General features: G+C 45.0%; 3 protein-coding genes across 4 annotated transcripts in view; all 3 read left to right on the top strand.

Moving 5' to 3' along the window:
- Nucleotides 1-31062: 31062 nt before the first annotated feature.
- Nucleotides 31063-98753, top strand: ZNF592 (zinc finger protein 592). 2 transcript variants are annotated; one of them, XM_067556041.1, is made up of 9 exons: nucleotides 31063-31130; nucleotides 35830-38174; nucleotides 67209-67387; nucleotides 71870-72046; nucleotides 72888-73047; nucleotides 84112-84387; nucleotides 86388-86500; nucleotides 90768-90903; nucleotides 96208-98753. In XM_067556041.1, exons 2-9 carry the CDS (start codon nucleotides 35838-35840, stop codon nucleotides 96691-96693), a joined length of 3864 nt encoding a protein of 1287 aa, XP_067412142.1. In that variant the 5' UTR covers nucleotides 31063-31130; nucleotides 35830-35837; the 3' UTR covers nucleotides 96694-98753. The 2 variants fall into 2 exon arrangements, with proteins under 2 accessions (XP_067412142.1, XP_067412141.1); XM_067556040.1 differs by lacking the exon at nucleotides 31063-31130 and adding an exon at nucleotides 31287-31314.
- Nucleotides 98754-109282: 10529 nt separating this feature from the next.
- Nucleotides 109283-122652, top strand: SEC11A (SEC11 homolog A, signal peptidase complex subunit). The gene is made up of 6 exons (XM_067556039.1): nucleotides 109283-109455; nucleotides 110058-110167; nucleotides 117175-117324; nucleotides 120383-120502; nucleotides 122142-122199; nucleotides 122385-122652. Exons 1-6 carry the CDS (start codon nucleotides 109405-109407, stop codon nucleotides 122433-122435), a joined length of 540 nt encoding a protein of 179 aa, XP_067412140.1. The 5' UTR covers nucleotides 109283-109404; the 3' UTR covers nucleotides 122436-122652.
- Nucleotides 122653-141610: 18958 nt separating this feature from the next.
- Nucleotides 141611-143530, top strand: part of NMB (neuromedin B) — a 9988-nt gene continuing 8068 nt past the window's right edge. Inside the window, exon 1 of the mRNA XM_067556037.1 lies at nucleotides 141611-141879. Within this exon, the coding sequence (XP_067412138.1) occupies nucleotides 141729-141879 (151 nt within the window). The 5' untranslated portion in view covers nucleotides 141611-141728. The remainder of the gene's footprint in view (nucleotides 141880-143530) is intronic.

Raw genomic sequence — 143530 nt, 5'->3', positions numbered from 1 at the left:
TGTGCATTTTCTTTCTAGTGCTTAGATAATGTGACTGCAGCTTGAACTGTAAATTACCAGTTTTCCTGGTATGGGAATTGCCTGGGGTTTTTTGGGTTTTTTTTTTTTAAAGAAATGAAGGAGCCCTGCCAGTGTCGATTGCGCTGCGGTATGAAACAATTCACCTAACGGGAAGCTGTCCTGTGTGATGGCTGTCACAGACTGAAGACACCTGTTAAATTTCATTTAAGTCCTATTTTGAGGGCTGAAGTGATCCATAGGCCGTGTGCTGCCTCTCTGGAGAAGAACGAGGGGTGGATCTTCAGCTGCTCTATAGTTCCACTGAAGTCTGTGTGCTGAGAAGAGAGACAGAAACCCACCTTTGTGCACCAAGCTGTGGAAGTGAGGGGGAGGAGGGGGCTCTGCTGGAGCGCACCCTCAGAGCAGCGTGCACAATGCCTGTCACCATGCACAGATGTGTTCTACCTGGGTGGTGACAGTCACCAAGCACCCCCCCCCCCCGGGTCTGAATGTGGGGCTTCCAAGGAGCTGCTTCCTGCAGCACGTGCCAGTGACCTTGCATAGTATGGATGGCATTCTGGAAAGCAGCATAGCACATCGCAATGCTGTCGGGTGTCCAGGCCTGTCTGTCTGTCTGGTGTAGTTCCTGGGGATGTAAAGGTTGGGCCACAGCAAGCACTATGCAGCATCTGCAGCTGCTTACGTCTCGGAGCAAGAAAGGCCTGAGGAATTATTGGGTGGGTTGAGTGGGGGTGCAGGATGTTGTAAGTCACGTGACATTAATGGTAATTGAGGCTTCGAGATCTTTTGCCAGTGACTCGGTCTTGCTTGTCAGATACCAAACTAACAGTAACTTTAAAACTTCCATTAAACCCCCCTCATGAAAATCAACAGAACCTGGCCCTATGACTCTGTGCTGAAGGTGCAGTATTTCCTGAGGTTGAGAGAGTCTGAATTTATTGCATTACACTTGGGGACAGCACCTTCAGTACCTGCACAAACAGAGATAAGTCATTTACAAGAGACAGAGAGTCCCATAGAGTCCAGCCCTGAGGGCTGTCCAAGGTCATCTTCTACTGTGTGTTATAGGTGGAATTTCTGCTGCTGCTGCCGCTTCCTAAAGTTAAGGTTGCCTGACACATCCCATTACAAGATCCTGTTTTCATTTGCTTATAACTTTGCCAAACTTTAACCATCTGAACTGAAATTTTCTATGCCGCGTTTCTGCATCGAGCTGATTTTTTAAAAATTTTTTAATTGCTCATGATCTTCATGGACAGGATATCAAGGCACAGCCGAGTTGGGGAGTGTATCCAGAATGGGGACTGCTGTTTGCAGATGATATTGTCCTTCTTGCTTCTTCAGACTGTGATCTCTGACACGCACTCAAATGCTTCGCTACTGAGTGTGAAGCAGATGGGATGAGAATCAGCACCTCCAAATCGGAAGTCATGGTGCTTTCCCGGAAGAAAGTGGGGTGTTCTCTCCAGGCGGAAGTGGGAACAGCTGCCCTTAGTGGAAGAGTTTAAGTTTCTAGGGGTCTTGTTCACAAGTGATGGTAACTGGGATCATGAGATTGACGGGTGGATCGGTGCGGCAGCTGCAGTGATGCAGGCACTATACCAATCTGTGATGGTGAAACAGGAGTTGAGTTTTCAGACGAAGTTCTCGGTTTACAGGTCAATCTAGGTCCTCCTCCTCACCTTTGGACATGACCTCTGGGTAATGACTGGAAGGACAAGATCGCAGGTACAAGTGGCAGAAATGAGGGTGGCTGGGCTGACTCTCCGAGATAGGGTGAGGGGCTCGGCTATTTTGGAGACCCTCGGAGTAGAGACGCTGCTCCTTCAGATCAAGAGGAGTCAGCTGAGGTGATTTAGGCACCTGATAAGGATGCCCCCTGGTTGGCTTCCTTTGGAACTATACCGGGCATGTCCCACTGGGAAGAGACCCAGGACACACTGGAGGGATTATATCTCCTGGCTAGCCAGGAGTACCTGGGAATCTCCCAGGAGGAGCTGGAACCTGTTGCAGAAGAAAGGGAGGTCTGGTCCTCCCTACTCTCCATGCTGCCCTGTGACCCGCACCAGGAAAAGTGGCACAAAGGAAAAGAAGAAAAATGTATTTATTAATTTTAAGCTAAACAAGTGCAGCCATTTCCAAGAAAGAAACTGGGAGAAAACACGTTGTTTTGTCTGTTAAAACAAAATAATTCTTACAACTGTTTCATTGAGAAGCACTACTGCACCTGTCTCTAGTAGCAGAGATTAGAAATTTGGTAGGAGAGTCACCCCTGTGCCAGGGATATGCCTTTTGCCATTCCTGTAAAAATCCACCCACATCTGGCCAGTTAACCTCTGAAAATCTGTTTGCGCATGCTCAGCAGAGACTTTTTAGCAATTGCTAGCTAACGTCTTTGAAGATTCCATCTGCACTGAGCAAACTTCATCCGGTCACAGCTTCTACATGTGACCAAACTGCATGTGCATGATCACCACAGAGTGACTGGGACCAAGACCAGATTGAGCATGCTCCATCTCACGGCCGCAGGGACTCAGGAGAACTTGTAATTGCTCTTCCCATCTGCTGGCGTCTGCTGTGGTGCTGGGCACCAGAAAGGAAAGCAGGAGGACTGTTTCCTGTGCCCTCAGTGCCTCCCTTCTCCCCCCCATGGTGCCCAATCAGTGTAGAGAAGAAGGATCAAGCCACCTGGCAGGAATGCAGAGAGGTGGGGAAGGTGGAGGAACAGGGGGAGAATAGGAGCCAGAGTAGGGATGGCAGAACTAGGGGGGCAGTGGGCTACTGCCCCCACAAGACTGATTGCTGATTCTGGCCCTGCAAAATTTCCTCTGTACTTGGGAAGGGTGCCATATGAGGCAACCCAGTACCTGCTTCTCTTCTGGCCCAGCTCCTGGTGTACAACCCTTAGCCCAAACCTCAGAATCCCTTCCGCTGCTTCTGAGCCAAAGGGTGAGGGGGATAGGAACCAATGCAGGAAGGCAGGACCCAAGCACTTAGGAAGGGATTGGATAGCAGCGGACAGGCAAGAGTCAAGCTGTGGAGGTAGGGGGTGCATAGGAGTGGAGGGAGAGTGGGCCAGGAGCCAAGGGAACATGCACAGACTGACGGTACATGGACAAAAGGATCGATCCTACTACAGCACTTTGCCCTCCAAGAACTGGTACTGAACCCAGGATTCCTGAGTCTCACCTTTTCTCTGCTGTCAGCAAATACCTTTGAAACCCATTAACAAAGTGAGTGGCTCATAATCTTAATAGCTAGTCCACATCGAGGATAACAACCCACCACTGCTGCCAATTACTCTGTTAGCCCAACTGGCAGTGGTCAGTGCTGTAGACCTGCTGCTGCTGACCCAATCCTGGGGTCAATAGGGTTGCATATGATAAACTTTCTGGGTTTTCAGTGTTTTTTTAACCTAGGAAGTTACATCCCAAACAAACAAACAAAACCACCCTGCAATACAAGCACACAAAAGTTGCAAACTCAGGCTTCAAAAATTAAGAAATGCCAGGATTAACTAGGCCCATGCAGTCTCAGGTCAGCCCCCTTGTGAGTATGCACTGTAGGAACAGTTTATAATGACATGATCACAGACTACTTTTTCCACGGGACCCTGCATAGGATGGATGGCTCTCTGAAGGTGAAACAGGGATGTACAATGAAGAAGGCTGTTGTCTGTGGATCCTTGCATCAGTTGGAAGGTGTGTAGTGAATGAGGCAGGGAATTGCAGAAATAGTAAGGATGTCTTGTGGACAAGGCAGTTGAATGCCACCTTGGAAAACTGGATTCAATGCCTAGCTTAGAATTCTTATGTGAGGCTGAATGAGAAGGAAAAACAAATATTAAATAATTGCTTATTCACTGAATGAAGCAGGGTCTGGTTAAAAAAAATAGCATGTGAGTATGTCACAAAAACCTGTACCATAATTAAAGCTGGTCAGGAATATTTTGATGAAATAGTTTTTATCAAAAAATGCTGATTCATTGAAATCAGAATTGTTTGCAGGAATGTCCTGGGTTTGACGAAACTTTTGCTGAGAAAGGTTTCTCAGTTCCAGTGAGAATTTGATGATCAAAACCCAGAATAACTGATAGCCTGGTGGTCAGGGCACTTATTTTGGATATGAGATGTTGGAAACAATTTTTCTAAGGTTTCTCACAACTTAGTTTCCACACTAGCATTCTTTTATTAGTCCAAAGGCCAGTTGATGTTAGTTACATCCCAAATAAAAATACAAGCATATATGCACTTATACACCATGTCCTAGCAATAATACAGTTATATGTGTTGGCCAAGGTGTGTACAGCAGGATCAAGCCCAGGTGAATCTTCCCATCATGGCGTGACTCCAGAGTGGTAAGGAAAAGCTCTGACAAAGAGACCCCTAAAAACCTTGTCTTTATATACATTGTAATAAACAAGTGATTTCATCACTGGTTACTGGAGCTTAGCTAAAGCCAGATGAAGCAGTTTAGGGCTGAACACTGGTATCTTCAAGGTTTTCTTATCTCGCTTTGCTACAGTTCTTCCTAACTATCATGACTCTGCAGGTCTTGAACGTGGGTGCACGGGACTTCCTATCACCTGGGGCCACCCTGCTCCCACCCAGCAGCTTGCAGTGAACTAAGGGCTTGTCTTCACTATGCCACCAGATCGATATAAGGTACGCAAGTTACATTACATAAATAACGTAACTGAAGTTGACGTACCTTACATTGCCTTGCACCGGTGTCTTCACTACACTATGTCGACGGGAGACCGTCTCCTGTCAACATAGCTTACGCTTCTCGATTTAGTGGAGTATTGGAGTCGATGGGAGAATGCTCTCCCATCAACTGAGCGTGTCTTCACCAGACCTGCTCAATTGATATTGCTACATAGATGGCTGTGGCGTCCATTTAGCTCTGTAGTGAAGACAAGCCCTAACTGAGCAGGAGAAACCATGAAACCTGAAGTTACATCAGGGAAGGTTTCCTGGGTCTGATTGGAGGAACACCATGAACTCTGATTGGTTAAGGCTTCGTATTTAAACCCAAAGAGAGGCACAGGCAGTTGTCCACAAAATTGGGCTTACCGTGGCTGCTACTTTAGACCCTGCTTTCTGGCCTGACTTCTGAACCTTGCTTCTATGCCTTATTCCTGGTTCCTGCTTTTTATCTGTTCCTGGTTCCTGCCTTGTTCCTGATCCTTGTCCCGGTCTACAAATCCAGCTCTCACCCTTGGCTTGATTCCCAACTCCAACTATTGATCCAACCACTAAACCGAGCTGCCTACATCTCAGCCCTGACAGTTTATGTGGACCACTATCCCAGGAGGTGGGCCCAGGAAAGGAATGAGGATGGAGCTATTCAGTCAACCTCAGTTCCAAGACGATCTGGGCTCACCTGAATGGTCTGCCTACCTCCAGGGAGACAACCAAGCACTTCAGGCTCAAATTGTGCAGTTGACCACTGAGAACCAACTGTTGCAGGACCACATTAGTAAACTATGCCCTGAAAATACAATTCTATGGGCACAATTCACAATGTCTGTCTCAGAGCAGGGTCCCTTGATAATCCTGTCAAAATGGTTTGATGGTAATCATCAGCAGTTCTGGAGCTTTATAAATCAGTGCCGCCTCCAGTTCTTACTCCATCACCAGGCCTACGCTTCTGACCATGCCTGGTAATTAGTCTACTCTCTAGGGAAGTTTGGACTGGGCTTCTCCTTTGCTATAAGGCAGTAGCCCAGTATTGTCAAACTGGGACACTTTTCTTCAATGGATGTAATCAATTTATGATGATCCTCATCATGCCCACTCAGCAGAAGTTGCTTTAAGGAAACTTTGGCAGGGACAGGTCACCGTCGCCTCTTACACAGCACACTTCCACTGGTTTACAGCAGACACTGAATGGAATGAAGTAGTACAACAATACCAATTCTGATGGGACCTGCAGGAAGAAATTAAGGATGAATTGGCCTGGGTAGAGAATCTTGCAGGCCTGGATACCTGCTATCCGAATTGATGACTGATTGCAAGAACAGAGAGAGGAAAAGAAATAGAGAGGACCCATGTAGGTTCATCAGTGCATGTCCACCTACCTAACCAATGCAGATAGACCTAGCTGCAGGCAGCTTGTCCCCAAAGAGAAGGAATGGCACCAGAAATACCACCTATGTTTTCATTGTAGCAAATCTGGTCATTCTATATCCTCTTTCCTGTACAAGCCCCAAATAACTTGGGAAATGAACTGACCCAGATGCGGTGAAGGAGACCAGCCTTGGCGTCAAATCAAAAGAAGCTCTGAGCTTCGAATCTTGACTGGCATGCATACTCAACTTCCTAGGAAAACCTTCCACCTGCAAGTATTGATTCAGCTGTGTAACCCTGGAGAAGCCTGATGTATCCCAGTACAGCAAACCCTGGTTGATTCAGTGCCAGCCAACAGCTTTATATACATTGTGATAGCCCCTGCCCTGCAAATCTACTTACACTCTAAGGCCACACCTGATCTGATCAAAACTATTGATGGCTCCCCCCTATCCTTAGGACCCATAGCTCAGGAGGCAGTCCCTGTGGAAGGCTTTGTCCAGGAGCACAGGGAAATATTGCAGTTCGGGTCAATACACTCTCTGCACTTCCTGCTGATCCAGGAGCTCTCCTGTCTGGCCCTCCATGATCTCCTCATCCAGTGGTGAAGAGAGGAGGTCACCTTCCTTTTGGAATTTGACCAGTGACACTTCTAGGGACAAGCAGACGTTGATTCAGCCTCCCACCCAAGAAAATCTCAGTTAAGAATGTCTGCCCAGATGGTTACATTCTCAGACCCCACAGCAGAACTCCCCTGTTAATACTAAGAGTTAGCTGATGTGTTTGAAAAGAAAAACACAGATATTTTGCCCCCCACACCAAGCCTATGATTACTCAATAGATTTGCACCAATCATGCATATTCCATTTGGGTGAATCTGTGTTATATCAGAGCTCAAATTGGCAGCATTATGAGATTGCTTCCAAGAAAATCTAGACAAAGGGTTCATTCATAAAACAACATCATCACCAGATAAAGAATCAGTCCTCTTCATTAAGAAGAAAGATGGCAGCCTTTGATTCTGTGTAGATTACCGAGCCTTAAATCAAATCACAATCAGGAATCGACATCCTCTGTCCCTAACTCCTGAGATGTTGTATCATGTAGGCATTGTCCGAATATTTACAAAGTTAGACCTTCAGGGTGTCTACAATCTTATGCTTATTAGAGCAGGTGACAAATGGAAAACAGCGTTCAAGACCCGTTACGGCCAATTAGATATTTAGTAATGCCATTAGGCCTAACAAACGCCCTAACCACTTTCCATCATTTCCTCAATGATATGCTACAGAATATATTAGACCAATATGTTGTCTATCTTGATATCCTCTTTTTTTCCAACAGTCCAGAGCAGCACAGTTTCTATGCCAAGATAGTCCTAGTGAGACTACAGCAACATGGCCTTTATGCTAAATCAGAAAAATATGCCTTTTATTAAACTACCATGGAGTTCCTCACTCCTGAAGGCATTAAGATAGATCCATGCAAGTCCAGACTGTTTGCTATTGTGCTGCAACCCAAAATGTCCATGACCTACAACATTTTCTAGGTTTTTCCAACTTTTACTGTCAGTTCACCCTGAATTTCTCAAACCAAATCACATCTCTCACATCTTGACTCCACAAGAATCTTCAGTTCCATTGACCCTCTGAGGCCCAAACTACTTTCAAACAATTAAAGCTGGCCCTTGCCATGGCTTCTATACTGACTCACCTGGATGTCATACAGGCTTTTGTTGTAGAAGCAGACACCTCTGATATGGCAATTGGACAGCATTCTCACAAAGACATGGGGCTGAGCATTACATCCCTGTGTCTATTTCTCCTGGAAACTCACCCCCACACAGCAGAACTATGAAATCCTGGACAAGAATTTCTCGGTGCCAAAACAGCCTTCAAGGAGGATTGGCATCATCGCTTCAAGGATTTCCAGCATCCGGTCCAGGTTTTTATCAACCATAAACATTTAGAGAATCTATGCAAGGCTAGAGTACTGAATCAGCGACAACTTCAGTGGGCCTTGTTCTTTTCATGGTTCAACTTCGTTATTTCGTACCATCCCACAATTAGAAATGGCAAAGTCGATGCCTTATCCTGAAAGGGAGAATATTACATCAATCAAAAGGGTCTAAGGGACCATCTGTATACTGAAACCCCATAATTCCCTAATTCACTTCCATGAGTCAGAGTCCTGTCTTTGTAAACTACAGGTTCCTCCCAGAGTTATCTGCATCCTCCTCCAACCCAGAGGCATTAGTCTGGGTTCAACACATCCATCAGACCCAGCTCAGACTGAGGGACCATCTTGAAAAGGCAAAACTGGATTATAAGAGGCATGCAGACCAATATCATCAAACAGGTCCCCCTTATTCAGTGGGCAATAAGATGTGGCTTTTAGCGAACATTTTTGTATGGATAGACTTTCCTGCAAACTGGATCACCAGTTCTTGGGTCCCTATCAAATCAGAAAAAAGATCAGCCCAGTCACCTTCAAGATTCACCTACTTTGATCCCTCAGGATCCATCCAGTTTTCATATTTCATTGCTAAAAGCATACACAGAAAACCCCTTCCCTTATCAGGATCAACGACCTCCTCCACTGGTACATGTGCAAGGTCATGAAGAGTACATTATGAGATCCTAGATTCCAAGATTAAGTGGGGGCAAACTCTGGTACCTAACTGACTAGGAAGGGTGCGGCCCAGAGGAGTGTACTTGGGAACTGACAGAAAACCACCCTGAGGGCTTCTGTAGGAGAAGGGATACTGTCGTGACCCCACAAGCCATGAACCAGGGTCCACAGACAATTGGTGCCTCCTTGCTCCCACCCAGTGGCTCACTATTAGCTATCTCTAGCAGGAGAAACCATAAAACCTGAAGTTACATCAGGGAGGGTTTCCCTGAGCCTGACTGCAGGAACACCATGTACTCTGCTTGGTCAGAGCTTCCTATTTAAACCCAAAGAGCGGCACAGGCAGTTGTCCATGCAACTGGGCTCTCCGTGGCTGTTACTTTGGACTGTGCCTTCTGACCTCACTTCTGAACCCTACTTCCCTGCCTTGCTCCTGGTTCCTGCTTTCCTGAACTGTTCCTGATCCTTGCCCCTGGTCTCTGAATCTGGCTCTGATCCTTGTCTCGACCATCTGACTCTTATTCCAGCTCTGACTTTTGGCTTGACTCCCAACTCTGACTCCTGCTCCAGCTACTAGACCTTGTTTTCTTTATTTCTATTACCACAGCCCAAACCTTAAATAAGGTAACACTGGTATCTCAAATGGCACCAGGAGTTTAGCATAAACAACTCTACTTTCTCATGTTCTCATTGGTTTAGATCACATGCATTGGCCTTATCACTCATGCTAATATCCAAACTTAATTGAAAACCATATTTTACCCAAATCCAATAGGGGCCTGTATTCCCACATAGGATAGTGTGTCACTTTTGATGGAATAAATGGACCCAGAAACTCAGATGTGATTCTGTGACTTTGCAATACTAAACAGTTGAAGTTCATAGTTTGAGAATACAAAGACCTCAATCTGCTTAGTCCCATGGCAAACACATAATTAAAAATCTTCTTAACCTTGCATTAAAAATACAGAAGAAGATATCAAACAAGTTAAAGCATTTGAAATGTGAAGTAGTAAGACTTTCATTTTAACAATATCCTTTTATTCCCTTGCCTTTAGCCAGAGAACCACTGTCTGACCATCTTTTAGATGTTATTAAAGATTATAATAACTGTCCTTTTGGGGGAAAAAAGAAAAATTTAATTGAGATTATTCATAGATTAATAGATTCTAAGGCTAGAAAGGACTATTATGCTTATCTAGTCTGTCCTCTTGTATAACACAGGAGCTGGAGGTGTTACAGTTGTTAAATTCCATGCAATTTCCTAGAAGATCAAACAAGATGAACATACAAAAAGGGAAGAGAAAACAGCAAAGAGAGAAAATGCAGCTTCTGTCTCTGGGTTGACTCTCACTTGTTACCTCATTGCTGGAGGAACTCGAGCACAGAACGTGGTCTGATTTGCCACTCCAAGACCTAGCAAACTTGTACCTTCTGGCTGTTTAGGACATTGCTTTTAGCTGCCTTTCTGGCGACAGGCTCATGGCAGTGTTGCAAAATATGCAGCATTGGCCAGTTAATCCAGACTCTCATTAAGGAGAAGGCAAAAGGAGAGGGATAGGAAAAAGAAATAAAGTGTGGAAGGACACGTATGGCAATGGGGGAGAGGTGGGTGATGATCACATGAATCAAAGTCTCACATCTCAGGTGGTGCTTAGGAGCTGGTGGAGGTGGCGATGTCATCTGGTTCCCTCTCTCTGGCCTGAGCTGGTCAGAACATCTCTCAGGGTACGGACAATGAAGGCCCAATGATGTAATGGTGTAATGATGTAATGGTGGATCCTGGGGTCCCAGAAGATTGGGGGTGGGGAGGCAGCCATGAAGGTGAAGTTCACTCCTTCCTGTCCACTGATCTCCTAGCCAGCAGCTAGCTTGAGTCTCCCCAAAAATCAGGGTGAAATAGCCCATCCCCTCATCGTTTTGCTCACCAATTAGGCCTACTTTCTAACACACCACTTTTAGCCCATTGATTTCCAGTCCCACTCCTCTTGCTTATCAGACATGCTTTTAACACAGCCCTTGAGTTATATTACAAAGTCTTTCTGTTTGGATTAATTCAGTCTTTCTGTCTCCCTTTTTTACTTTCCCATTAACATTCATTGTTACAGATGGTGACATCTTATGAACCGTTACCTACTTTTCAACAATTGCACTCACAATTGGGGAAGACCTGCTAGACCCCGATTACTATAACAGGGATACCTGGGCTCAAGTTCTGCTCTGCCTAAGTTAAACAGAGACTTAACAGCTGTTTTCCACATCCCAGGTGAATGTCCTAACCACCAGGCTAATGGGTATTCTAGGGTGTGAGCTTTCTCTCTTGTGTTTCTCATCCTAGAGTGACACGGTGGCCAAAAGAGCTAATGCAATCCTTGGATGTATAAACAGAGGAATCTAGAGTGAGGTAGTGAGATTATATTACCTCTGTGTTTGGAGTGACTGCTACTGGAGCACTGTATTCAGTTTTGGTGCCCACATTTCAAGAAAGTTGTTGATAAATTAGAGAGGGTTCAGAGAAGAGCCACAAGAATGATTAAAGGATAAGAAAACCTGCCCTATAGTGATAGACTCAAGACCTACCAGCCAAGCACCCAAGAAAGAAAATTTTCAGAATCACCTCTGAGCACCAGCCCATCTCGTCCAGTGTCCCAGCTCCAACAGCAGCCATCTCTGATGCTTCAGAAGAAGGAGACAAAAAAAACCCAGAATACATCAAAGGGAAAAATTCCCTTCATGACCCCTACAGGTGACCAGTTGAGGCCCTGATATAGCCTTTTAAAAGTAATTTCTTACATATACCAATCATGTAAAAATGATTTAGGAGGCTTATGATTGAAGGCACAAGCCAACCACTAATTTGTAGGGTTGGGAGAAACTTTCTATGAGCAGGTTATAAAATTACTCAGGGTTCTTATGCCTTCTCAGAGACAAGGTACTGGACAAGATGGACCATTCGGCTGATCTGACATAGCAGTTCCCAATATTTTTCTTGACACTTGAGGAATGATCTTTAACATATTGAAATACCAGGTAATCATAAATTATTCCCTATGGACACATAGGGCCAAAGGTCCATAAGGTGTGGAACCATAAAATGTGTAGCTTCATCCATCACATTTGCACATGAAGGCCCAGCAATAGGACATGTTCATGCATTCTTGCCTAGTTTGCTAGTGTATGTACACACAAGTGTGTGCACATTCTGTGTAGCCCTAGCACTGCAAGGAGCTTTGGAATAGCCAAATATTCCTGTTCTCATCACAAAATGAAAACAGCTAAACAGATGTTTTTGAAGTTATACTAAACTAAAACTGATGGTGGATTTAGCAAATGGGGACAAGTTCATGAAAGTCAGCATGGTTAGAAATGTGAGGGACCTGAAATGTAATCCTCCAGCAAGCAGTTCCTACAATGTTGAGGGTCATATGCCAATCTAAATACACAAAGACAGAAGCAGTGTTTGTGCCATGTTGAATCATGTAATTTGTGTTTTATTAATGAACAAAAATTAAATTATTGATAATGCTGTCTCTTAATATGGTTCCAGGATTCTTAACTTCTTTCAACAGTTATTTCACATCCTGTTCTCCCGTTGTTATTAATCACTTAAAATTACAACAGTGATGTCATGTTTCAGAAGAGAAAAGTATTTCATAAAAAGATGAGACGTCACGAAACACTTGAGTTTTTCTCTCATCTTTTGAGATTTAGACAATTTTATTCCTTCTCAATGACAATTTCAAATATAATGGTCATCTTCCATCTTGACAAAGGATGAAGAAACCCTTTGAAGCTATCGACCGGACTTCACACACACAAAAAACAGTGGCATGACATCGCGCACAAATGATTAAGAGCTGAAATCTCTTTGATAATTCTGCCTTTGCTGAGTTTGAGTTTCTTGCCACAGTGCCAAGTTGATGAAACAGCTATGTTATTAAACCTTACAGATAAACAATGATTGAAGAGGCAAGGTAGAGATTTTGGCTATGACTTTCCAGAACCTTGAATCAAAGAACAGACTGATAAATTACATTTCTGCAGCCCAACGTCTCCCACAATTCTTGACACTTGGGCTGCTCTCCTCTCTCTACAGCTTATGGAGGCAGATCAGAGTTTTGGAGCCACCTGATCTGGTCACACACCTTCAGCTCCTGCTTCCAGTTTCTCTGCCTCTATGGCAGTGTGCAGAGGGGGTTTTTACAGCTCCCTGCTTTCATACCTGCCTGAGATGGTTTTTTGAGCTGGTGTTTTAGCCCAGTGTTGGAACCCCCAGCTGTAGTGCCTCCTTGCTGGCTCTTCTGCACATTCCAGGCATGGCCGAGCAACCTAAAAAGCACTGAATGAAATCCAAATGTTGCTCCATCTGTGAGACTGCCCTCCTAGGCTCAACAGGCAGTGACCAGCTTGCACCCAGCCTTCCATCCCTAACTCTGTTAGGTTCCAGGGCTATGAGTTAGACAGATATGTGGGATCCCCTACCCAGCAGAGCAGCTGTGACTCCAATGTGGGAAAAAGGAACCAGGAGTTACTGGGCAGAGTAGGGAGAGGCTCCAAGGACAAGGAGCACCCCAGTCAGCTGACTCGGGAGTAAGTCCCAAGAAGACCCTGGAGAACAGAGAGGGCAGAAAGAGATCCCATAAGAGGACTTCAGGCCCTCAGCAAGGCTAGCTGCAAAAGGCCTCATCAGAGCCATGACAGAGCTTGTACACTTCCTAAGTGAGCAAACCCCCCCTAAAAATCATCAAAGAAAGCAAAAAAGGGGCAGATTTGCCTATGGTTGGGAATATTATCAATATCGGATGCTCCCATTCAGCTTGTCTTCGACCCCCTGGGCCTTTGCAGAGATGGTGGTGGTAATCTCAGGCAAACTCAGGTCACAGGAGATTCACCTGTTCCAGTGCAGGTGATCAACTATTTAAAATAGTGGTCAGCCCAGGGCAGTGTCCACAAAGGAATGCCCATAGGCCTTCCAGATTCCATGATCTTCACAACCACAGCCAGCCTAGAGGGCTGGGGAGCACACTGGGTCCCAAATATCTCGAGGCATCTGAAGCCTGGAAGAAAGGACTCTCCTAGAACTAAGAGTGGTCAAGCTGGCACTACAAATGTTCCAGTCCAGCCTAGAGCTGAACCACATCATGCTTCAGTCACACAACATGACCGTCGTCGCATACATGAACAATCCAGGGGAAACAAGAAGTGTAGGGCTTCAGGCCGAAGCAATGGATATCATGGAGTGGGCGGAGCATTTGCTCCTCTTCTGCAGGTCAGTTCACAGGAAGGGAGACCTGAACCAGAAGGTAGACTAGCTCAGCAGGCTTATGGTGAACAACTCCAAGTTGTGCCTCAATCAGGACATCTTTGAATTAATTGTCTGATCATTTGACCTGCCGTTAACTGACCTATTCACAAACCTCATAAAGGCGAAAAGACCAAAGTCCTTCACCAGGGAAGCGGATCCCAGATCCATGGGGACAGATGCCCTATCACACAGATGATCATTGAGCCTCCCATCTGCATTCCCACCCTTCCCATTATTAGGAAAGGTGTCCAGAAAATAAAACGAGAACACTGACAGTCATATTAGTAACCTCACACTGGCCAAGGAGACCCTGGTTTTCAGACCTGATAGAGCTGAAATTGTCACTACGGCTCCAAAAGTCATAGGACATCTTCTCACAAGATGATCTGCTTCATCAGGACCCGAACCAGCTGCGTCTAACAATCTGGCTATTGAAAGCATCTGTCCTCCAAAGTCACTAGAACACTTCTTTCTTCTAGAAGAGTATCAACCTTGAAAGCATACTCCTCTGTCTGGATCAAGTTTTGCAGTGGGTCCCAGGAAAGGAAATCTGGGAATTCTGGCTATGTTGGATTTTTTTCCAAGAAAGCTTCAACAAAAGTCTCCAATCCAGCACCATTGCGAGTCAGGTGTCCTGCCCTTAATAGCATGACATTCATGGGATCTGTGGGTTCTCTGCCAGATCAGGTAGCCGGATTCCCTAGGTCAGTCTGGTTAGCCAAGCCGGCAATTAAATCTTTTTCTCAAGTGGGACATGATTTGCCACTTGTACTGAGGGCCCTGACAAACCATTCCTTGGTTTCACTCGAACCATGGACGTCAGTGTCAGCATTTTATTTGTCCACCAGAACTTGCTTTCTGGCAGCTCTCATGTCTACCAGGTGAGTCCCAGTATTGGCAGTGCTCTCTATGCAGGAACTTTACTGCATGTTTCATGGGAACAAGGTGGTGCTGAGAACTACAGCATTGTTTATCCTGTAGGTGAACTCTTCTTTCCATGGTTCCCAAGAGGTGCTTCTACCTTCATTCTGTCCAAGCCCACAGTATCCCACCCAGGAGAGGTGTCATACCTTAGGTGTTAGAAGGGCTCTGAAAATTTACCTCCAACATACAGAGTCCATGAGGAGATCAGGGCCCTGTTTGTAGCCTTCCATCTGTAATGCCAAAGACTCAGCACTTCCAAGTCCTCTATTGCTAGATGGATTAGAATATGCGTTGTGGAAGCATATAAGGGCATTGAAGATTCCGGTTCCCAAAGGGGTGAGGGCACACTTCATGTGATCCCTGGTGACCTTGTGGGCAGAAAGAGTTAATAAATCCACAGCAGAAATGTGTAAAGTGGCCACCTGGTCAAATGCTACCACCTTTATCATTTGTCCTCTGCAGTGGCTTCCATGGGTGGCCCAGAAGTGGTTTTGTCCTTTGAGCAAATTGTATAGATGGGGCAGGATACAGCTTTTCCTGATTCTGACCTTTTCTCTAATCCTCCCTACATCTGTTCGCTGTTCGTTACATCATGAACTGTGGAAGATGATGGGCTGCAGAACAGGAAATTATTGATAAGAAATTTCCTTTCTGCCAGAAGCACCTCCAACAATTCCATCCACCCTGGATGGCTTCTGATCCATGGGTCAGATATTCAGTGGAATTGTTACCATATGACTGCCTGTAGTTGACCAGGCTATGGATGGTCAGGCCTGGTAGTGGAAGCAAGAGTTCAGCCTACCGGTTAGAACTAGGTTCAGGATGGGCAGAGTCCAAGAATGAGCCAAGAGTCAGTACCAGAGGGCCAGAAACTGAATGCCAGAGCCAGTGGGTAAATCCGAGTTGTAGGTCAGAGGCAGAGCTATGGAATCGCAGCCAGAAGTCAGAGGGAAACAGGGGCTGGAGCAGAGCAGGAGCAGAAGTTGGGACTGGAGCAAGGGTAAGCGCAGCCGCAGGTGAGAGATGTGGTACACGTTGAGCAGCCACCGATCTGCTATGGGGGTTAGCATTGGTTGCCTAGTAATGTAGTTAGACAGGGAGCTGGCCAGCAGCTGTCCTACCTGCTCTGGTCCCTGATAGCAGTCCCCTCCTTTCTGGGTCACCTCCCAGGAGTCCTTGGGCTGGGTTTCTCGGGATAGGCCTGCTGGAAGGCGCGCAGGAGCTCCAGGGTGTGGGTGTGTTCCATGGGTTCCCATGTCCACTCATCTGGGACATAGCCCTCCCATTCAATCAGATATTGGAGTCTTCCCCAGACTCAGCAGGAATCTAGAATCTGCTGAATCACGTACTCCTCTTGGCCCTGTACTGTTATCAGAGGAGAGAGAAGCGTCACATAGTGTGATGTGGGAAGGGATTCTCAACAAAAGTTTCAGGAGGGAGACCTGGAATTTGGGTGGAAATGCCTGACCGTTGGATGTATGGAGGTAAGTGGTTGAGGTACAATGCTTAGGAGGTGCAGAAATTCCCTGTAAAAGTGGGAAACAAACTGGGACCTCTGGTTGGATACTAAGCTTGTGGGCAACCCATGAAAATGAAAGACATTGTCTTTGAACAGGAAACAGGCTATTTTCCAAGCAGTGGGGAGGCAGAAACACAGTATAAGATGTGCCATTGTTATCAGGAGATCAACTACCACTAGTATCACGGTGTACCCTTGAAAGGTGGTAGCTCCATGTGAAGTCCATCGGTACAGTAGCCCAAGGCTGAGGTGGAGTGGGCAAGAGCTAATGGAGGCCCAGCAGTTTCACAAGGAGGGTTTTGGTCCAGGCACAGAGATCATAGGACCGGATGCAAGTTGCAACCAAAGCCTGGAGAGCCAGCCACCAGAAATTCCTCAACACCAGGGCCTGGGTCTTGACTCGACCAAAGTGACCAGCCAGAGGATCATCATGGAAGTAAGAAGCAGCTGTGCGGGGCAAGACCAGATTATGAGGCTGCAAAACTCTGATCCGCCTCCTTGAGCTGCAGAGAGAGGAGAGCAGCCCAGAGGTCAAGAACTGTGGGAGAAACATAGACTGTAAATGACAGCTTGGGCTCTGGAGCACAGTTCTGCAGCAAGGGATGGATTCCACCACAACTTCTACAGCTGTACATGGTAGGCTGGCAATAAGCACTCTCACTATTGTTATTTCTGGGTCTGCATCACTGATATTGGGTGAGAGGATGGACAATTTCACACACTCTTTAAATCAAAAGAATTCTGTGCATTCACACACACACGCCTGCAGACACACACAAATGGCCACACACACCTAGGTACTGCCACCCCAAGTGGACACAGACACACACTACATGCACAGACACCTGCATAGATATATAGATTGTCTGTACAATCACATTCCTACATTTATACATGGATGGGCATACAGTGCACATATAGGGACGCACACAAACACTCACATACGCACTAAATCCTCCCTGTGTCCCTGGAGCTAATCTCTCTGACTCCCCAGTGTTCAACCTTTGAATGTGAAGGTGAGGGTGCTTCCCTCTTTTTCTGAAGGAAAGGACCCCAGTCTCTTGGACTCTTCTTGTGCTAGGCAAACTGAACTGATAAAATACAAAAAGCAACACTTTAGAGAGAAGAATCTTTCCAACTCATAAAGAAGCTGCCAGCTGCTTCCAGACACTCATTAACATCTATTATAGCCTCGCCAAAGGCTACTTGATAAAACTGAATGAGAAGCCTGAAGTGAGAGGCTTTGAAGATGCAAAGACGCAGAGTCTGTAAGTGAGGCTTCAGATTCCCAGAGATAAAAGCAGTCATTTAAAAGGCATAAACAAAGGGCATCACAACTGTGCCACTATGTCTTCAGACTCAGGAGAAGGATGAAATAACCTTTTACATAATCCAATTAGCATTTCCAGTGAAAACAACAGCATTTGAGGAGGTAGAAAATATGTATTTTCTTATCATCCTGAAAGGCCAAAGGTATTTATCTGATTTAATATTTTATAATTGATATTAAGCAACACAGAAGAACAGGCAGCAAGTCGGAAATTGGCTATAACCTCGGAGTCACGTAGGAATGTATTCTATAGGCCACCCCTAACATACAGTATGAGGGTCTCACCAATAACATAGGTCTATATGTCACAGCCCTCCTCAAGGCCATGAAGTAACAGTGGCCATCCTATCAGCTGCTCCAGGATTTGCAGACAGGCACATTCATGCTCATTAACTTACCCCACAATAACTACTCCCCAATTAAATATCTGCTGTCCGTGAGGCCTGTAACAGACACGCTATGCTCAGAAGGCCTTACAAATGAAAGAGAACACTCACTCCTCAAGGGTCTGTCCCAAAGGCTCTTGTCACCAAAAAAAATCTTCCATTGCTTTCAGCTGGCTGTGAATCAGGCCTGCAATGATCCCTGTGTTTTGTAAACTCATATCCTAGATTTATAGGGCTGGTCTCTGGTAAGCCACCCCCAGAGTCAGATACTCCCTCTGCTTTTGCAGACTTTTTGCCCGATGCACTTATTAGTCTTACCACACCTATCCTAATAATGTTGGAGTGGAACAGCAGCTGATGCTCGACACCATGCCATTGTCTCTTTGGCTGGTGAGTCAAATCTCAGCGCTGCCAGGGGATGAGGGACACGCGTCCTTCTTTACCTTCAGAAAAAAGCAGTGGCCAAATACAGAATATTTTATCCCAGAAATGGAGAGAAGGGCCCCTCACTACAACTATGTTGATCAGCTGAGGCCTCTATAGCACCGAGTGGAGTGGGACAATTCCCTTCTATGTCTTACATACAACACTACAGTTAATACACCCCAGAATGATGATAGTCTTTTTCACAACTGCATCTCATTGCTGACTCATATTCAGTTTGTGATCCACTATGACCACCAGGGCCTTTTCAGCAGTACTACTGCCTATCCAGTTATTCCCCATTTTGCATGTGTGCATTTGATTTTTCCTTCCTAAGTGAAGTCTTTTGGACTTGTTTTTATTGAATTTCATCTTGTTGATTTCAGACCAATTCTCCAATTTGTCGAGGTTGTTTTGAATTCTGATCCTGTTTTCTAAAATGCGTGCAATCCCTCCCAGGTTAGTATCATCTGCAATTTTTATAAGCATACTTTCCATTTCATTATCAAAGTCATTAATGAAAATATTGACTAGTACCCATCCCAGGACTGACCCCTGTGGGACCACATGAGACCACTCCCAGCTGAACAACAAACAATTGATAACTACTCTGAGCACAGTTTTTCAAACAGTTGTGTACCCACCTTATAGTAACTTCATCTAGACCACATTTCCCTAGTTTGCTTATGAGAATGTCATGTGGGACTATGTCAAAAGCCTTACTAAAATCAAGATATATCACATCTACTGCTTCCCCCCATCCACTATGCCAGTAACTCTCTCAAAGAAGGAAATTAGGTTGATTTGACATGATTTGTTCTTGACAAGTCCATGGTGGCTATTCTTTATAATCTTATTATCCTCCAGGTGCTTACAAACTGATTGTTTAATACTGTGTTCCAGTATCTTTCCAGGTATTGAAGTTAGGCTGACTGGGCTATAATTCCCTGGGTCCTCTCTGTTTGGGGTGTCCACCCCATGCAAGGCCTGAACAGGTAAATTAGACCAAATAACCCATAGACTGGACCTTTAGGAAAGCCAGGGAATACTAAGGCCTAATTGCTGATGAAGTCCAGCTGAGGGAGGAGCCGGGCCATGTTTATAAAGATGGGATGCTGGCAATAGAAAGAGTCTGCAGGGAAGTAGTCTGCAGTCCTTCTCTGAGAGTATGACAGCTACAGAATTTAGTGGTCTGCAGTTACTCCTTGGGAGGAGGGAGTTTGAATGGGTACGTGGGGGGCAGGCAGACCAGAAGCTGCAGGAAGGAGTCCAGAGAAAGAGCAATAGGGTCTGAGGGAAAGTGGCCCACGGTTGCCAGGTAAAGGGTCCCTGGATTGGAACCTGGAGTAGTGGGCAGGCCTGGGTTCCCATACCAGCCACTGGGGAAGTGGTACCATTAGGGCAGTGCATGCAGAGACTATCTGAGACCAATGGTATGGAAATCCTTGGATGCCCTGGAAGGGGAAACCACATAGTGATTTGGCTGGAGGGCCGAGTCATGAAAAGGAAGCTGCAGCTCCTGCAGAGGGCTGCAGAGTGAAAGAGAGACCGAGTGATGGTATACAACTGCTGGAAAGGGGTGTTGGCTAGGCAGAGCTAATCCCCAAAAGTGCCAGGAGACTGGGCCAGACAGTGGTGAGTGCCCTGTCACCCCCTTTTTACAGATAGGTACTATATTTCCCCTTCTCCAGTCTTTTGGGATCTCACTGGTCCTCCAGGAGTTCTCAAAGATATCTGATAATGGTTTTGAGATTGCTTCAGCTAGGTCCTTAAGTATCCTAGAATGGATTTCATCAGGCCCTGACAACTTGAATACATCTAACTTATCTAAATATTTTTTAACCTGTTCTTTCTCTCGTTTGGCTTGCATTCCTTCCCCCATGTTAATTTTAGTTGTGCTGAGTATCTGGTCACCATTAACCTTTTTAGTGAAGACTGAAGCAAACTAGGCATTAAACGCCTTAGCCTTCCTGACATCATTAGTTATTAGCTCTTCTTCCCCACTAAGTAGAGGACCTACACTTTCCTTTGTCTTTCTCTTGGTCCTAATGCATTTCAAAGAACTCCTTCTTATGTTCCTTGTTAGGTGTAACATTTTGTTTAACCTTTCTGATTTTTGTCCCTACATTCTTATGCCATACTTTTGTACTCCTCCTTGACAATTTGTCCCTGTTTCCACCTTTTTTTGTATTATTCCTTTTTTATTTTCAGGTCATTAAAAAGCTTCTGATTGAGCTCTATTGGCTGTTCATTGTTAATCTATCTGATAAGACTAAGAGGATCCAATGGCTGAAAGCTGAGGTTGATAAAGTTCCAACTGGAAATAAGGTGCAAATTTTTAAGATTGAAGCTAATTAGCCATCAGAACAGATTACTAAGGGGCAATGTAAATTCTCCATCATTAGTATTCTTTAAATCTTGATTGGATGTCTGTCTAAAAGATCTACTCTAGCTCTATCACAAGTCATTGGGCTGGATACAGATAGGGTAACCAGATGTTCTGATTTTATATGGACAGTCCTGATATTCAGGGCTTCATCTCATATAGATGCCTATTACCCCACTCCCTGTCCCGATTTTTCACATTTGCTATCTGGTCACCCTAGATACAAGACTTACTGGATGAGATTCACTGGACTTTGTTATGCAGAAGGTCAGACTAGATGAGCATAATTATCCCTTCTGGCCTTAACATTTATGACTCTATTAACCATTTGTCATTTGCAGTCATCTAATTTCCAATCTCTTTATTTCTGTGTCCTCACTGGTATTCCCAACTCCTCACAATTTAATGCTGTGGAATTTTTAATGTACTGTTTTCTCCCTCTTCCAGATCATTCCTAAAAAGGTTTGATACCCAAACAGCCCTGGATGCAAAATGTCCTTTGCCACCTACTACTGGACAGGCAACTGCAACCCTTGCAGTCAGATTCAGACTTAGCCAGACTGATCCATGCATTTGGGATTTGTGCTCTGCTCTCCATTGAGTATCTGATCAAATGGAAAGGCTTGATCCTTGTCTTTAAAGTCTTCGGTTCCCAAGTTCCGCAAAGGATATCTCCATGCATGACTGTGACCGTTCACAGCAGCTACATTCCATGGGAAGAACGGAAATGTCACCCTCCGGACTGAGACTTGGGCGTGCAGGAGACCAGTCTTGGCACTCGGCCTGGGAATCTAGAGCTCAGTCCTGAAGGAGACTAGGATGACCATGAACCTTAGCATTTTCAGAACAAATTGCAAAAGCCACTTCCTCAATCAGCCTTCGAACATAACAAAAACCCACTCTGCAGCAGCAACAAACCCTGACTACAGAGTGGGGAAAAGAGAGGGAGAGGAACACAGGGAACTTTTTTCAACTGAATTTGTGAGGAGTCTATCACCCAACACAATCTAATCTAGATACCCATCACTGTCACTTTGACCAATCCAGTCTCATTGTTTCCTTGTACTCCCTCATCTGTTGTCTCTCGTTTTATAAGTTGATTGTAATCTCTGTGGGGCAGGGACTGTCTTCCTGTTTTGTATCTGCCCAACACCTGGGGTCCTAGTCCATGACTCAAGGACTTAAATGTGGAGGAAGCTTCTAATTTCTTCAACTATACAAAAACTATCTGAAACTTGCAACCTAAGAAGGGAAAAAACTTATAGGGAAAGGCTCCAGACCCAGCTGAATGACTAGTCACCAAGTTTATTAGGAGCAGGCAGAGAGCCTCTAGTGAATGGAAAAATGGGTTGAACAAAAAGAAAGCAACATCATAGAGGTTAGAAAATGTAGGAATAAAGTGAGAATTGCTAAAAGTTAAGCTGAATTAGCTCTTAGCCAAGGAAATAAGAGTCTTTTCAGTTTTATAAATAAAGAGAATAAGGAAGGATGAGGTCGAGCTGCTGTGTGGAGGGGCAGGAGATTAAAACTAATTTAGGCATGGCCCAAAAACTAAATGACTATTTTGCCTGAGTTTTCAGCAGTAGTGATCATATGAAACATATCCATGAAGGCAGAGAAATGAGTGTCTAGAAATAGAAATTCCACATCGGAGATGGAAGAAAAGCTTAATGTGCTCAAATCAGGGGGATCAGATCAATTTCCATCCCAGGCTACTGAAAGAATTGGCACGTGAGATTGCTAGTCCAGTGTCATGGGGTTCACTCACTCACTGCTGTGGCACCTCTTTGTGGCCCATCTGGGCCTAGCTCACTATCAGTGAGACACCCCCACCCTTCAGTTTATTGCCCCAGGGTCGGTCTCTGGAGTCCGATTACTCCCTGTTCATCACTCAGGGTGCTCCCTCTTCATGGCTTGGCCCTCCAGCCAGGTTACGATAATCCTTCCCTTCCAGGCTAGTTTCAAAGTCCTACTGCACAAACTGCCTGAGGAGGTCTTCTGCTCTACTGCCCCATCTGTGCTACGTTCCCCATGGCTGGCAGGGGAACCCAATCCCACCCACTACTCCAGGTTCCAACCCAGGGACCCTGTATCCAGCAGTCAAGGTCTGCACTGTCCCAAACCCTGCTGCTGTTTCCCTGGGCTCCTTCTCCAACCACCTCTGGGTATGCCTTTCCATCAGGGCTTCTATTCTCCCCCAGCTTCTTCCTTTCCCTCTCTAAGCCTGGGAGTGATTCTAGGCCTTCTGTTCTGCAGCTCCCGTCTTAGCCTTTACTTCCTGGTTTTATAGCATCTTAGCCAGCTGGGCTTCATCATTAAATAAAAGCATATCAGCCCTGAGTGTCCTATAGGTGCAGCCTGTCACAGAGTTAACTGCTCTCTTCTCTCTACTCAGGTCTTGTGTGGGATAGGCACCCCAACACATCCAATAATGATTTTTAATAAATCTATCTATTCAGGAGTAATACCATAAAACTGGAGAATAGCTAATGTTGCACCTATATTTGAGTGAAAAAAGTGCTCTGGGCAATTACAGATCTGGTAGACTGCCCTCAGTAGTGTGCAAGGTTTTAGAGCAAATTGTGAAGGAACGAATAATTAAATGCATAGAGATAAATGGTAAAGGGAGTGTAATGCAACATGCGTTTACCAAATGTAGATCATGCCAGACTAACCTGATTTTCTTACTTGAGAAAATAACTTTTTTTAAAAAAAAGATAAGTGCAGTAGATCTAACATATGTGGACTTCAATCAAACATTGACATGGTTCCACGTGGGAAATTTTAGTTAAATTAGAGAAGATGAGGATCAGTACAACATTGTAAGGTGAATAAGGAACTGGCTAAAGGGGAGAAGGCAACAGTTTATGCTGAAAGGTGCACTATCACACTGCAGGGAGGTTATAAGCAGAGTTCCTCAAGGATCTGTTTTGAAACCAGTCTTAGTCAATATTTTTATTAATGACCTTGGCAAAAAAGTAGGAGTGTACTAATGAAACTTCCTGATGATACAAAGTTGGGAGGAATCATCAATACAGAGGAAGACTAGAATATTATACAGGAAGATCTGGATGGCGTAGAAGATTGGATTGACAGAAATGGGATGAAATTCAATAGTACAAAGTGCAGGGTCATGCATTTAAGGTCTAAAAAATAAGAATTAAGATGGGGGGCTCATCAGTTAGAAGTGACAGAGGGAGAGAGAGACCTGCGTATGTTGGTTGCTTACAAGATGACTATGATCCACCAATTAGATGTGCCTGTGAAAAGGTGAATGCGATTCAAGATATATTAGGTGAGGCATCTCACTTGAAATACTCTGCAACTCTAGTCACCCATATTTAAGAAAGGTGAATTTAAATTGGAACAAGTGCAGAGAAGAAGTACTAAGATGATCTGGGGAATGGTGGGTCTATTTTATAAGGGACTGGAAGAGGTTGGTTTGTGTGGTCTCTCAAAAGAAGGTTGAGAGGGGATAGGATTGTTTTCTGTAAATATATTCGGGGTAAATAGCAAAGAGGGTGAAAAGCTATTTAAGCTAAAAGAAAATGTTGGTACAAGAACAAATGGCTATAAATTGGCCATGAACAAGTTCAGGGAGGAAATTAGAAGAAGGTATCTAATCATCAGAAGGGTGAGGTTCTGGAACAGCCTCCCAATAGTTGTGGGGGCAAATAACTTAATTAGTTTTAAGAAAGAGCTAGACAAATTTATGAGTGCAATTGTATGACAGGTTTGCTTGTGATAGTTGGGGGCAGGTTAAAAAACTTTGGGGCTCACTCTGGTTTGTCCATGTTCCTAAAGCTCATGCTTAAGGATTTCAGCTGGCCACTGATGTCCTTCCTCTGAAGCATTGGGGTGGCTATGCCTGGTGATGGGACACTAAGCAGGGTAGGCCAGGTCTCAGAGGTGACATCGAGCATTCTTTCTCAGGTACTTGCCTGGCTGGTTCTTGTTCACATGCTCGAGAGCTGACTGATGGCCATATGTGGGGTTTGGAAGGATTTTCCCCCAGGCCAGTTTGGCAGTGACCTGGGGGGGGAGCACCTTTTTTTGCAGCATGTGGGTGCTGTCACTTGCCAGGATTATCTGGGTATATCTCATGTAATCATTTGTCTGTTATTAGAGAGGCCTTGAGGACTGGTGTGCCTCAGTTCCTCTTATTCCCTGCCTGTAGCTCATCTGGTCTCCTGTGTGTCCCTTTCACTCTGGTCTCATTTTGGTTGGTGCATTTAGTGTGCAGGTGGTGGATGGTGTTGGTGGCTTGAGATACAGGTCAGACAAGGTGATTTAGTGATCTCTTCTGGCCTTAAACTCTGACTTGGGTTCCTACGGGCCACAATGATGATTGATGCTTTGTGAGGAACATTTAATAAGGCACTGCATAGAATGTTGTGGTAAATTACCCACTGACAAGACACCATATGATGCTTTAGCTTCACCTACTGTTCTTCAATTTGTGATGAACCAGAACTTGAATCAGGTAGCTTGTTCTGATACTGATATTTTATTCACAGCCTTCTCCTTAGAGAAACCCCTCAAGAGAGGAAGTGCTTAGACACCAAGAGCAGCATGGAATCTGAGTGAAGCAGGCTTGGTGTGACGTTTTTATAAGCAGGCGTGCAGTATCTGGGACAGCAGAGAAACTCAAGGTTTGGAGCCCTATGCTGACTACGCTGCAGCTATAGTCCCCATACCATTGCCAGAAGGTGCCTCTGAATTCCCACTGTTTTGTTACATTACAGTGGCCACTCTGTGGAAAATATCTTAACTACTTTAAGCTTTCTACGCAAGTTAATACAGGTGGAAAAGCCCTGGAGATGGCCAGAGAGTGTAATACCCATTTGAAGAAATGGGAACAACTGTGTTAGAGGCTGACAAATCATTGCTTTGACACTTACAACCCACTCTGTCTAGCCTGTGCGGCATCACCATCAGAAGAGGGGATACAAGAACATAGAAAATGTAATAGAGGATAAAATCAGAGGGCCATTTAGCCCAGTATCCTGCCTTTGACAGTGACTAGTACCAGAAACTTCAGAAAAAGGTGCAAGAAACCCATAATGGACAGTTATAGAAAAACCTTCCCATAGGGAAAATTTAGAGTCTGGCTCATATGCTGAAGCAGAAAGCTTGTAATTATTTTATCCTATCTAATGTAACTGTGGATATTATTAGATACAAATATCTAGTCCTTTTTGGAATCTACCTATACTAAGCTTTTGGCCTCAATAATATGGTAATCAGCCTTTCTGTTTGTTGTCGCTAGCACTTTTCATATGGATGTTTCTCACCTAACAGAGAAATGAGAGCGGCAATTTCCAGCAGTTCTCCTTTCTCTTTGTCAATATGACTTGGCTCTTCAACAGCTGCACCGTTCCAAAAATAAGTGACATACTTATGTTGTAAGACACAGCTTAAAAAGCCCAGGTTTTTGCAAGCAGTCTGGTTGAGGGAAACAGATTTTGGCACATCTGGCAAGCCACTGGTTAAAATATTATGCATATATAATGTGTCTGCATGAGTAAGGAAGCATGTAGCCTTTTAAAATATGGTATCTGTTTGTCCTATAGTTTAATATTTTATGTTGGCACTTCAGAACAACTACAGCACAACACAATAGTGCTATAAATTGTAGGACAGCATAACTGATGGCACAGTGAGTGTCTAGCAGTATAAAAAGGGGAGGAAAACACTCACATCCACAGTTAGTGGTGACAAATGGGTACACTGTGGAATACTATCTTTTTAAAATGCTTTTGATTCCACTTGTACAACCCTTGCCTGCTCTCATCTTCACATCTCCCCCAGCATTTTCACTGGGAAAAAGATTTCTTCATAAGTCCTTTATTTTGTTTTATCGGAAACACCTTTTTTCCACAGCCCTTGTAACTTCTTCCTTTTTCCTTTTACCCTGGAATTTGGTATGAAAAAAAGGAATGTCTTCTCTCTCAGCTCCTTTTACTGAGATTGTGTGCCTTGATTCTCTATTCCACTTTCACTGCCCTCTCAACACCAGCCACTTGAGTAGGCTAGAATTCTGACATATTCTGCCATAAAAGAGAAAGAAATGTATTTTGAAACCAAGATATTCACCTGTTTTGCCAGGAAGTAAATGCAAGTTTTGTCCAGCTCAGGGGGATATAGGGCTGAAAAAGTTCTGATCAACAGCTCCATCTCAAATTCACAAGACTCGAAGAGAGTCTGAAATCATACAAAATGTGTTTGGCCACTTGGAAACTTAAAACCATTTGAAAATATTTTCTCATATAGATGCCTAAAGGTAGATGCTGAACACCAGAGTTAGGCTTTTAAATAAAAGCTTTTGTTTAAGTACTGACCATGGATTGGGTATCTAGCATTAGTTCCTTGACAGAGGGAATGTGGGGGAAGACTGTCATCAACGGAGGGATGGGATACAATAGGATGTCCAGGCATCCTACCCTGGAGTAAGAGTTAGAGGGCATGGCAGCATTTTATTTTCCATTTGAAGCCCTGATTTATGTAGGATAGGACCCAAGGACAGAAGGGGAAGAGAGGGAGACTATAAACTTTCAGGGTCCTCTCTGGATGGCAGGAGAAGATGTAAGAGAAAGTCATTGTTAAAACAGAAAACAGCTTTTGGAGTCACAATATGCTGAGTCTGTGGGCCAGTAATGTGTTTCTTCCTAGGAGCTAGAGGAATCACAGGTGCAACTGAAAGTTATTACCTCTTCAGGGAAGTAATGAATGTTGTTTAATACCGGCTTTCTCCTGACAGCATGCACCAACTGTGAATTGTTGTGGAGTTGATCTGCTCCCATGATGGGATGCTGAGGGTCTATGATAAAGCTGTTCTCCCAATATGTAGTATGTCTGTCTGATCAGAATGACATGGCTGTGTGGAAACAAAAGCTCGTTGGCTTGGCAGCAGGAGGGACCAGAGGTTCCTGTGATGTGGTGATAGGCCTGGAGGCTGCAATAGCTTGTCTAAGCAGAAGCATCAATCATACAGCAGAAAGTCATTTGCTGAATTGAGAAAGGCATAATGCTGGAAGAAATGTGAAAGCAAACATGGGGAGTTATTCATTTTCAGATGAAGTCATGGGAGACAGGAACAGAAGATCAAGGGAATTCCCTCTACTCATTGTTCGTTGAAGCAACAGTAGACAAAACGTTTTCATTTTCTTCTGAATTGGTGTCATCTTTCCGTAGGACAAGGCCCTTGTAAAACTTGTCCTTGGATACCATGGTGATGGACACAACACAGGGGCATAAATAAGGGGCTGAAAATAATCATTAGTGTGACACCGACACTTTTTTTTCCTCAATACCCCTGCCTCAAGATGGATAGTGCTCAGGGAATGAGTTCTGTTCTTTACTGCCTATCAGACACATAGATGAATACGATTTGTTGCAGAAGAGTTAACATGGATTTTGTAAATGGTGAGGCATTATTTCCCATCTACCAGAATTGTTTGAGAGGGTAACAAGCATGTTGGCAAGGGTGAGCCAGTGGATATAGTGTACTTAGATTTTCAGAAAGCCTTTGGACAAGATCCCTCACCACAGGCTCTTAAGCAAAGTAAGTGATAAGGGGATAAGAGGAAAGGTCCTCTTCTGGATCAGTAACAGGTTAAAAAATATGAAAGGATAGCAATAAATGGTCAGTTTTCAGAATGGAGAGAGGTAAATAGTGGTGTTTCCCGGTGTCTGTATTAGAACCAGTACAGTTCAACATAATTCTAAATGATCTGGAGAAAGGGGATAAACAGTGGGGTGGCAAAATTTGCAGATGATACAAAACCATTTAAGGTAGTTAAATCCAAAGCAGACTGCAAAGAGTTACAAAGGGATCTCACAAAACTAGGTGAGTAGGCAACAAAAGGGCAGATGAAATTCAATGTTGATAAATGCAAAGTAATGCATGTTGGAAAACACAATCCCAACTATACATATAAAATGATAGGGTCTAAATTAGCTGTTACCGCTCTAGAAAGAGATCTTGGAGTCATTGTAGATAGTTCTTTGAAAACATCCACTCAATATGCAGCAGCAGTCTAAAAAGCTAACAATGTTAGATATCATTAGGAAAGGGATAGATATGAAGACAGAAAATATCATATTGCCCCTTTTTAAATCCATGGTATGCCCACATCTTGAATACAGTGTGCAGATCTGGTCACCCCATCTCAAAAAAGATATAGTGGAATTGGAAAATATACAGAAAAGGACAACACAAATTATTAGGGGTATGGAAAAGCGTCCATAGGAAGAGAGATTAATAAAACTGGAGTTTTTCAGCCTGGGAAAGGGGGGGATAAGATAGAGGTCTATAAAATCACAACTGGTGTGGAGAAATTAAATAAGGAAGTGTTATTTATTCCTCCTAATGGAAGAACTAGGGGTCAAGAAATGAAATTAATAGGCAGCAGATTTAAAACAATCAAAAGGAAGTATTTCTTCACACAATACACAGTCAGCCTGTGGAACTCTTTTCTAGACGATGTTGTGAAGGCCAAGATTATAACGGAATTCAAAAAAGAACTAGCTAAATTCATGGAGGATAGGCCCATCAATGGCAATTAGCCAGATGGGCAGGGATTGCTGTTTACCAGAAGCTGGGAATGGGCGATGAGATGGATCACTTAATGATTACCTGTTCTGTTCATTCACTCTGAAGCACCTGGCATTGGCCACTGTCAGATGACAGGATACTGGGCTAGGTGGACCATTGGCCTGACCCAGTGTGGCCATTCTTGTTTTTAACCAACTACTTCTAATTTTGAAGCTATGTTGACTCCTGGAAATTTGAATTAATTGTCTGAGGTTTACCATATACATGAACACAACAGATTGTATGCGACCGGATTCACATATTGACTGTCTTAGCCTTGACGACTAGACTAGATCAACTTTTTTCCTCCTCCAGACTCCAGCTCACTCACTACAAAACCCACCTTGTTCACTCTGCACTCTATACAGGGGTCCCCTGGAAAATAGTAGTTTCAATATGTAAAACGGGGTGAGCCATGCAACTATAGCCTGCAGGTTGGGCTGATGGTCATAGTGGTTGGTCCCTTCTGGCCTTGGAATCTACGGGACATGCTTGTGCCCCGGCCCAAAAAGTGTGAGAGGGCACAAAACTCACCTAGCGGGAGCTCGGGTCTGTGATGTTACCATTTCACAGACGTGAGCTGAGCTGCTGAGGACAAAGGGCGGCTCGGAAAGGGCACAGAGAAATGACAGACAGAGGATGGCCGTGTGGATGCTTTCTACCAGGTCTTAAACACCTACCTGCCACTAACCCGCCAGGGCAGCTAGATTCACAAGTGTGGGTCACCTTTAAAGCACCTCAGACAAAGGAGGGACCCGACGAGCATAATGGGAAGCGCTGCACCCTCTGAGGCGACAGCTGACGGTGCCATCACAGGGCCTGCCAGCCAGCGGGAGGGACAAAGCGCCCCCCATTGCCCGCGCTGCCGGCTCAGGGCCCGGGGCATCGCTTCTCCAGCCCGCACAGGGCGCTGGGCCGCCAGCCGGGCCCGGGCAGCAGCGCGTGCCCCGGAGAGCCCAGGCTCGCTCCCAGCGGCGTACTGCGCCTGGCCTGAGAGGCCGGAGCCCCGTCGCCCCAGCTCCGCGGCGAGCAGCGCGCCCGAGGCAGGGTCTGTGCCTTGGGGCTGGTCCCCAAGCCCGGCTCCCCGGGCGCTGCTGGGCAGCCCCTGTCGCCGGGACCGCCCCGACTGACGCGTGAATCGGCGCGCGCGCGCGCGGGCCTCTCACGGCCCCTCTAACGGCCCGGAGCGGCTAGAGAGAGACCGAGCGGCAGCGCGGGTAGCGGCCCGGCCCGGCCCGCGCGCTGTGGGCAGGTATCGGAGGGCGGCGCCTGTAGAGACGGAGGGGAGCGCGAGCGGCCCTGAGGGAGAGTGAGCGGCGCGCCGCTCGTGCGCAGGGCGGGGCCAGGAGGGCGGGGCGATCGCCGGGGCGCGGCAGGGGAGCGGGGCTGGGGCGGGGCCAAGGGGGCGGAGCCGCGCCTGGGGGCGGGCCGCTCAACCCAGGCCCGGCCCCGGCTCCGCCCGCCGCCGCCATGTTGCGGCCGTTGCTGCCCGGCCCTGGGTGAGGCCTGTGCGGGCCCCGGAGGAGCTGCCTGCGCTGGTAAGTACGGCTCGGGCGGGCCGGGCTCTGTCCCCCGCGGGCAGACCGAGCCCCGCTCAGAGAGACAGCTCCCTGCCCGGGACGGACGGACGGACCCAACAGCCCCTCCGCGGGGCGGGCTGTTGCCCGTTCCCCTCCCCCAGTCCGCGGGACAGGCGAACAAACCCCCCTGCCGACCCCATGGGTGAGCAGACAGACAGACTGACTGACTGGCTGCCCTCCTCTCCCCCGCCAGCCCCACGGGACCGCGCACCTATGTGCAGGCAGGCAGGCAGGCTCCCGCCCGCCCCGCGGCACAGACAGACAAAACACTTCCAGCCCCGTGGACAGGGAGACAGACAGACAGACTAACCTGCCCCGCCCACGCCATGGGGCGGGCCGACAGATAGACTGACTGCACATCCCGTCCCAGGGGGTGGCTGGGACTGCCTCCCTGGCCCCACAAAGACCTTCCCTGGCCCCTGGGACTGGTCCTGCTCCCAGCTGAGGGCAGAAGACTTCTTCCCTCTCCCTCACCCACCCCCGGGAGGAAGGGCAGCGAGCAGCCTATCTGGTTCACCCCTGGGGTTGTCTTTGGCCTAACAATAATGCTTGGGGGTTAGGCTCTTCATTTGGTCTTGAAGCCCTTGATGAAGGTGGGTAAGTGGGAGGTTCCTGCTTCACAATGGGGAAACAGAGGCACAGAGCAGATTAGTGACTTGCCCAAAGGCACCCAGTAAGTCACTGGTAGAGTAAGGGATGGAGCCTGGAAGTTGCCACTTCCAGACCACAGTTCAGTTGCCTAGAGCAGAGATTCTCAAACTTTTTTTTTGTTTAGTTGATGGGCCCCTTTTCAAATGCAATGTTAATCATGGGCCCCCAACTGAGAAACTGATTGACAAAGGTACATGTGTACTTCATATTAACAGGTATTGTCAGTAATGCATTAAGAAAAAGAGTATAAGAGTAACAGATATCAGTGAGATGGGCATATCTGCTTCTTACTGCAGAGTCTCTGTCCTTGGTGTGATGGTTGACATTTTGCAGACTCACTGGGGTCCCTGGGGCCCAGTTTGAGAACCACTGACCTAGAGCACAACTGTCTACCCAGCCTGTCCTGTTTTGTATGATGAATCACCAGGCCACATTCACATCCAAGCTATGTACATTAAGTTGTCCAAGGAGTTTGTCCTGGGACCTGCCTGCTCTGTTCTACTTTGTGTTTCTTGTATTTTAATGTGTGTTGAAACTTTGAAGCCTGAATCTGACCTTAGAGGCTGTGGGAACCTCCAATTTGACCCTGTCCCAGCTGGCTAAGTTTTCTACCCCTTTAACATCTTCAATCCCACTTCCTCCTGACACTCCTTGGACAAATGTCTTCTTCGACAAATTCAGCTTCATTTTTTGCTGCTAGTTGTAGTACAATCTCTGTGTTTCCTAAATCCATAATCCTGATCTCCAAGTTTTCTGAAAGTACTTTGCTGGCAAAGAGACTTCGCTTTCCCCCAATGCCCTGTCCATAAAAGCCTGGTTTTTGGGTTGAGAACTCCTGTATAGAGCTGCCATTGGTTGGTATTTTTCTATTGTCCTTAATTTGTATACTTTTAAAAATCTGGCCCTTGTTCCTTTCCCTCATTGAAAATAAGTCTGTAATCTTTTCATTGCTTATTAGTGAGCCTAGTCTGTGTGATGCTTCTGAGGTACTTGGAGGCAAATACAGTGGTCTGAAGCATTCCAGGTCTCAATACAAATGGTGGACCGCAATCTGCAGCTAACTCTGGGAAAATCAGATGTAGCAGGCAAGGACGTTGGACTGTTTACCATGCTGTCCATGAAATCTTTTGTTTAAAGTATTCTGTACATATGTCTTGGTGCACTGAAATCTTTTAATCATAGAAAGTGTTATGTGCCAAAAATGATGTGGTGAATTATTTTCTGTGCATAAAGACATGGGTATTACGTTGTATGGAAGGAACTGTCTTAATTGTATAATTACTTCTATGCCAGGAACTGAATAATGCCTAGTCTTCTCTTCCAGCTGGCACAGGCTTTCTCCTCCAAAAGTAAGGGAAAGGCCCTAGGTCCACGTTTCTTGCCAGCAGCTGTAGTCCTCATGGTGCATGACCACTTGCCATGGACTGGCACTGTTCTTAAGCACCATATAGATCCTCATCTGAACTTCCAAGAGCTTGTCTAAATACAGAGTTGCACTGGTTTAACTAAAGGTATGGTCTTAAACTGGTACAAACCCCTGTATAGACTGTCTCATTTTGGTTTAGCTTAGGTCAATTAGAATAGGTTTAATATGAACCAAAGTAACCCACTCTTAAACCAAAATAAGTATCCATAAAGCCTTTTTTTCTACTGGTTTAACTAATTTTTTAAACTTTTTATTCAACTAGTGCTCTTTGATTGTAGACAAGCCCTAAATTCTCTAACTGTGCTTGAGGCTCAACCAGTTAAGTAGTATGGACTGAGGACTGTAGACAAAAAATCCTGACACTAAAATGACATTTGCCATTATCACATGGTTCACTCTGCTTCTCTGTGATATCCCTTCTCCACCCCCACCTCTGCTCACTCTGTGTCTGTCTTATCTATTTAGTTTGTAAGCTCTTTGGGGCAGGGACTGTCTGCTCCTCAGTGTTTGTACAGTGTCTAGCACAATGAGTACCAATTCTGGGTTGCTTCTGAGGTGCTACAATAACTAACATGATTAGTGATTAACTTCATTTTGTCTTAAGACTGAAATGGTCGAGTGGGGTGAAGGCAGACCAAAAACCATTCAGTACGTTCCATTGTTTTATGACAAAGTGCAAGGTTTAGTTGTCAGTTCACATAGAAGTTGTTCCTTGTGCCAGCATTCTGGAAAGGAACATATTTTAAATATGAGTTTCAACTATTAAAATATTAAGTGGCGGCTTCTAATGAGAGGGTGCTAGGCAGTAGTAGTAAAAAATGGAAATAACCTCTTTGTTTAATTTAACCCTCCAACCCTGGGGCAAAAGAACCGTCTGCACAAGTGTTGTTGTGCATACATTATGTACCAATTCTGGATTCATAAACTTGCCATTTTTAAATTAGATGGGGTTGAAAAAGCATGTTGTCTTAAAATTTCACAAAGGTCTCACTTTAAGTTGTAATAACTTAAATATTTCATGAATGTATGTACAACTAAGGGGGTGGGAGAGAAATTTAGTCTTTCCCAACTATAATCACAAATGCTGCAGTCTTTTTTTTCTCTTGTTTGTTAGAGAAGGTGTATAATGAAAACTCAGTTATAACCTTAATTGTGAAGCTGCAGTCAATGCCTGTGTAATGTTTACCTCCCTTTTGTAGACTGTTATAACCAAAGGAATGGTTAGAAACTTTTGGTTTGGTTTATGACTTTAGGCATTATCCTTCACTCTGTACTCAGACAAAGCTCCTCGATGATATCATTAGCTAATTAAGGACTGCAGGATGGGCCCTCTCTTTAAAGTAATCCCCACCTGAGTGCTCAAGGTGCAGTACAACACACTAAAATATTTAGTACAGACTTTTATTATTTAGGTTGTTCTGGCAGAAGCTAGGGCTCTCGTTTTTCAGTGCTGTTCCTCTTGGGCTGGCCAACTGCTTCTGGCTTTTCTCCAGATGATTGGCAGAACTAAATACCTCAGGTCTGGCTACACTGTAACCTTTTTAGAAAGGAACCGCTTGTGTCATTTGCAGATCATACTAAGTTTCTCCTGAGTTTCTCCAGTGGTATCCATTCTGTGATCCATGAGGCTTAATGTTGTGGCCCTTGAGGGTGACTCTATTTGACCAATTGAAGACATGCTTCCTGAGCCATGCCCTGTGATTTTTATTTGTTATACTGAAGTGTTTGGATCAGCCCTATATCTATGGAAGGAGGAGGTAGGGGGCATTGCCTCCCCCAGCTTGCCTTGCAGCCCCAGGAGCAGCTCTGAGCAGCTGATGCTGCAACTACCCCACTGACCCCCTGTTGCATTGCAGGGGAGAGAGGAGAATTCAACTGCTTCATTACCCACTTCCCTCTTAGGCTATGGGAGCCCTAGGGAGAGCAGGGTTAGAGTTTGACTGACTGTCTGTCTGAATGTAGAGGGCACCTCAGAAAGGATGCATCCCCTCTCCTGCATAGCCATCCAGGGCAATGAAGGAGTGGGGGGAGAAAAGAAGTTAAGAACAAATACCCAGTTACAGCTCCCTGATTCTCTGCCCCAGCCCATGTTAAGGTAGACTCCCAGTTGTTCTAACCTGCACCAGCTGCCAATAGTCCCAAGGAACCAAGCGCCAAGTGGGGTAGTCAGCGCACAGCACATTGCAGCTGTTCACTTCCCTGCCTGGCACACCTGTACTAGGGGAGTGTAGGAGACAACTGAATGCTCTGAGCAGTCTGTAGGTACCAAAACAGTAGAGGATCTGTCCCAGAGCCTTGATTGTGGGCCCATGACCTTTTAAAGTAACACATTAGGCCCTGGGGCTGGAAAGGCTGAATGCCACTGAGTTAATCCATCTACAAATGAACAATAAAATTCCACAATGTTTAAACTGGAAGTTTAAGTGATAGCATGTTGAAAGTTCCCATTCTAGCTTTCCCATAGTGGCTAGAGTCCTAATTTCTCCCCCCTCATTAATGACAGAGAAAATCAAAGTAAAAGTTTAGTAGACCTTTTTCCAGAGACAAACTTTGATAGTGTGTGTTTGCTTTTAATTCTAGCTTTCATCATGGGGGACATGAAAACCCCGGACTTCGATGACCTTTTGGCTGCTTTTGACATCCCAGACCCAACTAGCCTTGATGCCAAGGAGGCCATACAGTCAACTGGTGAGGAGAATGAAAATCACTTAAAGCCATCAGGAATTTGTATAGATGAAAACGTGTCCTTGTCCCACTCCGTGCCGGCTCCTGATGCCCCTGTTGTGAGTGTTATTGTGAAGAACACAAGTCGTCAGGAGTCCTTTGAAGCGGAAAAGGAGGGGAATCCCCTTGGAACTGGTCTGTTACACAATGGATTCCGTGGGTCTGATCTGCCCTCAGACGCTCACAGCTTAGTGCACAGTTATGGGAAATTTGATTCTGCTTTTATTAATGGTGATAGTTCAAAAACCTATCCTGAAAAACTGGACCAATTGAAGTCAGAACCTTTACCCACATTCAGTCAGTTCAGCCCTATCTCCAGCCCTGAACCAGAGGATGCTTTCAAAGAGAACAGTATTAGTGATAAACCAAAACACGCTCAAACTCCATATTTCCCACCAACTCCAATGTATATTCCAACGGCGGCTTCAGTTCTAGATTCACTTAGGAAGTTACCAGAGCCAGAATTGAGCATGTTTGATCAATATTGTAAAAAAGAACAAAAGATGGAGATTCATAACCAGCAAGAAAGTAGGCTGGAAATGAGCAGAAGGGAGCAAGACAGAGTAGCAGAGAAGCTTGTAGAATCCAGCAAAGATCTAGTGGATACCAGCAGCTTCCTTGGCGAAGGTTTGGCATTCGGAAGCTTCCACAACAATAACTTGAGGGAAAGCAGAGGGGCTGTGCCTGAGGTGAACTTTTCTTCATCAGTCCCACCTCGCCAGCGTCTAAAGCCAGCTCACTCAAAATTGTCATCTTGTGTTGCTGCATTAGTAGCTCTTCAGGCCAAAAAAGTTGCATGCATTCCAAAAGATGATCAAACAAGTCTTACAAAAGAACCTTCCGGTCATTTTAAAGATGGCATGAAAGGCAGCCCCAAAATGCCTAAGTCACCAAAGAGCCCACGAAGCCCCCTAGAAGTGGTAAAAAAGGCCAACAAGCAGCCTGAGAGTCCTCGGAGTGTGTGCAGCGATAGTAGTGGAAAAGGCTCTCCCTCCATGGCAGCTGGCTCTCCGCCAGCTATTCCCAAAGTCAGAATAAAAACTATTAAGATGTCTTCTGGTGAAATTAAAAGAACTGTCACTAGAATCTTGCCGGAAGCTGAAGAGTTGGGCAAATCCCCAGAGGAGTCGCCTGCAGAAAGTTCAGCCACGGAAGAGTTTAGTAAGTCCTTCCCTTCTCCTGATACTAGTGCAGTCACGGAAAATGAGGCAAGCAAGGGTTCCACCAAAAATGCATTGGCCACAGCTATTCAAGTGTCAAACGTAGTGAGCCCCGGTATAGATGATATGAAAACAGACAGTACTGAAAACAGCACACTCAGTGTGTCTTCATCTCCACTGCCAAACTGCGGCAGTGATGCCATCAAAATAGGTAATGTGGGTCAGCAGCCCAACAAGAAGCAACCACCGGGTACTGCGATGCAGCCGTGTAACCCTACAACTTCCAGCCTCCTTCCCAAGGCCGTACATCTAGCAAATCTCAATTTAGTTCCACACAGCGTTGCTGCTTCTGTCACAGCAAAATCCTCTGTGCAAAGACGAAGTCAGCCTCAGCTAACTCAGATGTCAGTGCCACTGGTGCATCAAGTAAAGAAGGCTGCTCCTGTAATTGTGGAGGCATTTCATAAAGTTCTACACAGTGCCAATCCTGTGCCAGTATATTCTCCAAACCTCAGCCCACCACCTGACAGCAGTATTCATTTACCTGCATCTGGGTATTGTTGCCTGGAATGTGGAGATTCGTTTGCCTTAGAAAAAAGCTTAACTCAGCACTATAGTAGGCGAAGTGTCCACATTGAAGTCATGTGTACTCAGTGTTCGGCAGTGCTGCTGTTCTTTAACAAATGCAGTTTGTTTAAACATGCAAGAGATCACAAGAGCAAAGGATTGATTATGCAATGTTCTCAGCTGTTAATGAAACCGATTTCCTTAGATGAAATGTTTTCACCTTCTCCTACAAGCTCTTCAGTATCTTTGGCCCCTCAGACTTTGTATTTTCCATCTCCTTCACATAAACCCAGTGCTACATTAGGAAGTGGGACAGGAACCTCTACCAACACTCATCCAGCTATGCCTCTGTATGCGGACCCATTGAGACTAATCCGTCACGGACTAAAGTGTCTTGAATGTAACAAGCAGGCGCAGGACTATATTGCTTTAGCAGCACACTTCCAGAGAACCTCAGAAGATAATGAGGGACTGGTAAGTAATTCTTTAAAATCTTAACTCCTTTAAACCCAATAAAATGTAACTACTATTTGAAAAAGGAAGAATAGACATCATAGTTGAAAGTGAATTATTTAAACTTGTAATTCTGTATTGGGGTCTATATGTTAATGTATCTTGTCATAGATTTAATATGATGATGGAAAGTAAACTAGAAAGCAGCTGCCAGTGAAGTTTTGAGCTGTTTGTGCAATGGCACTGCGTCATATACTGTGGAGGCGGTGATCTTGCTGTGACTCTGGGGAGATGGCACATAGATTTTTGTCTTCAGTTCTGAGCACATAAATACCGGACGTATTGACTAGTTATTCACTGTCTATGCTTTGTAGGATGAGAGCTTGAACTATAGAATGATTATACAGATGAATTAGAATAGAAATGTAGGGCTGGAAGGGACCTCAGGAGGTCATCTAGTCCAGTCCCCTCACCATGGCAGGACCAAGTAAACTTAGATGATCCCTTACCAGTGTTTGTCCAACCTGTTTATAAAAACCTGCAATGAATGACCAGGATTCCACAACCTCCCTTGATAACCTGTTCCAGTGCTTAACTATCCTAAGAGTTAGAAAATTTTCCCTAACATCTAAACTAAAATCTCCGTTTCTGCAAATTAAGCCATTACTTCTTCCCTACCTTCTGTGGACATGGAGAACAATTGATCACCTTCCTCTTTAGAACAGCCCTTAACATATTTGAAGACTGTTGTCAGGTCCCTGCTCAGTCTTCTGTTCTCCAGACGAAACATGCCCAATTTTTTTAGCCTTTCTTCATAGGTCATGTTTTTAAACCTTTTATCTTTTTTTGCTCTCCTCTGAACTCTCCAATTTATCCACCTCTTCCTTCAAGTGTGGCACCCAGAACTGGACACTGTATTCCAGCTGAGGCCTCACCAGTGCTGAGTAGAGTGGAACAATTATCTTCTGTGTCTGAAATATAACAACCCTGTTATTACACCCCAGAATAATATTAGCCTTTTTCTCAACTGGATCACATTGTTGACTCATTCAATTTGTGATCTACTGTAGCCTCCCAGTGCCTTTTCAGCAGTACTATCACATAGGCAGTTATTCCCTGTTTTGTAGCTGCACATTTGATTTGTCCTTCCTAAATGTAGTACTTTGCACTTGTCTTTATGGAATTTCATTTTCTTCATTTCGGACCTATTCTCCAATTTGTCAAGATCATTTTGAATTCAAATAGGGTTTTAAGTTCAGAGCCAGGGTGGAGAGTCATGTGAGCTTATTTAATTTCTGGTTTTTGTAAGGTTTTCAGCTGGGTTTTGTTTGTGCAGAACTTTGAATTCTGGGACCCTGATAATATACTCAGCCCAGGAAAGCATAAGTAGAAAAGTTGAGACTGTGAGGCTAGTCCACACTACAATTCAAAACCTGCAGCTGACCTGTGCCAGTTGATTTGGGCTTGTGCAGCTTGGGCTAACGGGCTGTTTAATTGCAGTGTAGACATTCAGGCTGCAGCCTAGGTTTTAGGAGCCTCAGGGATGGGTTGGTCCCAGAGCTCAGGCTGGAGCCTGAACATCTACACCAGAATTAAACAGTCTTTAGCCTGAGCCCTGTGAGTATGAGTCAACTGCCACAGACCAGCCACTGATGTCTAATTGCAGCGTAGACATACTCATCATAATTGGGAATCCCTCAAAATTGAGGATGATTGTCATTCATGGATTGTCCATTTCAAATGATCTGGGGGTATGCTGGTGGCTGATAAAGCCTAATCTGGAGCCGCAGACTCTACCACGTTGCAGACGTGTTTCTGAGTAGGGCAGATGAACCTGGAATATTGGTTCAGGCCATAGCATGCTCTTTCTGTTGCTTCCATTCTTCCGTTACATGTAGTTGCATCTGATTCTCAAAGTGCTGAGTTCCCTGCCTCAGCAATTCCTTCATTGTTGTTGGTCCTGGGTTATCCGTTCCCATGGATGTTGATGTCAGTGTTGCATTTCCTCATATTAGCCTTGAGGAATCACTGTAGCATTTTTCTGCCTTCCTCTGGCACATTTGCTTGGCTGAGTTGAGAGTAGACAATTTGTTTTGGCAGTCTGGAATCAAACATCCAGACAAAATGGCCTCTCTACCAAAGTTGATGATCAATAATCAACTCCTTCATGCTTGTAATATTGGCTTGTGAGAGGATACTGATGTTAGTGCAGCTATCATCCCATTTGATTCGGAGAATCTTACACATACAGCATTGATGATATTTCTCCAGGGCCTTAAGATGTCTCCTTTGTTATCCCCATTTCAGACCCAGTAGCGTGGGGAATTACAGCAGCTTTAGAAACCGAGAGTTTGGTTTTGGTTCTGATGTCGCAATATTCAAACACCTTCTTTCCCAGATGACCAAAAGCTCGGCTTGCACATTTGAGGGGATACTGGATTTTTTTCATCAATATCAGCTGTCTGTGAGAAGCGGCTTCCAAGATTTGGGAAGTGCGCAACATTCTCTAGAGGGTTATCGTGGATCTGTATTTCTGGCGCGTGGAATTGTGTGCCAGGAACTTGCTGATGGAGAACCTTTGTTTTCTGGATGTTGAGTGCCAGTCCCATTTTTTGATATGCTTCAGCAAAGATGATGATGATCTCCTGAAGATCTATTTCCGAGTAAGTGCAACTATAGCGTCATAAGCATACTGAAGCTCGATGACTGAAGTCTGTGACGTTTTGATTCTGGATCTGAAGTGGCAAAGGTTGAACAGCTTGCCATCCATTTCGTAGATTAGCTGCACTCCTATGAGGATCTTATCAGTGATCAAATAGAGCATTGCAACAAGGAAGATGAGAAGAGTGTTGGGGTAACGACACAGGCCTGCTTTTAACGTCTGCCTTAACCTTAAAAAGAGCCGTAGTAGATCCATTACAGAGAATCATCGCTTGCATGTCGTGGTAACGGAAATGAAAAATGGTGACAAATTTCAGAAGGATTTTCCACGTTTCCCTGTTAATGGAATCAAAGGCTTTTGTCAGGTCAGTGAATGCCAGGTATAGTGGTCTGTGGTGTTCTCCACGTTCTTCCTACAGCTGATGAGCCGCAAAGATCATGTAGATAGTGCTACCCTGAGAGGCCAAGTGCATCTGTAATAGCCTCAGTCTGACAGTTGTGGCAGATTGATCTTGGCTGTGTTGTGATGAGGCCCAGGCCTGCCTAGGGCTTCTGGTGGGACATTAAAAAAGTGGCTTAGCAATTCAGTGCAAACAGTCTGCTTCTCAGCAAGGGACTCCAATAGTTATTTCCTATGTAATTGAAAAAGTATTGCCCTGCTGCTTTTCTCCCAGGGTTCTTCCTTCCTTCTGAGTGATCACTGATCTCCAACTCTAAGGAATGTCACCCTTCAGAGCCTGAAAATCTGTGCAGTTCTACCTCTCCTTTACCTGCCCTCCTCATAGGTAAAAGGAAGAGGGGGACATTCCCTTCCTGCACACCAAGAACATGCCGTCTGATTCTTTGAGGGCACGATCAATCATACAACTTCCCTATTAAATACTCATAAACAGCCATAACTGAATAGGAGGAGGAATCCTTCCTCTCTGTCTCTTTAGACAACCTGAAGAAGGCAAAGCCTTCCATGTATTTTTGGCTGCCAAAATTACGTATTAAGTTGTGTGTGCTGGCAGGCCGCAGATATAATTCATTAAATTAGATCCATAAAGACAACAGCCTGACATGAGGTTTTGGAAGCATGGCTGATCATTTTTAGCATGGACACATTGGACAATCTGGAGTAAACAGCTACAAATTTCCCATTAGAATGTTCCACCTATGAATATTTTAAATAGAAAAATATTGGGAGCACTAAGATGGAGTTTCAGACTTGCACTAGCCCAGTATAGGTGCCTTAATTTCTCTTTTTTTAATACCTTCATTGCATGCAGGAAATGGATTACTTGATCCAGGGGTCTAATCTTAGTCAAAATTCATTGTTGGGGGGTTTTTTTTTTGGTTTTCTTTTTTTTAAGGCCAGAAAGGACTCTTAAGATTGTCTTGCCTGCCCTGCATAACACAGGCCAAAGAACCTCAGCTAGTAAACTCTACCTCAAGACCATAACTTGGATTTGAGCCAGAACCAGAACATATATTCTAGAAAGTTTTTCACTTTTGATTTAAGAAGAACAGGTGATGAAGAATCCACTACAGCCCTCTGTTAATTGTTCCATTGATAAGTTACCCTCTGTCACGCTGGCTGGATTGACGGGGGAGCATTTATTATATTGTGTGGCATCAGTATGTCAAAATCATAATAAGTCATGTAAGATATGCCATGTCAGGTACTGTTAGGGTAGCCACCTGAAAATGCCAAGGTCAGGGCAGGCTGTAAAAGGAGAGCAGATTCTCCCAGCACTGGTGGGTGACACTGAAATCAGACTTCCCAACCAGCCACAAACAGTGCTTCTGATTCCCCACACTGGTTATCAAGAAGCCAAAACAAAATATACACAGCCCCCTTTACTGCATTTTAGTCTCTGGCTACCAATCGGCCACTAGGTCTAGTAAAGAGATCAGTTATTTAAAACTCTATGCTCTTTACTAAAAAGGTTTCTCCTGACCCCAAAGGGTCAGCCACAGTACCAGATCAGTGTAAGTTTAGATCTTACCCAAAATACGACGCTGCCAGCCAATCCTTTAGTAACTGAAACTAAAGGTTTATTATAAAAAGAAAGAAACTATAAGAGAAATGTTAAAGGATTAAAGCAATCAGACAAATACAGTTGTTTTGAAAGTCCATATATATCAGGGTACTAGTAGAATTGTGGAGTTTGCAGGCTTGTATAGACCCTCTGGTGTACATCCAGCGCTTGCATGGGTCTCAGTCCTTTGTTTCACAGTTTAAGTTCAGTTGTAGATGAGTTGATCCAGAGGTAGGTGAAGACTGACTGAAGACAAAGACAAAATGGATGTCTGGCAGCTCCCTTTTATATCCTTTGGCCTTTGCCATGCTGCTTGTGGAATTTTACAGGAATAAGATGGAGTCCTGAGTCACATGAGTATGTCCTGGTGACTCATCAGGTATATGGCTGGCTTCTCCCCCTGGTCCATTGTACCTGTGAGTTTCCTTAATTGGGTCATTAAGCAGGCTAGTGCTGCAGCCATCCTGTCTGGGGTGTTGCCCAGACACAGCACAATTTGAAATACAGATATATCAAACATATCCATAACTTCCATTACACACATAACATATGAACATAAAAATCATCATCTTACTTAGCACATTATAGCCTTTCTAACAGTACCTGATATGGCATATCTCACATGAATTACTATGATTTTGACATATTGATGTTAAACAACATAATAAATCCCCTCCTCCCCCCAATCTAGCCAGCATGACATAAGGCTATATTAATTTTTATATAGTGCTAATTTTGTATCAAAATGTCAGTCAAATGCCTTACAGAAGTCTAAGTATATTATGTTAACTTAGTTTTGTCAACCAAACTGTGTTCTCATAAAAACAGATGAAACGTTTCTGTGACCAGACCTATTTACTATAAAACCATGTTGATTGCCATTAATTATACTACCATTCTTTACTGATTGCATTCCCCATCAGCCTTTCCATTATTTTGCCTTAAACTGACGTCAGACTAGCAAGCATATACTTGTAGGTCATCGCATTTTACTCTTTTTGAAACACCGGGACAGTATTAGCTTTTTTCCAGTCCTTTGGAACTTCCTTCCTCAGTGTTCTAGGACCATTAATCAACATTAGTGATTTAGAGAGCTCTTCAACCAATTCCTTTAATACTCTTGGATGCAAATTACTGAGTTCTGCAGATTTTAAAATGCTTAACTTTAATTGTTGCTGTTTGTCATCCACTCTAATTATTGATGGAATAGAAAGTATTTAATTATCCATGTATGATATGTATATCATCCTGCTTCTATCCAAATACAGAATAGAAATATTAATTTCTGCCTATCTGACAGTTTTACTTACCATCCTTACCAAGTGTTGGACTTATATCGTTGTTATGATTTTGTTTGTTCTTTCAAGAATTCCTTCCTATTGTCCTTAACCCTGCTGGCCTTTGATTTTTGTATTCATTGCTACCTTTAGCTTCCCTATCAATTGTCATCAGTCAGGAAATGCAAATTTGTATTCTTTGCTGTCAACTTCCCCATTTTATCTTATTGCTTCTTTCACCTCTTCTCAAAACCACAATGACTTTTTGCTCAAAGAACCTTGTTTTGTGATTGCAGAGTTGATTCTTTGGCAATCTAATAAAGCATGTTTAAATAATTCAGTTATTCACTTTTCGGAGGGATAACTTTCCTTTTTTGGAGAGTTGCTGAAGCTGATTAACAGTTCTTGTTTACGGTTAGCACTAAGGGTATGTCTACTCTGTTGAGACTACACCAAAATAGCTATGCTGGTGTAACTATGCCAGCATAAACTTGCAGTGTAGATACAGCCTTTATTGATGGAAGGGGTTTTTCTGTTAGTACAAGAACATCACCTTTCTGAATGAGGTTATTTACATTGACAGAAGCATTCTTCTGTTGACATAAACTATGTCTACACTACAAGCTTTTGCTGACGCAAGTTACATTGGCATAAAATTGCCATATTTAGTATATTGATTGTGTGTGCACATACTTGGCTCCTTGTGTCAGCACTGCATGTACTCACCAGGAGTGTTTCTGTGAATGCACAGTGTGGTGAACTGTGGGTAGGTATCCCAGTGTGCAGTTTGCCATCATCCAGCACACAGTGTTTTGGGAAATTTTGGCAATACATGGTGGGGCAGAAACAAGTGGTGCAACAGGTCAGCTTCCCAGCATGCAGTTTTCTCCATCCCATAATGTCATCTATAGTCCATAATTTTTGTACCTTTTAAAAAAAATTCCGTGAATGTGCTCGGCTGTCCTCGCTATCTGCCAACTCTGACAGAAACATGGAACCTGCATAGCTCTGTACTATCATCATGAGCATTGCAAGCACAGGATGCATGATCCTCTGGTATTTGCAGAGTCACAAGAAGAGCCACATCAGTGGGGAACGTGATAGTTTCATGGAGTACAGATTGCTATGGGACAAATTCAGGGTGGCTGGTGGTGTTCATGGAACAGCTGCAGATAGTGGAGTGCTGCTTCTGGGCCCAAGAAACAAGCATTGACTGGTAGGATCGCATTATTATGCAGGTTTGGGATGACAAGTAGTGGCTGCAGAACATTTAGATGTGAAAGACCACATTCCTGGATCTGTGCGCTGAGCTCACCCCAGCCCTCCAGTGCAAGGACATCAGAATGAGGGCTGCATTGATGGTGGAGAACTGAGTGGTGATTGCACTGTGGAAACTTGCAACGTCGGATTGCTACCCATTACTGGGAAATTGTTTTTGGAGTTGGGAAAGCCACTGTGTGTGCTGTTGTCATGCAAATGTACAGCAGGGCCATTAATCATCTCCTGCTATGCAGAACTGACTTTCGGCAATGTGCCGGACACAGTGGATGGATTTGCGGGAAAGGGGTTCCCGAACTGTGTTTCATGAAAGAAAGCATGCATATCCCTATTTTGGCACCAAGCTCATCTTGCCCCAGAGTACAAAAAGGACTAGTTTTCTATGATTATACAAGTTTTGGTAGATCACTAGGGATGCTTCGCCAACATCAGTGTGGGCTGGTCAGGGAAGGTGCATGATGCTTACAACTTTAAGAATACAGGACTGCTCAGAAACTGCAAGTATGGAATTTCTTTCCTGACATGCAGATTACCGATGGGAATATTGAAATACTAGTAGTGATCCTGCGGGACTCATCTTACCCCTTGTTCCATTGGCTCATGAAGTCATACAATGGTCACCTCAGCAACACTAAGGAAAGATTCAACTACTGGTTTAGCAGGTGCAGCTTGATGGTTGAATGTGCATTTTCAGTAGACTAAAAGGAGGATGATGCTGTTTACTCACAAGATTGGATCTCTGAGAAAAATATCTCAGTGGTTATACTTGCCTGCTGTGTCCTGCATAATATCTGTGAGGCAAAGGGGGGGAGTTGCTGCTGGGGTGGAGGGCAGAGGTGGAGTGGCTGTCTGCTGGGTTTGAACAGCCAGACTCAAGGGGTATTAGACGAGCTCAGTGTGCAGCAATATGGCAGAGGGAGGCCTTGAAAGAGTACTTTAATAGTGAGCTACAGTAAAGTGTTGTGGTGGACTGTGCTCTACCTTGCCCTGCAGTTTTGGAATGGAGGGGTGCTTTGGTGTATGTCTATGAATATACACACTCAGTGCACCTATTAATTTTGTGGTGCTTGCTGTGCATTTGCAATTACGCTGTTTGTCACTAATCCTGTGAGTTGTGTCACCACTGTACAGTAACAAGTAATTGAGTGCTTTCAGTATCACTTGGCATTTTGCAGCATATGTTGGCAAGTAATGAAGATTAATTATTTTCCAAAAAATAGAATCTTATTGACTAACAAAATCAGTGTGCAAAAACAAACAAAAAAAAACCTGTGCAAGTTCAAAGCAAATACATTAAAAAGGTAATAAATTAATGGAACAGAACTTAACAAGAGGAAAAAACATTCATGTTCATTTTGGCTTCTCATACAATAACTGTGGCTCTCACAGGTCAGTGTATATGAAGCTGTGGTTGTCCTGACTGTACCCTCGTGTGGAGTGTTAGGGATGGGGATGTGGCCCTTGATGCCACGTGAAATGCTGAGTGGATGTGTAGGGAGGTGCTTAAATGGAGTTCTCCATGAGCTGCAAAGGGACGCAAGCCTGTGATTGTTGAGCCTATAGGTCCACAAGAGTCTGCAGCATCAGTTTGCTTCCAGAGAATCTCCATTATGTCCAGGTGCAAATCCCTCTCCTTTTCCTTCTGTGACGCCCAGGCCTTTCTCCTGGTCTTGTTTACTCCTTCTCCACACAATCTGAAGTATTCACCCTTCGGTCCCTCTGCTCATGGTCTGATGTAGCACTTGTTCACAGGATCTTGCTGAACATGTCATCTTGAGTCCTCTTCTTTCTCCTCCTTATCTGGTGTGGTTGTGGAGGAGAAACCCATCAAGGTTGCAACGGCAACTGCTACAGATAAAACACAGAGGTACCATTGTCAATATAGTCAGAACAGAAAGCAAAAGTTAAGATTCAGAACTTCTTCTTTCTGTTGCTCCCATGAAGTTTGAAACAATACATGCTTATTGACACTTCGCTTTAGAGTGTTTGTGTCCAGCATCACTCATGCCATCAGCCATGGTGACATGGCCCATCAGGGGTGAAGGAAATGAGGAGGGAATTGCTCGGTTGCATTAAACTATGAGTACAGGACAATGGCACTAAATACTGGCACCGTTTTCCACAGGCGGTGGTGATTTTTAGCTGATCTCGCACCCCTGAGTGTAACACAGGCACAGAGAGCGCAGATGCTGTTGCTGTCCCAAAGGTACCCAGGGCCAAATGCTGCTAACATGTTAATTGTAATGGTGCCTGCTGATGTTGTCACTAACTGATGTGGGAAAGTATCCAACTGCAAAGTAAGAAATAAGGCTGCCATCCCCTAGAAACCTGCAAAAGAGGATTGCAGAGGTACCTCCATGAAAGTTTCATTGAGATCTTTCAGGAGGATTCCCCAAGGCTCCCCCATGCTCAGTTACTGGAACAGACATGAGTAGGGTGGAATCTCAAAATGTTCCTGGCTTGTGGCATAGCCAGACCCCTCCTGTTGTACATCTCTGCTCCTTATTCTTTCTGTTTATGCCAGAGGTCTGTGCCTCAGGCCCCTAAGAAGTATCGACCATGATTTGTGGGGTGGTGTGGGGTCTCCACCAAGTATAGCCTATAGCTCTTGGTAAAAGCAGCAGATCTGTGTCTTGACACTGGATGAATTGTTGGCCTCCATGGCCTTCTGATATGCCTACTGTAATTGCTTTGCTTTCATGCAGCACTGCTGCTGATTTCTGTCGTACCCCTTCTACATCCCCCGCTGCAATTTGCTGGTAGATGTCTACTTTTCTACAGCTGGTTCGTTGTTATGCCTGCACAGCCTCTTCACTTCACAGTCCCAGGGGATCCTATATCTCCTGGCTGCTCCAGGTTGGCATGTGTCTGGAGTGCATAGGTGGCATGGTTGTCTGGACAGTTACACACAACAACAGAGAGCTGCTAGATGGGCTTACCAAGCTGAACAATCAGGAAAAGGTATTTCAAAAATTTGCTCGGTTTTAAAGGTGGAGGTGAGCCTTCTGGTCTCCATGACCCCTGAGCAGTGGAGTTAATAATTGTGACCAGAGTAGTCAGTCTTGGGCATTGTGGAACTGCTGCTAGAGGACTGTTAAGGTTGACCAAGGTAATGCAGTCCTGAATTTATGTCAGTATAGCAATGTCGCTCAGGGGTATGGAAAATGCACGCCCCAGAGACTTAGTTATACCAACCCAGCCCATGGTGTAGACAGCTATGTCGATGGGAAGGCGTCTCCCCTTGGCATAGCTACCACATCTCAGGGAGGTGGAGTACCTACATCGATGGAAGAAGCTCTCCCATCAGTGTAGGTAGCATCTTCACTGACTACTACAGCAATGCAGCTGTCTTTCTGCAGCACTGTAAGTGTAGACAAGCCATTAGTGTCTACACTCACGCTGCATCAATCTCAGTGCATTGACCGTGGTTAAGGATAAGATTGTCACAGGGGTCACAGAAGTCACAGATTCTCTGACTTTCAGAGACTTCCATGACATTTTCTGCTTTAGTCCCAGGGCGGTGGAGTTGAAGCTGTCAGGGCCTTGCAGCTTCAAGCTTCTGTAGGCAGCAGGGGGCCCCAGAGCTCTGAGCTGCCTTGGGCAGTGGGAACTAGATCCCTCTCACTCCCCCCACAGCAGGGCTTGGGCATCAGTCATCCCCCCCCATCGGCAGCATTTTGTGTCAGATGTTTTTGGTGAAAGTCACGGACTTCCGTGAATTTTTGTTCGTTGCCTGCGACCTGTCTGTGACTTGTACTAAAATTAACCATGACAAAATCTTAACCTTAATCATGGCTTAACGCCGATCAGGTGTTATTGCATCGCCATTGGTGGGAGATAAATTTAAGTGTAGAGTCATGCACAACTAGGTCGACGCAAGGCGGCTTACATCAGCCTAACTTTGTAGTGTAGACCAGGCTATAGGGGGTTAAGTGTGCAACTTTGGTCAGGATGTGGCTTTTTTCACACCCCTGACCAATGTAGTTATAGTACATAACTTGAGTGTACACCAAATCTATATGATCATGCTCAAGGAACTCTCAAATCTGTTGCTAATGTGACTGGCTCTTCCTTTATGATGGTGCAAAAGACCTGGGAGAAGGGGTGTGGTGGGGGTGCAGGGTGTAGAATGGATATAGCATTGTAAAATAATTTAATTATAAGATTGCTCTTCCTTGCCAGCCTGTTCCTCTTCCTCTAATCTAAAGAGGTTCATATTTGGGACATCAAATTGTTCATTTAATTTCCAGTTGCAGGTTGGTCATTCATAGTTAAAACTGTTTTTACAGATCTGCTTCATTTGTAAACCAGTTCATGTCTGCAATCCCTAACACAGACAGAGGACAGGGAAAAAGCTCTCGACTGTTTTCAGCCTCGCCTACCTAACCCCAAATGCAGGGAATATATCCTAATTCCGTCATCACTGAATGAAGTAGTGACTAAAAGTTGTCTTAGTAAATTCAACTTCCTACCTCTTTTCCCTAGCACTTGACTATTATCTATCTTGCCTCCCTCCTCGCAGTCCAAGGGAGCACCCATCCTATAAGGTGTGAGAAACCTTGACGTAGGGGCCACATGGAGATCAACCTGAATCAACAATCTGAAGAAGGCACTTGCCTCCTTTCTCTAACGCAGTTAAACCAATTTATGCACTACAAAAGATGCAAGATGAAATCACTTGGATTGAGGGGGGCGGCTTTGTCTCACACATACAACTTGGCAGACCAAAGTAGTCTCCATAACCACAACTGCCTCTTCTAAAGTATATACCAAATCTATGTACTTGCCTGTGCAAGTCTGCTAAAATGGGGCTACTTCTTCATACCTACCTTTATGAATTAATGAGACTTGCATATGAATGAACACTATATAAATGCAAAGCCTCATTGAACCAAACAAATAAAACCCAGGTGTCCTAACTCTTGGGCCCCCTGCTTTAATTCCAGTCCTTTCCCATAGTCAAGAATAGAACCCAGGATTCTTGTCTCCTAGTTGACAATTAGAGTGTATCCTCCTTTGGAGGCATGCTTCTATTTTATTGATTGCACATTCTGTCGTATGGATACCTGTTGTCTAGCAAGTAGTTGCATATGATATTTTTTAATGCTTTAAATATGTTAATATTAGTGTTGCAAAAGGAAACATTAAAAAATCTGGAAATGCCAGGTTTATGGTAGTTCCTGCAACCTTAGTTCTGCTTTCTTTTGCATGTCCATTATAATAGTCTTTAGCTTCATGTAGAAAAAAACATTCTTGTGAAGAAGGGACAAGGGGATAGTTCAGGCTGGTACTATTGGTCAGGAAGAAGTTGTGGGAACAGAATAGGAGAGATAAAATGAATGAACAGGAAGGGCAGAGTTGCTGCTTGTCCTCATTTTAAAGCCCTTTGCATGAATATAAGATAACAAAAGAAATTGATGGGTGGATTCAAACAGCAAGGCAGAGTGGCTAGAGTGACTGACAAGGAAGATGGTCGTAGGCCCACTGTACGCTAGAAACTTTGCTGGTATTGCATTGTTGGTTAGGGGTATTGTTTTTTGTGGGGCATGGGAGTGGGATGGTGACCAGCAAAAGCCTTACTTCAGATGCATTGATTCTGGCATAAAAATGCTTTTTCCTTTGCTGGTATATCTTACTGTGTTGCTGAACTGCCTATACAAGCACTCTTTACCTGGTCTCCACTCAGAAGGTTTGCCAGGGTAGCTTTTCTGCCAAATCTCTTCTGATGTAGACGCAGCCTTAGTAACTGTTGGAGGAGAGTGATGTGGATGTCTGGGAGGTCAGAAAGGATTATAGTAATCAAGATGGCTTGATTATTTCAATTTTCTATACTTAGCAGTGAAATCCAATACCCTGAGGAGGCTAAATTAGTCCAGAATGCAATAATTTATCTGCTCAGTAATGCAGATTACCAAGAACACATCATCCTAATTCATAGCTTCCTACTCTGGTTCCCCATTGGACACAGTTCAATTCATTTTCACTGTACTGACTTTTAAAGCCCTGCTTGGTGTTAGTGATCTCTCTGGTAGTTAGAACTGCTGTTTTTATGGTGGTGATCTCCCATAATGGCTTCACATAATTGGAAAATGAAACTGTTGCCAAATTGGAAAAAAGTCCTATCTGCATGAGAGAGAATTCTTACAAGAGACAGATGAAGACTCCAAACCTTGCTTATAGATGAAATAAGAATAACCTCTGCCCTTTCCAAGTTCAGAACTAAATGCAAGACCATTCACTCACTGTTCTTCCCAGTGGGGTGATAACTGGAACCTATTGATGTCAATTTAAAATATCAGATAAGTAGTAAATTCACTGCTAATCCCCATTCCATAGTTCCAAACTGCCTGTGATGCTTTCTTGGGTTAAAAAAAAAAAAAAAAAGTCCCAGGTGTCCTTTAGGATCTGCCTAGACTCACTAACAACCCACATGGGGGAGGTAGTGGGTTTGTTTTGCAACTTTAGAGTTCTTTTTAATATAGTTTTTGTAATAATGTGCTTTCGCAATACAGAAATATCAGGCTCTTTATTCCCTCTCTGCTGACCCACTCTGAAACTGGCCTGTCTTGTTCTTCTCTATTTTATAAAAGTGCTGGAAAACCTTACTTTAGCTCTATTTGTCAATGTCTTCTATACTTCAGATTCTACACTTCATAGTTAGCATATACCTTCATCTTCTGTTGCAATGTTGCTTGGTGCACTTTGTACAGGTTTTCTATACATACATCTATTGGCCATCAGTGGATGGTGCCAGAGTCAATGCTAATTTTAACAGTAGCTTCTGAAGGTCCTGTGGTACTAAAAAGAGATTCTGTAAAAATGGCAGTGTGTGACTACCTGTTGGTGCTGAAACTGGCTCTTTTTTCATAATTTTATATCATTAAATGATTTTGAAACTGTTGAATCAATGAAGACCATGCCCCACATGGTTACAGACATGAGGACAGTGTGTGGCCTGCAGGAATCTGTTTGTGGTAGTGATGTGTGAGTAGGAAAGAACCTGGTTTGACTGTTGCAAAGCTCTCTGCAGAGCTGGCAGTTAGTAAAACCATCTTCTGACTTGTGACACTGAATCATTTTGACAATTGTTTTATTGAAACAGGAAGCCCAATGCTGCCAGTTTTATACAGCCACTTTTCAGAGTAGAACTGTACTTTAGCCATGAATTTCCTGACTTGCAAACACCCTTACAACCACAGGGCCACATCTAAAAGGTTTTTCGGGTGATTTTTATTTCTTTACCTTAACTCTAGCTCAGCGAGGCTTTTGTTTCTCTGCAAAACTAAAAAGCAAAGGGGAATAAAATTCATGATTCTAAAAGGACTGCCCTACTCAGCTGCTTTTTAAAATCTGTCTTTAGGAATTAAAATAAAGCATTATGGACAATTAAGAAGTAATGAAAGTTTTTTTTTTTTAAAAAGCTATTCATAAAGAACAGGTAAGGGAATACGTAGGAAACTTAACCATATACAAGTTAGCAGCTCTCAGTCATGTGCATCAGAAATTACTGACAAATGAATATCTTAATCTGCTGCCAGATCTTTGCCATGATTTTTCAAACTAGAGAAATGAAAAGGGCATTTGGGAATGAGTTCTCTTGGTCCTTTATTATTTTTAAAGACCTTTGAAAGAAAAAAAAATCACTTCTGTGCAGAGGAGCAGCATAACACTTAAGTATCACTTTAACCCTCCCGCATTGCATGCATGTGACAAATGCATAGCTGGAACAGTAGGTGGGACCCTCTTGCTAGGATGCTCTGAGTTCTGGTTTCACCTGTGTCTGTGGTGATGATAAATCTGTGCCTTTCTTGCAGAGAGAAAGGTTTCATAGCCTGATGTCAGAGGCAATCAAGTATTGTTTGTCCCAACATTTTACAGATGAGGTAACTGAGATTCTAAGACTCTGTGTGTGAGAGTGTGTGAGAGTGTGTGAGAGTGTGTGAGAGTGTGTGTGAGTGTGTGTGTGTGTGTGAGAGTGTGTGAGAGTGTGTGAGAGTGTGAGTGAGTTATATAAATAAAAGCACTTACTTCTGGCAGAGTAAGAAATAGAGCCCGAGTCTGTAATATGGCAGATCTAACTGAATGATGCTTATCTATACTGCCTCGTAGAATGGATATGCCCAATATGTGCTTGCCTGTGCTTCTTTAAAATGGGGGACTCCTGCTAGTGTTTTGAAAACATTAATGTATAAAAATATAAAGCAAATAGCACCTAGAAATCTTTTCAGGCCCTGCTCTAACTTCTAGACAATACTCCCCTCCAAAAGCTAGGAACAGAGCCAAGGAATCCTTTTGCCATCTCCTGCTGTCCTTAGAGACAGTTGTGCAGTCTATTTGGAGAGAGTGTGTTGCATCCCTTCTTGGGGCTGGTCCTCAATGGTTGTGAAGAATACTTTGAAAATGTGAATAGAGCACTACTCGCTATCCTACCCCCATTGTGACTAATCACATCCCCCCACCCGCACTCATCCCTTGATCTGTTTGGTGAATAGCTGTGGATGGGGCAGAGGAGATGAGTGAAGGGGAGTAGTAGGTAGAAGAGGCATGTGTGTGAAGGTTGGATGTGGGGAAATGGGACTGGAGGAGTCCAGTGCCTCAACACTGCATTGGTTGCACTCCATTCACACTCGTGGTTATCATGACATGGAAGCCAGAAGGGTTTTAAATAAAGCTTAAATTTTGAAGCATCCATTGTTAAATGTATTAAACAACGAAAATGCGAGGAAAATATTTGTCAACATTCATTGCCATGGAGATAAATAAAGTGTTACTCTACTTTTTCAGTTTTAGTTTATTATGCTAAAATTTTTAATCAGTCATACACACAAGGAACGCTTTTGGAGTACTTTTAAAGGTCAGTCTGTATTTCTCTCTTGAAGGTTAGTAGTGCTAGAGAATGTGAATGAGACATCATTTGAGAAAATCCAGTACATATCATACATATTCTTGAAGAATATAATTGAGACTCAAGATAAAAAGCCATTATTTGGGGACAGAAAGCAGCAAAGTGAATGACATCTGAACACTGCAGGATCAAGAAAGGTTGCTTTCTACCGCCAACTGTTTAGCATATCTGTAGAAGGTATAATGAAGTTTAGAAGACACCCACCAGGGCATGCAAGTCTACATATCAACAACATAAGATACACCGATGACCTGCTTTGCATTGCTTCAACTAGAGAAGAACTTCAGAACATGCTTATTGCCACGAACAATATCAGCAGTAAATATGGAATGGCTAAGTATGATAAGTAAATACAGTGATACACAAGGTAGGCAACATACCTTGAAGGTTTGAATGGTGGAACAAGTGAGTGGGTTCCTCTGCTTAGGCAATCTAACAACCTCAGACGGAAGATATGACACAGTAATCAAGAGAAGGATACAGCTTGCAAAAAATGTATTCCGTAACTTTCAAAGACTCCTGATTGCTGAAGGGCTACGTATGTAGGTATGTGACAGCTGGACAATTAAAAAGGACAGAAGATTCTCAAACCACTCAAATTTTGGTTTTTTAGAAGAATGTTAAAAGTTGGAACCCATGAACAAAGAGGTTCATGAGAAGGATGAATTTAAAAAGAGCACTATGACTTGAGATCCTAAGTAGGATTGTCACCTTTCTAATTGCTGGTAACCAGACCCCCGAGGCTCTGCCCCCTCTCCGCCTCTTCCTCCCCCACCTCCCCTGAGGCCCTGCCCCATCACTCATTCATCTCCCCACATTGTGATTGTCTCCACTTCCCTTCCCCCCTAGCTAGAAGTGGCCCCAGCTGAGCAGGAATTGGTGCAGGTTAATGATCCAGTGCCGCCCCACCCCATGGTAACCAGACTTTTGGTGTCCAGTCACTACTGACCAGACATTACCAGGTCCCCTTTTCGACCCTAAGTGGCACCCAGACACAGAAACCAAAAACTGGACTGTCCAGATATAACCTGGATGGGCAGAACCCTAGTTCTAAAGTAAAGGAATATCTTTTTATAGACATGTAGCTTGCTGATCACTGAGTGACTCACTTCCAGCTCTCAGACTATCAGGCAAGATTGCAGGCAGTGAAAGAGAGAGCCAGTTACATTATCAATATCACGATATGGACTGACATGCACAGGAGGGTGGAAGTTGGTGGTTGACCATCTCTGCATCAGAGATGTCACTTGAAGAGGAATAATATGCTTTAGATTCTGGTCTAGGATTTAATGTACAAAAAAAACAGAGAGAAGGTAGATGAGGTGATATCTTTTATTGGACCAACTTCTGTTGGAAGGGTCAAGCTTGTCTCTCTTGTCCTGGGACCAACACGGCTACAGCAACACTGCAAAGAAGAAAACTGGACAAGGCAATGAAGGAGGGACAATGGCTCAGAAATGCACCTACCTGCAGCTTAAAGCAGAAATTGGAGATTTGTTGAGGGTCTCAGGAATGGAGATGTCTGGGGAACAGGATTGGAGGAAACTGAGGAGTTACTGAAACAAGATGTTCTGTGTCTAACACTTTTCTCTTAGAGGGAAGAGTTTTACTGATACTCAGTGTTTTTTCTGTTCAGTGTTTCACAGGATGAATTAGGCGTTTGGGGCAAAGAGAGGTACAGGTCTATGTTAGGGGTGTGGATCCCTTTCCAGAGCCATCCTGGCACAGCTCTTGAGGCTTCCCCTATATCTGAGCACAGGCCCAGCCCGTGTGAATCACCACCTTGGACACATGTCTGGGCCCGCCCATATCCCCCAGCATGTAGGTGTGAAATCAGGTACTTACACATTACAAAAAACTAGCAAATCTTACAAAAAACAGCGAATTACAAGGTTGCCAAACACAACATATGTGACACATCACAAAGGCAAGGAACTGAAAACTGCCTAATGCAGATAATCTCTTCCTCCACCCACAGGCACCTTACTACTATCCTAGCAACTGGCTTCGACAGACCACACAACTACCAAACATTCAAACCTCCACCCTAGACTAGTTTATCACATTTACTGTCAGGTGGCCATGATTTCATTGGATACAGTCAGTTCACATTCTCATGGTTTTATTTACTACCCTGAGGAGCAGTGAAAGCTACTGCTGTCAAAAGCCGGTTTAACATCTCAACAAACTTTGGTTGCAGGTGCTTAGCCAGTGATTTCAATGGATTTTGTTGGATTGTTGGCAGCAAACGAGTCCTGCTTAATTATTTTTTAATTTAAAATTATTTTAATTGTTGAAATGGATTATTGTAGGCTTTAAACTACATTACCATAATTTCAGGCAAAATAATTAAATGGCTAATGCAAGACCCTATTGGAAGAACTGGAGAACAGAAATATCAATGCCAACCATTGTTTTCATGGAAAATATATCAGAGTAATATCAAGATTTGAAATCTAGTTGATCTGTCTGTTAGGTACTTCTGTCTCTCCTGTTACCATGGTATCTGAGTGCCTCCCAATCTTTAATGGTTTTTATCCTCACTACACCCCTATGAAGTAGGGAAATGTTAGTCCCAGTTTACAGCTGGAGGTCTAAGACACACAGAGATTAAATGACTTGACAAGATCACCCAGGAAACCTGGTCCAGGAGTCCCAGGACAATGTACTATGCACTCGACTATCTTTCTTCCCTATTGTCACAGGGTAGCTAGTCTCTTTGAGTAGACCAGGTCCAACTACCCTGTGTCAGAGCAAGTGAGCCCACCTGAGCCAATTAAAGGGGGCAGGGCTACACATGAGGCTATAAAGACTGGTCAGAGGGCTGGTGCCAAGACGGGTGGGCAGACAGACTGGAGCAGCAGTAGAGAGTAGGGATTTTGGGGAGAAATGGAGGATTTTCTGACCCCAAATGAAATCACCCTGGAAACTGAAAACAAGTCTATTAAAGGGGGACTGGGTACAAAGTGGTGGGGGGAAGGGAGGGGAAGAAAAGAGTAGTGGTGTAATCAGAGGATGATGATATCTGCAAAAAAGCAAAGCTGAGGAAAGAAATAAACCGGCATGTTATAATTTTAGGGTCTCTAGTGGGAAAAAAAACAAGATCAGGTAATGTTCACCCTGTGAAAGTAGCTGACTGAATTAAAAGAAGCATAGGGGATATAGTAAGAGCCAGGAGGTTTCAAGATGGGGATCTTTTAGTTGAATGTAAAAACAAGGAGTAGGCTGATTAAACTGCTCAAAAGTAAAACTTCAAGGAACATTAATATAGTGGCCAGCTACCAAAGTATGTGAATCAAAAGGGGGTAATGCAAGAGATTCTATTGGAGCATATCAGTGATGAGAGAACGAGAACCAAAAGCACAGGAGAAGATAGTGTTAGTAAGTAAATGGCTGATTAGTTAAAGAGGAGGAGAAACTAAGTCATCACGAACTGTGTGGATTCCAGTTAAGAGAGGGACTCTATCTAAGAAAGTAATACTAGGCTATCCGATATTTAGAACCAAGCCATATATCTTTCTCCTCTAAGGTGTTCTAAGTGCCAGTGCTTTGGGCATATAGCACTTGTTTCTAAAGAGAAAACAAAATGCGTTAATGTGGGGGTGTGTACTTGTATGAAAATTGTATACCAGGGACTCGAGTCAAGTAGTAGCTGTGGGGAAGTCACACTCTGGCATATAAAGAATGTGTTGCAGCAATACAAGCTAAAGACAGACACAAAATTATTAATGTATCTTATGCGGAAGCTGTAAGGAGACTCAAAACCTCAGGCAGAAATAGAAGAGAAAATCAGCACAGGAAAAGGGGAACTGCAGACAGCCTCATTTTATAAAAATACGATAAACACTGCATAAGGAACAAGTAATGATGCATTAGTAGTGGAAAAAAGTGTTGTTGCATTTACGACAGGTGATAAATTGCATTTCACAAATGGAAAAGAGCAGGAAAAATGAAAATGATAGCAAGGGCAGTGGAAAAATACTTGTTAGCAATCTGTCACTGGATTGTATTCATGCAATCTTGAATGAGAGTAATGGTGAAATATGACCAATATGGGAACTAAAATCTTTTGTTGGAATGCGCACCGTTTGAGAGCACATGATCAAGAACTGAAAGAAAATATACTGGAAATGAGAACTAAATCAGATATATGTATCCAGGAAACATGGTTGGTTGAAAAGCTTGCTTTTGAAATTCTATGGTATATTGCCTGTAGGCAAGACTGAAAACTAGGTAGATGAGGAAGTATTTGTATTTTTGTAAGGGAAAGATTAAACTACGTAGAAGTAGAGAATGAAGAAGTATGTCTTGAATATAATTATTTTGAGATCCCAGTGCAAAAGAGAAATATTTATTTAAGAATGTATAATATCTATAACCTGTGTGGGGCAATTAGAAAACTCAGAATTACAAGAAATAGTGAAGAACACTGAAAAACCATTTATTATATATGGTGACCTTAACAACCATAATAAGTTGTGGGAAGACCAACCAATAGTAATGGTCCATCCTTAGAAAGGTTTATTTGTGATAACAATCTAATGGTTTAAATGATGGCACCCCAACTGCAGTGAATGGTAGCTTTTCCTGCTTAGATGTGGCTATTATAACAGCAGATATTGCGAGCAAATGCATCTGGGAAATATGTAATCATTTCCCTATATTTATTACTTTTCAAGGGCCTAGTAAGATTGAAAATAATGGAAAATTACCCACCTGGAATTTTCAGAAAGCTAACTGGGACTTATTTACAAGTAAATCTGCTGAATTTGTGAATGAATATTGTGTGAGAGAATTTTAGCAACAATGTAATAAAGAGGCTGATAACTACAGCTATTGGAGCCATTCTTAAGATATTGAAGTACTCCAAAACTGAAAACTCACTTCCATGGTGGAATGAGGAGTGCAAAATGGCAGTTAAAGTAAGGAACAAAGCCTATAAAAAAGTGAAAAATACAATGAATGGTAAAGATCTAATGAAATATAAAAAAAAGTATGGCAATAGAACAGAGAATTATGGATAAATCAAGGAAAGAGGAAGTAGTATTGTTGGAGGTTAAATATAAACACACCCAAACATCAGAAATATACATGCAAATTAGAAGAATGCATGGAATTAAGAATGAGTAGTTTCATGCCAGATTTTACGGGGACTGACAAAATAGTTAGAAATTCTGGTGACGAGAGAGCAGAAATTTAGCAGAAACTTTCCGAGAGGTGAGTAATGATGAAAATCAAAGTGCAGTTTTTCACCAGCTTAAAAGACAATTCATTGACGAGAAACATGAATTATTATGTAGTTGGGGAAAACATGAAGATACTAGTGAATTAAAGGTTTTATATGCGGGAACTTGAGAAAGCTATTGATATAACCAAAAATACATCCCGAAGTAAAGATAATATATGATATTATGTTCAGCTATCTTCCTGACAGCAGTTTGATGGTTCTTTTGGAAGTACAGAATACTATATAGGAAACAAGGGATGATACTGGTAGCATGGAAATATACAGTAATTCCAGTAAGTAAATGAGACAAACTGTCCACAAAAGTGGATGGCTATAGACCAATTGCCATTATGTCCTGGTAAAATTATAGTGAGAATGATGAATGAAAGATCGCCTGTTTGGAGAACAATAGCATATGGTGCTGAGTGGTTTTAGGAGAGGAAGATGCACCATTGACCATATTGTTAAATTGGAAACTGAAATACAAAAAAAGATGAGAAACAAAGATTTCATGATCGCTGTCCTTCCAGATATTGGAGAAGACTATAACATGCTGTGAAGGGAAGGTGTATTGCACAAAGAAGGTGCAATAGTGATAACGAGAAGAATGGATGGATGGATTTGAGAATTTTTCAGTAAACGGATCATGCAGGTCAGAGTTGGGAATGTCCAATATATATAATTCTCGTAAATGTCATCAGCCATACATTATTTAATATTATGATAAATGCTCTCCCAAAATGAGTACCTACTGGAGTAGGTGTCACTCTGTTTGCATATGATTGTGCTCTATGGATTAGGAGCAGGAACGCTGAGGTGGCCGAAAGGAGAATCAACAGAGCATTATGAGAGACTTCAGACTGGGGAAATGCATGAGGTTTCAAGTACTCCTTTGCTAAAACTAAAGAACTGATCTTTACAAAAAGGAAAGCTACAAAGAAGTGTACACTGTATCTGTATGGCGAACAATTAGATATAGTTAAAAGGTTTAAATTCTTAGAGGTAATATTTGATACTAAATTTCTTTGGAAAGATTATACACAGTGTGGTTAATTAAAAATAAATGTGAAGGAAGTATCAGCCTGCTTTAAAAGTGTTGCTGGAACTAATTGAAGGGCTAATAAGAAAACACTGCTGGTGGTATTGACTGTGGCTGGGAAGCTTTTGGATCAGCATCAAAATCAAAACTTTAAAAATTAGATTTAGTCCAAGCACAGGCACTAAAAGCTGTGTGAGGTGCCTTTATTACAACACCTGCAGGCGTGCTACAGAGAGTTGCTAGTGAAGTGCCAGTTACACTACAAATGAAACTACTGGACCTAACTTTCTGGGCCAAAGATAATGGGAATTGCAGTGATGAAAGTACCAAACAAATTTGAGGCTTGTTGGGAATTCAGTAAGCACAGAGTGTTGGAACTCCCCATGCAATTTGTGTTAAAATGTGGATGCATGAGTTGAAAGACAAGGAAAAGCTAAATGAAGTCAAAACTTTTAGTCATGGGAAAAGTAAGCCTTGTCTACACTACAAAAATGTGTCTACATAAGATATGTCAATTTTCAGCCACCGCTATAATTCCAGTGGTGGTTGATGTCCACGCTGCTCTCCTTGGGTTGGTGGAGTGCATCCTCAACAGCAGCACTTCCACTGACCTAAAGGGCAATGTGGGAAGCTGAGAGACCCATCTCTCAGCTCCCCACACTGCCCTTTAGGTCAGTGAGAGGCCCATCTCTCAGCTCCCTGCTGGGAGCTCAAAGGCTCCTGGGCTCCCTGGGGGGTTGCCCCCTGACTCTCCGGTACCAGCCAGGAGCCGAGGCAGCCACCCCCCGACCTAGCCAGGTGGCAGCCACTCACATTCAGCAGAGCGGTGAATTTGACAAGAATGACAGCCCCTCCACCGCTATAAGGGGACGCAGTGTCTACACTGACACTGCGTCACCCTAGCTCTGACGACAAAAGCCCTTCACCTCTCGTCGAGGTGGTTTTATTTTGTTGAAAAAACAGGGCAGTTTTGTTGGTAGGGGGTTGATTGTAGTGTGTACACCAGCACTGTTTTGTCGACAAAACTTTCTAGTGTAGACCAGGCCTTAGTTATGGATGGAAAGAAATATGTCCAAATGTGGATTTAGATTTAATTTGTAAAGTTAAAAGGAGGCTACAGGTTTAAAAAATGAAATGTGCCAGTATATAGTGGAAAAGTCAAATATATACAAATGGGTCCAAAAAAGAGAAAACCAGGAAGAGTAGGGACCGTATATTGCAGGGGTGACTAAACTGGGTTGTGAGCCACATGCGACTCTTTTACAGTTAGTGTGGTTTGTGGAGCCCTCCATGTCCCCCCATTCCTTGTCTACCAGACAGGGGTGGGGAGCTCTGAGTTTCTGCCCTGAGGCAGGGTGGTGGGGTTAGAGGATCCTGCCCAGCGGGGCAGAGGGTTTCAGGGATCAGTAAGTTTGGCCATCCTTGGCATATTGTATATCAAAATTTGGAATTAGTGCATGTAAAAGAATATCCAATTTTGTAGATGTCATGACAACCAAACTAGTCGCAATTAGCATTAAACTGGATCTGGGATGTATGCCCAGCAGCAACGATCATTTTTTCACACTCAGTATTAGGTTTTATGGCTATAAAAAAGGATGTCTCTGTAAGTAGAAGTGATTTAATTAATGACATTATATTTCTAATAACAGTTAGTACAGATGGGAATACATGTAGCATTAGCCTGGATCCCAGTGCATATTGGGATAACAGAACAAATGGCAGACAAAGCAACTAAAAGCACTGTAAGAAACTGAGAGATTGACCTAAAAATATCCTTGAGTAAACAGGAACTCAAAAACCTAGTACAGAAAAATTTAAGAGGAATGGCAACAAATTTGGATCAATGAAAAACAAGGAGGATAATTTTTTTTAATTGTGCCCTAGAGTTGAGGATAAAGACTTACTTCAGGGCCCGGATAGGAAAAAGAAAGTGATTTTGTTTAGCATAGTGACTGGCCATTGTGATTTCAATGAAAATTTTTTTCAAATCAATAAACACAGAAATGGTCGATGTGCATGATGTAAGGTAGAGGAAACAACTGATCCCTTGTTACGGGTACATAACGGCTTTGATAAAGAAAGGGGGAAAACTGTTTAATGGCTTAATGTAACGTTTGTTACCTTATACTATTTAGTAAAAATATTGGGGAAATGAGGTAGTATTAGAAAGGCATTATGTTAGCTGAAAGACACAGCGCAGAACAAGAGAATATAAACCACTAGGTATTTAGGAATTATAGTTGGTGCTGGCTATAGATCAGGGGTTCTCAAATTGGGGTCCCTCAAAGGGTCCCTTGGGGGGTCACGAGCTGTCAGCCACCGTGCATGCTGAGGGTGTGGCTGTCAGCCCTGTGCATGGCTGGCAGCCGGAGCCCTTCAGAGCTGGGTGGCCAGAGAACAGTGGCTGCTGGCCAGATGCTATGAAGGCAATGCCACCCACAGAAGCCGTGCAGAAGTAAGGATAGCATGACATGGGGCACGGGTGGAATGGCATGGCATGGCATGAGGGGGGTCATCATAGCCTGAAGTATTTTCAAAGGGGGTCCCAGCAAAAAAAGTTTGAGAACCCCTGCTATAGACTCTATGCTAGGAGTGTCAAACATCCGGATACGGCCCACCAACCTTTTTGGTCTGGCCCCTGGCGGCATCGTGCGCTGCCGTGACATCTCGCGGCGTTGTACTCTGGCGGCGTCATGTGCTGCTGTGAAATCGCAGCACACGATGTCGCCAGAGAGTACATCACCGCGAGATGTCACGGCAGCGCGCGTTGCTGCCAGAGTGTGTGGTCTTGGGGCATCACGCAGCACTATAATTCTTAATCATGGATCGATTCTTTTAATTGTAAAATAGTAGTTGTTGTAGAAGTGAATTTACTGCAGTTTTTATATCACTGATATCTAGCAAATAAAATATACTACTACATAAAAATGGTTGTGCCTAGTATTTCAATTTATGGTATGTATGGCCCACTTAAAGTACATTTAATTCAAATCTGGCCCGCCATAGCAAATGAGTTTGACACCCCTTCTGTATGAAGTCTAGTCTGCTTTGCCTTGGGGGGAAAAAAAAAGGCGGTGTGATGGGAGCAGGCTGTACCTGGGAAGCGGAAGTGCAGAGGATTGGAGCTAACTGGTGGTGGGTGCCTAGAACAAGGGGCTCAGAGAGGTAGCCCTGGGGCTGACATTCCAGAAGGGGAAGAGAGCTGGCTGAATGAGAATTGGCAGAACAAGATCCAAAGGCTGGAATTTGAAGTTAGACAAATTCAGAGTGGAAATAAGATACCCCTTTTTAATAGAGGGTTTGTCTACACTAGATTTTTTTAGCTCAAATTGATTGTTTGACAGTTAACTGGAGATACATAGTAAATTTTTAAAGACTAATGTGAACACTCCCCAAATATTCCTTCTAGGACATAAAGATTTGTTCTTTGCCCCGGGCCTTGTCTCCACACATATTGTACCTCTTCAACTGTACTAATATATTTAAATTGAAATTGTTACGATTCCCTAAAGTAAATGCAGTTATACAAGCATAAAAGTGCTTATTCCCGTATGGGAAGAGGAGTAACCTAGACAAGCATGACACACCTTTGTACTGATAAAACTGTATACATCATCTAGTGTGCACAAGTATTTCAGTCAAAAAAAAAAAAAACACCCCCTCAGCTGAAAGTTATAATAATCTGCATGCAGACCAGTTCCTAGGGTAAAGTACTAGAGTCTGCGGAGTGTCCACACTATCTTGTACAAGCAATTGGCAATTTATTAACTCAGTAAAAAGTTTAGTGTGGACAATGTGGTGTATAATAACTTATTGGAAGAGTTTAAGTTCTTGGTAAATTCTTCTTCACTTGGAGTCTTTTAATCAAGATAGGTTATCTTTCCAAAAGGTATATTGGATTACAAACTGAAATACTTATTGGTCTTGATGCTGGAATTCTATGACTTGTGTTATGATGGAGGTCAGATTAAATTATCATGATAGGCCCTTTTAATGTTAGGATCTATGTAAGTATAACTCTATAAGGGGATATTTAATGAAGCTGAAAGGCAGCACATTTAAAATTGGTAAAAATACTTTTTTACAGAACATACAATTAGTCTGTGAAACTCTGCCGTACACTGAGGTTAAAAAACGGACTAGACATTTATGAGAGCACTCAAAGTTACAAAACTAATAATAAAACAAATGAACAAAAACAAAGTTAGGGTGCATAAGCCAACTTCTGACAGAAGATTTGAGGAATTTTTGGGGAAGTTATTGCATCATTGACAACGGAAGGGGTTTTTGCACCTTCCTCTGAAGCATCTGATACCAGGCCCTGCTGGAGACAGGATACCATCTCTCCATAGCTAAGCACATAGATTTGGCATAGTTATTCTGAGAAGTATTGTGACCAGGTGGATGAGATTTAGGGCTGCTTTATTACAGACAGGTTTATTACAGGTTCTATTCCAAACCTTTGACAGAATCATCTGATGGAACCTCTCAGGTCCTCTTGGTCTCATGACTCCCAGCCCAGAGCACTCTCCTATAGGCCAAAGGCATTTTTGTTGATGAGCAGGAACAGTTTACCTGTTGATATGTAAATGTCAGAGGGACAGCCAGGCCAGATCAATTGGAACATTCAGAATATTAAGGGAACAGTGCTGAACAAGTTCTGCTGTATATATGCAGATGGTAAGTTTGGGCTTATTCCTTCAAGATGCAGAGTGCTCTGGCACTGATCCAGCAGAGCATTTATGCACGTACTTAACTATAAGCATGTGAATAGTCCATTCACTGGGTCCACTCTTGTTCTTAACATTGTTTTATTGGATCAGAGCCTTTAGCATGAAGTCCTAGAGACTACCCACTTGCCAACTGCAAATTCATTGTCAAATTATGGAGGTTCTGGAGATGGGGGGCTGGAAGGGGGTAGGCAGTCAGTTTATTTTAACATTCTTGAAAACAGCTGACTCATTTTTTTCTCAGACTTGACTAAACCATCTAATCTGAGGCAGAGACTCAGCATAGAAAATTTCAGCCCTAACAATTAGTTTCTTACAGTTATGAGCAACTGAAAACTAGGGACTTTTAGTGGAAAATGGTAGGCCTTAACTATCAGCATTATTAATTTCATGAGATAAAACTACATAAGAGTACTTTCAGGTTGCATGGTTAAGGCCTCAAAAGTCAGAAAACAATAGAACAATTTTATCTGTATATCCTTGTGCAATGTGAGACAGTATTTAAATACATGATTTCATACTGTTTCTCAACTATTATATTTAAAAGTTGTTCACAACTTTACGTATGCATGTGCAGCATCTTGTAATGCTTTTCATTCTAAGTTTACATTAACTTCAGTATCATAATGGTCTAATATCTCTTCTTCTGAGTTAAACTTTTTATATGATATATTGTCTGTTGCCTACTGTATGTATTTAATAATTTTATCACTAACCATATACTAAATGTATAATATGACTCTGGCACACCAGGTGCCAGCTCATGCCAAGGCCCCTAGGACAAATGCAGAGCTAGAAACCAGTCTGATTCACCTGTGTGTTAACATTGTTAAAATAGATATTAAATTATAAGATTGTTTAGTGTTTAAACTTTATGAAATGCTTGTACATTGCTGTATGCATTAATTTCACTTATAATATCTGTATCCTATGTGATAAGTTAATAATTAAGTGTTTGCTTTGTATATATAGAAGCGTTTACTCTAAAACTGTAAACCTCCACTGTCAGGGCAAAAAGCGTTACCAAGTGTGAAATATTAGTTCAGGCAAGTCTTTATAGAACACCAGTGAACAAAATACTTTATTGAATACTCCCCCACGCCCATGAAGTAGAGACATGTACAAATCCTCATCCCATCAGTTTGAGCTTTAGGGAAAGGGGATAAAAATCCCTGTCAAGAAAAAATGTTATCACTATACTGCTTGCATTTTGAAGAGGGCAATATTTCTAAACATAAGCAAAGGATCCCCAAGTTGATTAGCTGGAGTTAGCCCTAAAGGACATACAGAGATTGCATATTACAGCAGCGTCTATTTCATTTTGAAACCTAAGACTGCAACTCATGTGTATGTGTATGTTTACCTGTTTTAAACTTGTAAATAACTTTATTTCTTTTTCCTAGTTAATAAATCTTTAGTTTATTATAGAATTGGCTACAAGTGTTGTCTTTGGTGAGGGATCTAAGATACAATTGATCTGGGTAAATGACAGGTCGTTTGAGACTGGAAGTAATCTGAATATTGTTGAGATTTTTCGTGTAAGAGACCATCTGTCACAAAGGCAGGCTTTTGCTGACGATTTCCAGAACAATTGACTTTCAGGCAGAGACCAAATATAAAAAATAACAGCCCCTTAGGTAAAAGTTTTGAAGAATTATGAGTGACACAAGACATGGTCTTGGAATGGGCACTCCTGTTGTAATAATTTCTAACTTTTAATTTTTAAGAGTTCAGCCGTGGAAGAAGCTGCCAAGGGACTGTGGAATCTCCATCAGTAGAGTTTTATACCAGGCAAAACCAGGGAACATTTAAATCCCTTCTAACCTAAATGATTCTAGGATGAAATTAGATCACTTAAGAAAAAATATGTAGAATAGATGGTTAATGTGATTTCTCTTTTTCTTTCTCCAGACTTGTCAAGTGTGCCAGATGGTGCTGCCTAACCAGTGCTCTTACTGTGCTCATCAAAGAATCCATGCTCACAAGTCTCCTTACTGCTGCCCAGAGTGCGGGATACTGTGCCGATCAGCCTATTTCCAAACCCACGTCAAGGAGAATTGTCTACATTACTCTCGCAAAGTTGGATTCAGGTTTGTGCTATTTAAAAGGATCTATCTGGGGATATGAGGAAGAATGGGAGACTATTTCAGCTCTCTGGAAAGAAAACAGATTTTTTATTATCTGTTGCAGAAAATTAGGCAGGTTGAGGTGCATGGGGTTATAAAAACTGAATCCAAAGTCACACAAAAAGATTGTTTTTAATATATTGATAGCAAAAAAATCACTTCCTCTTACCAGTTTGAGAAATGGATAAAGCCTGTTTATTTGGGTTCATAACTACTCACACATCCCAACTAAAGAGAGCTTTCTGGTACAGCAAAACAGATTTAAAAATATTTCATGAGGCAAGAAAAAGATTATAGTCAATAAAAACTATTGAAAGCATTTGAGTGCTGAAATGAATTTGAGCTCACTTTAAATGAAACAATAGTGACCAGTTTGTATAATCTTTGAGATGGATACCCAAAATGATTAGTGACTTTTGAAAATATTGGCCCTGAAATCTTTCTGGTTTTATGCCCCCATTCAAGCTTAAGTTCTCCAAATAGAGATTTCCCACACATCTGCAGGAAATACATAGATATTTGCAAGATTGTAAGATCCATTTGGTGCCATGAAGTGCATAGCAAGGAGCTGATTACATCTCCCTGGGGGTCTGACTACATAGAAAAGAAGAACCCATGGCTGGCCCATGCCAGCTGACTCTGCAGAGCTATTTCATTGATGTGTAGGTTTCCAGGCTTGGACTGGAGCCTGAGTTTTGGGACCGTCCCCTCTTGCCCCACCCGAGGTCTACACTGCAGTGAAACAGCCCCGCAGCCTGATCCCAGTGAGTCCAAGTCAGCTAGCATAGGCCAGCCATGGGTTTTTCTTTGCTGTGTAGACATACCCTGATTCTCCTGGCATATGTGCATTTGCCCTGCCAAAGGTTAGAGAAATCTAAGGACTACTCTAACTTAAGCCAGCTAACTGTGGTCCCCAACAGACCATACACTATCTGGTGAGAGTGTAGCAGTGTCCTAGCCATGCCCCTCTCTATCTCCTTTTATGCCTGTGGGGCGAGTGGTACATGTAGGAATCGGGTACACATCTTCATGCCAGCTGAAAGCTCCCCCACACTAGAGGAATTCTCAGCTGACCAAATCTGATTACTTCTAGTCCCTTTAGGTTGCTGGAATACAGTAGAGAATCTTGGTGTGAGATTTAGTGTCTTGCAATACACAAGGCTCCTTGTGCTCCATGGCAAGACGGATTTAAATTCTGTGACAAGGTCCATAGACTCTGCGCACTCCAGAAATTCTGCAACTGCTTCCAATACATTTATAAAATGGAGATTTTCATTGAATTAAATATAAAAATAAATAGTACATTCCTGGCATTTCTCTATTGTTTATTTTCACATTAAATTCAATTTATTTTGCACTGTCCCTACACTCTAGTTTTCAGCAGTATGCCATTATCTTTAAGTTTCAGCGTTAACAGCCCATTAAGAATGAATGGGGCAGTTCCTTTTTTCAGAGCTATTGGTTCAGGCTGTCTGCAAACTCAGGCCAACATCACTGCATTGGTTTCATTCAAGTTACATTTTCAAGCTTTTTCTTGCAACCATGAGGGCTAGAAACTTCACATGAAATCTGAGATTCTGAATCACAGAGCTGAGACAATGGGGGAATTCTGCTGCAGTTTCCATGGCTGCAGAATTCAAAGAGTACTGGTAAAATGTTTCAGATTAATTAACAAAAAGGAAAAAAATGGTATTTTTCTTATAACTGAAAACTTGGAATAGATAATTGTCAAATTGCATGTTTCATCATTTACTTCCATTCTCCAATGTGACATAGATGGGGAGGGCTTTGAGTTACTACAGAGAATTCTTTCCAAGGTGTCTGGGTGATCGGTCTTGCCCACATGCTTAGAGTCTAACTGATTGCCATATTTGGCATTTTCCCCCAGGTCAGATTGGCAGAGATCCTGGGGGCTTTTCGCCTTTCTTTTGCAGCATGGGGCGTGGGTAATTTGCAGGTTTAAACTAGTGTACATGGTGGAATCTCTGTAACTGGAAGTCTTTAAACCATCATTTGAGGACTTCAGTAACTCAGCCAGAGTGTGAGTCTATTACAGGAGTGGGTGGTTGCAGTTCTTGGCCTGCAATGTGCAGAAAGTCAGATTAGATGATCATGATGGTACCTTTTGATCTTAAATCTATGAGACATTTGGAATATTTTCTGAATGCTTTAGAAGAGCAACTGATTTTTGTTAGATGCTCTATGTCAATATCCCCTTTGTCCAATGTCAGGGCTTATCCCAGTCAAGTGGAAGGGGTTTTTGTACTTCAGCATCATTTGTGTTTTGTCATAGAGGAGGATCTTTGACAAAGCAGCAGCTGCTTTTACAAAGGACAGGATTTTTGTGAAAGTGCCTAGCTGGCTGTAGGAGAAAGGGAGCAGTGTGGCCACAGTAGTCACTGTTAGTTCTGTCAGTATCTCTGCCTCTTCTTTAAAGTTGGGGCCTACCACAAGGGATTATTTTTATTATTTGTATTGTGGTAGCAGATAAGAACCTCAATCATAAACCAGGGCTGCACTGTACTAGGCATTGTACACACCACACAAGAACAAAAAGTCCCTGCCCCAGGAGCTAAAAATCTAAATACAAGACGAGACAAGAGATGGATACAACAAACAGATAAGCGAAGCACAGAGAAACAATGAGCCAAAACTGTCCAGCATGAAAAGCAGTCAGCATTGCACATCGACTGCTTGAGAGATCTCCTACTCCAGCAACATTCTTGTGCCTTGGAGAAGAGGAGCTTTGAGAAAGCAACAGATAATTCCACAGCCCTTGAGTGGCTAGTCACTGTTCTGAAGATCCTGTTTCCAGACAGCTGCTGGTATGTCCGAGATCCTTTCTAAAACTAAGAAAACTGGGGAGTACATACACAAAAGCACTGTTAGTTAGGGTCAGGGTCTATGCATGACACTTGATGCACAACCTCAGACCCAAACATGAGTGAATGTCGTTTCCCAAAGTCATGCAGAAGGGACAGTTGAGGTGGTGGGATAGTCTGGTTTATTTGTGGTCGTAGGAGTTTGAAGAGGGGTTGCTGAAGGGCTGGCATCCCACAGAGTTGGGCTTGGACTACATTACTAACTTACATCAGTTTAACTACGTTGCCTTGAGGCATGGAAAATCAGCACCCCTGAGCAACGCAGTTATACTGACTTAACTCCTGGTGTGGACAACGCTATGTCGCTGCCACTTCTCGCAGAGGTGAAATACCTACGCCTACAGGAGAAGCTCTCCCGTTGGTGTAGGTAGCGTCTTCACTAATCGTTACAGCCACACAGCTGCACTGGTGTAGCACTGTCAATGTAATCAAGCCCTCAGAGTTGGGCTGTACAGTGTTTGTGCCAGGTGCGTAGGTCTGGATGGAGGAGGAAGAAGGTATGTGCTGTTAGAGGGCTTAACTTTTCCTTCCCTTGCTTGTGAGGTTTTGGGTTAGGCATGTTGCATGTAGAGCAACCTTGATTATACACAAAATAGTGTGTTTGTGTGTCTTGACTAAGAAAAGAGGTGGAATGGATGGGAAGAAGGAATGGTTAAGCTGTAATTACTGCACTTGTCAGCTGTTGCCAGCTCAGTGGGAGCAGTATTTCTGAGGTCTGTTTGATGGTGAGTTGGGAGGAGAGACTGAATGGATGAAATGCTTAAAATTTGGGGAACCTGGCCTGTAGGTCCTTGCCTGCCCCTATGGAACCTTCCCTTTGTTTCAGAATGGACACTGCCAGGTGCAGAGAGGTGGGTTGGGTGTACTGTCCCTGGAATCCCTCTTTGCTCTTTTTCCAGTACACACTTACCTACCCAGTCAAGTCATGTTCTCCAGAAATCATTCATTCCTTCCAACCCCTTCCTTATTTTTGTTTCGTTTCTCTCCTCCTCCTCCTCTCCCCCAATTTGTTTCCATGTTGCTGGTACTAAAGTGCCTAGTGCTGAGTACAATATTAGAGAGAGAGTCTCACCAGTTGTTTACGGAGGGACATATGATCTCCCCGCTGAAAATCATAATAGCCTGTACTGCTGCCATACTAAGCTGTTTTGTTATTGTGTTTACCATGTGCCCCTTCTACGTTTCTTATGACATTACCGCTTTCTAAACGCATTTCACGCTTTAAATAGCTCTGATTTGGATTATTTTCCCCAGATCTGTTAGTTGCATTTTTCTGAGCTGAATCTGAATTTGCTTTTTCTTGCCCGAGTTCTTAGTTTCTCTGGGCTCCTTTTGTATTTTATCTTTTTCTCACCGAAGTTGAGCATTTTCCAGCATTGTATGATTCATGAATTCTATTAACATTCTGCTTATTACCTCCTCCAGATCACTGCTGAAGGGTCAAGTGAGAGTTAGCACCATGCCCAGAGGCCCTCCACACTTGCCTGTTGTGGTTTCCCATTGGAAGGTGTAGAGAGGCAATGCCTGGTATTTGTAATGCAGATTTTTTTTCTCTGCCTTCCAGGTGTATCCACTGTGGAGTTGTCTTTATGTCGCTAGCTATGCTGAAAGTGCACATTGATGAGAAACACTGCGAAGTCTTCCACAAATGTTCTTTTTGTCCAATGGCCTTCAAATGTGCAGAGAGCACCACTGCTCACATTACTAGCCAGCACCCAGAAGAGCCTCACAAGACTGCTCAGTAAGTGCCCTTAGCATTTGAAAGCATTCACACAGTTTGCTGTTTACCAGATGTGTGTAAAGAGTGTTAGTCACTGGATGGATCTGGAACTGACATTCCCCCTCTCCCCCCCCCATCTCCTTCCTTTACTTGTCACCAGCAAAGGAGGGTGAGGAAAAGCTGCTGCTTTTGCTGTTAGTCAGAGGCTCCCTGCCCTGAATGTAGAGCCTCCAAGGGTTGGGAAATGAGGGGAGAGATAGGGAGGGAGCTAAGCAGCTGCAGAGTGGAATCTCAGCTGCAGCCCCCTGCCTGCTCAGGAACAAGAAGGGTACCTATTGGCTAGGAGCTTGCACTATAACTTCCTCCTCTGGCATCCGCATGATGGGGGCACCACAGCCTAAAGAAGCAGGAGAAACTCTCTTGTGTTCTCCATTCTGAATCCTCTCCTCCTTCCCCTCTAGCCCTGACTGAAAGAGCTTGTGGGGATGTGGGTGGGGTTGGGTTGAAAGTAACAGGTAGCTGGTGTTCTCTGGATGAATTGCCTTTGTAAAGCCACGGTTACCCTCCTAATCTATGCATGTAGGTAGGCAGGACTTAATGAACCCTCTTTTTAGAACACTCAGTGTGTGCCTGATGCATTCAGCCCCTTCAGCTAATTGCTTCCAATGGCTCTGAGGCCTCTGAAGCTTGTTGGGGGTACAGTAAAAAAAACTTGCGTATGTGCAGGCAGTACATTGAAAGAAGTCCATTCACTGAGAAGTAACTTCCCTTTCCAAGACTAAGTCATAGAGATTTCTTGTAACTAGTATCTTTTCAAAATAGTTAATCAACTGAGCATCAATTTTTTTTTAAATTGTTCCAGGGTTATCTACAAATGTTCTTGTGAGACTGTCTTTAACAAGAAGAAGCTGCTCCAGGAGCACTTCCAGCAGAATTCCAACAAGCTGTTGGTGGGAGTATTTAAGTGTCCACAGTGTCAATTAGTGTATATGCAGAAACAGCAGTTAATGCATCATGTCAAGGTAGGTAGCTGAAAATGACTTTCTGATAGCACAGAGCTCTTTTTTTTGTGTGTGTATGTATACAAGCAGAAGGACTGAGGGCAGAATATGGAAGTAGTTGTGGGGTTTTCTTTCTTTTATTTATTAAGTTTTTTGCCAGGGGCATGATGGTGTAAAGTAAAATTTCACTATACATGTTTGGGTAAAACTAGTAAATTTACTTTATTACAAAAATACATAGCACTGATGTTATACAATCATAGAAATGTAGGTCGTCCAGTCCCCTGTGCTGAGGCAAGAACAAATAAGTAAACCTAAACCATCCCTGACAGGTATTTGTTCTTTAAAACCCCCAGGATGGGGATTCCACAACCTCTCTTTGAAGCCTGTTCCAGGGCTTCGCTAACTTTATAGTTAGAATTTTTTTCTTAATATCTAATCTAAATCTCCCTTGCTGCAGATTAAACCCATTACATCCTGCTCTACCTTCAGTGAATGTGGAGCACAATTGATCACCATCCTCTTTATAACAGGCTTTAACATTTGAAGACTCATCAGGTCCCCCCTCAGTCGTCTTTTCTCAAGTCTAAATGTGCCCAATTTTATTAACCTTTCCTCACAGAACAGGTTTTCTAAACCTTTTATCATTTTTGTTGCTCTCCTCTAGACTGTCGAATTTGTCCACATCTTTCCTAAAGTGTGACGCCTAGACTTGGACACAGTACTCCTTCAAGTGCTGGTCCCTATCTGCATTCCACTGTGGGGGTATGCATGTGCTCCATGCACCTGAGACTGAAGATTTTTGCTGGCTGTTGGTGGGATTTGTCTTTGTCCACGCCTGTGCTCTTTCTCTTCTCGTGCTCTGAACTAAGTTGGGCCTGCCTGCCTCCCCAGTTCCTTTCTTCCACCACGTGATCTGAGATGGAACTTTCCAGTGTCCACGGAACTGATCCTCCAATTTTGAATCTGTAAATATTGTAAAATAAAAGCTTTTGTTAGGTAAGTGTTAGTTTTAGAGTTAGTTTGGTTAGTTAGAATTCGGAACAACTCGCTTCTGCCCCCTTCCACCTTGATATGGAATGCAGACTATGCCCAGGATTCAGACCTTCAAGAACAGCATCTCCTGCTCCCGAGCCTTCCTGGTCAGCAACGACCTTCTGAGGTGCCTCTTCTATCTCAGAGAAGCTTACACCTCTGCTGAGTGCAATATCTTCTACTCCTTTCCCAGTCAACCCAGCAAATACAGGAGTTCAGATGGAGGAGACGTGTAAGGGAGAATACTATGAGGCCTCAGTTAGATCCAGGCCAGGCAACCCACTCTCTTTTACACTGGGCAGAGGCCTCAAGGCCTAGTGCGCTCATGGATGCAGAGGTGAGAAAAGGTAGCCCCAAATTCCTCTTCGAGTGATTGCTCATGTCCATTCCAATATAGGTGAGTGCACAGCACTGTGCACGGGTTCCCAGAACTTTATTCCCCCCAGCAGACTCCGTAGGGCCGGCTCTGGTGCCCCCTGGAGTCCCGGGCGCATGCTGCGGTATATGAGGCACTGCCGGCCCTATGGCCCCTCAGTTCCTTCTTTCCGCCAATGACGGTTGCTGAAACAACTCTTGCTCTTCGCAAGTACCATTCCCCTTATTGAACTTTGTTGTTATTGCCTTAGTTAGTTAAGTAGTTGTTAAGTAGAGTTAGTTAGAATAGATTAGAAGCCCACAAGGGCTTTGTGTGGCCGGGCTATGCCCTGGTCACCTGGCTTTAAGTCTTGCGCCTCCTGCGGGAAGGCTTTCCCGCTTAGTGACCCCCACGTCCGCTGTCTCAAGTGCTTGGAGGAACAGCACAGGGGGGAAACGTGCAAGATTTGTAAGGCTTTTAAGCCGAGGACCCAGAAAGACCCGGACATTAGGCTAAAAGCCATCCTGATGGAAGCAGCGCTCCGCCCGGCCTCCGAGCCATCCCGATCCACCTCAGTGCCGAGCATCTCTTTGGTGCAGAGCGCACCACCGGCGTCAACTCGGTGCGAGAGGCATCTCCGGTGATGAAGAAAAAGAAGAGGCAGCGCATGGAGCACAGTCACTCCCCTGTGCCACTGGTACAGGTGGGGTCAAGTGTGGAGGTGCACCGGCCACGGCCCGTTGAGTCTTCTCTGGTGCCTGCATCTCCGAGTAGGTAGCCTCCCCCAACTCCTGGGAGTGGGGGAGTGCCCCTGCCGAGGCCATCGACACCGGAGGCTTGTCAGGCAGCAGGAGCCCTGATGACCTTGCCCACGCCTCTGCCCCCCCCCCCCCCTCTGCTGAGGGAGAGAGGGCTGGTGTCCCAGGGCAAGCCCATGTTGGATCCCCCCCAAAGGGCGGTCGAGACCCCTGGCAGGGGTGGAAAAAGTCTCCCGCCGGACGGCCATCGAGGGTAGAGTGTGGAGGCTCCCCTGCCAGCAGCTCCGAGTCCAGTTCATCAAGTCAATCCTCCCCTTGGCACCGAAGTCGGTCCCCGATGCCGGAGGCAGCATCGACCAGGCAGCGCTGCTCAAGGGCCGCCTCGCGGCGCAGGGACAGTTCACGTTCCCAGTCCCCGGTACCAAGATGGTCGCCCGCAACTATGCGGCGCAGGTCCCGGTCACCAGCGGGGAGCCCGGCACCAAAGGCCGCGCCCCCACTGATGCAATGCAGGTCCCGGTCGACCAAGTTGGGTTCAGCACCGTGAGGCTCCAGGCAGCACTGCTCCCGTTCCCCTAGGGGCAAACAGCACCAGAAGTCGTCAGTGTCGAGATGGCGGGTGTCTTCATCGACCTCCTCGGAGTGCGCCTCCGCTCGCTGGCACCGGTCACTGAAGCGGTCCTCGTCATCTGACACATCAGAAGTGTCAAGAGGACAATCCCTGGCACGGGGCGGCACCAAGGGCTGGAGACGAGCTCGACACCACCGCTCCAGTGTTTCGGGATCTCGAAGGAGCAGGGACACTCTGGGAACCAGCCAACGCCCCCCAGAGGCTCCTCAGTCAGTGCCGATGCCAGCCCCTGGTTGGCCCCAGGGTCAATGGCCTTATTGGGGCCCATGGGGCATTCAGATGGGGCAGGGGACACCTTCCGTCCCATCATCAGGGGTCCAGTCGGTGCCCCCCACACTGGACAAACCTCGTAAAAGCCATTCCTTGGACGAGGAATCGGACCCAGGGGAGGGATCCTCCATGGGTGCACTCCGTCGCTAGGGGGATGAGCGGCCGCAGTTCTCCCCGTTTTCCCCCTCCCTAGTCAAAGCAGCCTCCAGGGACCACATGGCGCAGCTGAGGGACTTCAGGGCGCACCAGGAGCTGCTTAAGACGGTGGCGTCTAACTTAAACCTAGAGGTCAAAGAGTTAGTGGAGGAAGATACCTTCTTCAACATGCTGGGGGCAGAGGGCCCATCAGGGGTGGCTCTGCCTGTCCATGACAGGGTCCTTAAACTCGCCAAGGCCCTGTGGCAAATCCCTGCCTTGGTCGCTCCTACATCCAGGGAGGCCGAGAAAAAGTACTATGTCCCGGCTGAAGGTTTTGAGTTCCTCTTCACCCACCCAGCCCTGGGAACCCTAGTGGTGGATGCTGCCAACCAGTGGGACAGGCAGGGGTATCGGGGTCCACTCCCAAAAACAAGGACAAGAAACTGGACTTGTTTGGGAGAAAAGTTTATTCAACTGCAGCACTGCAGTTTCAAATCGTTAACCACCAGGCCCTGCTGCACCGGTACAACTTTAATTTACGGGACTCCCTCAGGCAGTTCGCTGAGGCTTTGCCCCAAGTCCAGGCCGCAGACTTCGCCACGGTCCTCGATGAGGGTATCACAATGGCGGCGCTGCAAACCTCCAGTGACGCTGCAGACTCGGCGAGCAGGGCTATGGCCTCCGCCATGACCATGAGGCGCTGCTTGTGGCTGTAGTCCTCGGGGCTCTCCCAGGAGGTGCAGCAGTCCATTCAGGACTTCCCCTTTGACAGGTCGGGCCTGTTTTCCGATAAAACTGATGCGAAGCTGCACGGCCTTAAGGACTCGAGCCATGCTTCACTCCCTGGGCCTGTACATGCCCCAGGCTTCTAGGCAGCAGTCGCGGCCCCGGGTGCAGCAACAAACGAGGCCCCCGCCGAGGCTCTTTCAGCCCCATAGGGGCAGGGAGAGAAATAGGGGGTTTAGAAGGCAAAATCGGCCCCATAGCTTGTCCCCGGCCTCCCAGCAGGGGCCCCCTAAGGGATTGGGCAATAAGAAGGGGCAATTTTGATGGTGCGCCTGGGGGTGGCACCCTTACCATCCCCCTGGATCCGCCCCGCCCCTTCCTGAACAGACTAAGGCCCTTCTGTGCCGAATGGGCAAGCATTACATCGGACTGTTGGATCCTCGGAATAGTTCTCCAGGGCTATGCCCTGCAATTCACGTCACTCCCCCCCAACAGCCCTTCCCCTCCGTCCCTCTTCAGGGACCCCTCTCACGAGCAACTCCTCTTGCAGGAGATAGTCGCCCTCCTCGACATGGGAGCGTTGGAAATGGTCCCCCAAAATGAGAATGGGAAGGAATTCTATTCCAGATACTTCCTCATCCCCAAGGCAAAGGGGGGTCTGAGACTCATATTAGACCTAACAAATACATCAAACGGCTCAGGTTTCACATAGTCTCCCTAGCCTCCATTATCCCTGCTCTGGATCCAGGAGACTGGTATGCTGTCTTCGACCTGAAGGACGCATACTTCCATGTGTCTATACTCCCCAGCCGCAGGGTGTTTCCACTGTTTCACGGTGGCTGGGGCCTATTATCAATTTACGGCCCTACCCTTTGGCCTGTTGTCAGCCCCCAGGGTGTTCACCAAATGCATGGCGGTGGTGGCGGCCCACCTAAGGCGTAGGGGTGTGCAGATCTTCCTGTACCTGGATGACAGGTTAATCAGGGGCAGGTCCAGGTCCCACGTGCAGGACAGTGTGACCCTCATCTGCGCCACATGCAGCAGGCTGGTACTGCTCATAAACGAGCAGAAATCGACACTAAACCCGGTGCAGCATATAGAGTTAATTGGGGCCACCATGGATGCTTTCCAGGCCAGAGCTTTCCTCCCGCAACCTTGGTTCGAGGCTATGGCTGCGATTATTGCCCAGCTGCACCGGTGCCCCACGACAACAGCCAGGCACTGCCTACAGCTGTTAGGCCACATGGCGGCCTGCACATACGTAGTGTGGCTAGCTTGCCTGAGGCTCAGGCCGCTCCAGGTGTGGTTGTCCTCAGCGTATGTGCCGAGCAGACACCCTTTGAACAGGGTAGTTACGGTTCCCACCTCAGTCCTGGCCTCCCTAAACTGGTGGCGGACTCCCAGGGCAGTGATGAGAGGCGTCCCCTTCAGAGATCTGGCCCCGTCGGTCACCCTGATCTCCAGTGCCACGGATGTGGGGTGGGGAGCCCACATCAGTTCCAACCTGGGCACTCAGGGGCTCTGGACGGAGGAGGAGAGGTGCCTGCACATCAACGTAAAAGAGCTCAGGACCATCAGACTAGCGTGCAAGGTGTTCCTCAGGTTCCTGGCAGGCAGGGTGGTGCAGGTGCTGACGGACAATACCGTAGCCATGTTTTATGTAAACAGACGGGTGGAGGAGAAGGGGCACCTGTGGGAAGTCCGCCTGTGGGACTTTGCAGTGAGGCACAAACTTCTACTTGTCTGCCTCTCACCTTCCGGGGGTGAGGAACGACGAGGCGGATTGCCTCAGCAGGTCATTTCTACCCCGCCACGACTGGTCGTTGCACCCGGAGGTCGTGAATTTGATATTCCGCAAGTGGGGTGTTCCCCGACTGGACTTTTTCGCATCGTCCTGGAACAAGAAGTGACCGAGGTTCTGCTTGCTCCAGGGTTGCGAGCCGGGCTCGATATCCGATGTGTTCCTCATCGAATGGACGGGGACCCTCATGTACACGTTCCCTTTCATTCCACTCCTGCCCAAGATCCTCCTGAAAATCAAGAGGGACAGGGCGGACGTGATACTCATCGCCCTGGCTTGGCCGAGACAGCAATTGGTTCAGTATGCTGATGGACCTGTCGATCGCCCCACCCGTGGAGCTTCCGAGGCGGCACGACCTTCTCTCCCAGGATCGTGGTAGACTGCTGCACCCGGACCTGGACACTCTGCACCTCACAGCCTGGAGGCTCTGTGGCTGACGGAGGGAGAAAAGAGCCTGCTTTGGTCAGATCCAACAAGTTCTGCTGGGCAGCAGAAAACCTTCAACACAGGTCATGTATCAGGCTAAGAGGAGGCGATTTACCTGTTGGGCGGAGTCCCGGGGTATTCCGCCAAGCCTCTCTCCTATCCAGGCAATCCTGGAGTACTTGCTCCAGCTAAAGCTTCAGGGCCTGGCGCTGGCCTTCCTGAGGGTTCACCTGGCGGCCATCTAGGCCTTCCATCAGCCGCTAGAGGGAAGATCCCTGTTCTCCCACCCAATGTCGGTTAGGTTCCTCAACGGGGTGGAGAAGCTCTATCCACAGGTCTGTGACCCGGTGCCTCCCTGGGATCTCAACCTGGTCCTCTCCAGACTCACGGGGCCCGCCTTTGAGCCCATGGCTTCATGCCCTCTGCTCATCCTTTCATGGAAGGTAGCCTTCCTGGTGGCCATTACCTCAGCTAGCAGGGTCTCTGAGATTAGAGCCTTGACCTCGGAGCTCCCTTATACTGTATTCTACAAGGATAAGGTGCAGTTGAGGCCGCATCCAGTCTTCCTGCCCAAAGTGGTTTCCCAATTTCATTATAACCAAGATATCTTTCTCTCCGTGTTTTTCCCAAACCACACGGTTCGGAGAAGGAGCAGAGGTGGCACTCGCTTGATGTGAGACGAGCCCTGGCCTACTATATCAAGAGGACAAAGCCATTCCGGAAATCGACATAGCTCTTTGTTGCAGTGGCGGACCGAATGAAAGGATGACTTGTCTCCACCCAGCGCATCTCCGCATGGATCACCTCTTGCATCAAGTGCTGCTATGAGCAGGCAAATGTGCCACTTCTGGGTGTCATCACAGTGCATTCAACCAGAGCTCAGGCCTCCTCTGCAGCCTTCCTGGAAAGAGTGCCCCTGCAGAACATCTGCAGAGCCACCACCTGGTTGTCGGTGCACACCTTCACGTCCCGCTACGCCATCATTCAGCAGGCGAGAGAGGACACGGGTTTCGGCAGAGCTGTGCTGAGGGCAGCTCACTGGTAACTCCTACCCACCTCCAAGGTATTGCTTTTTAATCACCTATAGTGCAGTGGACATGAACAATCACTCGAAGAGGAAAACAAGGTTACTTACCAGTAACTGCTGTTCTTCGAGATGTGTTGCTCATGTCCATTCCACAACCTACCCTCCGTCCCCGCTGTCCGAGTTGGCAGAAAGAAGGGACTGAGGGGCCGTAGGGTCGGCAGTGCCTCATATACCGCGGCATGCGCGCAGGACTCCAGGGGACACCAGAGCTGGCCCTACGGGATCTGCTAGGGGGAAAAAAGTTCCGGGAACCTATGCATGGTGGCGTGCACTCACCTATATTGGAATGAACATGAGCAACACATCTCAAACAACAGCAGTTACTGGTAAGTAACCATGTTATTCTTTCTAGACTTACCATGAAGGTAGGGAGCGCTTTCAGAAGCCTAAAGAGAAATCCCCATTATCAAGCCTCCCTTAGTCAGGATCTCGCACAAAGTTCAGAGTGCTCGGTTCCTTTTGTCTTATTAGATAAAAGATAACTAAGGGTTATTTGCTCTGCTCTTTTATAATCCAGTGCACCTTGGAAATGGATTCTTCTAAAAGGTACCTCCCAAAGTAAAGTTCATTCAAGCTGTGAGGAAGGAGACATGGAGTCTCATGGTGAAGGAAATTCCATGCTGGTTTCTTCCCCTGCTGGTGTTTGCTAAAATGCAAATTGATCTGTTCCTGCAGTCTCTTCCTCCTGCCTCCCCTTTTTGGCTTGATGATTTTGTTTACCTTTTATGCAAATGCATTCCTGTCATCTCTTGGTGTATCTTGGAAATACCTTCAAAGTGGCAGAACCACATTCATTTATCTAGGGTGGGGTAACTTCAGCCCTGCCTGGCAGACACACTTTAAGAACATAATTCCCAATATGCTTGTAATTTTGAATTTGTCCTCTGCACATAGACCAGGCAGTAGTAATAATAATAATAATGTTGTTAGCTTTCTGTAGATATATTACATGACACCTTTTAGATACAGGTTATGATATTAGTAAGTTGGGGTTCACTGAATCGGTCAGGACAGCTGAAACTCACTACCAAATAGTGAGTCTCTTGTCCTCTTGCATTGGGATGCTGTTAGGATCACAGTCATGAGAAAACAGGAAATGCAAGATATACTGCTCTAGAGGGACGCAAGGTCATGACTCCAAAGGGGATGCCCTTTTAACTTTGTGAGTGGGACCACCATCCCTCTCTTATCTCGAACACTCCAGAAGATTCAGCAGGATGGGGCAATGGACATACACTCATTGTTCTCAAATGACCCAGACAATATTGGTTCCCCAACATTCTCCAGCTGTCAGTACATCCACCTATCAGTATCCAGTCTTCCCTAGACCTCTTGACACAGGACAGGGGCAAGATCAGACATCCTAATCCAGAATCCCTCTACCTCAAGGCTTGACACTTGGATGGGCATTGAACCTAGAGCAGGCATGTTCAGTAGCCGTTCAAGCTATCTTTAACAATTGCAGGCAGGAATCCACCAGAAAATTTTGCTTAGTTAAATGGAAGAGATTTTCTATTTGGGTTCAACATCAATAGATGTCTCCTGAAGAATTGGACACTCCCACTATTCTAAACTATCAGGTAACCCTGAAGACTTCAAGTCTTTCCCTTAGCTCCCTATGATTGCACTTGGCGGCAATTAGTGTCTGCCATTTCCCTTGCTAGATGGGTGAGAATGAATGGCTGTCAACTGTATGTTTTCTAAAGGGTCTCATTAGAACCTTCCCTCCTGTAACTAAACGCACTTCCACATGGGATCTTATCTTGGTCCTCTATGCATTAACCAAGTAACTGTCTGAATCTTTCTGACATGTTTGCTGTTCCATCTCTCATAAAGTCTCCCTTTTAGTGTCTGGCCATCAGTTCACCTAGAAGGGTTGGAGAACTAGGAGACCTTATGGCTGCTCCAACTTGCACCATTTTCCATAAGGAAAAGTTTCATTGTGACTACAATTCTTCAGCCTTTAAAGGAAACAGACTTTAAAGGGGGGGGGGGGGGGAAGTTTTGTGATTTTTGGTTGGCAGTTGATTTATATTGACGCAAAAAAGGTATAAATATTTTAAATACTGCACATATAACTAAGAGGGAAGCTTGTAAAGAGCTGATAAGGACAGATTGAAATGTGTGAAACATATTCCATTTAAAAACATTTCTGTTTCTATTGGTATTTCATATTTTTGGTGATTACTTTCCTTGTACATCACATAAATAATAGACATATACATAAAAAGAAGGGGTTTGGTTCATCATATTTTGTGTGTCTTGGTTCATCACATCAAATATTGAGTGGCAAATCCCAGCCACACAATGCACCTGACAAGTTGTCCTCGTACTGTACAGGATAGCCCTACATGTCCCTAGCCTCTGTTTGCCAGAAGCTGGGAATGGGCGACAAAGGATGGATCATTTGATGATTACCTGTTCTGTTCATTCCCTCTGAAGCATCTGGCGTTGGCCACTCTTGGAGACAGGGCACTGGGCTAGATGGACCATTGGTCTGACCTAATGTGGCCATTCTTATGTTCTTATGATAGATTCCTTCCTTAATTAGGCAGCAGTTAGAGCTGGATGGGAATTTTTTTTCTGCAGTAAGTTCGATTTAAAAAAAAAAAAAACTTTTTTTTTCAAATTTTTTGATTTTTATTAAAAAACTAAAAACACACAAGTCAGCAAATGACAACCAAAGATCAACAAAATGTCCAAATTTTTAATGAAAATGTATGATTAATCAAAAAGCCATTTTTCATTGAACAAAGTTTTGATGACGGTTGTTTTGATCAGTACAAAGCAGCATTCTGTTTACACCACGAAGAATGAGATTTGATTACTACTCTCAAGTGCCTATCCAGAAATAACATTACTGATAATAAAATTATCCCACCACAGAATTTCTCTCTTTATCCCCTTGCTGCTGAATCCCAGAGAGTGACTACATGGTGTTTAAAGAAGCATTTCTATTTTACTGAGTCTCAATTTACATGCCACTAGTTGCACTGAGTGATACTGTAAAGTCATGTTCTCTTTGACATCCCAATAATGCTGGCAGAACCAATTGTAATGAGTAGTTCTTTTATATCTATGAAAGCCCCATTATTTTCCATGTAACAGTCACTATCTCTTATGTAGAGGAAATTCCGCTGAGAAATGTGTACCTGTACTTTTACTTTTATTTATAACAACAAGGACACTGCCATAATTCTGAAGTCATTATCTTCCTTGTTGAGCTATCTTTAGGTCTCATTGGTATGTGGCTGTTTTATTAGGCTCCCTTTTCCCACAGCTCTTCATTACTAGCTTATTTTCTTTTGCCCAATTTTGTTTGCTAAAATAGTTTGTTTTTTCTGGGACCTTGGATCCAATTTTGGTATACTTCTTTTGAACATCCCAGAATCCTGGCAGTTTCTGGCCTTGCTTTGGTCTCTTTACAAAGAACATTGCAGCATTTGTTTAGAACTGTGAAAACATAAATAACAAAAGAAATCACTTGTCTGGGACTCCCTGCTTTGGCAGCAAACTGTTGCCTTTAAATTCCTCCCTCAGATTTTATTGCAGTAAAATGTCTTCAACACTGTAAACTAGCCTCTGAAAATACTGGTAATTTACATTTATGTAGCCCTTTTTAACCAAAGCAAATAAAACTCATCCAAAATTATATGCACACAGTACCAGGGAAATACCATGGTAATGCAAATATCTCTTTAGTGGAAAACTTTATATTTTTGAAAAATATCTTCTGTCAGGCAGAATTTTGTAGCTTATTTCAAGGGCAGAAAAGCTTGGTGGAGATTTAGGAGTACCTCAGTGTTGTTATTTGGACTGTATTTGACTCTGATACTCAATTTTATTATTACTAATCAGGCTGTTCATGGAGTCCCCCCAAATCCTGAGGAAGTTTCTAACCTTCGACAGAAGCCTGAGACAACATCCAACAGCCAAGTACTTATACCACCAAAGGAGTTGTCAGTAGCTAATGGTACTTCCCATACCTCTTTGCCACGGAAGGACACAAGAGTGGAACACAACTCAGAATCAAAACCCAGCTCGAGAGGTGCTGGTTGGACTTGTAGGGAGTGTTCACAGTGGAACCCTGATCGGGAAAACTACGTGTCCCATATGAAGAAAAGCCATGGAAAGGTAAGAAGCCCAAATGAAACTTTTAAGGCATGTTTCTTTCTGCTTATAAGCTTTTAGCAATAGAATCACTAGTCATTAATATTTCGATCAAATAGAAACCCAGGAGCTGTTCACCAGCCCTGTTGGAGTGAGAGCATAGCCAGAAACAAGACACTGACCTGGCCTGCTGCAAGCATGTTGGGTCTTCTTGAATAATATGATCTATACTTTGGCATGTCACCCTTCCCTCTGCTCCTTCCCCCTCACTGCATATCACATCCAGTTTCCTCTTCTGCGTACTTTGGTAAGTGAATGGAGAGCTGTATTTGTTCCAGTCACTGGTATGACAGCTACATTGGCTGGGATTCCAGGTTTTGTATGAATTGCTGTTGGTTTGTGTTTGCAGTTTCCCTCAGCAATTGCCAATACTCTTCACCAAGTACTGTGATCTGGCTATGGCAATAGCAGTTCATTCTGCTAACCAACTCAGCATAGTATACGTAGTTAAAGATGAAGGGAAAAATGCACTTCCTCTATATGATATTGTATTATCTGCTAAATAAGTATGAGGCATTGTCTGCTGTTAGATATCTAACCTTGAGAGACTCTCCTATAACAAATTTGTGCAAGGTGCTGAGGTGAGGTTGCTGTAGGAACCATACATCCGAATTTTTTTTACTTTTTGTGTGCCTAAAATCTTGTGTTGCATTGACATGATTTTTTGCACAGATTGGCATCAGAATGGGCTTTTCGGGGCTAACACCAGATCACTGACAAAACATAGGCCAGGTTTTTGTGCACAGTCAGATACCTCAAGGTAAATATGCCGAGTCACATGTACTTGGAGCCCTGTGAACAGCGGTCATGGAAGTCTGGATCATCCCATTTCATAAATACAAGAAGGGGAAAGATGGGAGTGGTGGATTGTCCCATTTGATAAACACGAGGAGGGATGGGAGTACTCATCAAGTATCAAAGGCTATTTTTTTTTATTTTGTTTTTTTTCATTTTTAGAAATGAGCTAATGCATGCATGTGATGAGATTTAGCTCTTGTAAATGCAGGTGATATACAAGGGTGTAATCCCAAACAGATCTACACAGTGGAGGATGCCAGCTAGAAAACAAATGTGATGGGGGATTTGGAGGTCATTAATGGTTAAAAGGTTGGATGTGGCACACAGTGTGATGCTGTTTCTCATGGTTCTGCTGTTGGGAGAAGAGAAAGGGTTGGCGGATTTGAGTCTTGCCAGTACCTGCTTTCTTTTGGGTGAGGGGCCTGTCCGCTGCTCTGAGAAGGAAGGAAAAAGCAGAAGGTGATACTCAGTACCTTTTCCCCCTCCACTCCCAACATTAGCAAAAAGAGTTGATGGGGACCAGAGAAGCAAGTTGTTCTGAAAGCACTGGGTGTAGGATGGATGCAGGAGTGCCATGATGGTCAGTGGATTCATTTCATGTAGAATCCTATAGTGAAACCAGCCTCCTTTTCTGTCAAGGACCTTTCCTCTTGGCCCCAAAGTGGCTGATTGGGCTTGCAGCTAATGGTCTCCTTCCTAAAGGTCTTCGAGTTACACCAGATCTTCCTTCTTCAGCAGTAAGGGCCATCTTCTGTTGTTAAGGAAGCAACTAATCAAATCCCCCTCTCTACTCCGGAGCACGAGCACATTTCTCTCTGCAACCAAGAAGTGAAGAGAGTGACCTCAGTACCCAGTAACAGGAGTAATTAATAATACCTTTTTTTTTTTTTTTTAAAGACCAAGATTGTTTTTGAGCTACTTCTGATCTTTACCTATTTAAAGGTGAGATAAATGAGGACATCCCACTTTCAGGCTGGCTAACTTGGGGATCCCAAAAATTTTGAAATGTCCTTTTGAGCTATTAATAGGTACCTCAGTTAAAGGGGTTTCTCTTTGGGTGTCAGCACTATGCTGCTCCCTTGCTATTCATCCCTTCACTTGAGTCAAGCAGACAAAAGGAGCTAACTGGCTTCCATTGTTAAAAGATATTTCTGTTCCTCTGCTAGCTTGTGAAGAGATATCCCTGTCGGCAGTGTGAGCATTCGTTCAACGACTTCAACAGTCTGCGCAGACACATTCGCAATGATCATGACACAGCAAAGAAAGTTTACACTTGCTGGTGAGTACCCACTACTGCTTTCCAAGCTATCCCAGTGATCAGTCCATCTTTCAAATTTGAGAAGCCCTTTGTAATAGATCATGTCTCTGCTCCTGTCTACTCCAGGATGTAAATTACACTGGGGGAGAGTAAACAGAGGAATTGGTTAGACATGAGTGACTTGTTGGCTAAGATAGCTCCTTGGTTTTGATTGCACAGTGTTCATGGAGACTTGGGGTGAGATTTAAAACTGCATTCTGCAGGTACAGAGGGGACAGTCATACACACCTGCAGAATGGCCAGTGAAACACTGGGCCTGATTCTGCTGTTGATAAATTCTATGATCAATTGTTTGACCACCCTTTCGTTCATTATGAAATATATTCTAGAGACCAAATAGCCAATATCAGTCAGGTTTATGGCTAAAACTTAATAATATAGTACAGGGAAAAAGTTCAATACGATACCAGTCTCCGGGAAGTTGTCTTGTGCAGCATTGTTACCTTCATCTTACAAAAAAGGTGCACTCCCAAAGTAACACATTTCAAGTAGGGGTATTTGTAGGATGGCTTTACAAGTTACAAAACTCTTTACCTGTACTAAAATCCAACCTGTCATTTTGTCCCAGTTCCCTAACTTCTTGTTCTGTGCCTTTCTTTCTCTTTGTTGTGGATGCTAGTATTCCAGGTACTGATCTGTGAAGGTACCTCCCTAGCTTGTACAAAGACATAGAATGAAGGTACCTAGAGATTCACAAGTTTCCTATCTGTTTATGCTAAGTTGTACTATTGAAGGGTATTGTGGAGTGAGCAGAAAAACGTAAGTCAATTCAGTTCATATAACTAGCAGGTATTTGTGAAATGTGGTGTGGACTAGCCTAGCAGATATGTGTTGGCTAACACTCCACTGCCTTGCACCTTGTGTAGTCAGGTACGCTTGTGCAAAATTGGTGTGACGTCATAGAAGAACAGTTCATTTGTACATCTTATGGTCCCTTTACACAAATGTGAGTGACTGCACAAGCTGTGAAGAATCATCAAACCTATTGGATCATTTTAGGGATGAGATGCCTCAGGAAATTGGAAATGGGATTCTGGGCCTTTCACCTCTACTTCATCACTTTTGAGTGTAGATAGGTAGTTTGGCAGTGAGTGATAGTAACTGCCATCTGATGGCTGTTCAGAGGATTATAGCTGTGAAAGGGGACTCCGTCCAGTGGGATAAGTATGCACGTTACAAAACCGCCAACATAACTGGTACCCTTGTTTTCAGTCACAGCACATGATTTCTAACCATCAGAGGAGCAAGGTTCTGGAACAGCCTTCCAAAGGGAATAGTGGGGGCAAAAAATCCAACATATCTTAAGACCTGAGCTTGATAAGTTTATGGATGGGATAATATGATGGGGCTGCCTACAATGGCCCATCCATGACTTCTGTTAGAAAATATAGATGTCCAGAGATGGGACAGTAGGTGGAGAGAGCTCTGAGTTACTACAGAGAGTTCTTTCCCAGGAGTTTGGCTCATGGGTCTTCCCATGTGGTCAGGTCTAACTGATCACCATATTTGGAGTCAGGAAAAAATTTTCTGCAGGTCAGATTGGCAGAGACTCTGGAGATTTTTCACCTTCTTCTGTAGCATGGGTCACAGGTCGCTTGCTGGTTTGAGCTAAAGTAAATGATGGATTCACTGTAACTTGAAGTCTTTAAATCAAGATTTGAAGTCTTCAGTAATTCAGCCACAGGTTATGGGTCTATTATAGGAAGGGGTGGATGAGTTCTGTGGCCTGTGATGTGCAGGAGGTCAGACTAGATGATCATGATGGTTCCTTCTGGCCTTAAAGTCTATAATACTGAATGGGTCATGCGGACTGAATTACATCTCACTCTGAGATGAAGTAGGGTTAAAGCACACTCATGCATGTGGAGGGACCTTGCAGTGTTCTTGCTCATTCTTTTCTCATGCTGTGGGTCAATACAGACAGCCCCAAGGACTGTTCTGTCACTTGTCTGTGCTAAATTCACTAAAAAACTAAGTCATGTTCCTTCATATACTGCACTTCTGCAGACAGTACAGTAGGCAGTAATGAAATCCACTAAACAGAGGAGAAATAAGACCAGCAGTGTGGTTAGTGCTGCCGATCAGAATAAATCCCCAAGGATTACAGCATCCAATTTTACTAATTCTCTTCTTGTAGTGCTATGGGATAATCCATGACTCACAATCCAGAACCAACCCCATACTTATGACAATTTGAATAGAGAAAGGATTAAAAAAAGTTAAAGATGTAATACAACATGATAGACTGGCCTCTTTCAATTACATGTGTAACAAATATCAGTAAGGCTAAGATTTAGTCATGGGTATTTTTAGTAAAAGTCATGGGCGGGCAATAAACAAAAATTCACAGCCCGTGACCTGTCCATGACTTTTACTATAAATATCCATGATTAAATCTTAGCTGCTCCTGGGGGTGCCACTGTTCGGGGGTACTTGGGGCCAGCAGTGAGGGCTGACTGCTTCCGGCCCTCCGCTGCTCCAATGGCCTCCAGGGTAGCCCCCAAGGCCGCTGCTCCAGCTGCTGATCAATCTGCCCATGGGACAGTTGCGTCCCTTGTAGTCCCCTGGACTGCTGCTTGGGCAGTCCTTGGGGCCAGCCATTCCAGCAGCGGCTGGCACCAGTCACTGCAGCTGTGGAAGTCATGGAGGTCGTGAAAAGTCACAGAATCCGTGACTTCTGCAATCTCTGTGACAGATGATATTTAAGACTGCTGTCTCACAGTTTCATCTTTCAGTTGCTGTGCTCAAGGAGTCATGCAAGGGCAGGGGACGATTGGTCTCTTTAAACTCTCACATGTTAAGAAATATGGAAATAAGTCACTTTCTGGAATTATTTATAGGTGGCTTAATGATTTGTCTTACCCCCTCAATCTCAGTCTCCAGGAAAAACGAGGGAAAAAATTTAGCCTTAAAATCACAACAAAAACCTGGGAGGATATCTGGCTTAATGTGAAAGATACTTCGAGTTCTTTATCCTTGCAATTCTTTCAGATCAAGATATTAAATAGGTGTTGCTGGACTCCAGAATGTTTGTTTGAGGTTAGATTGGCAACGTGCAGCGAATGCTGGAGATGCAAACAGCTGCAAGACAACCTTTTACCCATCCTTTATACCTGTCAAAATATTCATGTGTTTTGAAATGCCATATTCAGTGCTCTCTCAAAAACTTGGAGTGTTATTATCTTTCCTTCTCCAAGTGTATTTTAGGGATGCTGGGTGAGTTGGTATTATCAGTTAACGTTAAGAAATGGATTGCAGTAACACTTTAGTGGCCAGAATAGTTGTTTTGAGAAAATGGAAATCTGCAATTCCTCCCTCATACACAGATTGGCTGAGTGAGCTCTCTACTACTGCATTACTGGAAAAAATGACTGTGGTCTAGTAGAAACATTTGGAAAAAACATGAGGATGTCTGGTCACACATAAAACTATTGCATACTTTTGCAATTTAATATATATTATTCCCTTGTACTCATAGGTTATGCTCTCGCTTATTTATCTATTTAATCACTTTAATAATTGATGCCTTACATGACCTCTATGGGTCCAGGTTTTTTTTATTTTGGTTTTTTTCCAGGTTTTACAAATAATGAATGTTTGTTTATATATTATTTCCATTTTGTGCATGTATTTATATATGTTTTGTTTTGTTGTGTTTATATTTTATATCAAAATAATAAAAATAAATTTTAAAACAAAAATAATCCCCGTACAGTTTTCCCACCAGGGCTTCTAAACTTTTCATTTATTTGCAATGTAGCTCAGTCCTACAGAAATGAAAGTTGTCCATCAGTACATCTTATTCTGTGATAAGTGAGAATATTGTTTCTGGGCAGGGACTTGCAGAGTTATGTGCACCTGGTTTGTCTATGTGTTTTTCTTTCTGGATCGGTTGTTTTCAAGACATAATCCATTCTTTTATCATTTCTGTACCTTTCATACTTGGGAATCTTGCTTGTTACTTACTGTAGCAAACTTAACTTTAAATAGATGAAGTATTTTGTCAGGAATAATAAATAAAAATAAAACGCTAGTAAATGTAGTGTAGGGGAACACTCCTGCATCTTCTGAGATGATTTAATCGGTTTAGTCTCTGAATTCTAATCATCTGAAGCCAATGCCATTTCTTACTAGCTCACAATTCTGCCAACAGGCTATCTGCAGTTAAATCAGTGGACTTGTACTTTTCATTTTACTATATTTCTGTTTCTTCCTTTATATTTTTAAGGTACTGCACAGATGAAAATCAAACGTTTCCTCAGCCTTCCATGCTGGAGAATCACATCAGCCTCATGCATGGCATAAAAAACCCAGATCTGTCCCAGATGTCCAAAGCAAAAGCTCCAGAGAGAGGCTCAACAAAAGTAATTGACATGTTTGTACTGAAAAATAAATGTATTTGACTTGTTTTTATATCTATATATAGTTAGAGGGTTTATATAGAGTATGTCCTAGAAACTAGTACATGCAGCCAGAGTTATTTACAGGAGTATTATCTAGTTAACAGTGTAGGTCAGAGAACAGCCAGAAATATTGTGCCTGAACCAAAATTCAGAACTAGGGAGGCAAAATTTATAACCCCATTTTCACTCTTCCTAATTTTAACGGGAAAAAGCAGAATTATGTTTTACTGCTGAAACTTTTCATACTGGGGTTTTGCCAAAAAGAGCATTTTTCTGGAAAGTTTCTGAAAATCTGTTCAGCCATTTTAAAGTTATTTTTAAGGAAAAATCAAGTTAGTGGGTAAATAAAATACTTTTTCTTACCTTATAAACAGTTATTCACATTTAACATTGCTATATGGGTGAATTAAGGATGCTATACGAGCCATAACTTTCTGGTGTTTCTGGTTTAAAATGTACAAACTTAATGTTTTCTGGCATTAATGATCAATTAAAGAAGAAACCAAAACCCCCTCAATGCCTGTACAGCTCTCACAAACTCAATCCAGGAAGTTGATGGTGGAACACTCCCCTCCCCCCCCCCCTCGAATCCAAGATTTCTGCCTAAAGATTCCCTTTATTTGTTCTCATCATTCTTAGTTATATCCCCGTATCACTCTAAATAATACCTGTCTCCTTAATGTTTTCACCCTTCTAGTCTGTAACATCCTCCACCACCCCAGTCATCTTTTAGATAAACCTCTTCAATTTTTCCTCCAAATCCATCTCCAGCCCATGATTATTTTGTTACTTTTCTCTGAACTCTCTCCAGTTTGTCCATACCTTTCTGGTAACAGGTTGACCAGAACTGAAGATACTATTGCAGCTGTGGTAGTACCAGTGTCACATACCTCCTGCCTTTGAGATGCCTTCGCCTATGCAACCCAGAATTGCTTTTTTTTATCTATTTATTTGTTTTTATTTGGCACAGTTGTATTGCATTGCAGTCTCAGGTCCAATTTACTTTCCGTTGTCTCACACAGAATTCTCCCTTTCATTAAATATTTGCATTCTAAATTATTTCCCCACAGATACCTTAGCTTGAATTTTTCCATTATTTTCTTCTCCTATCACTTCCATTTTTATGACTATTTTTTCCTATTAAAATACTTTTAACATTTCTGCAATAGTAGAAAGGGCTGTTTATTTCCCCTAACTAGAGCTGAGTAAGGTATATTTGTTGTATACATTATTCAACCAATTTCATTATATTTTTTAATAAGTTACAGTCTTAAAAACTGGGATAGATTTGTGTTGAGTGATAGTTGCAGTTGTTTCTTTTATTTGCATTATGATAGTGCCTGGGGACTGCAACCCAGATCAGACCTCTAGTGTACTAGGCACACTAGCTGAGCAGAATAAGAGGCAGTCCCTGTCCTGGAGTGCTTAAAATCTAAATAGATAAGGCAGACCAGCGTTTGGGTGGCAAGGATGTACTATCCAAGCAGAATGAACAGCAGATGCCATGTTAGTGCTAAAGTTACTTTGTTGGTTTGTTTTCCTTTTTGTTTTTAATTTTGCCAGGTGGGGTTTTGTTGGGAGGGGATTAGCTGATGAGAGACGAGGGATGAAGAGGATGGAGATAGTGAGGAGGAGGCAGGCAGGCAGGCTGGCTGGCTGAGAGGGAGCTGGAGCAAAAAACAGCCAATCAGCGGGGGAAAAATGTCCGAAGTAAAAATTGTAAAAAGCTGCCAGGAGCTGATGATGTCATCATGTCTCAAGGTCTCTGCTTCAGCAGCTTGTCTCTGCTCCTGGTGGCTGAGCTTCCAGCAGTTTTTCTTCCCTGAGGTCACACAGCTGAGGAGAGAATGATTCTAGCAGCCATTCACTGTGACTAAATTCCAGTCTCCTCTGCAGCCGTACCTGTTTCCATTCATCTTTGCCGTCTTCATCTTCTTCCCTTTCCCAATCTAGCTGATCACCAAATCAGGCTGGGTTTACCTTAACAACGTCTCTAGAAGCCCTATCACCAAAGACCTTCTCCATGCCTTGATCATCCCTTTCCTCAGCTGTTTCAGCCTCCTCTATGGTCCCCTCGCTATCTCTCACCCTGGAAGTCCATTCAACATGCTATAATCATGTCCTTTTCAAACCCCTTTGCCTTCCACATCTAGTTCAGATTCTTCCCTCCTTCAAAACTCTAGTCCTGTCTTCCATCCCTGTTCTGATTTCTCTCTACTATCCTTCTAACCCCTCCCAAGCCTGTTTTAGCTGTTTCCTTTGTGTCCTTCTCCCACTTTCATCTTTGCACCTTCTGTTCCACCCATATGCATAGAACTCACTGCCCCTGGTCACCACTCCACCCGTGTTTCCTCCTTCAGATCACTCCAGAGAGCCTTTAACCTGTGCTTTGTGTTCATGTCAGTGATAGTGTGTCTGTCTAATTCTAACTGTGACCAGATGGATGAAGTAATATTTTTTTATTGGTCCAACTTCTGTTGGTGAGAGAGACAAGCTTTTGAGCTACACAGAGCTCTTCCTCAGATCTGGGAAACTGAGTGTCACAACTAAATACAAGGTCAAACAGATAGTTTAGCATAAGCAGTTAACACATATTGGAAGGGACCCTTCAAGGTGAAGTGGCCTGTTAATACCCCTGTAGTCATAGGACAAAAAAGGGGATTTGTGGGTTTCAGATTGTTGTAAGAAGTCATAAATCTAGTGTCTTTATTAAGACCAGGATTTTTAGTTTCTAGGAAGTTGTGAATTGAATGTAATTTATTAATAATAATAATAATAATAATAATGTAATTCTAAGTGTAGCACTTTGGGACATGCACCGTATTTTCTTCACTTGGAGCATTCTGTCAGTACCCAACAAATAATATCCTCTATATACCGCACAACATTTTTCATAGATCCAAGGCCAGAAGGGACTACTGTGATCATCTAGTCTGACCTGCTGTATAACACAGGCCATGAAACTTCCCCACAATCATTCCTTTTGAACTAGACCAGATCTTTTCTTAAACAAATCCAATTTTAAAAGCGCCAGTGTTGGAAAAAACACTACAACCCTTAGCAAATGTTCCAGTGGTTAATTACACTTACTGTTAATCTGTGCCTTATTTCCAGTCTGAATTTGTCTAAATTCAACTTCCAGCCATTGGATCTTGTTATACCTTTGTCTGATAGACTGAAGAACCTAAGATCAAATTTTTGTTTCCCCTGTAGGTATTTATAAGTGACCCCTTAACTTTCTCTTTGTTAAGCTAAATTGATTGAGCTCCTTGAGTCAGTCACTATAAGGCACATTTCCATCCTTTAATCATTCTTTTGGCTCTTCTCTAAACCTTCTCCAGTTAATCAACATCTTTCTTGAATTGTAGACACCAGAACTAGACCCCACTAAGCAGTGGCTGCACCCAGCATCAAGCAGTGGTTGTGCCTGTACTGAGCAACAAGTCACCTTTTCTTTTTCTGTCTCCCCTAGCTCCACAAAAGAACTTATCTTTTCACTGATGTGCTGCAGTAATGTTCCTCACTCACCTCCTCTATCCTAAGAAGAGCCACCAATTCTGGCATCTCACAACTAACTATGAAAACTGGCTCCTCCTTTTTCTATGCTGAACTGGGTGTTAAAGTATAGAAACATACGTCCCCTTGTTTCTGTCTGAATGTTTCAACTAGCATGACAGGATGATTGTATCTGGATAACAGCTGTTGGCTGCCCTAATATATATGAAGCTCCCAGGAAGGGTTCCAGTAACCTCCTGTTGGTACTTTGACTTTCTGGTCTATAATACTTGTTTGCATGATAATTTGTACCTTGTTTAACTATCCTCCTATAACCTTCCCAAACCCCTCTGCCAGAACATAAAAGCCTGTTTACCTCAGAAGGAGCTTATCTCTAGCAACCAGGCTCTTTCTGCCTCTGAAGGTTGCCCCCATTCTTTCAGAACCTAAAATTCTCCTTCTATAATACTGCCTCAGCCATACACCAATTTTACATGGCGCTAGCAGGAAATCTGAGAGAGCTAAGCTAATTTACTACCACTCTGTCTAACAAGGGCATTCAGAACCTCAGCCCTCAATCTTTTCACATGCAGTGAGACCACTGGCTCATCCCTAGTTAAAATTATATCTCTGAAGGAGCTGAGATATGTTATCTGCAGGCTGCCATGTATCATACCATACAATCTTCAGACTCCTTGGAACACACACTGCAGTCTATGGACATACTGATAGAAGCCCCTCACTACCATGGCTCAGGCTTATGTCCCTTCCATGCTGATTGGTACCTAAAGGAACCAAATTTTTCATGGTATGGTGGTCCAGCATAATACCTGCTCTTCGTTTATCACTGGTTTAGTGTCAGGAACTGGTTGCGATGCTTCTGAAACAAGGGCCTTTGCTCCTCAGGTGACCTTGTCTATACCTCCCATGTCTGTTTGACCCCAATCCTCCAAGCATTCCTTCTTCCAGAGGATAGGGTGTGGCTGTGTCACTAATAGTTCTGTTGATAAGCCTCCCAATGTCTCCATAACACAGGGCCAGATATTAAGCTGGCCCTCGAGCCCTGAGTCCAGGTTTAAAGGTGCTCAAGCATCAGGCACTCAGGGCACAAGAATGCCTCCAGAACCTCATTCATGAATGTGCCATGAGGGCCAAAGACAGTCTGCTTCTGCTCACAGCTGGCCCTTAACTGACAACCTGAACGGAGTTCAACCCCAAAGGATCCTAAGAAACAAAACCTCCGCTTGATGATATCCCTGTGAGATTTTCAAGAATAGGCTCTCCCAGTAAAAGCCCTGATACCATTTCTCAGGCTGACCTGTGGGTGCTGGAGGGTTTAGTGTTTTAGGACAGGCTACGGTGGGAAGTTCCTGAGGCTGAAGTAAAGAGCACTGTGTGGAGTGGAGGGTGGAAAGTTTCTGGGACAACAACAAGTGTACTAGGGAGTTGGCTCTATGGACAAGTGAGATGTTGGCTAGTGGAACCAGGGCTGGAATTTCTTGTGCAAGGAAGTCAGGTGCTATGAATGATGGAGGAGGGACGGGACATTGAGGCATTTCATGCTGTTAGGAAAGGCGGCGAGGAAGAAGCCTCCAAATGTAGCTCCATTTAAGTCTGTCTGACAAAATATCTAAAGCAATGGGTTAGATTTTGTATTTTCCTGAAGCACTCCTCCATCTGTTATGTGCCTCAGATCTGTCAAATTCAGCAAGCCAAAGCTCTTGCTCATACGTGGATGTAATAATAAAGACATTTTTTAAATTTTTTTAGGCAAAATCTCCAAAGAGAGTGTCTGCAGGTGCTCTGGGACGAATGGAAACCACTGAAGCTCCACCAGCCAAAAAACTGAAGGCACATTGGAAATGTGCTATATGCAGATTTGCAACAGACACCAGTATTGAATTTCAGGAACACATACCTCAGCACAAGACAGACAGTTCCACTTATCAGTGCTTGCTCTGTGGCTTGTGTTATACGTCTCACATCTCTCTGAACAGGCACCTCTTCATTGTTCATAAAGTAAAAGAGGAAGAGGAGAAGGAAGAAGAGGAAAGAGAAAAGTTACAAACAGAGACGAATGAGAATGGACATGAAGAGTATAACAGCAAGATGAACACTACAGTGGAGGCAGAAAATCGTTTGAAATGCAAAATGTGCAAGAGTGACTCAGCGCTTTGCACACACAGTCAGAGGTGTGGCATGGAGGATTCCATTAGCAGCTCTCAGAACAATCATTCAAATTCTCCTAAGATTTAAGAAAAGAACAATTTTTACTCAAAACATTGGGTGGGGATGGGGTGAATCTTTGAAATATCCTGTTTATTTCTTAGGCTGGACTGTGCTTTCCATTAACGTTTAATTTGTAAGGGAAATAAAAACTGCCTCCACCTCCATAGCACTGACTCTCTGCCAGATCAGAGAGGTGAAAAGGGAAAACAGGACAAGAATCCCTGCTGGAACTTGTCTAACTCCTAAGGATGAAGGAGCACTTTCTGAAGCTGCAGTTTTCTTTCTGAAAAGGAGCTCTCTTCCTCTGAACCTGCACTGCCTCTGCCTGGAGCCACAGCCTTGCCACCTTTCTTTTAGAGTTTTCTTCTAGTATTTATGCTTAAATTCCCCTTTCAATCTTCCACTTTATCACTCATCCATAAGACTGTATGTCAACCAAATACATTTGTCAGGACAGTACAAACCTGTATTAAATCCTCTTCCATTGTGCAGCAGATGCAAGCCACAGGTTTTGCGTAGGCCACACAGTGCTGTTTCATTGCCCTAGAAGCATGCCAGGTTCATCTTCTAGGTTTTCCTTGAATGCTATTGAATCAAGTTGCGTTATAAATTTAAATCACCATAGAAGAGATTTTTGGCAACCTCAGTCATCTTTTTAATTGTTTGTATAAATATAGCTAAATCATTTAGATTTTTTTAAGCAATCAAAGCACAACATTACACACAGCAACAAAGGCATAGTCTACACTGGGGAATTGCCACAATTAAAGCTTTTGGCGGCCAGACACCAATGTAGCTGCACTGCTGCAAACCTGCTCAAGAAAGATCGAGCCAATATAAGATTGTTAGCACCTGTGCAGTTTGTCCCAGTTTCAAACAAGAATAATCTGCACAGGTGCATATTGCAATACAAAACAGCTTTGCTGGTCTACACTAGGGAGGATGCGCCAGTACAACAAGGAGTGGCCCCCCAATAGCTGCAATCCCTAGGATAGACAAATATAACGAGCCTGTGGCTGTGTCTGCTCGAGTGGTATTTTCTATATACTTTCAATCACAGGAATGAAAAACACTGCAAGAGATATGCACTTAATCTGCTGTAGTTTGTTAGCTCCCTGTTTGGAAGAAAAAGATTCTGAAGCAGATACTGTGATTATAGTATGAAAAGTCAATCTGTTTACACCATAACGGGTGAGCTATCCTCCTGTGCAGTATATAGCTAAATCAGGGCTTGTCTACACTGCGCGCTCTGCAGCGATAGATGCAGCGGGATCGATTGAGCGGGTCATGTAGATCCGCTCAGTCGATGGGAGATGGGCTCTCCAGTCGATGCCATTAGTCCAACTCCCCAAAAGGAGTAAGCCATTTAGACGCTGTGGTATGTTAACATAAGTACATTGACAGGAGATGCACAAGCTACGTTATGTAGCTTACGTATCTCCCATCGATTGCCGGCGGCAGTGTAGACCAGGTCTTAGTCTCGGAGCACTATTAGCCACAGCAACTCCTGTAGCATGGAGTGTTCCATACACATGATCAGGCAAGGAAGAGTGTGGCATCCATAAAAGTGTATGTAGAATTGAGAGAGCACCATACTGTAATGCTTCAGTTACTCTAGCTCCTTTGATAGCAGATCTCCCATTTTTACTCAATTTTATAAATTACTTTGGAGACATTTTATTTCCATGTAGTCATATTGACTCTTCCCTGTCCATACTGTTTCCTCATTTGTTCTCTTCACATGCTTTGTGTAATATAATTACTTCTATACAGTTTTTATGTTGAGACAGAATCTGCTCATCATTGTTTACTATGATGTTTAAATAATTTAAAAACTATTTATCTTATTGGATTTGAATTGCTTACTTTCTTGTCTTGATGTGTTTTGATACAAACAGTTTGGAACTCTTTGTATTTTTTGATACTGTGTACATTAGCCTAGGGAATGTTTTACAAGGTAGCCTATGTAGAATAACAATAGCAGGGGTCACTCCCAAGCCATCACATATCTATTTAATCTGCAGTGGCATTTGTGCCTTGCTATAATGTTTACTTCAAAATATTTCAAATAAAAGCATCCAACAATGCCTGGATGGGCTCCATTCTCTTTATAGGCAGGATGGGTAAGGCAGTGCAAGGTACATGTCGGCTTGCCCGTCAAACCTTTTCTAACACACACTCTAGTGCTTGCTTTATGACCCCGGAAGCTTGTATCATGGTCTGTTCTTTTGATTATGGGTTTCCTACAACACGACTGAAAATTTTAGAAGTGATTGCCAAAAGCAGATGTTCCGTATGGTCTCCACTAGTTTGCACAAGCCATAAAAATATCTCAGCTAGCCTAATACCTTCAAGTGTGCAATGAGAAATGCTTTTCTTTCTTCTGTGTATAGCTGCCTCCCCACATGGGAGTACAGTAAAAGTGCAGTAAGACTCTCCTGAGAGACCATTATAATAAAGTTAGAGCAGATTAATGACCCCTCAGTACTTGAGCCAGCCGAGACTGGAACCACCATAAAGGAAAGACAGCCTCTAAAAAGTGCATCCTACTTCTGCTTTTGGATCACTGGAAGAAGTTACCAGCCCTCTAAACTGTGAGAACTGCTTATTGCTGACATGACCATATAATTATATGGGAAGGATTATATGAAGGAAAATCAGAAATATGTAGGATAGCAATACCTGAACCACCATTGTATTTGCAGGAGCTGGATTATTTGGGATACACCCACCTTATTCTAACAGATGATTCCACTCGGTGCATCAAAAGATACATCCATCCCAACAAGATCTGACATGCCCCCTAAAAGATCCTCATTGGCCCCAAATCTGAGCACAAATCCTGTGTTTAAGAAGCATCTAATGTCATTTCTACACCTTGATAGCACTGGTCTTTAACCAACTGTCTGCTTTTTTCTTTACGCTTAGTAAGATGATTTCTGCCAGTGCCTCTGGATGCTGAAGATCCTAGACCTCAGTTCCCTGCGCTGTCATAGACTTTCTGTGAGACAATGGACAAATTTATTCTTGCTGTGCCTTAATTTGTCATCTGTACTTCCCTACCCTAGAGGAGTGTTGTGAGAATAAGTACATTAGATGGTGAGGCACTCAGGTACCATGGCAAGGGCGTGCTATGGTACCTGAATAAAGCAAGAGGGACAGCGACTCTTTTCCCTATTGGCCCAGTCCTAGACTGCTCATTAGAGAGTGTTCAGAGCCAAGTTTTGCTAAAACTCTGCTGCAGCCTAGCACTCACTCTGCTGCTTACAATAACCTGTCACGCTCCAGCTCCTCTCGGACTGACAGCTATTGACTTTCTCTGGCCACCAGCAAATCACAGATACAGAACACAGGGTACCTTGTGCTGCTCCTTTCTCTGCTGCAGGGTTTTCCTCTACTATCTTCAGATTTCCTGCTGCCAGGACCATTGGAATGGTGGCCACCTTAGTCTCTCCTCAGCAGAAGCACCTTTGGCACATGCTTCTCCCTCTTAGACTCCAACACTTAAAAGTGAGCTGGTGTAAGCCAGCTCAAAGAATGGTCAGAAAAAAACCCGAGGGTCTCATAGGGTGCCTCAGCCTGTTACAGAGCTTTTGTGAGAGCAGAAAAAGAATAGCTCCTGAGATTCAGTAGAGAGCTAAAAAATGACCGCCTTCCCAAAGCCCCTCACTATATTAAGTCCTCCATACAACAGGTCCTAGCTCATGCTGTGTGTTTAACTGATGTGCACATCTCCATTTCTGTAGACCTTTAAATGTTTTTACTCCTAAGGATATACATTAAGCAACAATAGGTCAAGATAAAATGCAAAGATTTTCAATCCATACCAAATCTTTCAATATTATTTAAAATTATCTTGCCTTACAAAAAAAAAATGTGTTGTATTAGTTTAATGATGACTCTTTTCATGGAGATGAACAGTTTTGTTTTCCAGGCTGTGCACTCCCCTTATGAAGAGTTTTCGTGTGAATTTCCCACATATAGGGACACTCTTTCCAACAGAGTATTTGCAAGTTAAGGAGTCCTGTTGTACTGGAATAGATTTAAAATGAATCCCATTCCCGAGAAGTTATTTTGGAATCTCCAATATCTATTTGTCTGGGAGTTTCTATTGCTTTCAGAACTGTTCCAAAGGTCTGAGACCTTGTGAGCCAAACTTTCTTCCCTTTCTCCATTATCCCAGGGAGCTGGCTACAAACATCCATTGTGGTGTTACTGAGCCCACATAAACTCTTATTTGGTCTCTTGCAGATCTCCATTCCTGGAGTACTTGCTTTTGTTGTGCGTACATTTTTTAAGAATTGTACTGACTGATATGCCAGCGTCAATTTTTTAATTTAAGGTTTCATCCATTTAGACTTGTCATTTTATATACCATGATGTTGTCTGTTCTATTGCAGTTAGATTATGGAATCATCATTTATTAATAATACTTCATCCTGGAGTGCCCACAGCTCTCGATGAGCTGCATTTATTGGAAAATCTATTTTGTGGTAACTCTGATCTTCTGCCTCTTTTGCTGGACATGGTTTACTTTGAAAATAGCAATACCTAGCTCTGATATAGCACCTTTCATCTGTAGATCTCAAAGCCCTTTACAAAAGAGGTCAGTATCATTATCCCCAAGATGGAGAAACTGAGAGAGGGAGAAGTGAAGTGACTTCCTAATGTCACCCAGCATCCCAGTGGTAGAGCTAGGATTAAAACTGAGTTCTCTCAAGTCTCAGTCCAGTGATCTACCCACTAAATACACTGTCTTTCCACATCTTCCACAGCTTTGCTGGTCTTCCCTCTTACACAAAGGTTATTTGCGGTTATTTCCTATTCTCTAATTGCATTATTCTGATGCTGTGAGATTGGTTGCAGGGCTTCTTTCAGCACTCACATCTTCCCCATGTCAGTGCCATCTAATGTTGTGGTATCCAGGCAAATCACATCACTGCTTCATAGTTTCTTGTGCTCTCTCCTGAATTATAGCTTTCACTATTGTGAGACCTGGGTCTAACTGAAGATATTCTAACAATTCATTGTCCCCTGTGCCTATATCTACTTTCTCTTGAGCTGCACTTATAAAAGCTTCAGTCGCTTTCTCTGGCGCCAATTAAATTTGGCCTTTTCATATGTAATATCTGTATAAAAGAGGCATCAGATTCATTCAGTCATAGATTTAAAGGTTAGAAGCGCCTGTTATGACCATCTAATCTGGCATTCTGCCTAACACAGACTGTAATTTCACCCATTAATTCCTGAACATTGTCACTGGTCAATTCCAATGACTGAGCTAGAAAGACATCAAGACTTAATTTAAAAACTTCAAATGATAAAGAATCCATGCCTCTTTCACTTCGACACAATTGTGGGTTTTGGGTTGGCTTTTGTTTTTTGGTTTTTTTTAATATCTGCAGCATCTCTCATAGCAAATATTAGGGCATTTACTGATATTCTTGTGCTTTATATTTTAGAATGGAAATCATTCCAAATTTGTCAAATCTTTGGATCTAGGCAACCCAGCTTTCTAAATTGTCCTCTAGCAAAGTAATCTGGCCTGTAGATTCCATTGTTAAAAAAGAGAGGGTTATTCCTTGTGTTTTGAATCCCTAGTAGTTTCCATTGCCTGTCTATCTGAGTCCAGTGCTGGGACTGCTTCATTTGCCCTGAGCCTAGGTCTTATTTCTCCTGCTGCAGCTCTGCCAGTTCTCTGCCTTCATTTTCAAACTTTCCTTGCTAACTCATTACTGCTGCAGTCTGGGGCTTTATTTCCTATATTCCTCATTTGAAAGAAGTGATTCAGCCGTTGCTAGCACCATGGAATGGAAGCACAGAGAACAGACATAGACAATGTGCTTCAGCAGAGAGCCAAAGACATTGGACCCAAAAGTCCATTACTTTACTAAGTCCCTGTAACAGGATATCTGGTCCATTAAATGAAACTGTGCTCAGCCCTCTTGTAGCAATTCAAAGGGCAGGGCAGCACTAGGGGGGGCCAGCTATAAGAGGCCTGGTGAGAAAAAGACTGGGAGAGGGGGCTGGGCAGGGAGCTGAGCTGCCCCGCCCCACGCTGCCCCCCAGCTGAAAGGAAGCTGAACATTGAAACTGACAATGAAGATGGATAGAAGAAAAAGTTGCCTTGGACTATGAAGGAGAAGAAGCAGGGATAAGAAATGGTCTCATACACAAGAAAGAAAGAAAAAGACTAGATCAATCAGGATTTGAAGAAGAAGATAGAAGGCACAGAAATGAAAAAACAGGATAAAAGTCAATATTTTGTAATTGTCAAATCAGTGATGGAAGATGTGAAAATAGGAGATGGTATGGCGGAATGGATAAAGTGGAGTGTTGTTGATGTATAAAGATGTAAAGGAATGCAGGGTGGAGATCTATTGATAGAACGTACACATAAGGAGCAAGCTGAAAAACTTCTTAAGATTGTAACCTTAGAGAAAATGAAAGTTACTTATCAACTGCCTAAATTCCTAATGAAAGCAAGAGGGGTTATCTATGGAGTGCCTCTAGGGTTGTTTGAGGATGATATCAAAAAAAGTATAGGCGAAGATAAAGTATTGTTTAAATGGCTACTTAGTAGGAAAGATGGAGAAAAATTGTCATCCATGGCTGTACACATAACAGTTAAAGATGGGACACTTTCAGATAGGATCCAAATGGGGTATCAATTTTTCTGGGTTATACCCTATATTCCCCCAACCATGAGGTGCTATAATTGTCAAAGGTTTGGACACGCAGCAGCCATTTGTGAAGGAACAATGAGGTGCAATAAATGTGGAAGAAATCACTCACGTTGAGATCTGTGTAGAAGGAACATAACCTAAGTATAGCAATTGCGGAGAAAAGCACCATGTAGCATATAAAGGATATGCAGTAGCAGAACAAACTAGAGAAGTACAAAAAATTAAAATTATTCAAAAAGTATCCTATTCATAGGCTACCAAAAGCCACCCACTGCAGGAAATAGAAAAAGAAAAATCCACAAGTAAGTGAAAAGATGTACCCGGGCAGCAGAACACATCTCTGGTCAGAAAAGAGAATATGAGAGATGATATATTGCTTGCAGGTAAAGAGAAGTTTATAGTATTCATTATAGAAGTAATTATAATGCACCTTGCAGTTGGGGAAAAAACTGAAAGCTTACATAGCAAAAGCAGCAGAAAAATATCTGTAGATAGACAACCTCTCAACAGACTGCATTCATGTGATTTTCAATGAAGACAATAATGCATCTTAAATAACATGGTCTTAACGATCCTTAGTTGGAATGTACATGGTTTAATAATGCATGGACAGGAGTGTAAGAAAGATACCTTTGAAATGGAAAAACACCTGATGTAATATGTGTGCAAGAAACATGGCTGGTAAGTACACTCTTATTCAATCTACTGTATATGCTAGACTACTGGGGGAAGGGGAAGAATCTATATATGTCTAAAAGAGGAATTTAGCTGTGTTGAAATGGATGTGCAGACACTAAGTTTTGAATATAATGCTATTGAGATTACCATGCAGAAGAAAACCATTTTTATAAGCATTAGAAATCTGTATATATCATGTCAAAACCCATTCATAATTTATGTAGACTTCCATGTCATAATGAGCTATGGGGAAGTAAGATGACTGATCTTACTGTACATGTTTAAAACAACTTATTGATGGGCATAACCTGATAATATGGAATACAAGAGCACCTACTAGATTTAATTCAGGGGCTGGATCCTTTTCTGTTTTGAATCTGGGAATTGTAATAAATAATACAGCTAGTAAATGCATCTAGGAAATCCATAAATAAGATGGAATAGGAAGTGATCATTTCCCTATGCTTATTGAGTACTGAGGCCGAGAAAATGCCACAAACACAAAAAGAGTTTCTAGCTGGAATTTTCAAAAAGCTGATTGGGGTAAAATAAATGTGATGACTATTTATACAGTACATGTAAAAATGTAGGAGAATTTTATAACAAAGTAATAAAAGGAATTATAGCTGCAGCTGATCTGGCCATCTACAAACCAGCCAGTTGCCTCACATTTAGACATTCAATTCCCTGGTAGAATGAGTATTGGAAATTAGCAATCAAGGTAAGAAATAAAGCATCCAAGCAGATAAAACACAAAACGAAAAGACAATGAATTATAAAAAATGTAAGATCGTGGAACAAAGGATTATCAAAAAGACAAAAAAGAAAGTTGGAGATATTTCTGTGGGAAATTGAACAAAGATTCAGGGCTTTCAGGAATATATAAGCAAATTCAAAGAATGAATGGAATTCAAAGTAAAAATAAATGTGTGCCTGGTCTTGTAAACAATGAAATTGAGGTCTCCAACTTAGGAAAGGTGGGTGTTTTAGCAACAGAATTCCAAACTGTCAGTAGTGATATGAATCAAAACAATGAATTTTGTGAAAAAAGGAGGTATAGTGAGGGATAACGTGAACTATTAAATGGCTGGAGAGCCCCCATGCTGATGATGTGTTACGTAAAAATTTTAGTATGCAGGATTTTATTGCAGTCATTTGAAAAAAGGAAAAATACAGCTCCAGGTAAAGATAGTATAAGTAATTAAATGTTTCAACGTGTGTCAGAAGGGAGCTTAGAGAGTCTATTGTGGTTATATAATGATATATGGGGGAAAGGATTGCTGCCCATGGAATGGAAACAAAGGAAGAGGGAAGATATAGACAAGACCTGATGCTTATACGCCTATTGCCCTCATATCATATGTGGAGAAAATCATGGGATAAATGTAAAACTAGTGGAATACTTGGAGAAAAATTATATTATAACTGAGATAAAGTGGTTTCAGAACAGGAAGATGCACAGTTGACCATATAGTGAGACTAGAAATTGAGGCACAAAAAAGTATAAGGGCTAAAAACTTTGATAAGTCTTCCTGGATATTGAAAAAGCATATGACATGATATGAGGGAAAGTTCCTACATAAGCTAGCCAAAATTGGAATACAAGGGAGAATTGTTTGTTTTAGTGGATAAGGGACTTTTTAAGTGACAGAACAAAACAAGACAAAGTGGCAACAGTTTTATCAAAAACCGACAAGTTTACAAATGGAACTCCACCAGGGAGTATTATCAGAAACACTGATAATACGTCTGGGAAGTGCAGCTGGGAATAGATATTTCCCTTTTCACAGATGATTGTGCCCTAAGGGCTAAACATAAGACTTAAAGTAGCCTTGGAAAAGACATGGAAATTATCTGGGATGCCTCCTAAGTGGGGAAATGATTGGGGACTTAAATTCTCACTTGCAAAAACAAAGGGAATGCTTTTAACCAGGAAGAAAATTTGGGAAGAATGGGACCTGTTTCAAATTATCTGAATTATTTCATCATAAAAGAAAGTGTGTGTACCTAGAAGTAGTGTTTTATAATGAACAAACATGGAAAAGTCTCATAGGTAATATCGTGTAAAAGTGGAATAACTTACTTAAAAGTGTAATTGGAAACAAATGGGGTGCAGAAAAGAAGGTATTGATGATGATGTAGAGATCATTGATAAGACCAATGTTAGAGTATGGAGGCCAAGATTTGGATCAGCCTCAAAACAACTCTTAGAAACTGGGAACTGCTCCAGGCCAAAGCTCTGCAATTGGCAGGTGGTGCAATAACACCACCAATGTGTGCTGCAAATAGTTCAATAGCTCACTATAAATCTAAGGCTGAAACTATTCAGTCTAGCCTGTTAGGCAAAGGGAAAAGGGAATCATGAAAACAGAAGTACGCAACAGATATATTAGCGTTGGTGGGAGATACCACAGAAGGATATGGATAGACAGAAGGATATGGATGGCCACAAACTTCCTCATACTATCAGGGTCAAAAAATCAGTAAAGGAGAAGAACAACTGAGAATAATTGAAACTAAACATTTAGTCATAAGAAGGCAAATTACAGCTAGACTTTTATTCCCCCATGTGTGAATTTGGAATTGTATGAAGCTGAGAGAAGGGGAAAACTACACATAATGCTCAATAGTTCCAGAGGAGTAGCCGTGTTTACAGAACTCTTGTTGATAATGCTCAATGAAATTTTTTAATTTGTTTATGAAAAATGGGGCCAATTTTGCCACATCTATACAGACTGATCAAAAGATGACAGCACAACTAGAATGGGAGAAGCCATCTGTGATCCTAGTCTTAGAATCCAGAAATCGAAAAGGCTATTGAATTATGTGACTCTTCTGATGGCTGAATTAATTGGGATAATGTGGGCAAGAACCTGGATGTGTGACTGGCTGCAGCTGTGATTTTATCTGATTCCTTATTGGGTATTATGATGATCAGAACAAGGACTTCAGAAGCAGAAATGACATAAGTGAAATGTTGTTCCTAACTATGGAAATAATACAAGCAGGTATCTGTGTAACAATAGCATGGATTCCAGCATATATTGGAGTATCTGGAAATCAGATAGCCGACAAAGCAGCAAAATATGCTTTACATAATGAGGAGATGGATATTTAAGATACTCTTAAGTAAACAAGTATTTAAAAGTGTGGTCATGAAGGAGCTTACAAAGGAATGGCAAGCACTATGGAATAAAGAAACAAAACGATAAAGGTTCTATGATGTATGCTCAAAAATCAAAGATAATACTTCACTCCACTGTCATGATAGAGAAAATGAAGTTGTTTTTAGAGTGTGAACAAGTCATTTTGCCTTAAATGATAAGTTAAACTTATTTAGAAGACATAATGACAAGCTGTGTAAGGTATGAAAAACCAAAGAGGCTGTTGATCATGTTGTGTGGCATTGTGCCAGTATTCTATGGAAAGAAAGTTTCTTATGAAAAATTGAGTCAGCTTGGAATCAAAGATTTTTCCCTAAGGGATAGTGAGAATGTCAGGGAATGGAACAGTGCAAAAAAAAAAAAAAAAAGCCTGTCTCTCTTTCCTTAAGGACACCAGAATTGAGTGAAAGGAGACCTATACATATATGTATAAATGAAGGAAGAAAGCGTCAGTCATAGCCTTATAGGATAAGAGTGCTGTGCTAAAAAAACAAGCAGACTGGGAGAATCAGCGCAGCCTGGCTGACTTAGGAGTCGAGAGCTGCCAGAGCCAGAGGGTGGTGCCTGGGAGAAGAATGCAGGCATGAGAACAGCAAGAGGGATTGCTGGCTGGCGTCCTTACGCCAGAGAGCCAAGACTGGAGGGCTGAAAGCAGGAGGAGCAGCAGAGGTGCTTACTTGCTGCCATCTCCTTCCTGGAGAGCTGGACCCAGAACTGCAAGAGGGCCAGGGAAAGCGAGGGATGCTCCTTGGTAAGGATGCTCTCAGCAGCGATGCTGTGAGAATTCCTGCTGGAAAGAGTGGGGTTGCATCCCAGAAGGAAGGGCTGTCCTGGCCCGAGGACTGATGAAGAGAGCAGGAGTGGCAGAAGACATTGGGGATGCTGAGAACAAAGATGGATTTTTAAGGACTCCTTGTTCTAGAGTGATGGGTGCTATGCTCTGGGCCTTTTGCAGTAGGTTTTTTTTTTTAACTACATTACATTGATGGATTTGAGGATGTGCTGGCATGGAGTTACTTGGGACCCAACAGAGAAGTTTGAGGCAAAGGGCCACTTGGTGAGCTGCTCTGAAGCCACTCGTTTACAGTCCCCCACACAAACTGCCTGGTCCGCTCTGGGAAGTGAAAGGCCATTAACTCTGACTTTTCAAGCCTGGGAAATGAGGGGTGTTTTACGGTAGATAACTTATTGTGTGTGGTACCATGTCTACGCTACAACACAGGGGTGACTGCAGCATATGCAGACATACCTCAGCCGCTTGAATCACACTAGCACAGGAGCCACTGTGCCAGAGAATGAGAGCGTGAGAGCAGCTTCCATGTACACCTATGGCCCTAGGCAGGAACAGCCTGGGCCCTGCCTGTGCTGCTGCAGTTTCACAGCTGTTAGAACTAGCTGGGGAATGGCTGGGTCCCAATTCTGATTGTAGCATAGACCTACCCTGAGTTAACAGGTGTGAGATAGCTGCATACATGTTTCTAGGCAGGGATCTATCCATAATTACATAATACATTTTTGGCAAGTCTAAAGACCCTGTAAGGTGTAACACTGAAACAAACACACAATTAAGGATCTACTGAGCCACCACTGTGTTACCTAACTTCTAGGCAGCCCCCAAGCCCGTTGGTCTAACTTGCTCGGCTGCACCTTCCCAGGAAAGCTGTGCAGGCCTAGCTGGCCCTACATACAGTGTGCACGTGGTACTCTGGGCTGATGTAGCACCACCTATGCCCTGACCAGCACACTGGGAGCTTCCGGCACAGCTGTCAACCCTCAGCCAGCTTCTGAACCAGGGCTGCTCCCTGACTCTACAGCCTCCATCTAGGGCAGCAGGAGAGTTGGTGTGGCTGGGGCTGGAGGCAGGGTCAGTGGGGATGAAGTGGTGTGTGCAGGGCTGGGGCAGGGGAGATACAGGTGGTACGGGGGGAGATGGGGAGAATGAAGGGGTGTGGTCAGGTTCAGAGGCGGGGTCAAGGGAGATGACGAGTTGTGGGCGGGGCCAGGGGAGATGGGTTCGAGGCGGGGCGGGCGCCAGTGACGAGCTGGCTGGGCGGGGTCTGGGGCAGGGGCTGGCGCAGGCGCAGGCGCGGCCGGCGGCAGCAGGAATTACGAATTGGCCGCGCCGTCCGGCCGGAAGCGGAACGGTTACGGAAGCGGAAACGGAAGCGGCGCCCAGGCTGGGGCCGGCGGCGCTGGCGGGCGGCTCCGCGATGCTCTCCCTGGACTTTCTGGACGATGTGCGGCGCATGAACAAGCGGCAGGTGAGGCCTGCGCGCTCCCGCCCTTGGCCGGGCGGAGCGTTCCCGGCGGCGGGGCCGGGCCTGGCGGTCTGTGTGGCCTGGCCCCGGGCGTTGCTCTGCTCTGCGGCGCGGGGGTTCCCGGCCCGGCCCGAGCGGGGCGAAGGGCGCCCGGGGAGTCCCGTTGCCGCGGGCCCTGGGGCTGCGCCCGACACGCCCTCCGTGCACGCCGGAGGCCTGGGGGGGGAGCGTGGGACCGGCTTCTTCCAGCCTCGCCCGCCCCGCCGCTCGGGGCTGCTGCTGCTACGAGCCGCCCAGGCCCTGGTGCCCCGCTGGGACTGGCCTTGGAGCTAGTCGGCCCCTGGCCGCGAGGAGGCGGCGCGGGGAGTGGCAGGGCTTTCCTGCGTGGCCCGGCAGAGCCCTGGGCCGGCCGAGGGCCTCGCCCGTCCGTGGAGGAGCATCTGGTTCCTGGGCCTCAGGGCCGATCTGCCTGCAAAGGCCGCGCCTGAGAGAATCACTTGCTGACCGGTTTTCCTTCCTCGTCCTGCGCAGCGTCGCCCCCTGGCAGGTGTTATGAGGTGCCCCTGTCTGTGCTGCCTTAATCCCCCCCCTTTCTCTTGTTGCAGCTGTATTACCAGGTGCTGAACTTTGGGATGATTGTCTCCTCCGCTTTAATGATCTGGAAGGGGCTAATGGTGGTCACAGGAAGTGAAAGTCCCATTGTAGTGGTACTCAGGTAAAAATCGTTTGACTTTCAGCTCTCTCCTGAGGTGGGGATATAACAGGGGTCTGGCTCGGAGGCAGGGAGGCTGAATGTTTCTGATCAGGGAAGGAACACACGTAATTCAGTTTCTACAGCATTTCAGCAGCTCTGGCTCAAAGATGGCATGGCTGCCGAGCATTCATCCATAAACTCTTTCAATGTCCAGCATCTCTTGTAAATTTTTCATCCAGATTTCCTTTTAGTCTTGTTCTTCACACACAGTGTGGCATTAAGCTTGCTGGTGTGCTACCCTTCTGTTTGCCGTATGCCCCTACACAATATCACAGTTCAAATCCAAAAACAAGGGGGTGGAAGAGTTCATGGTTCCCTAGCATGCCTTTCTGCAAGAAGGTGCTGTTACAAGGAATACAACCTCACAGACCTTATAAACCTAAGAAATGCAGAGCTTAGGTGACACTTCCTGCACAACATGGTAAAGTGTGTGGCTCTCTCAGGAAGCTTAAGGCTGTTGGAATCTGTGGGGAACATTTTCTTATAAACATCTGAGAAGGGCTTTCGATGATATCACCTACAGCGTGGTAGGCCATGTCAGAAGACAGTCCCTTCCTCAAGAGCGTACACTCTAATATGAAAAAAGAACAGTGGGGGGATGGGGAGAGGGAGGGTTACGGGCAAAGCGAATACTTTACATATGTGTGTATATGTAAAAGTAAACTGCCCCTTCATGTAGCTGTTGGATATAAAATTCATATAGGCATCAGATAGAAGTGGATCTTGCAGGAACAGTGTGCCTGTTGTGGGTACTGGGATGGACAATAAAGGTCCATTGAGGGGATAGACCCCAAAGCCTGGGCAACAAATGACAGAATAGGAACAAAAGTGAAGGTCATAGGGCCAAAACAAGGGATGGGGGGGAGGCTGGGCACCAAGCAGAAAATCCTGGACAGTGCCCACTGCTCCTCAAAGGAGCCCAAGAAGTCAGTGGACTCTGCCCAGAGGAACTCTGCCTGGAGATGTGATACAAGAAGGGATCAGAAGCAGGCCCTGTAGTTGTAGATCACCCCCACCATCACTGTCCAGCTTCCTTGTCCTGGTCTGGTGGGTGATCATCTTGGCTAGCACCAGGACTTGTGACTTTTTGGACCATGGAAGGAAGACAGTGTAATGGTCTTATGCATAGCTTCAGTGCAGGCATTCCAGGCCTAAGAGTAGTATTAAGTGAGTATAAAGGTGCCTGGTAGAAGTGAAGAAGGAGGGAAGACGTGGGTAAGGAAGAAGGGATGGGATCCATGTGGTAAGTCCATTGTTTCTCTGCAAGATTGGGATACCAGTAGGGTGGTGTATCTATTTATGTTATAAAGATTTATCTTAAAAGGATAGCAGCTTGAACTGAAACTAAGTTGTGGAATACAAGAGAAAGTACAAGTGCGTTATTTTCTTCAGTCTTCATTGTTGCCTACCTTGTTGTTGCTACATGTATGTTTAAAGTACATGAGAGCTGTAAAACTACTGTGCATGGTATCCCCCTCTCACTTCTACTGAAGTGCATATGACTCCATGGGAAATTCTTTCACATTGCGTCTTGACTGTGTGAATTAAGAAATGCAATAGGAAATGAGAGTGAGGCTGATGTCCGCAAGCTGTAACTTGAAATGAAATCCTGCTGCTGAAATTCCTGGGGCAGTGGCCATACCTATTGCGAGTATTGGGCTTCCCCGTAATGTACACACACTGACTTCACAAGTCCAGTTCTCTGGGGACATTGGCTTTGCAGCTTGTCAGTCTTGATCATCACACGTCACTTTAAAAACAAACCAATGAAACTTCTATTTCTTGCTGCTGATTCCTCAGAGTGCTGTCAAGAGGCTCTTCTCCCACCTCCAGTTGAGTAGGATGGGAGGCCATAAGGTCCTTTTCAGTGACATGATGTTATCTTCTGACAAGCAGCCTTGGCCGAGTATCTCCAGGCATGATGGGAATGCATGCAGTTCTTGAAGTTCATCATTTCCTTTTATAGTGATTTTATTTGAAATTACAACACCCCTAATCTTTTTAATGTTCTGCCATTTACAAGACAGAGAAAAATAATTTGACTAGGAGTGCCTGCAAAGAGATTGTTTGAGGTGTCATGCTGAATCACAAGAACAAATCTCTAGCACAGCCTGTCTGGAGCAGACAGATGGGAACTTGAGAACCCTTCTATTTTGAGCATAACATAGATTCACAAAGGATGTGTCTACAATGACCTTATTAAGGCCTGGTCTGCGCTACAAATTTAGGGTTGACATAAGTCACCTTGCATTGACCTGTTTGTGCATGTATCTACTACACTCAAATGTTTCTCTGGTCGACGTAAGCTCCCCATTGCACCGATGCAGTAAAACCACTCTGAGGTCAACGCAGTGCAAGTGTAGATGCTGCATGACCTGTGTCAACCCTAGCAGTCCTCCAGCAGCTGTCCCACAATGTCCTATTCTCTGTGACAGTGACTACTCTGGTCACAGTTTTAAACTTTGCTGCCCAGGGCTCACAGAGACCAGAATCACCTCCCACCCCCTCCTTCAAACTCCTGCATATTTTTGAAATCCCTTTTCCTGATTGCCCACCTTGGCGAGCACACCTAGCAGCTCATCCTTGTTGTGTGCAGCTGTCCAAGTGGCCGTGTCTGCTCCATGCACACAGAGAGGTACTAGAGGTGCTCCTGCCTGGAGTAGCCAGGAAGTATTGGATTTCACAGGCCTGTGGGGAAGAAGAGGCTGTGCAAACACAGCTATGGACAAGCCTTAGAAACGTGAACATCTACAAGCAGATTGTATGGGGGATGCAGGCAAAGGATATGACTGGGATCAGCAGCAGTGCCATGTGACAGTTAAGGAACTTTGCCAGGGATACCACAAGACCAGGGAGCGCAACAAATGATAGGGTGTTGCACTGCAGATCTGCTACTTATACAGAGAACTGCATGCCATACTTGGCAGAGACCCACAGATCATTATGGATATCTTGGAGGCACCTGAGTCAGACACCCCTGCCATGAACAGCCAGGAGGAGGAGGGGGACTCCGGCCATGCTGCAAACCAGTCCGCCACAGTCCTGCCAAGCAAGTGTGGATGAGCCTGATGAAGAGGAAGAGAACTCAGGTAAGTGTGTGCTTGTGTTTTTCCGTACAATGTTTAAATGTAAAGATGATCCTTGGCGCATCCCCAAACTAACCAGACAAAGGTATCCAGTTTTTGTACAAGAACAGGTAGAGTTGTCATCTGTTTTTCATTCTCCTATTGGGTTAGACGGGCGGTGGGCCATGTAGAATGTTCATGTGCATAGGGATGTCCCTTTTATCCGCCAGGAAGATCTCAATGAGTCTTTCATGGAGATACTCTGCAGTCCTCTCCTAGAGGTTTCTAGGCATGGCTGCTTTATTTCTTTTTACACAGTAGGATAATTTCCTGCACTGCTCTGTGGTGAGTTTGGCTGGCAACATTATAGTTAACAGGCTAGTGGAATACAGGCCAGGGTGGGTTTGGGATGCCATTAGCAGCTGTGTTCTCTGTGCCTTTGTGACCATCAGAAGTGAGACCAGCTAAAATTACCCCTGCCTGTGGCAAATAGCACCAGTGTTCAGTGCCACTGTACCTGTACCCATAGAACAGGGCCTGAAATTTTATACCTTCATGTAGCGGATGATCCTTTTCCCCACCCATGGTGGGCCATGTTTGCTGGGGCATGAGAGTGGTGCTGTACCAAGGCGGTCCAAAGTTGAAGTGTCAATAAGCATTTAAGTATTCATTCGAAGAATGGATGTGATTGTAAATCCAATGGCACATCTGTGTTTTTTATCAGTAGCTTCTGGCATGGCAGCCTTGAAGGGAGTCTCCTCCACACCCGCAGTGTGCATGACCCTGAGGAGAAGGTGAAAGACGAGGACTATGGAGAACACACCCAGCAAGATCCTGCAACCCAGTGTTGCATCAGACAATGAACAGAAGGGTCAATCTGATTGACAGCCTGGAGAAAGACAGAGGACAGTAAGAAGGCCCAGGAGTCCCAGGGGGACAAGGAGTGGGGAATGCACCAGGACATTATAGATCTTCTCAGGCAGCAAACCCAAATTCTACTGGTCCAAAAATCCTGGACTATCCATCCATCCTTTGCAGTCCTTGGGGAGTTTCATGATTGCTGCTCCCTACACCCCACAACATATCCGTGGCTTCAAGAAGGCTCATATGCCTACCAGTGCCTACACCTACCACTCCATGCTGGGAGGCAGTGTGGAAGACCACAGTTTCACATACTGACCATGGCTGGTGTGTATAGACCCACAACAAACTACATTTGTGCCCTCAAATGGATGTGTGTTTACTTAGTTTCTAATTTTAAATTTTCACCCCACTAAGTTGTTAAAAAATCTGTATAACATTGCCTGTGGGGGTTTTTTTGCCCCTTGATTTTCTGCACTATTTATTCCCACTCAAAGTTCTGTTTTTGGAGAATCAAATGATCTTTATTAGTTCACCACAAATATTTCAGAATGCAGGGTGGTGGTCAAAGCAAACAATACCTGTAAGCACCACAGAATGTATAGCTCCAGTAAAATGAACAGTCATCGTTCTAAATGTACAGCGAGCACTATGCAATTCTTTGCAGCTCCAGGCCCTGAGAACACTTCTGCATAGAACACTGCTGTGGCTGACTGTTAAAGTGAACTTTCAAAGCCTCCCTCAGCCGCATAGCTGCATGTTGCGCTCTTCAGAGTCAGCAGAGAGCCTGCCCTCTATGCTGATGGCAGCTTTGGCCCCCTTTGCCTCACAGATACTGTGCAGACCACAACAGGCAACTATAATCACGGATATTTTTCTCATGGAAAACCCCCATCTATTAAGTAAACACTGCTGGCATCCCTTCAATCTCCCCAAAGCACCTTCAGTTTCATTCTGCACCTGCTGAGATGGTGGTTGAACCTTTCCTTAGTGATGCCCAGTGTACAGCTTCATGAGTCTGCGGAGCAAGGGTTAGGCTGGGTTCCCAAGAATCACTGTTGGCATTTCAGTAGGGCCAGATGGTAATCCATTGGTCAGGAAAGAATGTCCTTGATTGCAGCTTTCCAAAAAGTCCTGTTCAAGATGTGAGCAATCATGCACCTTCTCTGGTCAGCCCAAACTGATATCGGTGAAGCATCCCTGATGATCCACCAGCACTCCCGTACTCACAGAGGAGCAACCCTGTCTGTTCACGTACTCTGGGACAAGGTGGGCTGGTACCAAAATAGGGATGCGCACACTGTCTGTCACCTCGGTGCAGTTCGGGAATCCTATTGCTGCAGATTGATCCGCTATGTCCTGCATCGTGCTGAGTGTCATAGTCCTGCATAGCAGGAGACGATTAATGGCACTGCATGCTTGCATCACAGTGGCCCCCACTGGATTTCCCAACTCCAAAATGAATTCCCTCTGACCAGTAGCAATCTGGTGGTGCAAACTTCCAGAGCATGATTGCCACTTGCTTCTCTGCTGTCGATGCAGCTCTCATTCTGAAGTGCCTGCCCTGGAGAGCTGGGAGCAGCGCAACGCACATATCCAGGAAGGTGGCCTTTCACACCCAGAAGTTCTGCAGCCGCTGCTCATTGTCCCAACCTTGCATTATGATGTGATCTCACCAGTCAACGCTCATTTCTGGGGCCCAAAAGCTGCACCGCACCAGCTGCAGCTGCTCCATGAATGCTACCGACAGCCTTGAATTGTTTTTTGCAGTGTCGTTCAGCAAACTGTCCTCAAAAAAAATCCTCATATCCACTGAGGTTGCATTACTTTCTGTGGGTCTGCAAATACAGGAGAATCGTGCGTCTTGTATTTCCAACGTTCACGAGGGCAGCGCAGAGCTGTGGGCTCCATGCTTCTGGCAGAGTGGGATTTTTAGAAAAAGGTGGGGAAATTGTAGGGTTTGGATGTGAGATGGGATAGAGAAAGTTGCATGCTGAAAACTTCACTCCTATCTCCCAGAGATCCCTGGATCAGACATTACTATACCACAACAGATTGGGAAAATTCCCCAAATGGCATTGCAGCAGGTGGCACACTGGGATACATACCCTCTGGTGTGCTGCACTTTACATTGCACAAGCACTCCTGGTAAGTATATGTAGCACCAGTGGAAGCAGCCAAGTATGCACACACCAAAGCAACATACCAATTTCAATGGCTGCATGCAGACGAAGCTTGCGTCAACCGAAGTCTGTAGCTTAGACATGGCCTAAAACTTCCCTCCATTGCAGTAGCACCGGCGCAGCTCTGGCAGTGGGAGGAGCTGTGGTGCAGACAAGTTGCTGGTGGCCACCAGCCTGTTTGCCACTGAGAGCAAGTCTAGAAGCCAGAGAGCCTGGCCTGGTTGGCATGGTGGTGGTAACACTGATAGCTCCTGGTGCTTTATCTCCAGTAGAGCTGCACCAGTGACAGTGCAGTGGTGGGAAATCAAAGCACATCGTGGGTGAAACAAGTGTCTTGGTCGATTTTATGGCTACTTTGGGGGGTGACCAATAGGACATTATAATTACATTGTCTTGATACATAGTTTTAAAAGTGTTAAGCAGCATATTGTGTATTGATCATATCTTGCTATATCATTAACCTTCCCTTTTTTCCCAAAATTATTTAAACATGAACTTAACACCTGTACATTTATAATGATTCATATTAACATTTTGGGTGTTTTGGGGTGAAGCTGTATGTTTTCTAGGGAAAGGGGGAGAGGAATTCTTAAGAGAATAGGAAAGAAAGGAAAATGAAGTTGGGGAGAGAGGATGTAATTATCCTCTCTATGTATTCTTGATTGTCTTACAAGTATGGGATTACTCTGTCTATATCAAAGCATCTCAGTGATTTCAGTATTTCTATTGTTTTCCTCCAGGGCTCTTTCCTAAGAGAGGATATTTTGGGGTTTATTTGGAAGTGTATATAGATTTCAAACACTGATTCTAATTTTTCCAATGTTCTTGTTTCATAACTGCTATGTTCCTTGTTTTTCAGTGGTAGCATGGAACCTGCTTTTCACAGAGGAGATCTCCTCTTCTTAACCAACCGAATTGAAGATCCCATCAGAGTGGGAGAAATTGTGGTCTTTAGGATAGAAGGCAGAGAAATCCCAATAGTTCATCGAGTCTTGAAAATTCATGAAAAGTATGTAGAGAGTCTGGGTGGTGGTTGTATTGCAAATGTCTGTAGTCCTATCACGTTGGGCTGCGCTTGTCACACAAAATAGTCTGGTTGGTAAGTGAGTGGGAGACATCAAGAAAAGCCTAGGTGCTGCGGGAAGTGATGTGAGGGCTCTTACCTCAACGCTGACCCAGTGTCTTAGCAGAGTGCCAGGAAATATTGTCCTGCTGGAAGGATCTTCATCCAGATGAATTACAATCTGGTCCTGACTTCTTGTGCTAAACATCTCTTGGTGTTTTTCACAAGTTGGGGGTTAACCCTGGAGTCCTGACAAACTGGGCAATTCTGCCTCCCTTAACTTCCTCTGCAACATCACTGGAATGCAGTACTGTTCATTTCCTGTCCCATACTGCTGGGTAGTGTTCATATTCACTGATACATAGTTGCTGTGTTCTGCCCCAGAGATGACTGCATTTCAGTGGCGAGTGAAGTGATTTCCATATGTTTAAGGTTTTGGGATTCTTTAGACTGAAAAGATCTGTGTGCGTAGTGTGTTAATTTAAAATTTGCAGGATTTTAATATCCCAGTTCTCTCCTCCTCGTATTCTAGAACAGGGTAAATCTACCTTAGGAAGGCCTGGTTACTTTAACTATATCATTCCTTCTCTGTAACCCTTGAGCCAAAGTGAGTCTTGCATTTTGTTCTGAAGGGGTGAGATGGTCATTCCAATTTGTTCCTTGAGCAAGTTCTGCAGTTCTGGGCCTGCTTCCAAGAAAATTCCCTTCTGCATTCAGAGACTCCCTCTTCCATGTTTCCAATGGAATATGGTGGTGGTCATATGTGGGGGCAGTTCCTCAGGTGACTGGGGGCAGTCCCGTGGAGGGATTTCAATATGAGAACTAAGCTCTTAAAGTGGCTCCTATAATCCATGGAGAGCCAATGCAGAGACAGGTGCTTAGATGTGATGGGCTCCCAGTAAGTGGTGTTGCTGAATCAGTAGTTGCTGCATTCTTAATAATCTGGAGTTTTCTCAGGACTGACGGAGTCATTCCTAGATGCAATGAATTGTAGTAATGGAGGTTAGAGGTCACATGTGCGAGGATTACTGCGGCCAAATCCCTTTGATAGATAGGGTGGCTTCTGATTTTCAGCTGGCCTAAGTGCAAATCTAGTAGCCACAGCTATGTGGGCACCTAGAAATAGTGGATTCTAGAATGACCCCAAAGCTGTGAATCATCTTGATATCTGGAGGGTAGGATCCCTCAGTGGTGGGGGTGTTAGTCATGATGAGTTCTACAGAGTGCTTCCCCTCCCCACCATCATGATCTGTCTTGCCAAACTTCAGTCTCAGCAACCTGCCCTCCCTGTGCGGCCCAGTTTCTCCTCTCAGAGTGAATTCCAGATCTGCTAGTTAATAGAAACAATCTCTTCGCTGTTTGTTTATACAGAAATCTTGATCAATAAAGGAAACCCTTTGTGGCATTTTTAGTCACTTCTCAGAGTAGAACGGCACTTGAGCATCTGGAATTTAAAAATAAAATTGGGAAATACAGAGGTCTTGGTGGTTTCAGTATCCTATTGCATGTACAATATTTTAGGACTAGTTAATCTGTGAAATTTACCCACATAAGAGGCCCTTTTCGTTCTTTCTCCTTTTGTTAATACATATGAATGTGTTACTAGATTTTTGCACTGCCTTGGCAGGTAGTTGCTGGAAGAGGAAAAACCTATGAGGTCATTCCCTTGTGTGCAACTAGTGCAGGTGTCTCAGAGAGTGACCGCTGAGCTCAGATGTGGATTCTGTACTAATCTTTCCTCTTCCTTCTCAAACTTCACATGCCTGGCTTCACTTCAGAGCTAAACATGTGTAAAGAATGAAGTGAGTCTGTTCAGCTGTTCCTGAGTTTTGGATGGCCATGGATGAATGGACTATAGGCAAGGCTCTGTTTTGCGTTCTGTGGAAGCCACCCCCTTTGCCAGAATCTCAAGTTACATTTAAAAATAAAATTTAGTCCTCATGTTTGTAAGATAACCTTTAAAACCAAGAGCCGTGTGAAGCAGAGCAGGCAGCCTGAAACAATAGCTCTGAGGTCTGACCTACCCCGTTCACTTCAGTGGGTGTTGACTCTGAAACCTACAGATGGCCGTTTAATTTTTGACATTTCTGCCATCAGTGAAATAGTTTGAGTATTTCTCCTAGATTCATGGTGCCGGCCATTTCTCCCTAGGTACCAAAAGTCCCAGCTGTTCCCTACCAAAATATTTAGCTTCCTAATTTACAATTTCCATTGTGTAATTATGGGCTGTCAGTATAAGACTAAGTAGCCTATTGAAAATCAAAAATATGCAGTTCTACTCTGCATGGACCATACAAAGGTCAGTGTCGATTCTTATCTCACTGTTTACAAATGAAAGTGTGTCCTACCCATCAGCCCTGCAAAGTCTTTCTGGGCTCAGAACTAAACTGGATTCATTCTTTATCTCCAGAAGTAAAGATGCTGTAGTCAGAATTTATTTAACAGTTCTGGCACTTTGTGAGCCAGGCTAGAATTCAGTTCCCTCTCCTGGAGCCACAAGAGCAGCTGCAATTGGCACATGTTTTCAAAGGACCCCACTCATAAGTAACAGGAATAGGCTGAAGCCCAGTTGGTAACACTGTTTTGTGGATTGTCACTTGGAAATACGCATCACTTGGGAGCTCTGGGAAAGGTGGATGGAAATGGAAGGAGACCTTGCAGGTGAAAAGGGAGGCGGAAGGGATCAGAAGCAGAAGAGAGGATTCCCAAGAGAGATGCAATCACACATCCCATCAGTGTGATTCAGAAACTCCCTCCAAGAAAGAACATTAATGTGTTGGGCTTGGCGCAGCCCAGGCGCTCACTCTCTTATGTCTAAATGTTTCTAAATATTTAATCTGCCCGTCAAAAAAGGTTTGAAGGTGGAGGGCTCCACTTGGCCTGGGACCTCTGGCAAATCTGTGTGTTTGAAATGTTTGTGTGTCTTAGTCCCTGCAGTCATTGTGCTTGCTTGGAATATCTGTTAGTGGCTCATCTGTGACTTGTGGTCTCCTTTCTTTGTAAGGCAAAATGGAGACATCAAATTTTTGACGAAGGGAGACAATAATGCCGTCGATGACAGAGGGCTGTACAAACAAGGGCAGCACTGGCTGGAGAAGAAAGACGTGGTGGGGCGAGCGAGAGGGTAAGTAAAGCTGTCCAGCAGAGGAGAGTGTTCTCTCCAGAGCTCATCTCAGATGTGAGCTGGAAAATGCATTCCTCTATTGAGCTTTTCCCTGTTGGGGTTTCTGTGATTGTGATTTAAGTGGTATTTCAGCAGGTAATTCGGGGAATTGAATAACACAGGCAAGTTCGCTTCTTGGCTTGTCTTGACCAAGGTATCCATGAGTGAACTGTACTCCAGGTTGCTGATGAGATTTCCATAAGGCATGTAGTCCCTTCCAAAACTACATTAACGCTGAGCTGCAATGGGACTGTGCTTTTTCACTGCTTTATGATATATAAAGAAGAGCTGATAGCCTTTTTACATTAGAAATTCAGGTTTTGGCTGACTCACAAGTCTCTGATGACTGGAAATAGTGCAGTTTTGGCACAAATGCTAAGACGGTGAAAGTTCAGCAACTGAAGATGGAGGGGATTTTTTAGTCAGCCAGCTTAAAACGAACATCTGTTTAACTCTACTGCTTAATAAACCTTTGGGAGAAAGGCCATCTATGCCAAAGGTTCAACACTTGCTTCAGTTAAGGTACAAGACCTCAGTAATATCCCTGAGAACCCAAAGAAGTTCCCAACAAAACTCAACGTTCTTGATAATTACAGTAGAAAACTTTTTTAAAAGCCCACATTTCAGGCTTCTTTTACCCACCGTAAAGAATCAAGTAAGGGCACAAGCCTAATTTAAAAAAAAATTACCTTTAAATTAATATCAGTAGCACTTGGATGAAAATTTTCAAAAGGGAGTAGATAAACCGTAGATAAACGTAGATCTACGGTGCATAACGAGGAATAATTTGAATTGCTCCTACACCGGCTGGGTTCTAAAATAACCAACTGCTAAGAAAAAAGTTCCGTGCACTGGTTCAGTGGAGATCTCTGCTTAATGTACAGCAACAATCAGAAAAGCAAACATACGGGGAGTGGAAATGAAGATTTTCTTATATATATGAATATAATATAAATCAGTGGTTCACATTCTGTCACAGAGGATATAGCGGACATAGAGAGGATTCAGAAACAGAGAAGAGTGGTTAGAAGCTAGAGAGAACTCCTGTATGAAGAGACTGCAAAGATTATGGCTGTTTACCTTAGCGTAAGAGGAGGCATGATAGACAAAATGATGAAAGCTGTAGAGAAGGTAGAGCAGGACCTCTGTCTTCCCCTGTCACAATACAAGAACCCAGGGACATTCAATGAAACTGAGCGACTGCGGACTTGAAATGCATAATTAGCCGGAGAAACGGATTGCCCCAAAATCTCAAGAGGCCAAGAGCTCACAGGATTCAAAAAATGCTGGAGACTTAACAGACAACCAGAATACCCCAAGTTATAATAGTAGGGATTTAAAAAACAAAACAAAAAACAAGAGCTTAGGAAGGGAGGAAACGTAACTGCTTCATAGCATCACCCAGCCTCTCATCTAAAGAGGGTTAGGAGGAAGCTTTCCCTAAGGCTGAAGCAGCTGGTCAGAGATAGGATCATGTGCTTGATGAAGCACTCCTGTGATCCAGTCTGGCAATTTCTTTGTGCATATCCCAGGGCACAACCTAGCCTGTGAAATCTTCATTGGAAATTGTCTAAAATAAGTGATTTTTTTTCTTTTGTAGATTTGTACCCTACATTGGAATTGTGACTATTTTAATGAACGATTACCCCAAATTTAAGGTATGACATCCTTATATTTGACACATTATACTAGGAAATGATTTTCTTGTTGGTTTGCTAAGGAAGCGTCCACACGCACAAGCTAAACTATGTGTAATGGGTGCCCTTCTAAGCACGTTTGTTACTGTAAGTCTGTGGAGCTGAACGTACATGCTGATTTGTGATCCTGCTGATTTATTTTTCAGTATGCAGTCCTCTTTTTACTTGGCTTGTTTGTGCTGGTCCATCGAGAGTAGCCCAGTCGCACTGAAGTTCCTAGCGAAGATGCCATGCTTTTTATAGCTAAGCGTGTGGTGAGGAAGGAAGATGTGCATTTCAATGCTTCTTACCAGTTTGGGTTTTTCGTTTTTTTACTGTATAAGGAAGAATGTTAATCACAGTATTTCCAATGGTTTGTCACATTTTAGCATTTTTGTACATCAGTGAGGTTTTATATTAAAAATCAAAGCCAAAGTGTTCTGTGTTTTTATTATGAAGCTGAGCTTCATTTCCGAAGTGCCTACACAAGTGCTCTCTAAGTTTGTGCCGTATCTGGGTGAGAGTTACACACACACACACACACACACACACACACACACACACACACACACACACACACACACACACACACACACACACACACACACACACACACACACCCCTCCCCCCCCCCCCCCAGTTTGTAGTTTGACAGCATGGGTGGGTTATTCGTTGTTGCTCCCATAACCGGATTGGTCATTGGGGCACCATCACTGATAAATGACCAACCAATTATCTCCATCCATGACGATTATATGTCAATGTCTGAGTGAGTCTCCGCAAAGTCCATTCCTGTCCACTCTTTTATGTTGTCAGTCCATCTCCACATGGGTGGGTAGAACCCTGCAGATCTGTGGATGGCTGTAGACCATGTTTGTGGCTTGTGGGTGGATGCAGATCCAAATTTTTTATCTAGAGCCCTGCAAATCTGCGCATATCCACGGACCCTGTTTGCAGATCAGCGGAGGATATAGATTTTTGTATCCATGCAAGGCTCTATAGATGGTAACCTATTGAGGCGACTGGATCTTTTTTCAAAACTTGAATAAAAGATTTTGCATGTCCTCTACATCAGTGGTTTTCAGCAGGCAGTCTAATCGGCACACAGCTGTGGCCTGTGTGACATCCTCTAGGCCATACAGGTAGTATATATATATTGTGTGGATGCGGTCCACGTAACACACAGAGTTGCATGTGTGGCCCACAGTGGGAAATAGGTTGAGAACCGCTGATCTAAATCTACCCCTGCCCCATTCTTGTTTTTAAAACTGCTGGAATGCAAATTCTTCTGAGGCCATACTGGAAAGACCCAGAAATTTGTCTGGTGTCCTGCTTCTTAAAGAATGTCTCAGGAATTAAACTGTCCTTTGTTTATATGTTGCTATAAAATAGCAGCTGTCACTTTAACTTCCTTTTATGGTGTAAACAGCTCACATATTTGGATAATTTAAATGTCTTCTACCTTAAAAATCATATTGAAATAACGTGTGTCATGGAGTCCCAAAGTGCTTCAGATGGACTGTAGCCAGGGGCTGCTTCATCCACCGCTGCAATGTAACCACCTGGTAAACCACTGCTGGTAAATTTCCCTATATTTGGGAAATGTACTGTGGGATCTTCAGTGATCACTATGGTACGGTGTGTTGGCCACCGGTGTTTATCAGTGTAGGCTGCGTGCGTGTGTCCCTGTGCAGATGCTGTCCCAGCTTTGATCAGGAAACAGAGACGGCTTTTATGATCGAATGAATCAACATGACCACGGATTAGCTAAGCAACGAAGGCACCCAGGCCAGGTTTATTGCATGCCTCACAATAAAAAGTGATCTACAGAGTATCTCTGGGTCAGTTTTGTATAGGCGGCATTACAATGGCCACGGCGGGACTTTCTGTTATTCCCTAGACCGGACGACGTTGTTCCCTCTGACTTTGTTACAGACAATTTTGTTCTGCCCCCTTTAACGTAGGTAGTTGCCACCCTCTTGACGTAGTCTAATACCACCTTTTCCCATTAATTGGCTGATTTGGGCAAAACAACTCCATTTATTACTTTTTAGTCATTTTTATTTTCTAAAGTGTTATTTTAGGAAATTAGTTCTCTTTAATATCTTGGTGCCTTCTGTACCTGCTACATAATTTGTATTTTAATAATATTTTGGCAATTTATATACTTGCAGTATTAGCACTTTCCTGTGCCAATTTTAGTTAGCTTGTTTTTTTCCACTTAGACTTCTGTTTACTTGGCTTTTTCCACTTAGGCCTTAGCCTGTTTTACAGGCCTTATAACAGGTCTTATACTTACTACAATCACAATTGCTCAAGCCCTGTTTTATAGCTCCTCCCAACGGTGGTATCTACAGCAGCACAGTATCCCTTTGCAAGTGTTACGGGGGGGGGGTAGTGCTAGCGTGGGGGCGGAGGGAGGGAACATCCTCTATCACTTCCTGCAGCAACTGTTTTGGTTCTGTGGTGGTCCTGATTCTGAGCAGTGATTCTGCTTGTGCAGGCTTAGCCCATTTGTGCTGTGAGCGGGCTGCCTGGGGCCATGGTAGAGGTGGCGCGTTTACCTGTTGTGCCATGCTAGCTGCACGGGGTGCATCCGCTTTTGCAGTTCACTCCTAAGAAGATGTTTGATCCAGCTCATGAGAGAACTTCTCTTTCCGCTCATTAGTGAGATGGTGCTCACACCTGTCTCTAGTAGGCAGTTACTGTGAGCGTAGGAGTACTGCCACCTCGAGTGGTGATGTGTGAGCTTCTCCTCCTCCAGATGAGTCTGCCCGTAGCTTGCTCAGAAGTCACAAGCGTCCTGCTTTAGACAGTTTCCGCATCTCTCAGCAGGGTGCTTACCCAGGCCTTCATTCCCTGTTCTGCATGAAGGTTGCCAGCACCAACACTTAGACAAGTACCATTAAGCTCAGAGCTATGGGGTCGTGGGTACAAACCCCATTGAGTAAAATCACAACTCTAGCAAATGAACAGAGCAGCAGTGACCACCTTTAGATTTAATTGGCTTCCTGTCTATGCACTGGCTACTAAAATAAAACCTCTTAGGTACTCCACCTGTAAGCACCACAGGACAGGGTCACCTCCAGGTGCAGGATGTGGGCAGCCATTGCCTGGTGCTGTATGGGACCCAAGCCCCTCCTGTGGGTGACTTGGAGGATAGGAGCTGGGTCAGCACTGTGGCAAACTTCACAGAGCTTGTGAGTTCCCTCATCCCTGAGTCCTACTGAACATACTGTACCTCAGAGCTCAATCACGGGCCTGGACACCACATCTCTAGCCTGCAGGATCCACCGCCCCATTTGATATCTTGCAGGTTCTGTAGGGAGGATGAAGCACAGTTACTGTGAGACACCAGGGAGAACAGGACAGATATTGGAGCACTGGGAGCTCCTTGTGGTGCCAATCTCCAGGCAGGGGAGAGGTGCACAACAGACTGTTGTAGCTCGGGTCCGTTTGTACAGAACTCCTCGCCCTCCATTCCTGCTGTCAGGACTCCGTTCCCATGAGCCCCAACAAGTGGCTTCTTCCAAGCGTGCGAGCCGGAGCTGGGAAAGCAGGAGGCAGCGCCAGTAGAACTAGAAGGCTGGCGAGAGAGAGCAAAATTCTGATACTACATCCCTGATGCTGTAGAAAAAATACAGGGCAAGGCTGCGGAGCCAGGACCGGGACCCCCTGCTGGCTGAGAAGGTCCAATGGCCTGGGGCTTCCTGTGGGCTGAATGCTTCCTCCTGGGCCTATCCGGTGGGTCTCCTCCCCCATGGGTTTGAAATTGACACCATGCTGCCTGCAGGCCAAGCCCTTCTGCCCCTTGAGTTCATATTAACCTTGGACCGCCAGCAGCGGGAGCTCTTCTTAGAGATCATCTCTTACCCTGGGACCCGCTGAAGGACTGAGTTCTTTTAAATTCTGTTCATCAACACCTCGTGCCTTCGTTAAAGTGCTGTGAGAGTGTTGGTGACGTGGTTCGCTGTTGAGTTCTCTCACCTTTGCGCCCCGCTCCCCATCACAGCTCTGTGCAGCGAGGCTTGTGACAAGTATTAGCACAGTGCCGATAACCAGGGAAAGTGAAGGTTGTGGCACGGGCTCCTGCGGTAGCAGGGGGCTGTAATGCTGGGCTGTCGAGGAGAGTTTCTGGGGAGCTGGTTGGCAGAGAGGAGGATTTGTCTGTCTGTACGGCCTTGTCTGCACTACAGGGTTTTGCTGACACAAGTTATGCCGGTGTGCAGCCACAGCTGTAATTAAAGCACTGTTGCACGTCCTCATTATGCTCTTTGGGTCAGTGGAGTGAACTCACGCTACCAGCGCTTGCATCGATGCAGGGAGCAGTGCACTGTGGGTAGCTATCCCACTGTGCGACTGCACCCAGGGTGTTTGGGGGAGGGTTTGCAAGGCCTCATGGGACAGGCACCGCATCACAGGATGAAGGTTTCTGAATCCCCTCGTTCCATGAGAGGAAATAAAGGGAATACTGTCCAGCATGCTGCTGTGTTAAAAGTAAACTACTAAAAAATAAAGGGAAAGTTTAAAAAAAAAATTTGACAAAGTAAGGAAACTGTTTGTGTGCTTGTTTCATTTAAATTAAGATGGTTAAAAGCAGCATTTTTCTTCTGCATTGTAAAGTTTCAAAGCTGTATTCAGTCAGTGTTCAGGTGCAAGCTTTTGAAAGAACATTTTGTTCCGAGTTACAAACAACCTCCATTCCTGCGGTATTCATAACGCTGAGGTTCTGCTGGACTAACAGTGTTGCACCAGTTCAACTGCAGTGGTTGCAAAAGTGAAGGCAGGAGAGGCCTCAGCCTGAAAGGAAAAGTGAGCATCCCTGAGGATGGAGCAGTGAACCAAAGGGGCCCAACTAGAGGAGAATAACAAAATAAGATTAACTGGTAAATTTCAACAAATGCATCTGGGAAAATTCGCAATGGGAGAGGAGGGTTGGGATGTTATGAGCTGCATACGCGGAGGCATGCATGGCCCAGCCAGGAAGTGATAGGCCATCTCTGTCTTGCCCTGGTCTGGCCACATGGGATATGGGGGCACCACATGCGGCCACAAGAGAGAAAGAAACCTCAACTGAGTAGGAGTGTAATTAATTAGAAGTGGGCTCTTGGTGTGAGGACTGAGGAGGAGAAGTAGGGTGAAAAGCTTTGCTCCACCAATTAATTCTTCACTGGTTTTGGGTCACTAAAAGAATATAGCCAGGAGCCATATGTTAGAAACGCCTGTAGGCTGCTGTAAGTCACTCCAAGGCTGAAGCAACACCAGGGTGAGACTGAGAGAGGCAGATCCTGTGCTGAGTGTCTGGCCCTGTGTTCTTAGTTATATGACTGCAAAGGAAACCCTGAAAACAGGAACTGAGCGGAAAAGATGCAGTGTTGTCTTCAGGCTGCCTGCAGCCTCAGGAAACACTACTTCTGAGGTGTGGCCTGCTCCATTCATAGCAGTTGGGGTTATTTGTGAAACAGGAAGGCAGATAAATGGTTAGTTATTTCACTGCCAATGACTGAAGCAGAAAGACCTAGCAAATACGCTTATCCCACATCTTCCAGGTACCAAAAACCCCAGCTCCCCCCCACCCCGTTACCACAACCTCCAGCATTTCCCTGAGAACTCTTGCAATGCAGTTATAGGGGCTGAGGACACGGCTCTGTGTAGATTGAAAATGGGGGCACTGTATAAGACATGAAATTTAATATCAAAATAAGTAAGAGTGACGGTCCTGAATGCATTGTTGATTTTTAGAGGTGATCCGCTAAAAGCTTTAATTTTTTAAATATCATTGAAGCTGCCACATAATGCTCTTCTGGACCGTAGGGTCTTTGTGCTGCAGTGCGTGGTGGGTCCATGCTTTTGTATTGAAATAAAACCTGCGAATGATGAAACAGTGGCTGGCCTATCCTTTCTGTGCAATGCCAACGCTTGCTGCAGGGAGCCGGCGAGATCCAGGGGCTCAGTGCAGCTTAGACTGTCAGTGAAACAGGAGTGGGATTTGTTTATAAACTACACGAGTGCTGAAAGCCTGTTTCATAAGTGCAGTCAGAGGACAGAGCTCTCGCTTCTCTGAATGCTTCTGGCTACGCTGCGTTACAGGCAGCCAGAATGCAGAGAGCAGTTTCTTCTTGGCAGTTTCATGGCCTGATTAGGAGACACACGGCATGAGCTGTTGGAGGCAAACACTTCCCAATTCAGCACAATTAACCAGCTCCTTGCTGGAAAAGTGTAAGCCCAGAGCTCTCTGGTGTAATGGTAGGAGGTTGCCTTTTGTTTATAGAGCTGCATTGATTTCCATCTGCTCATTTCTTTCCTCAAGGATAAATCTGTGTAAGTGAAAGAGTAGCTATCAATGGTTCACTGTCAAACTGGGAGGGTGTATCTCGTGGGGTCCCACAAAGGTTGGTCCAGAGTATGGTACTATTCAACATTTTCATTAGTGACGTGGCTAATGGGATGGAGAGTGTGCTTATAAATTGGTGGATGATACCAAACAGGGTGGAGTTGCAGACTTTGGAGGACACGTTTAAAATTCAAAATGACCATGACAAATTGGTCTGAAGTCAGCAAGATGAAATTCAATAAAGAAAAGTGCAACGTACTTCACCGAGTAAGGAAAAACCAAATGCACAACTGCCAGCTGGGGAATAACAGGCTAAGTGGTAATGCTGCTGAAAAGGATCTGCGGGTTAGAGTGGATCACAGTATGATGCAGCTGTGAAAAAGGTTAATATCTTTCTGGGATGTTGTATGTAAGACACAGGAGGTAATTGTCCCGCTCTACTCAGCATCAGTGGGTCTCAGCAGCAGCAAGGGAAATTTCAGTTTGATATTAGGAAAAACTTTCTAACTATAAGGATAGTTAAGGTCTCGAACAGGCTTCCAAAAGTGGTTGTGGAATCCCCATCATTGGAGGTTTTAAAAAACGGGTTGGACAAAAACCTCTCAGGGATGGTCTAGGTTTATTTGATCCTATCACAGTGCAGGGAGCTGGACTTGATAACTTCCTGAAGTCCATTTCAGCCCTACATTTCTATGAGTCTATGATTTAGCCATATTAAAATGCATATTGTTTTACTTGCTCTCAGTTTACCAAGTGATCCAGATCACTCTGAATCTGTGACCTGTCCTCTTCATTATTTATCACTTCCCCAGTTTTTGTGTCATCTGCAGACTTTATCAGTGATGACTTTGCTTTCTTCAGGGTCACTAATAAAAATGTTGTCTAGAATAGGGACCCCGCTAGAAACATACCTGCTCGATGATGATTCTCTGTTTACAGTTACATTTTGAGACCACTCAGTTAGTCAGTTTCTGAACTATTGAATGTGTGCCATGTTAATTTTATATCTTTCTATTTTCTTAATCAAAATGTCATGTGGTACCAAGTCAAAGGCCTTACAGAAGTCTCAGTATATTATATCAACACCGTTAATCTTTATCAACCAAACTTGTAATCTCATCAAAAAAAGATATCACGTCATTTGACAGGATCTAGTTTCCAGACACTTATATTGATTGTCATTGATTATATTTTCCTCCTTTAATTCCTTATTATTTGAGTCTAGCATCAATCATTCCATTATCTTGCCTGGAATCAAAGTCACACCAACAGGCCTAGAATTACCTGGGTTATTCCATTTACCTTTTTGAAATATTGGCACAACTTTAGCTTTCTTCCAGTCTTCTGGTATTACCAGGTGCTCCAAGACTTATTGATAATCAACATTAGCAGTTCAGTGAGTTCCTGAGCCAGCTCTTTTAAAACTCTTGGATGCAAATTATCCAGACCTGCAGATTTAAAACTATCTAATTTTAGTAGCTTCTGTTTAACATCCTCCTGAGATACTAGTGGATTGGAAAGAGTGTTATCATATGATATGAGTACCTCATCTTCCCAAATACAGAACAGAAATATGTATTGAAGATTTCTGCCTTTTCTGCATTATTAGTGATAATTCTACCATTTCTATCTAGTAATAGACCAATACTGTTGTTAGGATTCTTTTTGATCCTCATATACTTTAAAAACTCCAGCTTATTGTCTGTAAAGCTGCTGCCCATCCATGTCTACTTGTGTCCCTTTGCTTCCTTTATCAATTTTCTACAATTCCTAGCTTCTGATTTATATTAATTATTATCAGCTTCCCCTTTATTTCATTTATTTCATTCCAATATATATATTATTTTGTATTATAAATATTTTAGCTGCCTTCACTTCCCCTATAAACTAGGTCAATTTTTAAACCAATAACACCTTCTTCCTCTATTGTGGGATTGTAGCTTTTTGGGCATCTACTGAAGTGTTTTTAATCAATTCTCATTATTATTCACATTTCTCTGATTAAATTCTTCTTCCCAGCTTATTTAACTGATAATTGTTTTCAGATTTGTGAAATTGTCTTTTTTAAAGCACTATCTCTCTCTCTCTCTCTCTCTCTCGTACCTAAGCTACCATTAAGTTTTAGTTCTGTGATCAAGTCCTCTTTATTTGTCAAGACGTTGACTGCAACACTTTTTGAGTTAGGAAATTGTCATCTCTAATGTTTAGAAATTTCAAGGATGTTTTAGTACTGGTATCATGAAACTTCCAGCATATGATCAGACAGCTTTTTTTCATACACATCGTAGATAGGTGTGTAAGGAGCCGGTCCTCCTGTTCCCTAGTGTGATTTGGTGGTCTGGAGCAGACACCAACTAATACCCCATCTTGGGCTTTATCTGTTAGGATATTGATCCATAAACATTCAAAATCATTTTCTTCCAAGTTATCAGTGACTCAGAAAGAGGTAATGCCATTTTTGTGATAGTGTGCCACTCTCCCTCCCCTTCTGATCTTTCCTAAATAAATTATAACTATTGATTTTCACAATCCAGTCATGTGAATCATCCCACCAGGTCTCAGTAATACCAACTAAATCAAATTTATTCTCCTAAATGAGCAATTCCAATGTCTCTGGTTTGTTACCCAGGCTCCTTCCATTGGTGTATAGGCAAATAAATAATTTCTTCTTTTCACATCCTTTTGGTTCCTTGATTAATTTTGTCCTCAGCATCCTAATTTTTTGCTGAGTACTCAAATCTTTTACCCTCCCCTTTTGTTATTAGTTTAACCCTTTCCTGACTACTCCAGCCAGCTGATCCCCGAGGAAGACTAGACCCCTTTTTATTTAGGTGGAGGCCATTCAAACTACACAGCCCCCTATCTCTATCGAAGGTGGACCAATGTTTCACAAAACCAAAACTCTCTACCCTTCCACCGCTTGCCTCCTCAGTGGTTCACGTCCAGGATCTTCTGCCTTCTATCTTCCTTTGCTTGTGGGACAGGAAGGATCTCAGAGAAGATCGCTTGGACGTTCTTCTTCAGCACACTTCCGAGTTTCCTGAAGGCATCTATTATCTGGGATGTCCCACAATGCAGTGTCATCGGTGCCCGTGTGACCCATCACCAATGGATCCTTGCCCATTGACTTGAGAAGCCTATCCAATTGGAGAATGATATCTTGTGCCCAGGCTCCAGGAAGGCAGCACACCGTCCTGTTGTCTGCCAGTCCCTTGCGGAACGTTCTTTCAATTCTTCTCAGTATTGAATCCCCAGCAAGGATCATCTGTCTTCCTTGGACAGCTGGAGAACGCTTTAGGGGCAAGCTCCATTTTCTTTGCACCTTGATTTCTTTTTGCTGCTGGGGCAGTCTCTGCCTTTTCCTCCTGCCAGCTGTGGAGGGCACAGAGCTCGTTGTGGTGATGGCCACCCCTGAGCAGCCAGGCCTTGAGTTTTCTGCGTGCCCCCTCCTGACACAGGGAAGTCGCTTCCGAAGCTTCTGGGGGCCCCGACTCAGCAACTGTTCCAGCTGAGGCTGCAGGTGCTGAGTCCCTGGAGTCACTCAGGCCCAGTGTTATAAGGGGGCCCTCTGCCCCTGCCGCATTAACTCTGTGCCCACTCCCAGTCCTACTGTGGACTGTTCTCTTTTCCACCTCCAGTGCGGCTGCCCCTTCTGGGGCTGCTGTCCACCCTTTGTCGGGCGCAGTCGCCAGGAGGCAGTGTTTGCGTTCTGGTTCCCTGCTCCACCAAACTCCCTCCACCGCTTACTCCTTTGCTAGGGGACGAAGTGGACAACCTGGTGCGGTTCTGGAGTTCAGCCACCAGTGAGAGAGGGGCAGGCCTGAAGGCTGTGGGGATGTTGACGGGCCAGCTGGAGGATGACCGGGAGTCCATGGGCTCGGTTAAGTGTGCGGACCTCTCGGCCCCTGCTGTGCCACGGGATGAGTTGTACCGGTTCCTGGAGGCCGCACAAGGCTCCAGGAGGAAGGTGCATCTTGCTGTCTAGCAGTGGGGGGATTTCAGTCTGGTCCTCCAGAGCGTGAGGGCCTTGTTGGAGGAGGACAAAGGGACCAAGGGGCAGTGTTCTGCAGCCTACTGTAGGCCTTGTGGTAACATATCGTGTGTCTGACTTGCTTGCTGCCCTGCCAGCCGAGCTGCGTTTTCCAAGGCTCTGTTGCTTCCCTTGCTTCTCCTTTTTCATTTTTGTTACTTGCCTTGCCAATTTTGTGGTGTCTTGTCTTGGCCATCCAACAGCCATGGCCGCAGTTTGCAATATTCTACATTTCTTACTCTTCTTCTTCAAGGCTCTGCCACTGCCTTCCCCCTTCCAGTCCATGTCTCCCCACTTTCTTTTTCAAACTCAGATGGACCGCCTTTACTCGTTACCCAGCGCACCCATTTCTCAGCAAACTCTGAGTGGATCTGATGGGAGGGGCTAAGGGGATTCCCCAGCTCGGCATTTCCTGCCATCTAAGGTTGTGACCCTAAGTTCGGCAGCTCACCATGTACCAAGTCAGCGGTAGGGGTCACCAGCATTGTTAATGTTGCCGAGTGTTGTTAAGGTCACAAAGCGCTGCTGGTTTTGGAGCTCTGGTGTTAGCCACACTGGGTTTTTTGCTTTGGTTTGGGTTGGGTTTTTTTGTACGTATAAAATATCTTCCCTACTCTCAGTTGTTTAATCCAGGACCTTCCAGCGATCTAGTCTGTATGGAAATTCAGTTGATCAGAATTATTCCCCCATCTCTTGCCCTCGATCTCTCTCTGGCTGGTCCCTGGTGTCTTGTCTGTGGTTTTTTTTTTTTTTTTTTTTTGCTTGCTTCCTTTTATAATTTAAAATGGTTTTTCTGGAGCCGTTTCTCTTACCGCTATATCCCCCTTCCTGATGACTAGCTCCTCTGCTCTCTGTGCATTCCACTAAAAACCCACCCCGGGGCATTTCTGCTTGCACATTCGTTCCAGAGTGAGGGAGGGGCAACGGGCTTGTGGAGCAAACCAGCTCCAGCTTAGACCACGTGAAACTAAAGGTGTGGGTTGGATTTCTGCCCCAGCCTGATGTGTAATATTCACCTGGGGCAACTCTGATTTGGGACTGGATTTGCACCCAGCCGGCAGGGCAATGGAAGGCGTGATGGTGTCTGCACTGTGTCGAGGAGCCCTGGGGAAGGAAGGCTGTAGAAAATGGGGGCACACCACAACTCATTTGCTTCTTAAATGAAAATAGGAAAACAATTAAAAGCCAGGCTTGTGTGATTTAAATTTCTTATCTTTGCTGAACAACAGCTGTTGCCTATGGAAGAAGGATTATATCAGAGGGATTTCATCCATTTGTAAACAAGAAAAAAATGCATCAGAACAAGTCCAGGGGAAGAGGACAAGACTTCAAACATGACCTGATTTGGATCAGCATTGGAAGGATGCTGAAACCATCAGCCTACCCGATACCAGGAGCTTTACTAGTTCCAGGAGCCACCAGTGTCCTTAAAGAATTTGGAGTTTGTCTGAAAGTCTCCGCCATTTGTATTTCTTTTTACACGTTTCTTTAGAAACCTCAGTTTTGTGGGAGGTTTGCTTACATGTGTGTATGGACAGTGTGTGCATGCACTTGTGTGTATGTGTGTGTACATGTGTGTGTTTATGTACAGTGTGCATATGGACAGTGTGTCTGTGTGAGAGAGTATGTACAGTGTCCATGTGTGACTGTATGTACAATGTGTGTGCATGTGTGTGGGGGGTATGTACAGTGTGGATGTGGGTGTGGGTATGCACAGTGTGTGTATGCGTGTGTGTGTTTGTGTATATGTACAGTGTGTATGTGTGGTTGAATGTACAGTATGTGTGGGGGCATGTGTGGTTGTATTTACAGTGTGTGGGTATGTACAGTGTGCATGTGTGGTTGTATTTACAGTGTGTGTGGGAGGTATGTATAGTGTGTATGTGTGGTTGAATGTACGGTGTGTGTGTGTGTGTGAGTACAGTGTGTATGTGTGGTTGAATGTACAGTGTGTGTGTGTGTGTAATTTTGGGGAATTTCCTGACTCTTGTGTTCCAAATTCACCTGTAGCTTGGTGTAGGCAAAGAATGTTTGTTCGTTCATATTGTTTTCCTGTGGGAATATCTTCACTGCACGTATTTACCTTAGAGTCCAGCTTGTGCTCCCTGAAGCCATGCACCTTAGAGTCCCTCGAGTCTAGCATCTTAGGGTCCGCTAATATGGCCACTGACAGGTCACACGACCACACCAGAGTTCACAATGCTGTTAACGCTCATCTTTTATGAGCCCTTCAGAGGCATGGCTTGCTGTTCGAAAATGAATGCGTATTAAAACAAAGGGAGACCTGCCGGAAGCTCTGTGCTCGTGGCCGTTACTGAAAATGTAACAAAGGTCTTGTCTGTGCTGGAGAGATCTCCTGGGCTGGGATCTCAGTCTGCTCTCCCAGCCCCGTGCCACCAATGCCTGGAAGAACATTGAAGGATCTAATGCTGACCACATCTTGGGACGTAAGCAGTCCCGACGTCCTGACCCGCTCTAGAAGAATGTGACAATGGGGATCCAGAACAGTGAGTCCCCAAGAAGCCCAGCCACCAGAACCCCACTCTCAGGTCAGATTAATCTCGGTGGTTGTCGAGGGCATCCAGGGTGGCTCTCCCCTGCTGGGCTGCGACAGGCCTGAGAGAACTCTGCCAGGTCCTGTCACTTCACTCTGCTCCCTGCAGCTGGGTGGGCTGGGGTGCTTGTGAAATCAGGTTTGTCTGACAGCACCTGCTTCCCATGAACCCCTGTGGACTGGCATGAATTCACTTCCTGTCCTTCAATTCTGTATGAATTGAATCTCGCCTTGCCGCTATTTTGCCCAGGATGGATGTCAGGCTTCCAGCCTATAGTGATCCAGTTCACCCCGTTTGCTCTGTTTGAATATTGGCACCATGTTAGCACTTTTTTGCAACCTCCCTGCTATTCTGAGCTTTATTATGGGAATAACTGAGGGTCAGCTGCGGCTCACTTCTCATCCAGTGAGGACCTGGCCCATTGCAAAAGTCCTGCCCCTCTCCAACTGTGCCAGCCCTTTCCAAGTCTGCTTCGGGCCCCCCCTCGCCAGCAGTGCTCTATAGCTGTGACAGACTGCAGCAACGCACGTTCCCCTTCCCCTCGCTGGGACTTGGCTGAGTGGCACTGCCACGGCGTGAAAACCGAAAAGCACCTTCCGGAATAGAAACCTCGCAGGTGGGAGGGAGGAGACCATCTTTTCCACCCCAGCTGAAGCACTGCTGGGTTTTTCATGCCAGCTAAATTGGACTTAATCTTTCGGGGGAATGGAGAAGAGCTCTTGTTTCCCCCCCCCCAGATAATCTCTCCGACACATTCTGCTTCTCTTGAGAGCCGCACTTAAACCTTTGTCACACTTTGGTGCCTACGGTAATTGGCCCTGTGAATGAGGGTCTCTGGCTTTCTTTGCCCTGCCTGTAATTGGCATCACTTAATCCCCGGCTGAAGCCAGAGTTTGCACATCCATCCAGTAATCCTTTATATACCCTCTGCCCTCAGCAACTTCCTCCCCTAGCAGCTGGCCACTGATTTTGATTCACACACAGAAAATGTGGTTCCCTGCTGTGCACACCCCTGCCCTGGGTCCTCCTCTTCCAAAACCCCAACAAAGCAGGAAATGCAGAGTGTGGGGCGACACTTTTCCTCTTGTAGCCACAACCTGATCTCAGCCGCCTGAGCCCTCAGGGACGTTCCCGCACATTGTCCTTCCTTGGGATGGGGTGTTCACCCCACACTAGCTTGGGAAGGGTTAAAGTGGCTGAGCTGGGGCTAACAAACCAGATAGGCCTACACCTGAGGGAGAGGTAATCGCTGATTGCAGATGGAGCCCAGCTGGGCTGGAGCAGGTGGGGCTGGTATAGGGCTAGGAAGTGAGGGCAGAAAGGGGGCTAGAGTGTGAATGGTTATGGTCACTCTGTGGGCTTAGAGAGGGAAAGGAGATGACCTGGGGGAGAGAAGCTCTGGGATCCAGGCCCTGCGGGAAGGGTTGGCTCAGAAGGACGATGGAGCAGAAGCTTGACAGGATGGGGTAGCAAAAGGCACAGGGAAATGGCTGTAAGGTTTGGGACAGTGCAGACCTTGGCTGCTGATTTGAGAGTCCCTGAGGCAGAATCCAGAGTAGTGGGTGGGCCTGGGTTTGGGGAAGTGGCCTGGTCTGGGCAGTGACTGGGCAGACTGCCCGAGCCAGCTCCTGTGGAGAGCTGTTGATGCCCCAGAAGGGGGAACCACCTAGTGATCTGGCTGGAGGGCTGAGCCAGGAAGAGGGAGCGCCCTGAGTCACGCAGAGGAAGCGCTGTAACTCCTGGATGGGAGAGGGGCAGCAGTGTGAACAAGAGACAGATGAGGACGTCAAACCAGGCAGAGCCACCAGGAGGTGCCCCGATGGTGAGTCCAACCCTGTGACGCTCCCGAAGCCTCTTCCAGCCAGCAGCAAAGCGTCCCTGATCACGGGGCTGCTGGATTCTGGCATAGTGAAGGCTGTAGGATTGCTGCTGGGGCACAGAGACCATGGTGAGGCTGTGTGGAGAGAGGTAAGGATCTGGCCGCCCCCCCGACCTATCCACCTGCCCTCTCTCTCAGCAGCATCCTGATCGAGGCCCATCCCACCCACCGTTCCCACGCCACCCCACCAACAGATCCCTGCTCCACGCTCCTCTCCGGCCCTTCCCGTGGCACCGCCCCTTCCCTAACCCTCCTGAGAGCCCCCTCTGCCCCAGGGGTCCCGAGTCATTCCTGGCCCTACCTCCAGATGGGGACCAAGGAGGACTCGCCAGTGTTGGGCACCAACCCCGCCACCGATCAACAGCGTGGCTCCTTCCCTGGCTTCCCTCCTGCCCCCAGCAAGGCAGCTGGACCCCGCCTCCGCTCCACAGCACCGCCGGCTATCACAGGGCACAGACTGCCCCATCTCCCCAGTCAGCCCCGAACATCCGGACTGTGCCTGCCCCAGGTGGCCAGTACACTTTAGCCCCCTTTATTCAGCAGCCCCGCTCCATAGCTGTACTAAGCTAGTGACTGCACTGTGTCAGGCTGATTGTGCTCCTGATGGGTTACTGTGGTAGGAATTAACACTAATCGCTAATGCTGCTTAGTTATTAATTGCCTGGTTGTCATTGTTCACGGCCATCTTCGTTACATGTTCTGGTCACTTATTTCCACCAGTTCTGCTCCCCTGTGGCTGTCCCTTTTGCCTTCCTTTTTCACTCTTCTCTTCTTCTGCTTTCCCCTCTACACCACATAATAAGGTTCACGCTGTCTTTCCTTCCCCTCAGATCCTGTCTATCTCCCCGTGTTGGGCTGCCCCCGTCTCTTCCCCATTTCACAACTGCTACAGCCCACTAGCCTGCCATGCATGATCTGTCTCTGGGGACGCTGCTACCGTGCACCAAAATTGACAGGATTATATCAATTATGCACACTGTGGAACTTCTAGTGCGTGCCGGCTGGGTCCACACGTGTCAGGTTACTGCCCTGTAGATTCACACTCTGCATTGCCCGGCGCTAAGCTGCCATGTAGACAAGCCCTTAGAAAATTCAAAGTAGGTCATTTGGAGAGAGGGGGGACTTCATCTCAGTCTTTGTATTGCCCTCCTCAGCCCCTGATCCGAGGCAGCGATTTCAGGGCACCCTGTTTACATGCATTTTGGAACACTTTGAAAAGTAAAATCAGGTTATTTATTTGGAGGGGGGGGGGGGAGCTCTCAGAAAGCCCCTGGGCAAACAGCCCCCAGACATGCTCCACAAACTGTACACCAGGCCCTCAGCAGACACGCCAACTTTCAAGCCCATCAGAATGTGCCTTGGGAATTAAGAGCACTTTGAAAAATGGACAAGTTCTGGCTCTCGCCTGCTTGTGTACCAGATTTCTGGGTTGCATCAGCCGAGGGCCCCACTTTACAGAACCAGAAAGACATTGTAACAACTTGCCTTGTGCAGCTGGGTCTCGCTGGTGTTCAGGAGCTGGCAGGAAGCCCCAGGGATGGCCATTTCACATGGGCCCTGCCTATGTATTTTTTTCCTTAGCAGCAGGTAGAAAAACCATCATACAAGCTAGCAAATTTTTGAAGGAATCAATTGAATCTCGGGACCCCTGTGACCAAATGATTCCGAATTTGCACCACTAACTTTTTTTATACCCTGATGTGTGGCACAGCAATTTCCAAGGCAATCTAGCTATCTGTGCATGTGCATTCTAGGGCACCAGGAGAAATCTCCTCTTAGACAGAGAGCTCTGCTCAGCTGCCACAGGGAACATCTCTAGCAAAAAGTTCCTCTTCTCTTTGTTACCCTTCCTGTCACTCTGCAAAGTAGCCCTTGGGTCTAGATGAACCTGGTGAGTTAGTACTGTCTGATTAACTGTGATCGATCTCACCAATACAAGAGTGGAGCAAAGCCGGCTGAAGGGACGCTTGGGGAATAGCAGAAGGGTGAAGAAAGCAATCCAGCAATGAGGGGGTGAAGAGAGACAGAGAAATATAGCAGAAGGAAAAGATGCCTTGAAAGTCCAGACAGGGAGGGATTGCGCCATGCAAGCCCTGCATACTCAGTGCAGAGCAAGAAGCTGGTGTCAGTTATAAAATCCATGGATAAAGTCCAGTCATTTGCGGAGCTGCCAGGTCACAGAGAGAGTTTCCCACACCCTTCCTCTGTGATGCAGTAGGAACTTTCCATCACAGGTTCATTTTCTTCATCAAGGACCAGTCCTTCCCACAGTGGTGAAAGGAGCGGGTCACAGGAGGTTGGTATCTCCCTCCATCCATCAGACCCTCTAATCGGTGCAGTAAGGACCTGGTCCAGTAAACCCAACACATCCCCATTGTTCGGTGAGATGGGACCGGAGATGACAGGAAGAGGACGAGCACGGAGAGCGGGGCTGAGCCGCCCCCCTCCTGGAAATGTGGGTTGCGGATCTCGCCCCTGTATTTTATTGGTGGTTCCAGGCTCGCTGCTGTGGCAGGCCAGAGAGGGGGTAAAGCGGAGGCTGAGGAGTCTCACGGCTCTAACTCCTGCCGGGCCAGGGCAGGACACACAGCCTGTGCTGGGGACACTGCCAGGACCGGTGTCATTGCAGCATCTATTTTCCGAGGAGCTCCTTGGAGGATCAAGGTGGCGTCTTTATCACAAGGGGGGCACGGTACTGTCACCCCCTGCGCGGGTGTCCCTGCGTGTTCTAGGGGCCATCAGTCCCTGCATGTCTGGGGGCACGGTACTGTCACCCCCTGCGCGGGTGTCCCTCGTGTTCTAGGGCCATCAGTCCCTGCATGTCTGGGGGCACGGTACTGTCACCCCCTGCGCGGGTGTCCCTGCGTGTTCTAGGGCCATCAGTCCCTGCATGTCTGGGGGCACGGTACTGTCACCCCCTGCGCGGGTGTCCCTGCGTGTTCTAGGGCCATCAGTCCCTGCATGTCTGGGGGCACGCACTGTGCTCTCCAGGCTGTAGTCCATGGGGGGGTTCCTCTGGTCACTCGCACACTCGAAGGCTACAAAGCAAAAGCTGCCAGTTCCCTTGGCACGCTGGCTAGGAGACTAAGCCCAGCGCAGCACCTAGGGCTGTCCGGCCCTGTCTGGTCCAGACACGTGAAAGATAACAAGGTCCCTGTATGATCTCTCTGCACCAGCCTCCTTCCTGATGGCCACAGCCCTGTCCTCCTTTCCAGCCCACCTCGCCCAGGAGCATCCAGGCCGCTAACTCCCTTGTCCTCGGGTTGCAGGGCTTGGACACAGACTGGGGGTGTTAAGCTGCTGGTAAGCAGATGCACTGGGGCTCCTCACAGGGCGGGGCCCTAGTGACATGCCTAATGGGAGGAAGGGGCAGATTGCCTGGTTTCTGGGGGAAGCCTGAACTCAGCACTGGAAGAGTTTGTGGCATGTTATGCCCTGGTGAGGGAAGATGTATCACAAAGTCCTACTCCATGCTCTGGAAAGGGGCTGCCTCCACCGTTCTTACCCCCCCTCCACACGTCTGCAGTGTGACACAGCCCTCCGTTACACAGCCACCCCCAGGGACCCTTGCCTAGTGCAGGAGGTGGAGAGAGGGCGGCTGTCACAAGAGCAGGGACCGTTCTCCTGTGAGGGGCATGCAGGAGAGCTGGGTTTGACCAGGGCCCTCCCTGCTGGGGTTGATCCAGCTGCTCTTACTCTGGTTTACAGGAATCCATGTGCAAGGGGCAATTCACACTGACCTGTTGTGTGCCTTACCTTTCCCTGTAACGTCCTTTGCAGGCAGGTTTTGTGTCTGGCGGGGCTACCCCAGGGGAGGGAAGTGAGACTACAGATGAGCAGGGCCGGAGACTGCCCTTAACCCTCTGCATTCAAGGCCTGGCGGGGATGCAGGAGCTCCCCACCAGCTGCCGCGGTGTGCGATGAGCACACCTAGTGTTGCCTGGCGCTGTGGGATACAAACCCAGCCAGCGCTGGAGGTGTCCGGCTGCAGGAAGCCCAGGTGAGACTTAAGAAATCCCCTGGACCCTTCGAGGAGCTAAATAGCTGCGGCAATGACCTCTCCCTGAGGGGCTGCGCGCGGGGGGGGGGGGTGTCGCATTTTCCAGCCCAGATCTCCTCTGAAGCGCCGCTGCCCGCGGTAATTAGTGTGTGTGCTGGGGGGGGGAGGTAATCAGCCCGCGGTAATTAGTGTGTGTGCGGGGGGGGGGGGGGTAATCAGCCCGCGGTAATGGGGGGGGGGGGTGTCCACGGGCTCCAGGGGGTTGGGGCAGCCCCTGAGGGGCTCTTTGGGGCGAGCCACTTTGTGCTTGAGAAAACTGCGCCGGTCCTGGCTGCGTGTCCCGGGCCGCTGGCCTGGGCGCACCGTCTGCGGCCGGGAAGCGGGGATCGGCCCGGGCTGGCGGCCACACGCGGCCGGAGAAGCCGAGCCTCACTCCGCCGGGCGGTGCCCCGGGCCTGTCAGTGCCAGGCTCCCCCGGGGCTGGGCGGGGCGGGGCGGGGGCGCACCGAGCCGCCGTGCGTAGGGCCGGCGCCGTGGCTGCTCCCGGCCAGTCTCCGCCCCGCCCGGGGAGGCTTTAAATGCAGGCGCCGGGGCGCGGGAGCCCGAGGCCACCAGCCCGACACACGAGCCGCCGCCGCTCTCGGGAGGCACCGCCGCATCTCCCGGCCGGAGGCGAAGCTTCTGCCGCGTCTCCCGGAGCCCGGCGCGGAGCCATGGGCGCGCCGCCCGCCAGCCGGCTCCTGGGCTGCCTGCTGCTCTTCGCCTTCCTCTCCGCCACCCCCGCCGGCCGGCTGGACCCCGCCGAGCCGCGGAGCAGAGCGGCCAGGATTCAAGTCAGCCCCAGGGGCAGCCTCTGGGCCACAGGTACCGTCCCCTGCCCCGCTGCCCGGCTGCGCGCCTCGGCCAGCCCCGAGGGGCGCGGGGAAAGCGCCCGCCTGCCCCGCTCCGTCTGCCCCGGGAGTCCGCCCGGGGCTTGGGCGATTGAAGCGGCTTCCCCGGAGCCCAGGGGAGGAGCAGCCCGGGGGTGCTGGGGGAGGGACGCAGCCTTCCCCGGCCCCGCTCCCCGGCCCCTTCGGGCTGCACCGGGGCCCTCACTTACCGGGGCTTCATGGGCCAACGCGAGGCGCCGTGCTCAGGGCACCGTCTCGGGGCTGCGGGCTGGCCAGACCGGCGAGGTGGCCCCGGCTAGGTCCCCTGGGCCGAGCCCCGAGGGCTGGAGAGGCTGCGGAGCGGGAGGTGTCAGCCGTCGCGGGTCCGGAGCCAAGGGGCTGGGGCGGGCAGGGAAATCCCCGCTGCTGTGGCCGGGCTGGACCGGGAGCCCGAGGGGCCCGGCTCCGGCAGACAGAGCCTGGGAGAGGCAGGCAGCGGCTCCCTCCGGCCCCAGGGCGGGGCGGGACAGGGAACTCGAGCTGCCCGGGAACTGGGGGGGGCGGAGGCCCGGCAAATTGCTGCAGGAGGGGGTCGGGTCTGGTCTGCGGGGCAGGGCTCCGATCCTGTCTCTGCAGCGTGTCCCCGGGCAGAGCACGGGGCAGCTCGATTAGCCGGGGCAGGCGCTAAGGCAGGGCTCGCCGCGGCACAGCGGGGGCGCTCCGGAGTACGACTGGCTGGGAGCGGGCACCCCGCGGAGACAGGACTCTGGCAGCGGGGGAGAGACCCAGCAGGGCAGCCACCCTCTGAGCTGCGGGGCTGGGTTCACGCCGTGTCCGCGCCTGCCCTCCAGCCGGATGACGGCGTGCGCTTTGCTCTGGATGTGCTGCCTGGGTCCAGCTGCGGGTCACTCAGTGCGGTCCCTTCCTAGCAAAGGAACACGGGCTTCCGGGCCACGGGGTCTCTGGCCTGGAGAACGCAAAGGGCAAATGGGCCAAGGACTGCCCCTGAGTTTCTGCCAAACTTTGCTGTGGCCCCTGGGGAAACCCTGGTGCCAGGGAGGGCTGCCGGGGGTCAGCAGAGGCACATCTAGCTGCAGAAATGTCTGGGTACCTCCTGGTGCCGAAAAATTAGGAGATTTAAAAAAAACAAAAAAAAAACCTAAAGCAAGAGATCAGGAGACTGGGTGAGAAAGAGAGGGGAGAAAGGACCAGTGCTTAGCCTAATTTACTGACAGTGTCTTAGCCAGGGCCACTGGGCGCAGTGCAACAGGCACACGTGTACAATCCACACTGTTCCCCCAAACAGATGCACGTTTTAAAAGCATGATCTGAAAGCCCAGGGTTAGCCCTCCCCTGACATCGGCTACCCCATTAAAAGCCCCCAAAAGAGATCCAGAGATAAGATGCAAACTCATTCCGAGTCTATTATTTTGTGGAGGTCAGAAGTAGCCTGTCCTTCCAGGCCTTTTCTGCGTGAGGCAGGGAACAGGGTGCAAGTCGGCAGATGCCTTCTGTCAGTCACCATGCAATCCCCACACCCTTCCATTGCCCGGCACGGCCTGCCCCAACACACGCTGCGTTGGCAGCTGCGGCGCCCTGGCGCACATGGCATTTACCGCCCAAGTAACCTGAACTGGTGCTGAGGA

The sequence above is a fragment of the Emydura macquarii genome, unplaced genomic scaffold (genome assembly GCF_026122565.2).
Source record: "Emydura macquarii macquarii isolate MOO-44397 ecotype Brisbane River unplaced genomic scaffold, CSIRO-AGI_Emac_v2 contig_1644, whole genome shotgun sequence".
Classification (NCBI taxonomy): Eukaryota; Metazoa; Chordata; order Testudines; family Chelidae; genus Emydura; species Emydura macquarii.
This window is presented reverse-complemented; position numbering and strand designations above follow the sequence as displayed.

Excerpts from the sequence above, each read along its gene's own strand:
- ZNF592 (XM_067556040.1), top strand. Across the intron at positions 38,175-67,208 it reads CAGAAGATAATGAGGGACTG|ACTTGTCAAGTGTGCCAGAT; the intron begins GTAAGTAATTCT and ends TTCTTTCTCCAG. Across the intron at positions 84,388-86,387 it reads TGAAGAAAAGCCATGGAAAG|CTTGTGAAGAGATATCCCTG; the intron begins GTAAGAAGCCCA and ends TTCCTCTGCTAG.
- SEC11A (XM_067556039.1), top strand. The coding sequence starts at position 109,405 with ATGCTCTCCCTGGACTTTCTGGACGATGTGCGGCGCATGAACAAGCGG. Across the intron at positions 120,503-122,141 it reads GTGGTGGGGCGAGCGAGAGG|ATTTGTACCCTACATTGGAA; the intron begins GTAAGTAAAGCT and ends TTTCTTTTGTAG. Across the intron at positions 122,200-122,384 it reads ACGATTACCCCAAATTTAAG|TATGCAGTCCTCTTTTTACT; the intron begins GTATGACATCCT and ends TTTATTTTTCAG.